Source organism: Clytia hemisphaerica, unplaced genomic scaffold (genome assembly GCF_902728285.1).
Source record: "Clytia hemisphaerica strain Z4C2 unplaced genomic scaffold, Clytia hemisphaerica genome assembly, whole genome shotgun sequence".
Taxonomy (NCBI): Eukaryota; Metazoa; Cnidaria; class Hydrozoa; order Leptothecata; family Clytiidae; genus Clytia; species Clytia hemisphaerica.
The window spans coordinates 528848-650040 of record NW_027104377.1 but is presented as its reverse complement, the minus strand read 5'-3'; the positions used below and the strand labels follow the sequence as shown (position 1 = coordinate 650040).

Sequence of the window (121193 nt, the reverse complement as noted above, 5' to 3'; positions counted from 1 at the left end):
CTCAGTCAAATATCAATATTCAAGGTATTACAAAAATCACTATTTTTGAGTATTTTTGAGTATTTTTTGCTGTAATCACTTTTTTTTTCAAATAAGCACCCCATGCAGGGGGGTCGGTAGTAAAATCTCAGACATAATGACGTTTACTACGGTGGTGGTGTGACGAAAAATCGAAAAAAAATTTTACTACCCAGGTTAGTTAAATACTAAAATGGGTGGTATGTATGTGTTAATGTTGAAATAATTTTACTACTTGGGTAGTGAAAACTGGTAAAATTAACAAATTTGTGCTATTTTTGTAATTCTTTTAAATTTTTTGGATGACTTTTCTGAAAAAATCTGAAAATTTTTATAATTTGAAGACATTTTTTTCTGGTGGAAAGTTGTTTCCTGCAAACAAAAAATTCTCGAAATTTTTTGTCAATATAAAAAAAGACTTTAATTCTAAGGGCACTAAGTGAAAAATGTGTCATAGAAATAATATTTTTTAGCATTTTTTGTAAAATCAGTCCGAAAAGCAACCAAAAAATAGGTGGTCTACATGACAAATTGTCCCAAAACCTTTTACTACCCTTAAAATACTTCTTCCAAGAGTCTGGGTGGTGGTATGTAAAAATTCGTAAAAATCCTTTTATTACTCATATATGTCTGAGATTTTACTACCGACCCCCCCCCTGCCCCATGCATAGTCACAAAAAATCCAAGCAAAGACATTATAAAAGATGCGCACATAGAAGGTGCCATTGGCCCTTTTTGAGCTCTTTGTTTGAGCTAATAAGACAGTGAAAAGTCGTAATGAAAAAATTTCACATTCCTTCATAATATAATTTTCTCAATTAGAATATCAAAGACCTAAATGAATTAATTATTAACATAAAGTTCAAATTAGATTTTTTTCTAAACATTTGGTCCATAATTCACCTTTCCTTTGGTTTTCACTGAAAGGAGGTTGGCACACTCATTTGAAGAGGCTTGGTGACTTGTTACTCACCCATCCAGTCCACTCTTTTTGACATTCAAAACATTTCTGAGTGCTTAGTGCCTGGCAATAAATATATTTGTTTAAAACTACGTTATTTTTTGGTAAAAATGTCCCCTAAATTTATCGAAGAAATACATACTTTTAAAATTAATTTTAGGATAGAAATCCAAGTTCAAAATTAAAAAAATTTTTAACAAAACATATATACATAAAAAATAAATCCAAAGATTACACCAAAGTCCAAAAAAAAGTTTGCATGTATCACCATAGTATAAGAAAGCCGCGGCTGGAATATGTACCGCATTGTCTTTTCAGTTAATTGCTGTTCCATCTGTCTCTGAGCTTTATAAGAACATCAAGATGCTCAGTTTATTTTTATTATTGGTAGATAGTTTTTGAAATTTTTCTCTTACTTTCCTTCACAAAAAGTTTTTTATTGCTACAAACAGTGCCATAATATATTGGCACTTTTGGCTAATTTACCATTTTTCGAAAATTGAAGTTTGAGCGAGAATGTCAATTTCAGGCCTCCAACTTGATTTCATCAATTATTTCGATCTGGGAGGGATTTATTGGTTTCTAGCCTATATTTCAACCCCTACTGGACCATTTTTGAACTTTTGGATTCTCAGATCCTAAGGTCGTAAGTCTTAAGTCTAGCGTTAAAACTCAGAGTTAAAACTCTACCCTGCGAACCTACTTTAGAGCACTTACAAATCGATTGTGGTTTCAAAACACCCCGGTGAATTTCCCTTTTGTGCCAAGTATTTTGTGAGTGATTGTAGGTATCTTTGAATCTGTACCCAATAGAACACTTGAACTAATTTTGTGAACTAGTTTAGGGACAAGCTGGAGTTTTTACAAGCTCTTATTTGATTTGGTTGGTCGTTAACCAGTAATAAAACAATTTTGTTACTTTTTCTAAAGAACGCGTCATCTCTATCACTTCAAATGACCAATTAGTGCAGTATCTTATAAAAAGTCCAGCTCATCCCATAGTTTAGGGGTATTTTGTGGAAACAATAGTTTTTCGCCAAAATTGAAATTATAAGAACTATATTCCTATTGTCGAATGAAGTTAATGAGTTTTATTTCAAAACTAATAGTTTCACGCCGTGGAGACGATCATCAGTTGAAAATAAAATTTAAAAAAACTAAAGTTCGTTTTGAATGTTTGCGAAGAACAATGCACTGGCTTCTTTTGACAACAATTGACGTCAGTCTTTCGAATCGTGTTGTTTTAGCGTGAACAAATAGCGTGAACTTGTTCACGTGGCGGCATTTCCGGGAAACCGGGGAAATTCAAAAAACGGATTCTTCCTCATCAAGATCAAGACGAAACCCCAAATAGAGAATGCAACCAAGAAAGTTGTGTTCAAAAATCTCACTCAAACACAAAAAACAAAAGAACAATAAATCAAAAAAGTCTGAATCAAGTCCCTCGCCATGATCTAACAATAAATGGTATCAAGTTTTATTACTGCAACGCTGATATTCTAACATCAGGCAAAAAGAAAGAACTTATACAAAACGTAGAGAAACAACAACCACACATTGTTGCCATATGTGAAGTAAAACCAAAACATGGAACACTAAGAGAACTACACGAGTACGAATTCAAAGATTATAAAGTTGTTTGTCATACAAATATGGATACCAACATTGGCCGTGGAGTTATCATTCTTGCCCACGCATCAGTTCAGCATTTGATTGTTAATGTGACCAAATCAATAAATCAAGTCAACTTTATTGAAGCTTGTATCATAGAAGTTCGCCTAAGTGGTAATGACTTACTGGTTTTTGCATGCATGTACCGCAGCCCTACCAGCAGTAACATGTCGAATGAAAACAACATCAGACTTAATAAGCTCATTTACGATATTTCATCCATCAAAAAATATTCCCATAAATGCTTTGTAGGGGATTTCAACTTTCCTACAATTAACTGGGAAAATTGGACGACAAAACATCAGGAAGAAAGCAAAGAAGAGAAGTTCTTAGATACTCTCCGCGACTCTTTCCTCCATCAGAACGTAGACGAACCAACACGATGCCGTGGAACCGATGAACCATCTTTGGTTGATCTCATTCTAACAGGAGAAGCCAACCAAACACAAAATGGAATATCTCAGTCCATTGGGTAAAAGCGATCACAGTTCCCTGACCTTTAGCATAAAGTGCAATGCATATGTAAAGCCCACATCGGAAAGGTACAATTATGATAATGCTGATTTTGAAGCAATGAAGCAAGATCTTGAAACAGGTAACTGGCAAACGATTTTTCTAGATGCGGCTAATGACAAATCAGTCGAGGAACTTTGGCAAGTTTTCAAGAATAAAGTAAGCGAATTGCAAAACCGTTTCATCCCGCTCAAAACGATTGGAGGCGAGGGTTGGAGAAAGAGAGGAAGAATTCCTATTCCAAAAGATCTCAGAACTGAAATAGCAAAGAAAAAGCGTCTACATAGAAAATGGATGAAATCATCGCCGCGAGAGAAAGACGAGAATCGCGTGAAATACACCCGTGTACGCAACCGAGTGACGAAAATGATGACACAAGCCCATAGAAATTACGAACGGAAAATCTGCAACAATTCAAAAACAAAACCAAAAGTTTTCTGGTCACATGTCAGGAGCAAAATGAAATCTTCCAGTACGGTATCATCATTACTTGAGGCACCAAATGACAAAAATTCTTTGAAACATGAAGACCATGAAAAGGCGAATATACTTCAACGTCAATTCTGCAGTGTTTTCACAAGAGAGCCCTGGGGAGCTACCGGACTTCGAGAAAAGAACTGAGTCCGTAATCGATGAAATCCATATAACAAAAGAAATGATCCAGATCGAAATAAAACATCTAAATCAAATAAATCATTTGGTCCTGATGGAATACATCCTAAGATGCTACTGTCGTTATCTGACTACGTCTCTGAACCTCTTGCAGTAATAATGAACACATCATTAAAGGAAGGGTCTCTACCAAAGGATTGGAAAGAAGCTCACGTAATACCCATATATAAGAACAAAGGTGCTCAAAATCTTGCAGTAAATTATCGACCTGTAAGCTTGACATCAATAGTATGCAAACTGATGGAGTCAATAGTGAGAAAGCATATTATGGAGCATCTTCTTGATCAACATCTTTTATCGAACAAGCAATATGGTTTTATCAAAAATCGATCCACCGTTACGCAACTGTTGTATTACTTGGATACGTGCTGTGAAAGTACATCGGAGGGAAAAGTGATTGATAGTATCTATTTTGATTTCGCAAAGGCCTTTGACACTGTACCTCATCGTCGCTTATGCCAGAAACTACTAGCATACGGCATAGATGGTCCGATAATGTCTTGGGTAAAATCATTTTTAAATGGACGAACCCAATCAGTGAAAGTAAATAAATCATTTTCGACAACGGATCACGTGGTTAGTGGTATCCCACAGGGTAGTGTCCTTGGACCGTTATTGTTCGTTCTTTACATCAACGATCTTCCTGAAAGAGTGATATCATCATTTATACTCCTTTTTGCTGATGACACCAAAATCTTCCAAGAGGTCAACACTATCGAAGACTCTATTTCCATCCAACAGGATATAGACGCGCTAGTTAAGTGGTCGAAAGAATGGTTATTAAATTTCCATCCCGACAAATGTCACGTACTAACTATTGGCAAATTCTCTGACATCAAACATGCCTATCCATATTGTTTGGATGGAAATCAGCTTGAACATGTTTTTGAAGAGAAAGATCTTGGGATTGTGATCGACTCAGAACTTACATTCGAGGAGCATATTGCAAAGCAGGTAAAGAAGGCAAATTCAATACTAGGAGTGATTAACAGGAGCTTTGAACATCTGAATCCATCCATCTTCCTAGTACTATATACTTCGTTTGTCCGTCCGCACTTGGAGTATGCTCAGTCGGTATGGTCACCTAAACTTCGAAAATATGTTAATTTGATCGAGGGTGTACAAAGACGCGCCACAAAACTCGTGCCTATCTGCAAAGATATGTCCTATGAAGAACGCTTGCGCATACTTGACCTCCCCACGCTTGAATTCAGGAGACTCTTTTGTGATATGGTCCAAGTATACAAACATCTCCACTACTACGATAAAAATACTCTCCCAAGTAAATTATCGACTCGAACACGTCCGAACAGGAGACACAAAGATGAGCTGATACCAAATTTTGGTAAAGATGGATTCCGAGGCGCACAAACCAACTCGTTCTTTTACAGGAGTATAACAAACTGGAATAGATTACCAAGATACGTTGTAGAGGCAAAGACTGTCAAAATCTTTAAAGAAAGACTCAACGAAGCTTGGAAAAAACATCCGAAAAGATTCGAGACAAGACAATTGTAATCAAGATCCGGTTCTCAGAGGCCCTCGTGTGCCTTGAACTTGTATACATTATTATTATTATTATTATTATTATTTCGAAATCAGTTCGTTTCTGGAGTTCAACAGCTTGTCGGGCTGGTTGAATGTTGCAATTTCAAACTTTTCACTGAGACAAAGTGAACATTTTACCGAGGCATGGTTGAAGGGCGGACAACAACGGATTGTTTTCTAAGTAATCTTTGGGTGTCGGTTTTTACGTTTCAACATCCAAATTTCCTTAGAAAGTTCTGTCTCCTTTTCGTACTTCTCATTTGCGAATGAAGACTTGTCTTACGGCTTGAGCAAAGTGAGTGTAAGCCAGCAGACTGCATTCTGATTTGAGAATGAAAATAGCTTTTAGGAAGACCAGGCGGTAAACAAGAAACATAAAATATCAAAAATTAGACTGTGAAATAGTTTAATGCCTGGATATCCAGGCTACATTAAAAATATTTTTTATTGCTAAGTATCCCCAGCTCAATGTGAAGGGGAAAAATGAGTGGGCCCTTACTTCGTTCAATCTCGGACAGAAAAAAACCTGTTCCATACATATTATAATGTTCTGTAATGTTGTATAACTGTTGTTTTGTAAAGGTTCCCATTTCCGCACTAAGATTCCTTTTAGCAGAAAAAGACCTGGACTTCCGGTAGTTGAAAAATAAGCTTCAGAAAGTTATGCAGTTTCATGAGTAAACACAAGATTCCCGTACCTTTAGAAATAAACCTGCTGCCAATCTCATGCCAGTTATCCTGGTTGAATTAGCAGAAAGATTCTGGAAAAGTGATAAGAATTTTAGAGCTGAAATGGGAATCTTATACAAAACAATGGTAGCTGAAGAATTTTAAAACATGGCATTTTAAAAGTGAAACAAGATGGCATAGAAATTATGATTGGAAGTTTTTATAATCAGGCAGTTAGAATAATCAGGAGGTTAGATAAATTGAGTTTTGAATTTGACCATTTTTCTGAACTATATATATCCAGCCAAGCCATTTTTTATCATTCTACAGAAACCCTTCTTGGAAAAATCAAAACATTGATAGGTGGTTGAATTTACTAAACTTTTCCAAAATAAAACACTGGAAAATATCATAAGACGTATGACCATGTCTCCTGTTGTGATCCAGCATAATGTTTTGACATTTTTTAACCAATGAAATCATTTGTTTATACTGCACTAAAGGCCTTTGTAGATTTACCGTACAATAAATACCAAGGATCAACATGAATTTTAAAGCCTGTTGCCGGAAAGGGAAATGGTTTTGAAGAACCAAATAAATACAAAAACGTTTTAACATCATTCAAATAGCGAGTGGGTTAAAACAGGAAAATCTAGATATCCAAACTCAATCAAAAATGAACCTTTTGCTCTCAAATTTTTACCACATTTTTTAAGTTTATTTTGGCTATTTGCTGAAAGTTTCATAGAAAGATAATGTTTCTTTGGAAATTTATAGTATTTTAAGATTATATGAGTTTTGCATTATTCAAAAAGCGTGAAAAACTGACGTTAAAACTTGTTTTACTGCATTTCATTCCTCCTTATACACATAAAACTGATGAAATCTCTTTTTTTTAATTCTTAGATGACGTCACCATTGATCTTGACTGACAGTAAAAACAATGTATAACCAAATTTGACAATGCTTAATTATTGCGAATGACTGAGAAAGTTTGTCTGATGCAAAAATTGCATGATCAACGAAGCGCTGGAAAAACGCCCACCGAAAATCGAAACTAGGAACTTATCAGTGCGTCACAAAGTGCGATATTTTGATTGCCACACAGAATCGCACCAAAACACCAACTTTTCTTAAGTTTTGTCTCAAATGCTGCAATCTTGCACAGGCTTAGGGATCAAGACTAGAACCCCAAATATGAGACATTTGAATGACAACATCAATTTTGTCAATTGTCAGAGTCGTTTACTCCCTGGAAATAAGACAGTAAGAACAATGGAGAACCAAATTTGGCAATGCATAATTATTACGAAGGGCCGAGAAGATAATTGTGTGACACAAAAATAGTTTTTAATACTATTTTTGAAAGTCAAAGGACAATTAAAGTGAATTTAAGAATTAAGATGATTAGGTGGACGGGCGTTTTACACATTCCAAGATTGGAAATTAGACGGGACTAAAAGACGGGGACGTTTTAGTATGTAATAATACAGCCTTACCTTTAACTCCCATATCAGGATTAGAAGCTAGGCTAGTCTTACCTCTTTTATCCTTCCTTTTACAACAATAAAATGCTGACAAGTTGACACAACACATTGACAAGTAATCCCTGGGAGAAGTTTATATCGAAATCTGCGACAAAAATGAAAGTGGTCTCTCTTCTACTGATTGCTTCACGGCGCTCCCTTGCAGCTAATTATCAAATTTCCAACGATGAGGTTTCCGCATTTCAAACGGCCTTTTTGGCACCCGTGGCCTATCAGTGCCTTACAGAACGGGTGGCTGTAAAATCCCAACCTTCATATAATTGTTTCAATCCGTGATCCTAAGGCTTAGGTTTGTTCTCATCTTCAATTTACTGAAGAAAGCGGGAATTTGATGCGAGAGTTAGATTGTCAACAAAGTGCCGTAAAAAATCATTGAATAAAAGAAGAACTTAAAATCTTGAATATTTTCAATTTGAAGAATTGGTGCAAAAAAGTGAAATATAGAAAAGTTTCATTTTTTATTGCATTAATCGAAATGGGGGATTTGGAAAATTTTCTATGTTTTTTTTTTTCGCAAACCCCTGTAACTATGGGCGAGCACCCTGTTGCTAAGATGTTGGCTTGAAAAAGAAAATGAAACCATTGAAAACGAAAGTAAAATCGACCCGTACTCGAAATCCCGTAATCTTGATATACAAGTAAGTCCAAACTGTATTAACGGTTCCTCCACCGCGGAAAATTGTGAGATCTGTTATTGACACTCAGTAACTTTGACAGTCTGTCACAAAGAGCGATATTTCAAACGCACGGAATCAAACCAAAACACCAGATTTTTTAGAGTACAATACAAGACATTGGGCAGACCGAAAAAAATTTATCATCATCAATTTTGTAAATTAACAGAATCGTTTACACACTCTAAATACGCAACTTTCTGAAGCATCTTTTTTTTCGGTTGTGCTTCATTTAAAAAATAACGAAGATGAAAAGTTACCATCAATCCCGCGAATAAAAGAAGGTATTCCGACTAGTCTACGAAAAGTGCGCTCGCGCAGCTATAGAATATCTCACAAATTAATTATGCATAAAACGGACAAAATCTTTTTTTATGCCTAGGTGACGTCACCATCGATCCTGACTTGAGAACCAAATTTGGCAAGGCACGATTATTATGAGTGGTTGAAAAGTTGGTGTGACGCAAAAATTGCGCGATCATCGAAGTGCTAGAAAAACGCCCGACTGAAAATTGAAACTAGTTTGATTGAAATTTGAAATTGAAATTTATTACATACTTCACTGATGAGGTATCAAACTTTTTGTTTCTTGTAATTATTATAAATTCATAGTTTTTAAAATAATATTTTTCAAAAGTCAAAGCACAATTGATTTGCTAAAAAAAGGAAAAATAGAAAAGTTGTATTTTTTACTGCTCTATTCACATACTCAGCCCTGTGAATCCAGGTCGGCATTCGGCAATGCCGACCTGAAAGCCGACGTAACTTGAGCTGAAGTTGGCATTTATTTGCCGACATAATTTATACTCTAGGTTGGCGTGCCGACAAAAGAAATGTTTTGGGTCGGCAAAGCCGACCTAAAGAGGAAAAATATTATTTGTTAGGTTAATCTAATTGTGTTATCATTTGATAACACAAGATAATCGAGCCTCACTCTCTTTATAAAACATAAAACTTATTAACACAATTATTAAGGATAGTTAAACTAACTGTAGGAAATTTATTGTCTTTGCCAGCCTAAACAAGCTACTTACGACGGCTTTGCCGACCTAAAATGACCTCTAGGTTTACACTGCTTTAGTACTGTTGTGGAAGGAGGAATGTAAACATTGTCAATTTTTTCTTTCCTTTAAAAAGAATGATTTAGATATCAATGATATCAATGGTAATTTTATGGATCTCTCCTGAAAATTTCACAAAAATTCATCTAGAGGAAAAGAAGCTTTATGAATAAATGGAGTTCTTTACCTACCATTTTCTCTACCAGACGATCTCAATCGAACGGAATCAACGATCGAACCAAATCAAACGCAATCGACCGATTGAAATTCGATTGTCGAACGCAATCGAATCTCAATCGAATATTCCCGCAATTTTCAGATTCGATTGATATTCGATTGCGTTCGATTGATGTTCGATTGCGTTCTATCGCCGATTCATTGACCCCCGGATTGTTCATCGCATAATTTCTACGGGAAATCGAAAGTAATTTCATTTCGCTTGTGATGTTTGAGAGCTTGGATGTTGGGAAGCTGCATGCAAGAATAAAGCCAGACGATCTCAATCGAACGTAATCGACGATCAAACCAGCCAATCGAACAATTTGTGGACAAACAGATGAGATAGACCTTGATTAAAGTCTGTATATGTCTATAACTTTGATGGCCTCCTACAGTCAGGACCTTATTTCACTTTATCGATATTACGCAAACGGCAGTTTGCGCTAAATTATTTTGGTTTCACTTTCGATTTCAAGCAAAGGTCTTAGCAACAAGGCGCGCGTACATAGCAACGGGGCTGGGTAGAAAAATCTAAACATAGAATTCAAAAAAAATACCGATCATCGTATAGAGCACTAACAAATACCCCCTTTCTATGTCTAGTTTGTTCTACCTTGGATTATAACTGAAAAAATCTTCAAATAGCCTTTGCCCGCCATCAGCTCGTGCAGTAATCTTTGCCTGGTCCAATTCTTAGATAATGAATAAGAGGGGTGCGCTTAGCTAAGCCGTGCTCGCGGGCGATAAATTTATGTTTACTTTTCTTGTATATTTTAGTGGTATTTATCCAATGAAAAGGATGTTGACATAATATGCACGGCGCTGACAAAATATGCACGGCATTGATTATGACATCATTAAATATGTCAATATCGATTCAACGCCCGTCAAAGAAAATAATTTGTAAATAGTTTTTTTTATCGTAAAATTTAGAAATACGAGCAAAAAATAGTCAAATTTAATATTTGTTTCCTATCTAGATTATATAGCGTTAGAATACGGTAAATTTTCACGAAAAATATTTTGCGATGGCGGTACGCCCAATCGCGCCCACGGGAAAGTTCCAATTTTTAATTATCGGGAAATCGGGGAAACCGGTTCACCACGTGGATAAAAAACGTACGGAATGAAACCTGACAGAAGGTTTTTAAACAGATTTATTCAAATAAAGCTATACAAGGTTCATTACTTGTGGATCTTAAAACCTACATAAGCAAAAACGAAAGTTGTTGGGGAGGAAAGAGTAAACGCAAGACAGAAGGTTTGGTTGTGTTGATCAGGTATGTTTTTATTCTATCCGAACTAATGTTATAAAAGACCAAAGAGGCTCTGACTGTCCTAAGATCAATGAATCTCTCCAGTGAAAATGAAAGTTACAGTATAGCACTTTTCTACAAGATCTTAATTTTTTTCTTCTTCATTTGGCCGATGAAATTTACATATGAGTTTACCGTTGTGAACTTACCCAAAAATAGATGCGGCATGATTTCATTATTCATTATTCATTATTTTCCCAACAGCACCTTATCCACCATTTCTGCCAATCATGCTCTCTCAAAATAAAAAAATATGCTTCGCTTCAACCCTTCGCATCTTTTGCGAACGAAAAAAAAAGATCGATTGCTACAGTGGCGCTAGATTTTGCAAAAAACTAAAATGGCGGTCAGGGCGGTTTGGCAGATATATGGGCGGGACGCCCACTGCAGTTGTAGGATTGAGGGCGGCAGCATTTTCTGTAATAAATCTTCTTTGTTTACCCGTGTAAACATGCGTAGAGACGATTTTAACAAAGATACTGTAGAGGTTGTAGTTGTAAAGAAATATGGAAATAATGAAAAATTTATGAATTTTGAAAATAATGAAATTTTCATGCGGGTGCTTTTTAGAGATGCGGGCGGCCGACAGTAAACTCATATGTAAATTTCATCGGCCTTTTCATCTTCACTTTTAGAATTTTTATAAAGACTTTTTGATTTTAAATTGTTTCACTCACAAATATCTCTCCAACAATACCAAATTTATGAAGATTGAAGAATTCCTTCAAAAAAAAGTTATAGGTAAAAGAAAAAAAGTTATAGGTAAAAGAAAAAAAAGTTATAGGTAAGGGGAGCAGTCCATATTCATTTGACAACGCAAAACGTCAAATTGACGTTATAAGGGGGTGGGGGGTTTTCAAAAGTTACCGTGAGAGGTCCTAAAGCCGACAGCCCAGCCTAAAGCCGATGGGGTCTTTCAAAGATATAAACTAAAATAAAAACAAACCTTTCGCTGTGACGCAACGAAGATACCAAAGTGTCAACTAAACTGAGAGATTTGATACACTGAACCAATTGAACCAAATAACAATAATTGCTTCTTATAACAAAACATGTTTTTTTATTGCAATATGCACAACGTCATAAATGACAACAGTAGTAACAGCATCATAAAAGTCATAAAAAGTAACGAGATGTTTTGATTTTCCAAAGCACACGAAAATATAAAAGAGGTCTGTCTGAGCGTGCTCATTTTGAAACGTTACGTAATCAAGCCTGGTTTCTATTACTTTACACTGGCACTTGGGCTGATTGCGGGGCTAGAACTTTGTGTAAGGATACATATAGACGACGTATATTACATTATATTATATATTACATGATAAGAATACCTATTCTAGTAAAGATAATATATGTCAAAGAGTACACTTAAATGAAGAGCTGTCCGATTGTGGGCCTTCCGTAAATAAACATCCGGACTTATAGGTGGTAAAAAGGGCGTTGATAGTTGCCGCCTCATTGATTCGATGTTTGTTATTCAAATTAGTGCTATCACATCCGCCCTTTTTTCAACTTCGCGCCATTTTTACAATTTAGTCTGTTTGTTTCTTGATGGAAACCAGTCCAAGTTGTTTCGTATTTTTCCCGCACAAGTCACTTTTATTACAAAACTGTTATCGTTTTAAACATGAGCAACTGATCCAGAATAAAAGGTAATTATTTTTACAACTCGCACTTTTTAATTACATTAATTGACATCTTGACATTACAGCTATCTTGTTAGATGTTTTGTTTCAAGAGTTCTAGCAATAGTTTATCGTTCAACTTGGAGAGGGAATGTTTGTAAACATAGAATTTTTTTTCATAACAGTTATTTGGGGGGTCGGAATCAGGCTGGGCTGTCGGCTTTAGGACCTCTCACGGTAGGTTTGACGTTATAAAAAATCAAAGGTATACCTTTTTGTGAAAATCGTGGATACTTGTAACCACCAACCACACTATTATACCGTGAGAGGTCCTAAAGCCGACAGCCCAGCCTAATTCCGACCCCCCAAATAACTGTTACGAAAGAAAATTCTATGTTTACAAACATTCCCTCGCCAAGTTGAACGATAAACTATTGCTAGAACTCTCGAAACAAAACATCTAACAAGATAGCTGTAATGTCAAGATGTCAATTAATGTAATTAAAAAGTGCAAGTTGTAAAAATAATTACCTTTTATTCTGGATCAGTTACTCATGTTTAAAACGATAACAGTTTTGTAATAAAAGTGACTTGTGCGGGAAAAATACGAAACAACTTGGACTGGTTTCCATCAAGAAACAAACAGACTAAATTGTAAAAATGGCGCAAAGTTGAAAAAAGGGCGGATGCGGTAGCACTAATTTGAATAACAAACATCGAATCAATGAGGCAGCAACTATCAACGCCCTCTTTACCACCTATAAGTTTGGATGTTTATTTACGAAAGGCCCGCAATCGGACAGCTCTTCATTTAAGTGTACTCTTTGACGACATATATTATCTTTACTAGAATAGGAGCAAGGTGTCATATAATACATAATATAATAATTGTAATATACGTTGCCTATTTGTATTCTTATCATGTAATATATAATATAATGTAATATACGTTGTCTATATGTATCCTTACACAAAGTCCTAACCCCGCAATCAAGCCAAGTGCCAGTGTAAAGTAATAGAAACCAGGCTTGATTACGTAACGTTTCAAAATGAGCACGCTCGTACACAGACCTCTTTTATATTTTCGTGTGCTTTGGAAAATCAAAACATCTCATTACTTTTTATGATGCTGTTACTACTGTTGTCATTTATGACGTTGTGCATATTGATTGCAATGAAAAAATATGTTTTGTTATAAGAAGCAATTATTGTTATTTGGTTCAATTGCTTCAATGTATCAAATCTCTCAGTTTAGTTGACACTTTGGTATCTTCGTTGCGTCACAGCGAAAGGTTTGTTTTTATTTCAGTTTGTATCTTTGAAAGACCCCATCGGCTTTAGGCTGGGCTGTCGGCTTTAGGACCTCTCACGGTACTTTATAAGCTTTCCAAAACATATTTGTGTATGAAATACATGAAAATTTGCTGCTCGCATAATCCCATTGGTTCGCACTATGTTATCATTACATCATATTTTCATTGTTTGCGCGATCGAGCGAACCACATCGCACAAGTTGGCAAAGAAGGTGGTACGCCTAAAACACGGCACGGACCTAGCGCCAAGTGGAGCTTTTAATTTCTTTTTAAATAAAGGTCATTAGTTAAAAGAACACATACACGCATGGGTACAACCAAGTACGGACTTTGCGACGGAACGGGAAAACTTTGATGAAAAATGGCTACAATCTTTGGTAAACATCAGTACATTGCTTGACGTTATCTGTGGGGGGTGGGGGGTTCAGAGGATAACGTCAATTTGACGTTTTGCGTTGTCAAATGAATATGGAGACGGGTCCCCTAAAAGAAAAAAGAGTGCACACTTATCGTGGACAGACTTTAATCAAGGTCGGTCTATCTCATCTGTTTGTCCACAAGTTCAATGAATTAAAATTGAATAAATACTCCATCAAACCTGTATCTAGTGTGTCGTGATTAAGAAGTCACCAAACAAAAGACATTGAATTTTGTTTTGAGAAGAAAAAATTGAAAATAGGAATTTTTTTCAGGTTTTTGAGAACAATTATCCCAAATCACCAATAAGTTTGAGAGAATAATCCTGATCAAAAAACTTTTAAAAGGTTCGAACTCTCACCTGGATAGCTTTTTCAAATCGAAAAAGCTATACTACATCTCCTGAAAAGTGACGTGAAATTCAAACTGAAAATAGAATTTTGACCAACTTGACTACGCCATCTTGATTCTTGAAAGTAAACAAATTCACGGATTGCTAAGTGCAATCGGAATTTACCAATATTGGAGTTTTATGTATTTATTTTAACCCAAAAGCGGTACATTTCAAATTTCGCCTATAAAAAAGAACCGGTTATCTATTAGACTAGGTCACAGTTTGCTTCAGAGCAAACTGGTGCGACCGCTGTTTTACAGAGCAATTAACACTTTTTTGGCAGTCAACAGAACAACATCCATCACAAATCATGTATGATATAAAAAATGAAAAACCTCGTGAAAACCAGCACATGTAAAATGCAATATAACTAACAATGCCAAAAAGAATTGCAGAGGACCGAGAAAAGTTATAATTCAAAATAATAACTCCAAGAAGTACATCTAAAAACAAAGACTAGACGCTTTTTTTTTATAAGAATAGTGTACTTTGGTTGAGGGTGAGCATTATTCTTATTTTTCTATTGTTCTAAACAATAGGCCTATTGTTTTAAACCCGAAATTTCACCCTGATATTCTTATAGAAGTTATTGCGGAACGACCGTTTTGAGGGCGCGAAGCGCCCGAATAGGGAGTGTAGCATCCTTTCTCTAGATCTGCGCGTGGCGTAAAAAAATCTGTATATGTACGAAAATTTCTGAAAATGAGCCGGTGGGATGGCGAAATATCGACTTTGCTTCGTGTTGGATGGGGTTAAAATTAGTTTAGCACTATTTGAAGTGTTTGTTTCATAAATTACTTATTTTAATAGAATATAATCTATGTTTTGAGTATTATAATGTAAGATCTTTTATGAAAATTGCAACTTTTGTACAAATAATAGTAATAGTACCAAAACTTTATCTCCTTTGCTTTTTTCCCGCTTCTTCCAGATGTCTGGGCCCAGTCTTTTTTTCTGCGTTTCATTTTCAAAACAACAAAGATAGCCCTGAAAACCAACGAATCTCTTCGGTTTTTGAGGTGCATGCATTAACTTTTGGACTGATTATGGCCCATTGAAAGGTAAATCTTCATTTTTTTTCACCTTTATAGTTTCAACTACCTTTGGAATGTTACATTAGTACTTTTTTCTTTGTGTTGACTTTTTTGTATTAAATTGGATTTCATCTCACAAAACAAAATGTTTTTTTCTCGGCCATGTGTTTCATGGATATCATATGGCCATGTTTTCTTTCCACAGGCTTATTTTAATTCATATGGATCGTGTGTTTATTCCATTTTACTCTAACTATAATTATTTTCATCTCTTCTGTCTTCAGGTGAAGGAGCTTGATTGATGTGATGGGTGACTTTTAAACTACCGCCGAGCGGCCGACTGGCTGAATCAGCAGTGTTTCAGAGTTTTGGTGGGTGAACGTGCACAACAAAGAAGCAGCATAAAACCAAAATATACATAGCATTATTACGACTGTATAAACAGATTGTGATTGATGGAGAATAATGAAATGGTCCTGCTTAATATAAATTGTGCCAGTTCCATGTTATTCTGTGCAATGTTTACGTGTTTACGAGACAAAAGAGACAAAAGACTGTACTGGAAAGCAGAATCAAAATGATAATTACTGGGTCCATTTGTTTCTTACCTCAAAACTTCCACTTTTGCCATCTTTCCCCCAATGCCACCATCGTGTGAAACAAATGGAAACCGTGTTAAAAATGTGAAAATCTACCATCTTGCGAACTCTTAGTTACGTCAATAATGGTCGCATAAATTATGTTGGAAATATAAACAAACTAACAAAGTATTTTTTAACACTTTTGAACACATTTTGATGAAACAAATGGGAATAAGGTGGCATAAGTGGCATGAAAGGTGATGAAACAAATGGACCCACTAGTTGCTATTTTCGTCATTGAAGAATTCTTCAATATTTATTCGATAATGGAATCATTTTGATTTGGCTTGATTGATTGTTGATTCCATTATCGCTTGCTGACTCTCGAGAGAATTTTGTTTAACATTGGAGCTTGATCATCATCAATTAGAATAATGCCGATTTATATTTGTACGATAAAGTGATAACAAAAGCATGATTGATGACTTTAGCCCAAAAGACAACTTAAATGATAAAAGTACCTATATGTTACTTTTGATGCTAGCTCGAATATATTTTCAAACAAGATATCTTTCACAAAAAAGTGTTTTTTACTGGCGAATCAACTTATATTTTCATAAACTCTTTGACGTGAGATTGTAGATAACGCTTGTTATTATTACCGCCTAATAAATAGTAATGGCATTACTTCAATATACTTATATGAATTATAGAAGTTTTTGAATTTTATTTTGCAAGGCAAGGTTCTTGAAAAAATTAGTTTGGACTGGTTTGGATTGATTTTATAAATGAAACATTGGGAACATCTTTTTGCCGAACACACAATATCGCAAAAATAGACTCACAAAAAGACAAAATTTCATCACACAAAAAATCTCACTAGTCTTGATAAGTTACTGGAAATTATTGCTAGGCTGCTGATTCTATTTCGGAAAATTGATACTACATTTGAAGTGAATGATATCATAAAGAGGTAGCACATTTTGAGAGATTGTATACTAGGTTCTAATGGCTGAAAAGCTCAAGATCATCTTTCAAAACACGCACTATTTTCTTTTAAATTTTGAAGGGAAATGTATAATATAATTTTTGAATTGTTGATAAATTTGTCTTTGTAAAAGTTTTATAGAGAGCTAAGTAATTGTTTCAAAAAGTCACAAAAAGTCTTTCAATTTATTCAGATAAACTACCAGCCTAAAGCCTAATGTAATATCTTTGTTGTTGGTCATTCAGCCATTGCACAAGAAACATGTGTGTTCTTTTTTGTCACTTGCACTATTTTTTATAAGAACCATTAAATTTTTTTAAAGGTTTGGCTGTCCTTTTTTGCACTTTGGGCCTGAAATTGTTTTTGAATTGCTCAAAACCCGGCGTATTTAATTTTTGAGCCTCGTATTGTTCTTATGAAATTCTTATAAAAAATAAAGAGTTGAGTTGGAAAACATTATCAATAAAAGTTTGACTTATAAAAATAATTTGTTAGTGTCGAAATTTCTTCGATTTGCGAAAACGGAACGGTCGTTCCGCAACCCCTTTTATGTTGATTCTTATAAAAGAAAAAGCGTGTACCTCTGAAATCAAAACGCTTGCATCCTAGCTAACACGCTGAACTTTCTAAGCCACCGTACCATCCACCCATACCTCTCTGGGCCACCGTACACGCGGGATATCTCTTAGATATTTGCGTGGTTATCTCCCTAATATTCAGCCACCAAAAATGAAAATTAAAGATGGTAACTTAAGCTGCACGATTTCACTTTCGATTTCAACTTTCAACCTCCCGACTCGGTAAAACAAAAACACGACGGTAAAAAACCGCCTTCAGGCGGTCGACTAGTAAACTAATCGGTTATTACTTATAACCTTATAATAAAACTGTCAATCAAATAATGTAAACACTAATTAAATATTCAGCGCGCGTGAGAGAAAAGGAAAATAACCGACTAGAAGCTACTTCCAACGCCTTTTTTTCTTCACCTAAAATCATAAGGAGAGACGTACAGATTTCTGTATGTCTGACCCGTGCGGGATTGCATTTATTTTTCTTTCTGTTTATTGCGTTTTTAGAAATGCTCATTTATTTATATGTTCCCATGTTCAATGTTACTATGAAATATTATTTAGTCAAAAAAGTTGGATGGATTCTCAAAAACCTAAAAAAAGTTGTAAAATTAAACAACGTTTTTTGAGGGAAGTAGCTTCTAGTCGTTGAAATTCAGAAAAGAGACGTAACTTCTATTTGGAGCTTGATTTTTTGCATAATAGGTCTGTTTTCAACGACTAGTTTACTAGTCTAGTTATCTATCCATCTATCCGGTATAGTTTTACAGCGGCGGTACAGTATCTACCGTGCCAACGAACAATGAAGTATATGAAGCGAATATCCTTGGTAGGATTGGTCTATACACAGACCCGATATCTACGGCTAATTTCAAAATTCATTGCCGTAGAGGGTCTGTTATCATTGTCTTTTTTGATTTGAGATTTTTCAAACAACCGCTGTGGTGATGGAGTGCGGGTGAGGAGAGAGGGAAGACGCAGTCTGAATCGCAGACCTCTACAAAACCTATGATAGTCTATAAGGAGCACGAATCCGTTAGTGGATGTCAGCAGCCTAGGGGAGACGCAGATTTTTTTCCGTCAGCGGACGCAGGCCTGAATTAGCGGCCGCAGACCTGATTTAGCGGTCGAAGACCTGAATTAAAAACCAAAAACTTGATGCAGGGGATGCAGTGGTCGAATATTTTTTTAACGGCCGAAGACCTGGAGAAAATAAATTGTGGAAATTTATTTATAAATTCAATCAAGAATTTTATATGATGTTTCAATGGGAAAAAGTATTGAAAAAAAATCAAGTTAAAAAAATTTTAAATTAAAAATAATGAAAATTAATGCCAATAACTCGTCTCGAATTAGACTGATCTTTCGTCTCCGTTACCACTGCACTAACCACTGGAAAATCGCACCTGATGAATTGCCAAGTGGTTCAAGCTAATTCAACTGACCCTAATAACTTATCTATCAGGTGTTCAGTCGGTCACTCGCTAAAATCAGGTCTTCGGCCGTTAAATCAAGTCTTCGGCTGTTGATTCGAACCACCTGAAAAACTTTTTCCGCGATAAAATTAACGAACCAAGACCTGATTTAGCGAACCAAGACCTGAATTTATTTCTCGTTCGGATGATTTACCGGCCCAAGACCTCTGAAATAACGGACCAAGACCTGAATAACTTTACTCCATTTTCGGAAGTGATTCATTTTAGCGGATCGCAACCAAGACCTGAAAATAGCACGTACAACAAAAATTATAAACCAAGTTGTTTGAAAGACTAAAAAATTCTATACGTTTTTAAAAAATGATATTAGAGTTGTTTGATAAGGTTCTTGAGAAGAGAAACAAACAAGTATATTTGAAAGATATTATTAGCGAATATTTAGATGGTAATTTTGAAATTTCAAATACAAATGTTAGTGAAAACGATGGTTATTCAGCTGATATTTTGTGCAACTTGCAAACTTTGGATGATATCGATTATTTTGTTAAAAGATACGTCAGTGAAACAAATGAAACTTTAAAAGTCAAATACTCTACAAACAAGAAAACTGACAAAGGATCCTTAAAAATGCGGAGACGAGCAGAGAAGTGTTGCTATTTTATTAATCATACTTCATCGTTGAGGTTTCCATACGGGAAATCTTTATCAAATGCACACAGAGTGTATTACGAACGATAAACGTGAGATACACTCAAACCAATATCAATGCAAAATTTCCATGCCTTAATTAACATTTAAATGCATTTTACAATGACCCTTACAGTGCAGAAAGTTACAACAGATTTTTACTGTCAGATTTGCAATTCAGCAGTCCCCGAACACACCCTTACGTTACGGTGTATACTAGCTAAAAGTATACCCTTGTAGTGAAATCTGTCCAAAGTACACACTTACAGTGCATTTGGAGGGTCTTGAAAAACCTACCCTTACTTAAGGACGGCACATGCCGTTGACCGGACCATATGAGTGCCCCTGCTCTCTCAGCGTGAAAGCTCGCGTGAAAGTAGAGCGGGATATGTGGCGCTTCTCTACTTCAAGACATCGGACCTCCCTTGTACAGAACCGCAAAAAAAATTGAGAGTTCTCATGATGATGTCAGTTGTACTTAATGGGTCAAATTTACAGTAAATCTAAAGAATCCTGAAAACCTTTAAACAGTGCGGCATGTGTATGGCGTGGGGGCCGGGCCTGTGAAATTCGACTTGTGAAGTCAGACTTGGATCTTGAGTCCAAAATTCAAAAACCCTCTGGATTTTCAACCTTATTCTACTGACCACCTTGGATTTTTTTTACCTTATTTCACTGGACCACCCTGGACTTTTGACCTCATTTTACTGACATCCTGGACTTTTGACCTCTATTTACTGACCACCCTGGACCAATTTGGTGTATCATATCAGTGGTGCAGTCAGTTTTAAAAGATCAACAAAAATACTTGAAATATTTGCTGGTCCGTGTTAGGAAAAAGAGGTGGTTTATTCGGATGACTTCACTAAATATTACATTAATCTACGAAGAACGCATGCTGAAATTCACTTCATTGAAATTATTTAAAAGAACGAAAATAAGTTTAAAAGAAATATATATACAAAAATAGGTCCAATTTACGTACAAAAATTATAGAAAAAATTATCAACACGTCAAAAAGTAGATAAAATACAAAATCTGAGGTAGCAAAAATAGTTCAGTTTTGTTTCAAATCCTTAGAAATCCAGAATAAAAAAAATCACTTCAAACGAAAAAACAACTGGAACACAACGGTAACAAATTGGAAGAGGTTTATTCATTCGGTAGATTCTTCTATATTTACGACCACAGATGTCGTATTCCTTTACACACTAGATAGGTTCCCGTAGAAGTGTATCCGGTTTTGAAATCGACTCGTCCGCAATGTTGTTTTCTATTTTACCTCAGAATTTCAAACGTTCAAATTTCAAAACATTATGATATCGTAGGTCGTCAAGCAGAGTTGAAAGCCAAAAGGCGGCCTAGTCAACTTAAAAAATGGACACGCTTCCTATTATATGGGAAGCCCAATATAGTCAAACAGTGAGAGATCGGTATTTACGACTTTCTTTTTCAAGTTCTAGGAGGCATTTCTTCGCAAAGATTTGAAAATTTTTTAAAATGAAAATGCAAAGTAGAAAAGTAATAAATAAAAGAAAACTCGAAAATCATTAAAAAACAGCATAAAATAGATGTCAAAATAAATAAAATCTGTTGGTAGGTAAGGTAGAGAGAGAGGAAGATAATTATTATAAATCAAAAACGTAGTTGGTCTTTCCATAGCGTTGTATCATAGAGGCTACAGTCCCTTTTAGAATTTGATCTTTAGCCTCGGGTTGTTGGTCAATGGGTTGTTGATCAATGGGTTGTTGATCAATGGGTTGTTGATCAATGGGTTGTTGATCAACTGTATTGTTGTTAGGTTCATCATCCGGTGAAACCCGATCATCTGTCGATGACGTCTCACAATCCGAATCGGAACAACTATTCCCAATAACGACAAGATTTGGGCGACTTCTCGATACTTCTGTTGACTTTTGTAAGTTAACAAAGTAGTCTTTAATTCGGTTATTGACATGGTTTGATTGTATACACCGAATAGAGGGCGACCGACAAATTGTAATAGACGACGATTTTTCTTCCCGAGTTTCTTTATCGGTTTCGTTTTCTTTGTTTTCGCCAGTCGGTGGATCGACTTTTGGTGGTAGTAAGTTTTTACGCGACATATTAGGTGCGCGTCGAGGGAGCGATACACTTCGATGAGTGTTCGGTGATTTATCGGTTTTCTCGGTTTTAATCGTTTCTCGTTTTCGACCTCGCGGAAGGGTCGCCGTTTTATTGTCGCTGTTAATATTCTCGTTGCGATGTCGGGTAGTCATAATTTTCGGCTCTTTATCGTCAGAGTTCGAGCGCGACGAAAGCCTTGGATTTATATATTTCGATCGATCCACTTCCTCGTGAATAGTTTTACCGATTTGTCGTTTTTTCGTTTGTCGGGGTAACGATGTGCTTCGATGATGAGTTTTCCGACTAACGACTCTTTTCGTTGTTATTTTCTCGTCACTTGAAGTCGTTTCCGTCGAAGAAGAATCGTTACCTTTTGGCGGTTGGGCAACCTTTGGTTTGTTTTCTTGACTCTGTTCGTCGTCATTACTTTCGCTGTCCGCGCGAGGAATCCTTTTGATCGCTCCTGAGCGCTTTGGATGTGATAAAGTTTGAGCTTTACGCGTCCAATCGCCGCTGTTACGACAAACAACATTGGCAGAAGCGGTCGTTTTTAATCGCCTGCGTACTATAACAGTTTGTTCCATTTTCATTTCACCGGCCGAAGCTAAACGCGTTCGCGCATCATAATTCTCCGATCGAGTCCTTCCTTCAAGAGCATTGTTATTCACTTTGAGTCTCGCTTTCTTTTCCTCGTCTAATGTTTTTGCTCGGGCATCAAAATTCTCTAGAGCTTTTTTATATCGTTCAGTGCGTGACGTAATGTCTTCAGCGTTATCAAGAGCTTTGTCTTTTTTATGATTCAATGTTTGTATGGAATCTGTGATCGTTTTAACAGAATCGACAACGTCTGTAGATTGTTCAAAAGTTGACGTGTACGAAACTTCGGTTGTTGGCGTCACCGAATAAGACACAGGTTCACTTTGACTGTTCTCTAAAACCGATGTAAAATTCTCTGATAATGATCTCTTAATAGAAGAACAAGAGCTACGAGGACTTGGATCTGTTGAAGACGTGATACTGGTCCCTTCAAAGTCTCTAGATGATCGATAACGACGTCGCATATTTTGATACGTCGGCGTCAGTCCATTGTCTGTCGATTTAATTGTCTCAAGGCTTTCAATCATCTCGTTCATTGATTTCGGTTCACGACGGCGCCACGATGTCCGACGTTTCTCGGCGTCAACGAGCCGTTTGTACTCTTTAATACGATCAGCGACACGTTTTACTTCCACATTAACTCGCTTAGTAGACATTGGTGAAAAAACAGTATCGACATTATTGGCTTCTTTAAGTCTTTGATCAACGATAGCCGCTCTATGCGCTATATCCATCCCGACGGAAGTGACTTCGTATGTGGGTTCAGTTGCAGCACCCTCTGTATCACTTTTTACTGTATCACTCGCAATACTATCCGCTATGCTGTCTAAATCAGCGTTCACTTCGTCAAATACTTGATCAACATCAGTCGACCAACGTTTCGATAAATCTTCATTCGAATCGTCTTTTTTCGATTGGTTATCGATAATTTCGATTGGTTTTTCTTCGATATCGCTATTACTATCGATAACAATATTTTCGACTTGTTGTTCGATTGGATCGTTTTGTGTTGGTTCCAGCAAATTCGTTTCTGTTTTATACGTTACGCAATCAGATTGTGACCGAGTATTTCGTTCGATATTTTCGTCCATAGCATCAGTAATATTGTCTAAAATACCACCAGTGCTTCTCCGGAAACTTAACTTCGAATGATGTTCTTGTTGTTCTGTTTTGACCGGAGTACCGAGCAACTTTCCTAGATCACGCGATACGTCAGAATCAGCGGTCGAATGTGAACGCGGGCTATCCTCATACGCTTGAAACGAACTATTGAAAGCATTGCTGACTTTTCGAACCATGTTTTTGATTGACGTGTTCGATGATTCATCATGGTCGTCGCTTAGCAACGATAGTCTGTGTTCTAGTCTCTCCAATCGAGACGGGTCGCTAGGTATAGAGCTCCATCGTTGATGTTTTTTCTCAAAGGAGGAAGCGAGTATATCATCTACGCTACCACCTTTCTTGCGCAGTGAAAGACTATTCGATTTTGTGATTCGAATACCACTTGTGAATTCGTAACTTCTGGTCACAGGTTGGTCAGGGTCTGGAATCTCCAATTGTTCGATATTAGTCGGTGTAAGGACAGAACCATCTTGTACTGTTTCAGTATTGGTCAGAACACTGGATGTTGGTCTACTCATAATATGCATTGTGGTTTCTATTGGTAACACGTCAAGTGTTTGCATTGGTTGAACGTCTTGTATTACGTCATCAATCTGTTGGTCGAAATTGTAATTGATAATGTCTTTCAAGATGTTGGAGCCAGCCTTAAAAACGAGGTGAACACGCTTAAAATTTTCATTTTCTTCCATTAAGATTTTCTCCATTCAATAGATGAGAAAACCATTCATATTTATTTATCACATATGTAATGAGCATGGAAAAGGCTAGACTGTCTTTAAATTTTGAAAAAAAGAAGCGTGGTGTGGCAAGTCCAGTGTTCAATGCAAAGTTTACAGTTTAAAACTGTAATTAAGCTTTCACAAAGAATAAATCCATAAAGTGCTCTTCTCGGAGACGGGATTCCGTCCAAGAGCGAGAGGGAAGATTTCTGAACATAAGAAGTCAGAGGTTTCAATCGTAGAAAGTCCAGATTAAGGAATGGATGAAAAGTTGCTACAAATACCTTAGACTCGTGTTCTTGATCTTTGAGAGCATCTTTGAGAGATTCTAAACTTCTCGATTTTACAACCCCTGTCTGAGGTATGTACAAATCTTCAGTACTCATTTCAGTGGATGTGTCTAAGTTGACGGTTCCATCAAGACTGTTCTTTTGTTTGATATGGCGCTTCATCCATTTGGGTAGTTTCTCTTTCTTCTCCTGCGCAAAATCAAAAGGACTGAGTTTGAGTATAGGTAATAATTGGCACACAACGTTGTTTGAACGTTTATCTAGCGCTAATTGAATGTTATCAACGTTTTTATGTGACAGTTTGGACTCTTAATTTTTCCAAGAATAACTCAACTGTAATACAAAGAAATGATGGAGAGAATTTGTTCCATGATTGAAAACATATTTCAGTCAGATATAGTTAAGTTTAACTTTTTTTAAATTTAAATATATTTAGAACGCTTTAAAGAGTTTATCGGTTTGAAGGGAATGGATAATGTTTGATACTTACATTAATCACACTGGTTCTTCCAATCGATATATGTTAAGTTTTTAAAGTTGTTTAACAAATTAAAATGATTTGAGTGACTAAAATTATAAGTTTATCACTATTGTTTATCGTTATAATTATTATTTCTTGTTTATTAAATACAGTCATATATTACATAGATTACAATTAGCTTTAAACTATTATAAAAGTGTTAAAAGTTGTTTCATTTCTAGATGTCAGGCAGATGCCACCAAGACACTCTCGGAGAAACTTTTTCATTCCACGAATAAGATACCATCTAAACAAACAGATACACCAGATTCAATTAGCGTATATTATTTAATGTACGTGTTAACCGATGTGTATATGCGTGTGGATGGTTTTAAGTGTTATGACGATTATGTTTAGAAACTTTTATTGATCATGATTTATACTTCTCTGAAGATCACTCATTCAAGGAAATACTGCAATGACTGCAACTGTAGTATCCAATTTTTCATAACATAACATTCGCCAATTCGAACTCGAAACCCCGTTTAATTGGTTCGAAATACAGAAAGATTTTGCGTTTTACGAGGGTTTTCTTGTGGAGGGCGCTGAGAATTAGTTCGAATTACAGAAAGATTCGAATATTGGAAGTTCGAATTAGCGCGAGCCCACTGTACTACAATTGCAGGATAACTTTGACTATCAGAGTGTCAAAAATACATATATGTGATCACCAACCCTCTTTGAAAAATTAAACATTATTTGAAGATGATCTAGGTCTGTCTTCTGAACAAAATCTTGGTTTGAACACATTCCAGAAATTTGAGATTTCAGCATGACCAACCTTTTCAGGAGATTGAGGTTGAGTGGTAAGGGCGGATCCTGATTGGGTGAGGCGGTTTGTTGTCTTCTTGTCGGTTAAATATTCTTTAGCTTTGGCGTTAAGTGGGCGTTTGGGCGAGAATGTCTCTTTTTCGTTGCTCTCCTGAAAATAAAAGTGAACAAGAGGTTATAGTGAGTGGGCTAGTTATTTATGGCAAAAAAACAATGCAGATATCACTGTTAGCAGAATAATTGTTTCTAGGTGTACTTTTGGTTTGTTTTTGAAAAAAAAAAGCGAGCAAAGTAGTCATATATCAATGTTTAAGCTCAAATCAATACCCTCTTTGAGCCGACCATGGGTAGATGATTTTCTTTACTGCTCATCGGACTCTTCAAGACGGGCTTCTTGTTCAAATTACGAACGTTCGTCATTACAGTGTCATCCAATGCATGGAATTGTACTAAAAAGAATGAATGAATGAATGAATGAAGATCTGTTGACCGGGGAACAGAATGCAGTTACTTTTATATATAATTGAATGAATGAATGAATGGTTCATTGTTGATTATTCAATTTTTTCCGACATATTTCGGACTTTGTTCGTTCCGAATGAACGAAGAACAAAATGAAGAAACAAGAGATTATTGTGCGAACCAATTCTTTAAGATTTTAACAATTTGCTAGATTGCTAAATTTTAACCATTTAAACTTACGAGAGTTGTATTTGCTTTTCGCTTTTTCTTCTCCCAAAATAGCTTGTCTTGCCTAAAATGTGATAACAAAGAGATGTGAATAATTTGGATAAACGAGTCCAAAAAATTACATCGAAAAATTTTTTAAATGAATTTGAGTTTGAATATAGTGTGCTTGAATTACCGTTTGAGGGATGACAGCAGCGTGATTTTCCAAGATCAATCGTTTTAGCTCTTTAACCCATTCTTTCTTTATGTCTGTTGTTTTGGCCTGAAATGAAACACTTGATTGGTTTAAAAACTGCATTGATGTATAAACTTGATTAAGTGGAGTCTCTGTAACTCGTACACGAACTGGGGAACGTGAGTTTGTTCGAGTTATGAGGAAGTCGAGTTGTTGAGATTGATTCACGGAAGTTTGACAATTGAAAGACTAGACTACTTGCTCTGGTATGCTTAACGTACTCGTTAATATGGATATGGAGACTCAATTGTATCTTCAAGTTTCTATCCTATAACTATAAACCTGACGGGGAATGGAATGAAGGACAAAACAGAATTTTTTCGGCTATTAATTTCATGGAAGCTGATTTACTCTCTCCATCTGTTCAGAATCTTAGAAATAAACATTTTTCTTAGGAATATCACATAGCGAAAAGTCATTCTTCATTTCTTATGTCAGCATGAAATCGAAAAAATCATGTTGGGAATATTACGAAAGAAAAAGTTCTAGATTCTTACAATGATAGTATAGTTGACTTTGCGGTTATCGAATCGCATAATTTGAAAACCTAAGGGATCTTTGGCAATAGATTCTACAAGCATCATGTTGCAGCACTATGAAAAAGAAAAAAAAAATGTTGAAAATATCATACTAAAGAACATTAAAACTCGGGTTCTTTTGAATGATTTCGTGCATTCGTGCAAATTTAGTAGAGTACAGTCCCCACTATAATTCGCGACTATGGCAGCGATTTCATTATTTTATCTACTTTTCAATGGATGCTTCCATCTGGTAGAAGCTTATTCTACCAACCCGAAGAAAGTTTCGTTACTTAAAGTCATTTACGGTTTTAAAGTTTTGCAAGGAGTTCTCCTTTTTCTCCAATAAGATAATTTTATTGCTGGAAGTCACGAAGCAACCACGTCAAAAAACGACAACAAAACATACCTCGATTTTTTCTTTAAAGAGAAGTAGTTGATCTTCTCGTTTCTTACAGATCAGCAAAAGTTTTTCAAATAAGTACATGATTCGATCACTGCGTGCCCCTTGAACTTTAAATGAATTCTAAAAGTGAATAAAGTACAATCTTATAGAGTCAGGGTCACTCATTACAACCATTAGAGTGCAATCCTAATTTATCGTATAGTGTAGTCATGAGGAGTTTTCAGCAACGCCATTTTGCTGTACTTACAGCATTCTCACAAAAACAATCTCGTTGGTAAAAATTGATTTTTGAAAAAGACTTGCCTCTATAAAGTAAATATTTGCATAAAAAACCCTTACAAATTTCCACTCAAGGAGATGGTAAAGGAGACATACTTACTTCTAGTACTAAGCGACCAGTAGCGTATACATCTATTGGTACCTGAAACAATAAAAATCCAAATATGGTATTTTAGAAATGATTCTATGTAGCCTTAATAGGTTAATTAATGCATGATATGCACCATTGCCGACAGCTGATTGGTTGAAAGTGACGTATTGACTGATTTTACCAATCAGCTATTGGGTCCGTGATGTAATGTCAGAAGACATTGCAATGGTGCATATCATGAATAAGAATAAAGGCCCAGTCTTCACCTGATACATGTGAAAGTACTGGTATTAGTTCGCACGAAAAAGATGATTTCCCTTGGCCAAAGACTTGATCCAAACGAGAAATACAAATTTGAATTTAATATTCTAGAAGTTGCTTTTATGATGTCTTTTTTTCGGTGAATTGTTCGGTTGGATTGTTCAGTTTCACATTCAAACAAGAACAATTTGAAAAGTGGTATCTTACATCAATGTAGACGACATTGTTGAGAATTTCTTGTACTTTGACTGCGTTTTCATGCAATCGTTTCATTTCGTTGATATATTCAGCTACATCAGTCATTGCCAGAACAGCAGTCTGTCAAAGGTGAAAATATGAAAGTCATTGATGTTTGGTCACCAAAGGAAACATTTAGAAACATTCGGGAAAGAAAATAATTCCATAGCCTATATTAGTTTCAAGAAAACCTTTTGTCGCGGTCTGTTCCGAAAGAAGGTAAAAACTTTACCATTTTGCTTATTTTTGGGAAGTGTGTTTCGAGTATTTTGAACATTTCAGAGGCACATATTTGGGGATAACACTTACATTGATTATGTCATAACCGTCTTCACTTCCTTCGTATCTCTTCAGAATATCCTAGAAGAAAATTTGCAAAAATTAACACAAAAAGTCTATAAAGACCATATGAAGGGAAGAGTCAAAATGGCAAAGATATTATTTAAGTGGAATACACCCTTTTTCTTATAGTAAGTCTGCGACCGCAGTCGGAGGCGACCCGAAGGCTCCTCTTTCGATAGCTATCTACCCGAAGGTAGGGGAGGGCGCCACTCTTTCTCCCTGGATTTCTCCACTTACCCTTGATCCTTCTCTTAATTGCTGAGCATCAAGCAGAGAGGCATCAAGTACCATTTTTGGAATCTTTGGTATGGTTTTCTTATAAGAACCAGCAAATTTGGGCTAATCTAATGCTTTGTTTTTTGAAATTTTCAGGTTTTAATGTTTTTACGATGATTTTAACACGCTTAGTTTCTTTACTTAAAAACCTAAAAGGGGTTTAAAGTCTGTTAAAATCAGTACTTTCTAAAGTTATTTCTGAAAGTATTGTACCCGATCCGGGGAAAGGATAGGGTTTTAACTTTTACCAGTGATAATAACAAGACAGTAAGGAGGGAACTTTGCAAAAGTAAACGTACCCTAAACAGTAGATGATATTTCAGGATTCGTTGGACCGGTTTCAAAAGATAACTTTCCAATGACAACGCGTGACCAACGAACTTTTGTCGCTCCTATAAAGAATAATGAATAATGAATAAATGAAGGTTTGTTCAGCTCAATTCAGTCTCGTTTACTCGAACTTATTACTTGAATTTTTCTATAATTCGAATTTGTTTCCAGTCCCCGTCAAGAAGAAACCCTCTTTATAATACTTTCTATAATTCGAATCTCTCTGTAATTCGAACAAAATAATAAGATTCCCCTTTCGAGTTCGAATTAGCGAGAGTCAACTGTAGGTACTGTATTAAAAACCTAAAAGAACTTAAAAAAGTTAAAACAAAGAAACATTCGACATTGAAATCCGGGAATTTCAGATTTTCTTTTGTTGGAAAATCGAAAAGAGCTTTTGATTGGTTCAGAGCGCTGTATCAATGTTTATGTAAAGCATTATATGAACGTTAAAAAGACGCTGAAACAACGTAAGTAAGGGTATACATACCAAGAAGAAAGCAGCAATGTTAGGATCTTGCATGATGATAGAAAAAAAATGTGAAGCCCTGAAAATTAAAACAAAAGAACCTAACTTGAAACAAATAATTTTGATATCGTTTGGATTAACAAAAAAATAGAAGACATATTAGAAAATTTGTTTATGTGTTTTTCTTACAAAAACAAACTATATAATAAGAGGCTTCGTTGTACAAACTATTGAGAACAAGTTAAGAACAAGTTAAGAACATTTTAAGGATATGCGAATTTTAAAACACCAAATTTTTTTAAGGAATTAAACAAGCAAAAATACTCACAAAATACTGAAAATAGGAACATTTTAAAATACATTTTAAGGCTTTAAACTCAAAAAGTTAAGAACATCCTTATGACATCAATTTTGAATGTTCTTGTAAAAAAACAGGAATTTAAAAGCAATATAGACTAGAATTGTGCTTACTCAGGATAATTTGTACAATAATGTGTGTAGTGATTGTTGAAGCCCCGTGCCTACAAAAAAGCAAAACAGAAAATTATTTCGTTACTGTTCTTCGTTTTCCCTGAACATTTACCTTTTTTAGAGAGGCTCATAAAATTAGGTTCGGTATGCATTACTTTTGTACGCTGTAGCGGAGTGACATTCTGAAGAGGTAGTGGGATTACAGGACATCAGAACCAGACCGAAGAGATTGACTTTGGTGTCAAATTCTCTTCCCATAAATCACCTCCTTCAATAATCGGAGAAGAGAAGTGAACACTACTTACTTTTTCGATAAAAACTTTCGCTAGTTGGATAGGATCGATTTCAAACCGATCTGTTTCACATTGCTCAATCTGATATAACACCTCTCTACAAAAAAAAAACGAAAGAAATTGAAAAAAATCTCTCTTAAATTGGTAGGACTTAACAACTCCCCAAAAAATAACCACTCCCTAAATCTAAGTGAGCCCATTGCCTCGGAGTTGCCACCCTACAATCAGCACTTTTCCTCCCATGCTAAGATCAATACAAACTCATTTGAAATATTTTGGAAAATAATTTAACCCTTTCCAAAAGCTATGGGCAGGCTACAAGCTTCTTCTATATATAGATACTAAAGTAACGCTTTAATATCGTGAAGCGACAATTCGTTGTTTCAAGCAAATAACCCAGCTTCATTAAGACTAAATAAGACAACAGACGGACTTACTTATTGAATTCAAAAATATCTTCTAGATTGCCAAATATACTTTCTACATCTAAATCACCTTTTTGTTTCAAGTGATAAATATAACCCTAAAAAGAAAATGAATGATCATAAGTAATGGAAAGCCAGAGCATTTGGGCCGGACCAACCCCTGTAAAACTGGTCCATCAGCCCAGGACACCCGATTAAATTCTGATACAGAATTGTATCTAAAGGTAAGAGACAGGGAAGGCAGATTGATGTAAAACTAAGACACCTTAAATTTCTAAAAAGAAGGAAGAAATTGATCAATATTTTTTATTATGTAAGCCTCGTGTTCTTGAAAGTGTGGGCAGGATGAGAGGATTTTCAATCAACTTTTTGTACGCGTTTTTTCAATCGCAAAAGCAAGCTTTGTTGCGGTGAAAATTTTTGGCAATGGTTATCATAAGTGTATCTTAAGTAACGAGGCATTTCCTTAATAAATAAGTTTTTATCATTAATGATTTAATTAGGAATGAAACTCCATTAAATTTAATGTCAATCCTTTAAGTACAAGATTACAAACGGTGCAATCTTATACCCGCTAATATTTTCCTCTATTAAAAGCCAGGATTGAAATTTTGTGGGTCAGATTATTATTCTCAAAAAATGTTCTTTGGGCAAATTTTAGACTCGTGTTCTTATAAAACGTATAATTCGGGCGAAACAAAGAGCTTTTATCGCCTAAATATGTTGCCCAGGTGAACTGGTCCTGACGAAACGAGAATCAATTATCTAGACGCCATTTGCCGTTATATTTTCTCAAATCTTGACCTAGCCTAACAAAGCGAGGATTATTTTATGATTTACTGAAAGAGCAATATTTCGATAATTAGCAAACCAACTGAACCGCAAATTTGACTATTTTGGCGACATTAACGCCTAGTTTCGGATCTGGATTCATAATTGATTTTAAAAATATTTCTTGTAGTTACTTTACGCTTTAGACATTTTTAGGTTTAAGGTTCACCCTCGGTCTAGCGATAAAAAAAAAGTTTTTCAACCTTAGGAAATCACCTGACATCTCGTGTTTTAGAGAAAATGCATTTCTACACGCTTTTTTTATAAGAATACACTTTATAAGAATGTCCATGATGAAAATGGCCAAAAAATTAAGAATATGCTAAAAAATATCACCATCATGGAATTTTGAGACGTATGTACTAAATGTCAAATCTAGTCTGAATTAGTATCCTAACCTAAGAATGCTGTAAGAATATTTTAGGATGATTTTCCCAAAAAGTTAAGAATATCCATGATGAAATGGATTTTACACCATTCTTATAAAAAAAAGCGTCTATGTTCTGACTGGAAATAAATTGTGAATAGGTACTTAAGGTTTTGATATCTCATCATTTTTCTAATTTTTTCTTTCTCAAACCATTATGTAACCTCTTCTCCAATCAAAAATCACTTAGTAATTGATTATTCTGGAAAATTTTCTCAAGCAGTATATAAACCACGAAATCAATTTTTAAGAACTTCCTAATTTGTCTACTCTAGTCTCCAAGGCGAATGTTGCAAGGAAAAATAGACGTTTTTGGAAAGTTATAATTTTTTCCGTATACTTTCTTGAACAGATGAAATACAAGTTATTCTGGTAGCTTGGATATAGTTACAAACGATATCTATTGAGAAGCTTAGAAACTGTACTGCTAAAAGTTTGGCAGAGCTACAATCAAACTTTGAATTCTAAAACCGATTCAATTTTCCCTGGTCATTTTCATGACTCCTTTTCATGACACCATTATGAATTTCGAAACTTAACCAAAGCTTAAGTGATAGTTTAATAAAAACCAATTGATTACGTCATTTAATTTGATGATATCATGATGAAATATTCAATTCAGTTAAACGTATGGTATATACTGTCATCTCAAGTATTGGAAAAGGAAAATTTTGACAAGCGGAAATGCTCCTTTTGACGTCCTCAATGAACCCTTGAAAACCGTTATATTGTATTGAATTGACTTTGCTTATACATGCAAAATATCACTCAGCTTGACTGAAGTAACGATTTCATTAGTTTTTGAATGACGTTCTGACTTTGAAATTATACTCGCGACAATGGACCAAGATTCTTCCAGGATAGATTCCTAGTTTAGGGGTCCTGGTCAAATTTCGAGACCTACATCACATTCAAACGTTACGATTCCATATCATCCCGAAAGAAATGAAGGCATACTATTGGTCAATATTCTTCCATTTGTGTTTTTTTTAACCAATAGAAAGGCTTCATATCGGTTGTTCATAGCCGGAATAATAAGGAAAAGTCTTAGAAATGCCCTTACCTCTATAATATCTTGTAAATCGCTAACATACTGTTTCTCCGTCATGAAGATCTCCCGGCAAACCATTTGTAGTTTAGACATTGATCCCGACCGACTTGGTCCGCCACCACCTTGTGGGGTGGTACAGGGCGTATCAACAGGCGTATTTTGTGGATTTGACAGATCTAATAATGTTGTTTGTTTAATGTTTTCATTGTCTTTTGTATTATTATTGTTATCGTTTGTTTGGGGTATTGGGTTTCCTATCGAGTTGGAAGGTGGTGGTGCGCATGATTGTAAAGTTTCTTCAGTTATTGTGTTATCGAGAAGGAAATTTGATTCGTCGATAGCTATGTTGTGTTGGTCTGGTGATTGGGGAATGTCTTGGAAAGATTCGTTTAAGGTGTTGTTGAGCCGAGTTTCTGCTGGATTATTATGAATGTTTGGTGATTTCTCTATCTCCATTGTATCTCGAGTAATGTTGAATATTTCGTTTAGATCTTCACGTGAAAAAGAGGTAGCGGTTGGCGTAACCACTGTGCTTAGGCGTTGCTCGGCCGACGCCAGTTGGTGGAGTCGATCATTTTCAGCGGTGTGTGTTGCGTAGTATGGTGGTGATGTGGAGTGACACTCAGCTGAACGGCGCCGCGTCGGTGGAGCGGTTGTGGAGCCGGGTGAGGTACTGTTGGTTGGGCTTGTTGGTGACTTCAGTTGAATCAAATCTACAAAAGAAATGAATCCCATTAAAAATCTTATCCACACATAAGGTTACACTATACTAATTGACTGGTCTTCTAGGACACACATAAAAAAACGATTCAATTTCACTAGAGAGTGTACACTATGAACCATGAATTGAAAGCAGAGAAGTTCTTCATGGAGCCCCTGTAGGTGGGGGGCGTACGATCTTACGGTACTCGGGATAAGGCCTAATTTAGGGCCGGGAAGCGGTAAAAACGATAAAAAGTATTCGGGAAACGGTATTTTGCAAGAGTCACGGTGACGGTAAAACACCTGATTTTTCGTCCGGGATGAGGTGATTTTTATAAAAAACAACGGTAATTTGGTAAAAGTCATACGTAGACTAGACGGTACATAAAATTTTCGGACTATTAAAAAAGGTTGTCACAGGAGTCAGCATATAGGTAAAAAAGTCTTACACCATTTCATTAAAAAATCCTTTTTTGAAACGTTAATGCAAATGTCCACGGCGCTTTATAAAGCCCGGTTTCTATGAAGTATAGAAACTCTTTGTTTTGTTTATTTCAATTATCAAGGGGCGCGGAGAAACCAGACAAAGATTCGAATTTCGAATGTTTAACAAAATGCAAAAATAGTGATCTACCTCATATACATCCTATTCCATTTTGCCGAATTTTTGACTTCTAGTCCTTAAAATTTTATGGGAAAAACAGCGGGACCGGTATTTTCGAAAATTTTGGACGGGATAACGGTAATTTTCAAAAATATGGCCGAGATGGCGGTAATTCAAAACCTCGTACGCCCCCCACCTGTAGGTTTTGCTGCTTTGACAAGCTTTTGAAAGATATTACATGAAGACCTTTGAAAATTCCATTTCTTTCATTTTACCTATAACTAAGTTTTCTTTTGAAGTTCTCTGATTGTACAGACTACCATTGTAGCCTCCAGACCTCAAGTTCGAAACAACCGAGGCTACATTTTTCCACATGGATTTCCCGACGGAAACATCGGAAATGGAACGATGGACAAATTTCCGCTTCTGTTGTTGCCGATTCAGCATTTTCTCGTTTGTGGTGTTGTTTTTCATTTCATATTTTTTGACGTCAGTAATGCTTTTGTTTTTGTGAATGTATGCTAATACCTTTATTTATGTTTTATTCTTGATATTAATATAGAGAATTATAACCAACACTATCTAACAAGAGCATATACACAGACAGGCAGACATTTAGACAAACGTATGTAAAAATGATGAGTCGTTGTAAGCCCGTTGGAAATAAAGTCAAAAGTGGAGCATTAAAAACAACATAAGCGTAAAAATACAATCTCTTTTCTAAAAAATCTAAAACCGATCGACTTTATTTTGAAAAATTGCCTTGCAAACTATTTACCTATAAAAAATATGTTGTATTTTTCAAAAATCACTTGAAAACACACAAGTTGTCGAAACGTCGCTACAAACTGTATTATCTTTTCGTTGCTCAAAAGGTAAAGTATTGTATTAATTAAACCCTTCATTTCGGAGATCTCGAGCCTGACTGATCAAGCAGTGAAAATATAATCTAATACAATATAACCAGTAGCAAACTGAAGAATTCTTAGCATATCAAACTCTAAACATTCCAAACACTTGAAAATTTAGTATGAAAATTTTTACCTTGGATCCACTTAAAATAAGATACCAAGACAAAATGTAAAAGTTATCTTTCTTGAGAAAAACCTCATGATAGATTAATACAATTTTTCATAGCAACAACAAATAAAATCCAATGAAAGGAACAAGAAACCGTATCATCTTTAATCGATCGATTTGATGAACAGCATTCTTCTTTAATTACTTTAAACAATCAATCTCATAATGAAAAATCATCATTAAAAATGGCGCATCTTAGAATCTCTTTGGCATCAAAACTTATTTTTCATATTACTGTGATCAAGTTTTCGAAGAGAGTGTTGATTGATTTGATAAATCCAAAATCTAAAACCTATATGTAAATTGTAGTGGGAAAATAGAGCTCAGACTCGAGTACCTAATAAGCGTCCCCCCGCTATGTATTTTTTCGAAAATTTTCTAAACAGGGTATTCTAATACCATTATTATTAATTTTTGGGAAAATGTTTTTTAAAAGTACCCTCTTTTGCCCTAATTTTGCTATATTAGCCTCTTTTTCAAAAATATATTTTTTATTCCACGCCCGCTTATTAGGTTTTGAGATTTTTTCCAAACCCCCTGGCTCTATTAGGTACCCGAGAGTATTCAACTTTTCTAGTCAATATTACAGTATTGTTAAGCGACAGTTTGATGTAGAGTATCTTTCAGACGAATTATGTCATAAGATGTCAGATAACAATATATAACTAGTGGGAAAATGTTGACGTAAAGACAGAAAGGTTTCGACCTATGCCAAGAAACAAACAGGGCAGGGAAAGAAAAGAAATTGTATCGATTTGTTAATCTCATAAAGAGTTTCAAGGAGTAATCTCAGATTTCAGCCAAACTTTGCAACAAGTAAAAACTACTTTTTTGGTCCTTTACAGCCTAAGATTACCACTGAAATATAACATTTTTTGTCAGAAGTTTCAGTGAATCTCTTCCGAAGGCTCCAAAACAATCAATCTCTCCATTTCAAATGCTCTTAAAACATAAGGCCAAGACTGGCTAGGCCAAGACATCAAAAATAAAAAAGGCGTATGCATCTACTTTGATATAGCAGTATTCAGTATTATCGAAAATCTCAAAATATATACGTGTACATATATTTTGAAATGGAAAGATCTAAACTTAAAAAATGATGGCATTCTCTCTTCTTATCATCAACGGTATCAAAACAAATCGATCTTAAGCCATAATTTCTTTCCATGTCCGTGTGTAGTGTAGTATGATGATAATACGAGCGAAAAAACCACAATATCACATGTAAGAGAGAAAAATAAGAAAGGACACGAAAAAAGCTTTACGTCGAGGAAGGAAAACGCGAACGGACAGTTAGAAAGAAATTTCTGCCACTTTTTGTTGTTTTTCTAATAGCATTCTTTTGACATCAAGCTCCCTTGATTTATAGAAAAAGTCATTTTAAACCGCTGATGGATCTGTCTATCTCTTCTATAATATACCGGCCAGGAAAGTGAAGCACACCATCGCAGTGTTCAAAATGATCAACTCCTGATCAACGGAATAGATTTTTATAAGAACTTACAGTACTTATAAAAAGTACTGAATTGACAGTAATTAATCAAAAAAAATGTTATTTTTCCTTTGCATTTGTCTTTTGGTTAATTCATGAAGCATTTTCGAGGAGGGTTCTCTTTTTCAGCTCTTTGGTTTAAAACTGCTATCATCAAAAAGTTGAATCGAGATAAACAATTACTGTACATTAAAAAACCATCAATAATTTTCTTTCCTCATTTTTACCGATTGTTTGAACATTTTTGAGTACGACTTTAACGTCCAGGCTATACTTGGCCAAAAGAGCCATTTTACTCAATGAAGTATAAGCCCGAAGGGCTAGAATCGAATCTCTAACCTTTCTCAGGCAAGAAAAAGTGAAGCCTTAAAATATGCGTCGTATTTTTGACGACGGATCGGATCTAGCAATTCTTTTGTTTTCATGTGATATTTTTATTTCGAAATTTAGCATTAAATTTTAGTTCCAATCTGCCATTTTTGTAAAAACTAGGCGGACCGTGTTAGGCCGCGCAACTTTGGTAGGATTTGCTGGCTTCAAATCCTACCAAGGAGATTCGATTCTAGCCCTTCGGGCTTATACTTCATTGATTTTACTCCATAAAATACAGATGCAGTAATTTTCATCCGACACGCTAAACCTCTGAAGGTCGGAAAATTTTTCAACATCTGGAAGGTTTAGATTACAGAATTTCGCAAGACCGCGTCAAGGATTTTGCAGCGGGAGGCCAGCTCTCTTTTTCGGGGATTGGCGGGTCCAACCGAAATATTTTCAGGTTTACGCACAAGGATAGTTGAACCCGACTGGGGATACGGTACATCAAAGGCCGACTATCATTCCTCTCCGATGGGAAATTGGCCACTCCTTTAGAGCTTTAGCGTGGGCGTCCGTCAATCCGCCATCGGAGTATCAGATAAGGAGTTTCGGTGTATTTAATTTAGAGAGTAGGGACTGACCGTATATGGTTACTTCAGTAAAAGTTTCTTTTAACAAGTTTTATCAACGATTCTATCTTTCACCATCTTATACAACATCTCAGATACTAGTGGAGACTTTATTCTTGCAAAGCTTACTCAAAACTCGCGGTATGACAAAGTCGAACTTGACAAACTAACCTGTGTTGTAACTTTATATTCTTATCGAAGGAGGTTGTGCAACAAGAATTATACAAAGCAACAAGTTATAATTAGACATATTGGCCATCCATTCCCACCCATATAGAAAAAAACAATGTTAAAAGGTTTTGACAAACCGTATAGTTTTTAGGGACTATTAAAGATTACAAGACGTAAATAAAATCAACACAAAATAAGAACTGATCCAGTCTGCCCAGGAATTGCCCCATCCCAAATCCTTTCTGATAGCAATATCACAATTCTTGCGAGTTCTACAAAAAAGAGAATATTGATCTACTTATTGGACTAACTTATGAGTGAGTATCAAATTTTCATAATCTTTCTCTAAAGTTTTTATGACAAAGAAGCAGAAAGTCTTGTTGATGAGTCCTTACCCATGGTAAGAAAACCAAAAGAGAGACATTATAAAAATTATACACGTTTTTTTTTTTTTAAGAAACACACTTTTAAGAAACATGAGGCTCCGAATGCCTAAAAACTAAGAAACATCAAAGAAACATGCTGAGGCTGAGAAATAGAAAATAAACATTTTTTAATTCGTTTTTTTTAAGAACCTTCCAATCCAGCCTTTCATAAGGCTGATTATGTCAAAAAGTTTAGAAACATGTAAGAAACATTTAAGGCTCAAAAGGCCGATTTCTTAAGAAACATTGAGGCTGCTTGGTAAAACTAGTTTCTTAAAAAAAAAAAAACGTGTACACAACACCAGCAACTAAACAACTATCACTATATCAGAAAAAGTTCAAAATCAAATTCAACAAAACTTTTTTCTTGATCAAGTTGACATCATTATGTAAATGAATACCGTTCCTCTTACAAAGTTTGAGAACACACAACAAAAACCGTTTATCGCTTAACCAAATCTCTGTTTGTTAGCGTATTATCACAAACGAACTTAAAAACACGAGATAAAACGCATATTTGACCGATTAAATTCCATAAGAAACTTGTGCCTATTAGGAGAATCAAAATAAAGATTCGCTATCACATACACCATTTTTCCTATCAATCTTTTTCAATAAGGCTCAGAGCCAGGCAATGATAGATTTTGTAGCATTAAACCTCAATTACAAAAAACTCTCCTTAAAAATTAGAGCAGGATAATAAAATTACCAGTCTCAAAAAGTGCCAAAAATTAAGAGTAACTATAATTAGAGGTTCTTATAAAAACAGTCATCGCCAAAGTTCAATTTATAAAATTAATAAGATAAGGTTATTATTTCTAGTCCAAAAACAAGAGAAGTAAAATAATAATTCCATCCCAGAATGGATGCCGCCAGGGCATCAAAATAAGTTAAATTGGGAATACACACTTTTTTATAGGAACAATTTTATAAGAACACAAGATTAGATTTTTTTGTAAAACGTGTAAACAAATTAAGAACAATCCCTGCCTAAGATTTCAAAAATGGCTACGAAAATGCTGATTGTAAGCCTTTTTAAGTCAACAAGTGAATAAAGAAAAATTAAGAATATTTTAAGAACATTCAAGTCTGAAAATGACGAAAAATAAGAACACTGGTCCATACTAAGTGAAATCTAAACAAACCAAATATAATATAATATAAAGCCAAAAAAGAAAACACAGAAACAGAACAATGTATATAAGCTCAACAATTCGAAAATGAATAGCGGCGGCATCAGCCTCTAAGTTCTACACTCAAGGAATCCCTCTGTTAATTAAAAATTGTCTTTTGTCTCTTTGAAATGGTCGTTTATGAGATCAGCTTTAAAATTTGGTCACCCTTGGTGACATAATCTCAAAAAGTGGTATATCATACAGCTGACTCTCGCTAATTCGAACTCGAATGAGAAATTCCTTCGAGTTACAGAGAGATTCGATTTATAGAAAGTTTATTAAGAGGGTTCCTCTTTGAAGAAGACTTGGAATAAGTTCGAATAATAGAAAGAGTCGAACAATAGAAGTTCGAAAAAACGAGAGTCTATTATACAGAGAAGAGTAAAGAAATTATCGAAATTAATAAAAACCGATAAAGTTTATAAGATATGCTTGCTAATAGTTGTAAACCTTTCAAAAAAAAAACTACTGTTTTTTTTCATCAATGATCACAAAAATCCAACACTCAGTAAACCCAAATTAACATAGAAGTAAAAGTAAATCTAGCCCAAAAGTTTCTCGAAAATCATTTTACAATCACCTTTACATTATATTCCCATAGAATGATCCAATAACAAAAATGCATGATCAACAAATCCGAATTTCTCTCGAAAAGAGATGAGAAAAATCTACCCTCAAGTGTCCTTACATCATTTAGTGTTTGGCACAACAAAGTCTCACGTCTCAAATTTCTTCCTTTTTTTGTATACATACAGCAGACTATAAAGTCAAATGACACATACAAAATGACGAGTTCTATCTATCAAACAAACAAATAAAAACAACCAAATTTATATCTAGTGCATCATATTAAAAGTTCTTATGAAGGGTTTAAAAAACATCCGGATGCATGAACCGGTTGCGCGGATACGGGAGTAGTGCTCGAAATTTTACGGAAGAGAGCGTTCTGTATAAGGATTAAACAAACAAAAGACTTCTCAATAACTGTACAGCTCTTCTCCCACGAGAGCATCCACTCTAAATGCTTTTTTACGAAAAATGGAAAAGCCAGTATAAAGGTTTCGTGTTTGAGATGTATGGAGTGTTTAGAACCTTAGAAATGTGGCTTTTTAAGCGAGAGTTATGAATATGTCTTTATCGGACTCTTAATGTGGAAATTTTCTTCTGACACACCAAACAACTGAGGATCGGGAAATTTTTGTAACATCTAGAAATTCATTCCTCTCCGATAAAATATGGCTTATGTTATTATCCTTGTTGGCAATTGACAGGCTTGAAAAATTTAACAAAAGTACAATGTATTTTCCTCAAAATGACTCCTTACAATACAAGGATGTAGATGTACAAACTACCACTCAACCAAAATGATAAAATACGAACGTAAACGTCCAGCGTTATGATTATGAAAGAAATGGCGGGAAAAGGCCTTTTGAGAAATTAAACTGCTATGCTGATACTATTCACTAGATAAGAAGGAGGTACATTTTCTCAATTAGATATTGACTTGGTACTTGTAAAGACAAATATGATTTAAGTATGCAATGTAATATAGAAGGTCAGGTCTATGGATAAGTGTCAGACTATCAAGAAAATTGAAGTGGAGTCTCTATAACTCGAACACGCACTGGGAATGTAAATTTTTTCGAATTATGGAAATTTTGAGATATTGAGTATGGTTTATAAGGCATTGTTAACTGAAGGAATGAGAGACTTGTTCGAGTTAAGGAGGTATTCGAATGATACAGGTTCGAGTTAAAGAGTTTCCACTGTATATCTGTATTTAAAATACCACGATAAGCAGTATTGATCTTGTTTGTTGACTTTTTCTAATTTCTAGGTCACACTATATTATATATATTGGAGCTAAAATCACTAAGGAAATATTATTCTAAAATTATTAATTAGGGGAAAGTCGGATTAAAAAGTAACAGACAACAAAAGGAAATTGACTATAACCTTCCAACTTTCAAGAGGTTCTGGCTACCTTCCAGAATTTCAAAAATACATTTATCTCTCGCTAAGTCGAACTCGAACGGGAAATAATTTTTTTTTCGGATTACAGAGAAATTCGAATTATAGAGAGAATTTTAGGAAGGTTTCTTCTTGACGGCGACTGAGAATTAGTTCGAATTAGGGAGAATCCACTGCACTATACATATTATAATCCTAGAAGAGAATACACAACCTCTAGCATTGGTGTTGTGTTAATGGTAAATGTAACAAGCAATGTAATCCAAGCTCAAAATAAAAAAAATAATTCATAGATATCAGACATAAAAGTTCTAAAATTAAAAAGAGGTGTGAACAAAGCATTTGAAATAAAGGTCAGGATACCAAGGCATTAAATTATATTAAACACCAGCTGAATTGAATCAAACTTGAAACAAAAAACAGACCAGCAAACACCCATCCACAAACAGACAACCCAGTCAAAAGACAAGAAAAATTTCTGATGATGAACGAGCGCAATACCACATCCCGGGGGGGGCAATGGGTTTGTGGACTGACGGTATGTGCGGGCCAAAAATTGGCTTTTAAAATTGCACCCTTACAGTGCAGCAAAAATCAGTGAAAATCATACCCTTAGAGTGCATTTTCCCCCAAATTTTCGATCCCTTTCGTGCAAAAAATGGTCAAAATTCTAGCATTTTTGGTCAAAATATCTAGATTTTTCAAGAATTTTCTTAAATTTCTACCCTTACAGTGCATCTCTAGTTTTTCCGACCCTTACAGTGCATTTGAGGTGCCTTGAAAAAGACACCCTTAGTGCCCGCACATACCCGTCGGTCCTTTTGCCCAGCTGCCCCCCCCGGGTACCACATCTCTCATTGTCAAAAAGATGAAAAATGATATAAATTTAGCCACAATTTTAATGAGACATCGTTAAGATACCAAACGAGCAATTAAGCATCAAGGTTAATGGGTAGTATTATTATTTATAGGTAGAAATTAACAGTCTGGTTGGAATTCTTTTGTAGGATACTTTTTGATTGGTCCATACTCATTGCCCATGGAAACAGTTTAACTTCAGAACCTATCAAAAATGTCCTTTATTAAACTAATCCGAAAGCGTTTTCAAATGAAAGTATAGCCAGTAAGAAAATGTGTAATTAATTTGATTGAGTTTTGGAATGTAAAAGCAATACCGCATCAAAAAGACGTGGGTGCAGTTTCAGACTCTGGTAGAAAAGTCATTGGGAAAAGATTTGATTGGTCCTATCACTTAATTCAAGTGGTCGATAAATCAACGCGGAGCCATTGAGTTTCAAGCCGAAGGCTAAATAGTAATCTACAACCTTTCCCAAACAAGCAAAAGTGATGCCTTAAGATTAGTGCCGCATTTCGGCTAGAACGGATTGAATAAAGTGTTCCTTTCATTTTCCTTTAACATTTTTTTCAACTCATTTCATTCAACTCATGCGGCTATATCGTTGCTTTTGGATGGTTTAGACTGAATGGGCGCTGTAAATCTGGGATAGACAATTGACTTGACCAGTATCATTTAGCAATGTTATACATATAATCGTGTTCAATCCTGCTTCTAATCGTATAAAGTTAAGTGGACAAGGCAGGGCCGGGACAGAATGCAGTAGAAGTTTAGCAGTCTTGAAAAGAGGCAGAAAACCATTTCATTATCTATCAACTACGAAATTTCTATCAAATACTTAATATTTGATGACCCAGATTCCAATACGATCATCCAAACTGATATAGAAATTTTCTGTACTTTTTCAAGTACTGACACATTCAGCAAATAGCCTAAAATTATAGTTCACTTTCTTTTCTTCTAAGTACCCTTCAAAATCCCTTGAATTGCAGATCACAATTTCCTTGATGAAAAGTCATAAGTCTCTTTCAACGTTTAATATCCGCCGGTTGTGAAGTAATGCTTGGCGTTTCCCGCATTCCTCTTAATTGAAAATGATCAAAAACAAAACACATTCATACATTTATTAATATGAAAAATCTTTGGAAAACTAGATTTAAACAAGAGATCTTTAAGAAATCCTACAGAAGAGCCTTGATAACGGGTGCTTTGCATTTTCCGGGACTCTATGGTACGAAGACCCTCAAGGCCTGAATCATCCGAAATCTTTTCGATTTTTTCGATTTTTTACATTCTTTTAGATCTTTTAGACTCCGTAAATTCATTCACCATACTGGGATAAAAACATAGACCTTTTTTTGGTCGTTTGAAATTACCGTATATTTTCTAAGCTTTTAATGAAAAATTCTTCATTAAAATCACCATTTAGCTAAATAAATCCTTAACAATTAACAGTAGCGCCACCTGCCAATTTTTATGGTATTAGAAAATGTACAATAATAATTTAACTTCCGTACAATTTTCTCAATGTAACGAAAAATCTAAATCACTCAGAATTCTTTTAAATTAATCCGAGTTCAGCCGGACGACAAAATTAATCTCGTTAAATTACGATCAGGATTCTAAAGGGTTTTATGAAGTTGTCCAAATTAATAGATTGGCTTTTTAACAAATCGTTTAGGGGTTTAAAGAACACCTTGATGATCTTGACATGCTAAATTGCTAAGATAACTATCTATGTCTATGTCTATGTTACAAATGCTTCCTTCTGAAAAAATCAGGCTACTGCTTTGACATTGATTCGTAATAGAAAAAATTTGTTCTACTATTCGGTACACTCCCTTATTCGATGAAAATCCAATTCCCCTTGAAAATCAAATTCGAGAGACTCAATTGTATATTGCATCTAAAAGAAGCCTATGTGATGGCTAGCATAGCTAGTATAGCTTTGGATTGGTTTAGAAAGCTTGTAGCTACATCAAGGATAGAGATATTAGACCTTTAGTCCAATGCTATAGTTCGTGATACATAGATGATCGGAAGAGAGCCTAGCACTAGGGCTAACTTTTATGAAATAAAAGATTTTTCTCCATCATTTGAAATGTAATTATGCATGTAGAGACTCAATAGGTTGGCCCCACAGGAGTGCCATTGCTCAATTACTGTTGAATATATATTCTGATAATATCCGACCCCTGAGGTCACCGCATCACGTCATGGCAGATATCCAAAAGCGACGCAATTGAAACGTTTCCGTATTAATGACTTTTTTTACTTCGGTACACCCATGGAATGCACCCTAGGGAAAGTCTCCTATCTGTATATATAGCGGGATACTTGTTGAAATTTAAAATCTAATTCGTAGAACAAAGATTAATTACCTTAAGCTATCCATTTTTGACAAAATTCAGAGATGTGAAAATAAGAAAAAATTCTAAAAAAGTAAACCGGTAGAATTTGTATTGATAAGTTTATCCTCGGTTTTGATATCTATGAAACTTCCAAAAGAAAAGTATAAGTAACAATACAAATTAAAAATTACCTTTTGAGGTATTACCATGCTGAAATCCTCCACCGCATAACAATTGAGAAAAAAAGGAATGTAATTTTTGGTCCAATAGAAACATTAAGCCCTTCATTTTGTCGAACGACCTTCTGTAGCAAAAATTAACATAGTCTACTAAAGCTGAAAGTCAATATTACCCTCAAAAGCCTTAACCATCGAAAAAACTTTCTCATTTAAAACACATATTACAATTCAACATTTCTAAAACGTCCAAATAACATTATATCCATGACTAAAGTTTGCAAAACAATAGAATGACACTAAAATGTTCATTAAGTAATTAATTTGGGTGACCTTTGCTTAAAATGTGATGTCATTTATTGTTTTTCTTGAGTCTTATAGAACACTCACGCATAAGTAAATAAACAAACATTTTCACGTCAAAAAGTCATCGTTTACGTTTGGGTATAACCGGGGTATTTATTGCTTTGGTTTGGAACTTCATAGCTTTAGAAATTTTGATTGCGTGCTGTATTGTAAATGAAGGGACTTTTTACCATATAATAAAGTATCGAGAAGTCTACCAAAACCTTTAAATATGAATCACTGTTTAATGGAAATCACGAGTGGGCGAGCGTATGAACTTCATGTCACCTACACATTGCGTTGATTTTACGTGTGGCTTTAAGTGAAATCTAAGATTATGAATGAATGAATCTTTTATTGTCATAGACACGTTCAAAGTTTAAATACAGTTCAAAGTTTGTCTTCTTAACAATCACTTCTTTTTCCTTGATCGCAGATTGAGTATAAAGCTTCACAAGAATCCACTTCCAACAAGGGGTTTCACAGACCCGGTAAGATTTTCTCAGTCAGCCGAAAGTAAGGAACTGTAACTCAATGTTGATGTTGATATGTTGATATGTTTTCAAGCCAGAAAATTCAATGGAAATGGACAAATATATCAATATTTCGCATTATGGATTCGGTTTGATTGATTATTTTCAGCGGGGACAAAAAGTTGGAGTATACGGTATATAAGTCCACTAAAAGTTGGAGTATACGGTATATAAGTCCACTAAAAGTTGGAGTATACGGTATATAAGTCCACTAAAAGTTGGAGTATATGGTATATAAGTCCACTAAAAGTTGGAGTATACGGTATATAAGTCCACTAAAAGTTGGAATATACGGTATATAAGTCCACTAAAAGTTGGAGTATACGGTATATAAGTCCACTAAAAGTTGGAGTATACGGTATATAAGTCCACTAAAAGTTGGAGTATACGGTATATAAGTCCACTAAAAGTTGGAGTATATGGTATATAAGTCCACTAAAAGTTGGAGTATACGGTATATAAGTCCACTAAAAGTTGGAGTATACGGTATATAAGTCCACTAAAATTTGGAGTATACGGTATATAAGTCCACTAAAAGTTGGAGTATACGGTATATAAGTCCACTAAAAGTTGGAGTATACGGTATATAAGTCCACTAAAAGTTGGAGTATACGTATATAAGTCCACTAAAAGTTGGAGTATACGGTATATAAGTCCACTAAAAGTTGGAATATACGGTATATAAGTCCACTAAAAGTTGGAGTATACGGTATATAAGTCCACTTGAGGACGATATACTGAGCAATCTTTCAAGTGGGAGGGGGCTCACCGGGTCTGTGAGAAGGAGTGTGTAATATAACCAGCAGTTAGTAAACTAATCATCTAAAAGGACAAGTTGACTTCTTATTTTTTACAATCTGGTTCAAATTTTCGACTGTCTTTTCCCATAATTCAACATAATGCACAAAAACGCATAGCACCAAACTAATACCACGTTAAAGTTAACAGTGACAAAAAGGTTGAAATGAAAACAAAACTCACCCAAATTATCAAGGGATAACATTTTACCAAGCTTTCTTCGTATACGTAACCCATCGCTTTTCATCGTCTCCAACATTTCAAATAATTCGAAAAAAACAACTCTACCAAAATAACAATCTGTTATTCAATTCGACATTGTTGGTCCTAGTAAATCATGTTACCTCAACATTCTTGAGTTGTTTCACTCAGATATAGAGATAAAGCTATGCATCATCGCGTATGAATTTTGGAGTTCAAAAAACCTCAACAAAATATAAAAAAACCTTGACCACAATAATTGACTATAAATCAAAATGGATAATTAAAGCATATGTTGTTTGTCTATTCTTGTGATGTTATTTACCAATCCACAAAGGGGTAAAAGTATGCAAAAAATCTTCTCTCGTTATTTTTCCTCCAACGAAATCGTATTCTATAATATACTGATGGCAATAACAAAAAGTAGTGTAAAATCAACAGAAAAGCGTTTTTTTCAACAAGAAGTTAGTAATGAAACGACAACACAACTTAGCAACCTCGTCCTTTGCACACAAAGAGACAACAAGTCACAGAAAAATACGACAACTGTCTACCAGCTTCCTTCAAAATAATGTGAAAAGAAGAAAAGAGAAAAGAATAAAGTCTAGGTATGTAAAATCTTTTTTATAAGAACAAATTAATAACAGCAGCGAGGCTGAAAAGTGCCAACAAATAAGAACAATTTAAGAACGAAGATGACCCTGGAATGACTTAGTTTTTAAGCAAATTTAGAATCAGAGTAGTAAGAATTTAGTCTAAACACTTACAAACTTTCAGAATAAGAACAGTAGGATAAGAACATAAGCATAAAGATACCAAAAAAAATAGAACAGCCAAGTCTTAGTCGATAATTTACTGGTTCTTATAAAAAAAGATGGACGGAAAAGAATGAGTCGACCAATTAGGCATCATGATTGAAAAGGAATGTCTAACTTATTTTTTGATGCGAACAGGAACCCTTTGGACAGGGGGTGATGATACTGATTTGATCCCTTTCAACAACCATTCATAAGCACATCTTGTTACACATATATGGTTTGATGGAAGACATATTCGATCAAAGATTTTTAAGGTTTTGATTATTAAGCCAGGGTTATTGAGCTTTGTATAAGGCCCTTCTCCCATTTTCGGCCATTTATGGAGGAATGTAACTTTCGATAAGAAGGATAGGAAGATATGAAAATTTTTTTTGAAATCAGTGAAGTCCAAATTGAATGTTTTTAGAATTTACAATTTTTATAAAAAGTTTTAAATTATCTTTCCAACGAGGTATCCTTACATTTTTTTTTCTTTTTTTCCTTATATTGCAGGACAAGGTCGTCGTTATCACTTCATAACTAGCCCTCTTGCCTTTAAACACTTTGCTCAAAAAGCGAACTTATCTAAAGAGTGATCAAAATTCATACATAAGGTCTGCTGAGTGAACGTCACAAACTTTTTTAGATTTTCCTATAAGAAAATTAATCTGTTAATCTAAAGAGAAAATGAATCGAAAATCTATCAGACAAATGTCCATGCATGTAGTTATACAATCATCATAAAATCAATAAGCAGGTCTTAAGCTGAACAAAAGATGACCGCTACATTAGGTATCAAAATAATGTTCCTTAAGTTCTCTTACAATCCCGTTACCGCTATATGACATGTCAGTTACAAATTTTGACTGAAGATAGAAATTCACTGAATTCCATTGCTAGTAGATTTATGCATATAAACAGGTGGCTCAGATCGATTTTCCAAAAAAAGATACGATTGAAATTTAAAAGGATTCTCGCTATCTTAGTTCCCATGGCAGATACATTCGGGTGGAGTAAGCAGTGGCCACTTCTTTCCCGTAAACCGCCCAGACGCCCTAACTCTTTCCTGCATTTGCTGACCTTTAAACAGACGATAGCATCGTCTACAGTATATTGATGATGACTGTATTTCATGAAGAAATGACGGATGGAGGATTTATGGCAGATTTTCAACCGTCCTTTATGACGTCAGGCTTCATATATTTTGATATATTCTTTTTGGCTGGAAGCAGCAATTTCAATAAAAAAACAATGCTTTCAAAATGTTGAAAATGCACTGCGATCAAAACTCGGAAAATGGGAAAATTATCATATTGAATAGAAGTGAATTTGAATTCATGCATTATGCAACTAAGTAATTAATAAATTTCCAATACTTTAAATGAAGAAGGAAATAAAAAATAATCTGCATTTTCAAAAATAATCAGCAATTATTTCAAAGCAGATTAATTCAAAATTACTGAACAATTTACGACTAACTCTATAATAATACATTAAACTTTAACAACAGCGTAATCTCGAATTCGAACTCGTAAGGGAGCAAAAAACTGTATATCGAGATAACGAGAGAAAAAGTAGCTTGGAATCAAATTTTGGTCGAGATGTTTTGAATTGATGGTAGTAAACAATTTTTTTACCTTTTATGGCATATCCTATTCGCATTAAATCAACATGGTAGCCTCTGGTACTGCTCATTGTTCAAATAGTCAATAACTAATCAATAGTCAATCAATCAATAATCAATCAATAGCCAGTGTAATAATTATTACAAATTTTATGCTTGAATTATATGTTTTTCCATCAAAATACATTTATAGCAATATTATTTTCGTCAGGATATCGAAAATTTATCCCAGACAAAAGCCTTTGACGTGAGATACAACATTAGCTTCAATATGGTAAAAAAAAAACAGCAAATCAAAAATTGAGAATTTGGTTTTTCTTTCTATAAAAAACACAAGTAAGAAAAGATTGGTGTTAATTTTTAAGCATAATATTTGTTTGTAAGTGAACAAAAAAGTAAAATCAACACAGTTTGTTTTTTACGATATTTCGTTCCATTTTCAGAACTTCATCAGGTATAATATTGCACAAGCGTTAACACATTTTTAAATGCTACAAAAATCAGTGATGCGTAAAAAAGGCGAGAAATAAAAAATTCTAATGAACAAAGGAAAAAATTCTATAGGGAATAAAACAAAGAAAATGTTAAAAAGATTTAATAAAAATAGGTGCGTAGCGATAATATTTACAACGTTAAAACAGTACAAAAAATGATGAAAACAACCCCGTGGGGAATAATCGTCGAAAACAATAAAACTAAAAATTTAACAAAAAAGGTTTCGAATTAGCACAGTAAACGCAGTGGAAATTAAAACGGAAAATTAAATGCTCGTGTCCCCTTCTGGTTTATTCAGGACAAAAAGCAAAACAAAAAGAAATTACGGAACAAAACATGGGAACACCTGATACTAGTAGAGCACACAACTGTGCTATTTGTTTGTATGTATGCATAAAAAATCAAAATCTAATCAAAAAGTTGTCAACAAAAATATTTAATACTCTCTCTTTCTATCATCGAGTTTGACAAAAATACGATATATCATATAACGAAATGCGAGAATCTCTAACACTATACACCTTTTAGCCCTTCATTTTTAACTTTCGTTACATTTATTTGGCAGTCAACACTTTCAAGTCTAATAAATCTTTCTCCTAAGCTGAAGGGCTTCGGTTTGTTGACAAATTCTCTCAAGTTTTTGTTGTTGAAATTTTGTATTTTCATATTACTAGCATTTAAAGAGAAAAAACTAAATTAGTAAAAAGAGCCTTAAGGGAATTAAGCTTAATGAGCATTTTTCTGCTTTATCCTGTATTGATCTCTAAAGTTTATCCTATTTATAAGAATCTCAATTCACTGTATGCTAAAATGTTCATGCCTCAATGTAGGTGCGAATGGGCTCAATTAATTCTACCGAATTTCGAGAGCCTTGGAAACTTGTTAAATTTGAGGACCAAGAAGAAGAAGAATCCATTCCATACTTAATTATCTTAAAAACATTTTCCCTTACACACTACCCTAAGGTTCCTAAGTTTCTTATGGAGGAATTATGCTTAGAGGAAAGAAATGTGAATTAAAACTACCTCAATAAAAGGGTATTCTTAATTTTCTTAATTTCGGTATACACGTTTTTTTTATAAGAACAAACTATATAAGAACATAAGGCTTCGAGGCCCAAAAATTTAAGAACATTCTAAGAACATACTAAGGCTTTGGAGACTTAAAACATGCATTTTCTTAAGAAATTACATCAAAATGCTCAAAAAATGCTGAAAATAAGAACATTTTAAGAACATTTTTAGGCTTCAAATCCAAAAAACTAAGAACATCCGAAGGCTTCGAAAATTTTTGACGTTCTTATAAAAAAAAAACGTGTAGTGAATTTTCTATAGAGGGGCTATTCAAAATATAACGGGAGTCAAGGACAACTGGAAATGCTTGAAAAGAAGTTCTCCAGACATAATTGTGTTTAAAAAAAGAACAGTTTGGATACATATTTTGTGTTCAGAAGCCTATTTCACAAAGTCATAGATTTAAAAAATGTTGACATGTTGGTATTGGGGGAACACACTCGGTAAAAGTCTTTGTCGAGGCTCGGCTGCTCTTATTTGTTTGGAAGTTACAAGCTTTTTTTATAAGAATACACTTTATAAGAATGTCCATGATGAAAATAGCCAAAAAAACTAAGAATATGCTAAGAATATCACCATCATGGAATTTTGCTACTGAAGCTAAGAATGCCATTTTTAGAGCATTTTCAATTATAAATGTCAATTATTCCTAACTTAAGGCTCATTCCTTTTACAAAAGTGCCATTTTATGCTTGAGACGCATGTACTAAATGTTAAATCTAGTATGAATGAGGATCCGAACCTAAGAATGTGCTGTAAGAATATTTTAGGATGATTTTCCCAAAAAAGTAAAAAGAATATCCATGATGAAATGGATTTACACCATTCTAATAAAAAAAGCGTGTAGAGCCTTTTAGAGCGAAATTAAGATATTTTAAAAGCTTTAAACCTAATTTTTACTTCAGTAACCGTTTTCAGGTTTTTTTTATATTGTCTTACTTGTTAGCGTTTCTGAGCCTCGTTGTTCTCCTCAAATTGTTCTTATAATAAAAAGAGTGTAGTTTGTAAATTATTTATCCGTCTTCTCCTATACCCTAAATCTACTCAAGATTACGTTTGTAACTGTTTAAGCCAAAGCGTTTGTCATTGCCAAAAAATTTCGATAAATTATCGAATAATTCTGAATGTCATAATTCCTGTCATAATGTGATTAACTTTTACTTTTCAAAAGAACCAAAATTAGAAGACAGCCAAGACCACAAGTGATTAGACTTTTCAAATAGCCACAAAAAAAACACAAAACGTGAGAAAAACGTCAGACGGAAAAAGGAAATCTAATCATTAAAATGCGCTGTATTTAACTCACCCACTCTTTCGTCTGATTAAAAAAACATTATCGTAAATTAAACCAACAGCCTTATTACCCCATAATAATTACACCAATCATCGTTTTTTATTTGTAATTTTGAATGAAATTTATTTTAAGTCCCTTCTAATTAATTCAAAACAAACAAAATTAATTATCCAAAATAATGAGAAGGATCCGAGAACAATTTTTCGATAAATCGGAAAAATAACAGGCACTTTATAATTATATATCGTTATAACCAACATTATTAGTTTTGAGTTCCCCCGGCACGAAACAAGAACAACATTGCATTGCTAATTGTATCAAAAAAGTTGAGGAAATGGAAATGCATCTTGGGTATCCTAACAAATGCCACTCACTCCCTCGAAAAGATCCCTAAAGTCTGTCTCAAAATAATTTGCAGCTGGAGACAAAAATGGCTTTTGATAGAATTCGAATCAAGTTGCGATTTTGTGCTCGTTAAAAAGATATTCGTGAGTGGAATATTAGGAAGTAAAAAATTTGAGAAAAAAAAGGAAAATGAAAATGAAACCTTAAAGATAAAGAGCGATAATCAAAAGGTTCGATTAGTTTGACACACAGATATCATATAAAACACTAGATTGAGCTTCTGTGTCCCTCTAGCTGAAGGGGATGCAAAAATTTATCGATTCTCATTCCCTTGCCTCGTCAATTGATTTTTTTTTGGTTGAAATTCAAGAAGAATAAAACTTAATTCTTTATTTTTCAGCTATACATTTTTAGCTAAGATGCTATAACCACGTCCGATAACTTTCTAGAAGTTTTCTAAGAATTTTACATTTGTTTTATACCATCTTAGCTCTGGCTAACAAATTCTCACCGGTTATTAATTGATACAGAGGTGTAAAAAATACATGCTGTTTAGAGATTACAGATTATATTATCAAAAGTCTTACCCGAGTCTGCTTGTGTAGAGTCTTTGAACGAATGTCGATGTTTTTTGTTGAAATTGGTCGGGGTTGTCAGCGATTTATCGTTGTCAATCAAAATACTGTTCTGATCTTTGTTCTGATCTTTGTTCTGTTCAACTTGTGTGATGTTATTGTTATTTGGTTTTAAATCACTTGTGGTGGAATCGTTACCATCACTACTTCCGAAACTGCTTCGTGAAGACCTATGGGAAATTATGGGAACCGTATAAGATACCTAAAGATAAAAAACCTACTTGAGATAAGAAGATGAAAAATAATAAAACCACTCTAACTACTTGACTGGATTGGATTTCTATTAGAGAAATTATTGTTATAATCGCTAACTAAATGGCTGGATGATTGGCCATTCCAAATTGGTGTTTTCATTCATTTCTGATAAATCGAATGACTGGCAATTTAAAAGTACGAATATGTATCAGAAAAAAAATGACCTGAATGATTTCTATTCCGTCGTCACAAATTGGAACTATATGATTTAATAAGACAAAAAGTATTGGTGATATCGAACAACCCACAACAGTTTTGGCAGAAATGGGAATGGGTGTGGTGCATGTGCGAGCAATAGAGGTGGTTTTTTATTTTCCAACTTCGAAAGTCTCTCGAAGGGGTACTGGTCAAGAGTCAAGGAGAAGGGACTAATGAAGTAAATGAGAAGAACAATAGCCAAAATTAGTCAACTTAAACTGCACCTTCGAATTTTAATGGACTAAAAGTCTAAGCACCATACCAATTAGAATTATAAAAGTCCAAAAAGCGTGTGTTAAACCAAAAAATATCTCACAAAATACACGACAGTAAAACAACATGACAAAATAATCTCTCCAACACAAAATCTCTAGAAAAAAGGAATTTTTTTGATGATCATTTTCTGATAAAAAAGATGACATTGATTAACAGTTTAAACAAGGGTCGAATGTATAAACAACACACAGCCAGTTTATTCTATTTCACTTAGCTTTAACATGTTTAATTTGGTGAGGCTGTTGAAAAATCAATTCGATATTTTCGTTATAAGATTAAGCCTTCCCATCTTTTCGCACATCAACACTAAACATAATATCAAACTCATGCATCAATTTTGAGCCTTAGTTCCTATTCAAAACAAATTTATACATCGTTGATGACAAAGTTATCTGATTAAAATCAACATTCCTTCCAAAACTATCCAAGTACACGTTTTTTTATAAGAACAAACTATATAAGAAAGAAGGCTTCGCTAGCCAAAGTGTTAAGAACAAAAACACCCTTTTTCGGTCAAAATTATTCACAAAATGGTCAAAATAAGAACATTTTTAGGCTTAAAACTCAAAAAGTTAAGAACATCCAAAGGCTTCAAAAATTTTGGATGTTCTTATAAAAAACTTGTAGGCACAAAACGTCTGTCTAACGTCAATAGCAAGCATTGCGTCTCCCACGGTGGAGGCGGCAGATTTTCGATGCTTCTAGATCCTAACTGACTGAGAACGATGGTAAATCAGAGCTTTTACAGTTCTCAATCTTACAGTCCAACCTGCAGGTTGCTCCAAATCGTTTCAGTCACTCCGTCGTGATGAACACACTGAGAAAATTCAATGAAAGTTGTCTCCCAGTACCTCATTTATACAACTGAATCTATCAAGCATCGACAAAACATGAGTAATATTAAGAAGTATTGGCAAAAGGACTAACATACAGCGATGAACTTTGTATAGGGCGAGTTTTTTATCGGCGATCCAAAAATATCTGAGTTATCTGCAATCTGATTGGTTAAAAAGAGTACAATATATCTTGTCTCAGATAAGATAAGATAGGAATGGATGAACTAATAAATTAGAGCATTGTGCTTGGGGAAAATACTTTTGTCAAGGTTGTAAAGTTTTAGAACAGAATTTAAACATAAAATCAAAAGCGTTTTGAGGAAATAATAAGATGTTGATTATTGATATTTGTCTGGACCAGCGCTTGAGAAAACAAAATTTAAACCAAGCTTAGCTCTTTATAGGACTATATATGGCCCAATTAAACTTTCAAGTGAATAAAACAAGTGGAAATTGTTAATGTCCTTTTAAAATAATATGACATAGTCCTGGAACACTATCGATGGAAAGATGTAACGATTTTACGGAAGTGTCGGTATCTTCAACTTCCGTTCTAGAATATTGTCCGTTATATTGATATAACTCATTTCAAGCTTGGTACTCATGCATTAAAAAAGCCCTTTTACATTAATAAAAAGTATTAGACAAAGACAGATGTCAGCTAACCTTTCTGTGAAGTCTTCAGAAATTTGAAACTCCATTTCGCAACTTTCAGCGATCAGTCATCCCCAAATTCAACAAAAACGCATTACTTTTGAAAGTTGTGCTTGCTCTATAGGTACACACCACCAAAAACCAAGATTCTCTTCAATCGCAACACGAATAGTAACTATTTCAAAAGTAAAGACCAAAAATCGCTCATAACATCAGTAAAATATCACAGATTTTTGACACTTTATCTTTTCTGTTCAGAATCAACGAGCGAATAAAAAATCTTAAAAGACAGATGATCAACTCGTCTGGGCTCAAAGTCTTAACAAAAATAATTGATTAAGAAATGTCAACTCTGGAATCTCATGACAAGGTACATAGTAACGGGAAATGATAATGACATTCTAATCGTCATTTTTACATACCAAAAATGGATCTCGAAACAGTCTGATTGTAGACAGGACAAATATTTGGGAAAATTACGGCTTTCAGAGTTTGGTAGAGCTCACTTTCTTCTATGACAGAAAACCATCAACATTATGCTGATAGTCCAATATTGAAGGAGATTTTCTGGACAGTATTTCGATTTTTTACCATTAAACCCTTTAACTGCCCATGTCGGCATATGCCGACATGAGCATTTTCCATTTCTTTGCCCATGTCGGGATTTGCCGACATCGGCACTTTGCATTCCTTTGCCCAAAAATTTAACACTTCTACAAAGATTTTGTATTAGATGGTTTGAAATGAAAAAAGATAATAGTTAAAAATAACTATTCAACAATGTTCAACTCAAAATTATAGTCCTTGGCTGATACTTCATATATTATTCAGAAAATGAAGTCAAAATCGCTAGCTTTTTCCCATGTCGGCATATGCCGACATCTGGCAATAAGGTCGAACCTTCTTTTTTTCCCGTGGCAAATAGGTCGAACCTTTTTTTTTCCCGTGGCAAATAGGTCGAACCTTCTTTTTTTCCCGTGGCAAATAGGTCGAACCTTTTTTTTTCCCGTGGCAAATAGGTCGAACCTTAAAAATACGAACGGCAGTTAAAGGGTTAAGCGAACGGCATCTTCTGGTAAGAGCGGGGTTTTCCAACGTCTTAAGGGAAGCTTTCTAAGGTTAATAAAATGTTGTGTGAAAAGATGGTTAAGAAAATCATGGATCGATTGCAATTATTGTAGAGTTTCCATAATCCAAACCTCTGTAACTCAAATTATCTTTATTATCTTTAGTTAACCGATGATTTCTGAATGCTTTTTTTCCAAGTCCAACAAATTCAAGTCACAATAGTACATTTAGCCTTGTTCAACCCCTGGCCCTTCTAAAGCTCATCCATCAGCCCAGGACACCCTACAAGAGTATGTTACAGGGCTAATCTTACCATTGCAAACGAGGTCGAAAATTCGTTTTTATCGGTTGCAAACAGCTCATTGAAATTGAAGGCATCGTACATATTCGAAGTCTTCTTTTAGAAAAATATTTAGTGAATATCTAACATGAAAATTTACTAAAACATCTTCCAGGTTGTGTGCGAGCAAACAACTTTCATAAAGCTGTTTGTATAAGAACTACCATAGACTGCGAATCTAAGAGAAAGGGATCTACGGCAGAGAACAGAATACTGAATTTTAGAGATTCATTTTTTGAATGAAAAGTACTTCACCTGCGCTGCTTTCTAAAAAATTTTGTCTGATAAAATTGAGTTGATGTAGACAAAGAAGGTTGCAAAATGTTGATCAAATTTTTATATAAATAAAAAAAAAAAAAATGAAAATCTGTTTTTATCAAACCGCACAGATCAGTTATGTTAGTTTTTGTGGTTAAAATCAATTCATTGTGTAAGGTTTTCGGCCCTCTTTTTTGTTTGTGATATAAAGTTGGTACAAGTGAAAAAAATATGGTTATAGAGATATATTTCTATGACTTATGACAATGCATTGAAACAACTTGAACATAAGAACGTGATCCAACTGACACACAACGCTATATCAACGTTCAAGTAGACACCCATGTCTCAACACAGCGTCTCATCACAGCCCCGGTGGATTTTTTTCATCAGTGGGGATAAAGATTCCTATTGAAATCCCGATAGGGATAGAAATTCTATTGTTCCAAGGTTAAAAAATCCAGTGAGGATGGTTTGGAGTGCAATTTTTAAACATTGAATTTCGAATGGGGATGAAATCAAGGTCAACTTCCCAGTGGGCTGACATTTCAGGGTACGAAATTTTCACTAATCTTTCCACCGAGGACGAAATCTTTGCCAAATTTTCCAGTGGTGATTGGGTTATTTGAACGTCAAAGAGGTTGAGGTTATTTACTACCATCCAGTCCTATAATCCCAGTTGTCTTCTCGTATACTTTATATATAGACCTATCTTTTTGCTAGAGAAACTTAAACTTCAGGAAGTGGTGTCTTCGCCCCTAAAGGTAGCCCCCCAGGGGCCACTTCTTGCTTTTTGATGGACTATATGGCACTGACAAGTGACTCGGAGTATTATGGCAGACTTATTTTTTGGTTTTGCATGAACACGTGGTAAATTCATAACATACTAGATCCAGTCTCTTCTTGGAGCAAACAGCATGACCAATCGACAATCAGTCTTTTTATGTTTTAATTACAGTTTACTAAAATTTGATGGGGTTTTGGATTATATTTTATTAGTTTGGTGTTTTTATATGATTTCTGATAACGAAAGTGAAAAATTTCAAGGTGGCGGAATCCCATAGTCTACTTCACTGGACTCGGCGCAATGAAAATCCATCAGAAAAACAAAGTTCAGTCAGAAGTAGACTCTAGTCTACCGTTAAAGTCGATGCTTATTTTGCCTTGGTCCCGAAATGATCATGTATAATGATCATGGTTTCTGTTACAATGAAAGAGATCTCAAAGATATTTCAACAAAAAGTGATATAAGTTACAACAATATCAGAATAATACCTTTAAATGGCAACAAAAAAAAGAATATTAAGCGAATTCAAGTCAGTACACCATGTTATCACGTAATGTAATAAATTAAGTCAATAAAGATTGCTATATCGAACATAAGTTTTGTCATATATGGCAAAAGTGTTTATAAGGCGAGGATTTGAAAAATGTTTGTTTTTGAAATTCGATACGGAGATAGATTACTGTACGAGAGGACTTAGCCAATAATAAGGAAAAGATTACAAAGTTTTTCTTATTGTCTCCAAGAGCCATATTACCATTTCTTATCAATCCCCAGAAATACCACGCCTTATTTAAGGTTAGGCGGAACGCTAAACGCCCTGATCAAGATTAGATTTTCAGTGTTTAGTAGGGGGATGTATCATAGTGGTAAAACAGCATTAAAATGCATTACCCATGCAACATCTTTCAAACGCAAATAATGTCCAAATATATCCTGTCGGTAGACACTTTAGTGACTAAATCTTTTACAAGCAAATTTTTATAGATGATGATTTTTTTACCGACGATCATTTTTAATTGCCAATAAATTTTTATCGACGAATGCTCCAAAAATATGAACATTTATTATACTTACAGGACCAAGGCGAAATACATGATTTACACAAAGCCAGTTTCCATTAATGAGACCAAAAAAAGGACTTGTATAAAACGACCTTCCCACTTTATGAAGCTCTTCGTGATAAATGAATTTAGGCCCTTTTGACCATTTTCTCTGTACAAACTTTATGTTACAGACAAACGCGAAAAGTACAAGCTATCGATTCGTTACAATAAAATTCTCTTTACAATTTACTTTGTTTTAGAAGAAAAATAGTTCGCAATAATCCAAAAGAGGAATCCAAATTTATATTCACCAATGATGAAAACCAGGTTTAAAGGGGAAATATAGAAGGTCAAGGTCTTGAAAGATGAGCGTGGTTTCTATTAGATAATAAGCAACAGATGAAATAATAAGAATCGATTCTTAATCTTTTTTGTATTAATAGAATTTAGTAGATAGTATCTGGTGATAAGGGCCTTCAAGTAGGAAATGAGATACCTCTGTCTTTTTTGAACAATTTTTTGTAAGAAAATGTCGATGGCAGTTAATACGTAAATAACAGTACTATTTGCAAATCTGACTTGCGATTCACTAAAGTGCTCTATACCATCGGTAGAGCGATATATCAGTCAATAATAGATCAGAAAATCTGACTGAAAACTGCCTGAAACGGCACGAAACTCCGAGTATCGGAAAATAAACTAGTCTCTATTATTGACTAAATAACAGTACTATAGAGTTAGTGTAAATGTTGTTGGGACTAAGAACAACCATCAGGAACAACTCGCTTTATTTCAAAATATTAGGCAGTGTTGATTGTTCAGATTTGAAACTATTGAAATTGAAGAACTGTATATTGTTTTTAAAGAAAATTTTTACAGATGCATCAGTTACTGAATAGATCTTCCTAAAGTTCAGTTGGGTGGATTTTGATTTTTGAAAAACAGAAAAATTGATGAAGCAAGCCAAAAAGTTATAATGTTCGGGACCCTTAGCGGGATTTTGAATGTCTCAAAAAGGCACCTTAAACTGCAGTACATAATCCCTAACCTGAATTTGCCCATGTTTATAAGGATAAAGCCTGGCTAAAAAGTGTACTTTATTCGTGCCTTAGTTCTTACACGAAAAACATATAATGCAACAAATCAGATTTGTCATGCAATAATACAATACATAGAGAGCAACAGTTCACAAAATACATTAATTGGATTAAAAGACAGTTGACGCACAGTACACCGTTCATAACGGTTCAACAAAAATATATGTTACTTCGTCACTACAAGTAATAAACGTGATTTCGTTCAGGATTATATGGAAAATGTCTTTCTTTGAGTACTGGTGACTTTTTACTTAGAGTAGAGTATATTATAATGAAACAAGACTATGGCCATGGCCATGATGAAGCTACACACGTTACATTAACTAGCACAGATCTCAACTTTCAAAAACAAATATAACTTTTTCCTTCAAAATTACAAGAATTTTTTCCTTTAGAAATACAGGGACTTTCCAGCTTCAAAAAACAAGGAACTTTTTCCCTCAAAAATACAATGAATTGAAAAAAGATAATCCTTCAAAAATAAAAGAAAATTTGAAATTAAAAAGAAGGAATTCTTCTGTTTAAAAATTAAAGTGAAACTTTTTCCTTTAAAGTCACACGATCTTGTTTACTCAAAAATACAAAAAAGCCTTTCCTTCAAAGATACAAAAGCACTGTTTCTTCAGAAGTACAAGATACTTTTCCCTTCAAAAATACAAAAAAGCCTTTCCTTCAAAGATACAAGAGCATTGTTTTATCAAAAATACAAGAAATCCTTTCCTTCAAAGATACAAGAGCATTGTTTTATCAAAAATACAAGAAATCCTTTCCTTCAAAGATACAAGAGCACTGTTTCTTCAGAAGTACAAGATACTTTTCCCTTCAAAAATACAAAAAAGCCTTTCCTTCAAAGATACAAGAGCATTGTTTTATCAAAAATACAACAAATTTCTTCAAAATCCAATACAATTTTACTTCGAAAGTTTCTCTTTCAGAAAAATTCTCCCAATTCCTAATTCCCTTATTAAGCTCTCGCATTTTTGAGGAGCAATTGAATCCCTCAACCAAATAAAAGTTTTTCCTTCTCAAAAACCTTTTTATAAAGATTCTTATAACTTCACCAGTACCTATCTTGAAAGAGATGGACACAAAGCGTTAATTTGCTAAACAATCATTCATCTTGCAAGTCTCGAAAATCGAACAGAAACGTTATTTACCCCCATTTTATTTTAGTCCTACAACTACATTTGCATAATTTTTTTTGTCTGACGAAAAGAAAAACGTTATCTTACAAATGATTAAATAACAGTAACAAAAATATAAAACGTCTATCAGAGAGTGTCTTTTGCAAACTTGTAAGGTGTAGAAATAATGCGGTAACACTCAGCTTACGTTTTTTTTTTGCTTTTGTTTCAAGAATATCTTTAAAGTCGTACAAGTTTTTTATAAGCATAACGCTTATAAGCATACGAAGGCTCAGATTTGCAGAATTACTAAGGATAACATAAGCATATATGTCATCCTGAAATTTTTTTCAAGTTGTCATTTTTTATCTGTTTAAAAAGTTTTGGTAGAGGTCAAGTAAAAAAAAAAGACATACCACGGCTAGCTACATTCCACTACTCCCAAAATCTGAACAAATGTTTACAAAATTTCCGAAATTTCACTAAAAATTAGGCTGAATGATAAGCATGATTCATATGATAAGCGAGCCTGACCAAGGGGCAGACACTTGCTTATAAAAAAATATGTATACATAATGCAAATTCATTACTTTATAAGCGGACAAAATATTATTGGGCATGAGTGAACTAGTTTTGATTATTTGAATGAAACAACACATCTAGTAGGAAGCACCCATTTCACTTGGAGGAGTCTCCGTAAATCTGATTTTCAACTGAAACAGCTTTTGAAAGAATTTCGCAAATATTTGGCAATTTCTAAGCGACGATTCTTGCTTGTCGAAAAATGAAAAAAAAAACTGTTTGTCAGCATTGTATATAAAAAGCCAACCGAGGGGCGAAATTTCGAACAGTAGTATATTGATTAGTAGGTCACATTCATTCGAAGCATCAATTGAACAAAATGGGGTCTACAGTCTAGAGACTATATTATCGTTAATTCGGATCTTTATAGAAAGACTCTCACTGACGCTTCAAACTTCTTTTTCATGTAACAAAAGCTAAAAAATAAGTCTAGCTGGCTGACTGACGGTATTTCTGTACTTAAAGAGATAAATCTTTGGGATTAAAATAATGACATATACATTGGATGTATATGTTGAAAATTAAGTCTTAAAAGTAGTGCCAGAAATATACAGAGTTGGTGTACACTTGAACATGAGCGATAGTTCGGAAACATGATCAATTCATTTCAAATCTCTTCAAAGGGAAATCCAAACTCGCAACTCAACATAATAAACGTTTTCAAAACCTTTCTTTCCATCGCTTGAAAGAAAAATATTCTTTGCTTTATTATAGCCAGCATCGCAATTTATCCAAAACTACTCTCGGTAATCAAGCCTGGCGAGAAATATTTCAAAATCTATCAGGAGGTTACAGGGTGTACACCGATTCCAAAGTCCCAACGGTTTCTATGTGAAATTCTAAATTTTTGTTAAAAATTTTAGAATATTTTTTCCCTATTCCGAAATTCCGATCGCTAAATTCCGTCTTACTGGACTAAATCAGCCCAATTTTTCCATCTCCAACATAGGAACTAATTTCCAAATTTCTGTCCAAATCTTGGTCGATTTTCGCCACTTTATCAAGAAGAAGGTACTGAAAACCTCAATTAATCGAAAACTCGTATATATTTCTTAGGCTAATGACATAGTCTTTAACAAAAAAACACATCTTTGGAAACAAGTCATTTGCGGCCCCTAAAGACCAAGGTTGTTGATTTATTTTTTAATCCGAAACCGAGCTAAGTTTAACATTGTTTCCTGTGATAATTGACCAAATTTTCATTAAGCTCGGCTTAAATATCCTTCTTAAACCTGAGTACAGTCACGATTAAAAGAATATATACCCAAAAAAAAAAAAATTCAAAAAAAACGACACTTACAAAAAAGTTTTTACAACGATTTACTTAAGTGTTCAAAAAGCAACCAGTGCTTTGCCGTGATTCAAAAATTATCTGTTCACTAAGTAAAAGATGTTTTGAGAGAGAAAGACTACGCGAGAGGAAAGTTTTGATAACGTATCAAAAAAAATTTAAAGATATTAAATAAAGTATATAAACATTCATACATGTACATCTATGACATCACTCACTTAAAACTATGATCGAAATCAAAAGAAAACAGTTTGACTTTTAGCCTCTTTTTGAAGTGACCCATCATAAATTAAGTTTAGTAAGAAGCACGATAGACAAAAATACTGTAACGTCAAAATTCAGAATACTGCATTGAACACTCTATGTGATGATTCTACTAAAAAAATCGGCAAAATATTCAGAAATTTTCGGATGATTTTTGCAGTCAATAAGATATAAACTTCGGACTATATCTTTTGAAAAGACTTTCTGAAAAATTATTTCACAGTAATGATCTTCTTTCTAAGATTCTAAGATCAAACGATCTTTTCTGTGAAAATGTTGATTGTAAGTCTGCTTTACCAGAAGTTAATTTTTTTTATCTTTTTTTATCTTTAATCGCCGAATTTTTCAATTTTGATAATATTCCACTCTTGAAAATCCCTTTAAAGAGCTAAAACACTTCGTCTTCTTCAAATTCTATAATAAGTTACAACTTTTATTTGCCTACACTGCAGATTATATTGAGACAGACTTTAGTGAGTAAAATTTTGAATTGGCATTTCATCCTCTGTGAACTTTTATAAGAACAGAATAACGAGGTTCAAAATCGCAAAAAATAAAAACAACATAAGAACAATACTGAGCCTAGAATTACTCAATTTCAGGCAATTTAGGGGTCAAAGTAGTAAAACTTGGGTATAAATTCTCAATTTCACCCTTTTAAATAAGAACATGATAAGAAGGATTTGAGGCTCAAAGTGCCAAAAAAATAAGAACAGCCGAGTCTCATCATATATCTACTGGTTCCTTATAAAAAAAGAGTGTGTGTCAAAAAGGATTTAAAACAAAAAATATAGTTCACTCTAAGGAAGAAGTTTCATTAAATTTAAAATATGAATAATTTTTTTTAGATTCAAAATTTCGCTAAGCTCTCGTTTTCGATGAAAATTTGAAGTCGACGTGGTTGGCGTTGCCAGTCAAAAAATGGCGGTTGCAGTTGCTTTTCAGTGCTCTCATTACTTTGAAAACTTTATAAGCTAATTGGTGTCCAAAATTTTTACTGTAAGGGTAACTGGACATTTTTAAACATAAAGATTATCATTTAAGAAGATATCAGGTCAAAAACTTGGAGCCAGGCCTGATTACTTTTGTCGCAAAAACAACATTTTATTTGAGGGGGCGTTTGAAAATCAGTGCGTGGGCCGATATGACAACACTTCTCTGAGACTTCGATGATGTTATACTAAATAATTTAAATAACATTTTAATGGTCATTCTGTATATATTTTTCTTGTAAACAATATTTCGACCTGCTTGGTGCAGGTCTTCGTCAGGTCTAAACAATACAAACGGTTGAAGGCGCTACCTTGACTTTTTTGACGTCAAAACGCACTTCAAGCAGCCAACGCACACGATCCTCCTGTTGCACCTAAATCCTTCGTTCGTTACGTCGACGATAGCCATGCCCGTTTCCAAACCGTCCATCAAGCTGAAAAGTTCCAAGAAATTCTCAACCAACAAAATGAACACACCCAATACACTATGGAAACCGAGGATACAACAAAAAGTTTGAACTTTCTAGACGTGAACGTTCGAAATAACAATGGCCGTTATGAATTGAAAATCCACCGTAAAAATGCGATCACTAACGTGCAAGTTAAACCTAATTCAGCTCATGACCCAAAGGTGTTGAAGAGTATATTCTCTGGATTTCTTAACCGTGCGTACAGAATTTGTGATGACCGATTCCGTCAGGAAGAAATTGATTTCTTAATAAATAACTTTGTCGAGAACGGTTATGATCGTAACACTTTAACCCGTATCGCAAACGATTACGACAGAACCAGGAACCAGACAACCGACAATCGAAATGATCCAGAGCAACTACCAATCGTTAAATTACCTTGGATACCTGGTCTGAGCCCAAAACTGAGAAAATCTTTCCGAAATGCTGGGTACAGAACAGTGTTCAAGAGTGGTTCAAATCTAAAAAATTTGCTAACTTCTAAGAACAAAAGCCGACTACCACCTAACAGTCACCCTGGTGTGTATATGATAGAATGCGAATGTGGTAAAAGATATGTTGGCGAGACCGGGTTAAAGATATCTACACGTGTCGGCCAACACAAAAAGAACGTCGAAGATGAAAAATGGGACATTTCGGGTATAACTAACCATGCTAAAGACTGTACCCAAGGACTTAATTGGAACGAAGCTAGGCTTTTAAAGACTGAAGAGAACAAATTTGATAGAAAAGTGCGAGAAGCATTGGAAATCCAATTCCGTCAGACGGCGCCACATAGTGACCATGGTCTTAATTTAGACGATGGTCAGTATGTGACATCTAGGTTTTGGAAGCCAATGCTCTCGCACATTAGGGAGAAGACACTACATTGACTTTTTTGACGTCAAAAAAGTCAAGGTAGCGCCTTCAACCGTTTGTATTGTTTAGACCTGACGAAGACCTGCACCAAGCAGGTCGAAATATTGTTTACAAGAAAAATATATACAGAATGACCATTAAAATGTTATTTAAATTATAATCTACATTCGTATCAAAAGTATGACACTAAAGGCAGTTATACTAAATAGTAATATTAAAGAAATTTAAGCTTTTTAAAAGACTTGATTTGATAAAAGTTTCTGGTGAAAAACAAATCTAGAAGGCTGAGGCTAGGTTGTTAAATTAGCTTAATATGTTTTAAGTAAAGTAATTTTCTAGTAACCCTAATCTGTGAACATACCAACTTTGGCATAAAGATCACATCAAACTGTAGGAAACCTTTTCTCTGCCTTTTTAAGGGTGATACACAACTCTCTTTTCCGACTTTACAGGACTAAGAGGTTCCTCGACTGAAAGAGTTCAAGACAAAAACAAACAACCTGAGCCTAAAATACTTTTTAATATAAGCTTACTAAGAACATTAAAGCCTTAAAATCTCGGAAAAATTAATCAAAAATTCGCCAAAATTTACTGGTTATTAAGTAGACAAATGAAAGAGCACTTACCAAACGAAAATATGCAGGAGGAAATCTGTAGGGCTGTACATAGAATCTCCATAACTAGGAAACATTTTTCAAAAAACCCCTTTTCATAGAATCATGATAGCATTACCATGATTTGAGAACAACTAAGAACAAAAATGTGCCATCCTGTATTCTTTGAAAGTTTTGTCTTCCTTTGAAACTCCAAACTATGCAAAAATTCATGAAATCGATCAAGACAGTTTGTAAACTAAATCTGAAAAGTTGCATGTTCAGACAAGGTTCCCACAAGCGGAAAATGTTAACAAATTTATTTATAAGAAGCTCAGATAGTAAAAAGTAATTTGAACCTGGGTTAGGTAGGGCTTCCTGAAAGTTGTAAACTGCCTAAGTAAGCCCTTGAAAATAGGGCTAAATGTAGGGTAGTGGTGACCACCCCGCAAAAATATTTTCCTGGATTAGAACCAATGGAGAGTAAGAGAATAGTTCGAAATTTCCAATAACGAAATTCTTAGAGATTTATGTTCTTAATAAAAAAATACTATGATTTTACAAACTGGAACAGCTATACTAATTCAGAAGTGTGAATAATTGAAATTTTATGAATGATTCTTTCTGAATAATTAATTGTCATTGAATCCCAGAATTTCAATAATTAAACTTGAATGACAAAAGAACAGCACCGTAGTTAGCAATAACCAATCAGTTGCTAAAATAAACTTCGATTGGACATAATTTGGAACAGCAGCAAACACCAGTATTTTTTCCCAAATTTATAAAGTTTACGAAAAGTGCAGAGAAAATACAAGCAGCGCCACGCAATTTCCCCATTGGTCCTGGTGATGGAATTCTAAAAAATCAGATAAAATCGTAAAAATTGTTGTATTAAAATAAAAGGATAATATTTACGCATGCGTCTTAAACAGCGTTAAAATGAGTGTACCGCTTAAACTAAATCAATTTAACTACTCCAAATATAATACACAAGGCTAAATGAGACGAACATAACCTATGATTAGAAGAATGAAGTCATAGACAACAGAAAAGTGATGAATATATTATTCTTCAGACTTTTATGTATTTCTTTGGCAGACTTGTTTTATCGACTTTTGGTCTACAAAGTTTTGCTACGGTTGGTCAATGCTAACAGATAATCAAAGCAAACGGATAGCGTAGACCCCCAAGAATAGTTACACTTTGAGGAAGGGGATGAGACGTAGCCTACAAGAATTTAAAAAACTTTCCTATTCAGATAGTCGATGATATCACGTTTAAAAGATTACTTTTGGAAATTAATAGCTTACCTTTTGTGCTTATCAAAGGTTACGGCGAAACTTAATCTCCACAAACTTTAATTCTAACCTTTTAGCATTGCTAGTAATCCAAACCAAATCACTGCTACCATATCTGCCGGTTAAAAGGGGCCAATGGCAACCATGGTACCACCACCCTGCATGAAAAGCTGCTGCACAGTTATCAATTTTATGGAGGTCATTATCAGAGTCGTAGGTTGAAAACTTCATATTGTTGTTGAATGACAAGAACGTGCTTATGCCTGATACATTACCAATATTGTCCACTGATTTTCATAGTGTATTTACTTGTCTCATTCCCTATTCTGAATTGATCGAATTTAGCAAAGATAGTTTGGTTCTTCTCCTTTGTTACCATATTGATCAATAACTCAGACTTCTTAGGGGCAAAAGATGGCTTTGTTAGTTGATGGACTATTTCATTACCAAGCCAGAATTCATTTGCCAATTTGCCGAAACCAAATTGTATTCGATCCAGTTTTATTCGAAATTCGTAGACCCGTCGCACTTACGTAAAAAGGTGGTCTAGCCACCATTTCGGGTTGTTTGGTCACAAAAGACATGAGGTCTGTTGAATCCAGGGCCACTAAGACGATAAATTCCATTCATTTGATAGCCAGCTTGTCGAAATTTGAGGCAATCTTCCATAGGTTCAGCAATGAATGGTGCAATCGCAGTAATCACTGTGAGGGATAGACTTGCAAGGGACGCATGATCCATAAAACTTCCTGATTAGCGCAAGAGCTTTGTATTTCAGCTTAATTTCCTGGAGATTAGAGATTGATCGATCAACCAAGATATCTACTGTTTCATTGCTAGTGGCTGCTGTATACGCAAACCATTGTATGCAGATGAGTATAAAAAGTTGAATTTTAGACAGCACCATTTTAGTATCAATTAAACTTTTGAAATTCACTTTGCAATCGGTATAAATACTGTTTTCTCTTAATATTTGTTTTCAGTGGGGGTACTTTGATATAATTTCACAATTCTAGTTTCATTGGTTAGTTGAACAAATTATTGGCGTAGTTGTTCAAAGCTGAAATTATGAATTTTCCCGTGTTTTTAAGCAGAAATCATCGTATGATCGAAAAGTATTTGAAAATATTTTGAAAGTAAATAGAATAAAATATTCTCATCTCTGATGGTGAAAACAAGTGCAGTAGACTCTTTTCTCTGATTTGACGTCGAATTACAGGGAGCATTTTCAGGGAGTACCACTTTCCAACTGGAGTTTCAGTTCGAATTACAGTAATATACGAAAGTTCGAATGAGAGAAATCTGACTGTGTTTACATCATGTATAGAAGTCTTTCTCTATCCTGAATCTCGACAAAGTCTATTTTGATTTACAGTAGCGTTGACAGGAGGGGCGCAAAATTTGTGTAGAAGAGCAGACTTTTATGACACAGTAATTATCTATTCATAATATAAAAAGATAACTACTGTGTCATAAAAATCTGCTCTCCAACACAGATTTTGCGCCCCTCTTGCCTACGCTACTGATTTAACGTTGGATCCCTGATATATCTGTATCCCCCCTGCTTTTAAATGACTTAAGATTTATTTCTCCCTTAAAAATTCTAACCGTTAGCAGAAACAGACTCCCACGCTTGGGAGTCATCATCACACGGCTGCTAAAAATAAAACAAAACAACCTTTTTGGGAAGCCCAAAAATAACTATTTGTGGTAGGTTACTAATGTAACACAGCCTCTTCAACACTACTTTCATGAAAAGTGTTTGACGAATATGGAATTTTTCATACATACTGTTAAAGCGGTGGTTAAATAGCAAGGCTTGTGGGTCGGACAAAATGTCCGATCAGGGTTGCTTTAGCTTGAGGATTATGATTTTTAGGTCGGACAGGAAGCTATTTGGGTCGGGCAATTTCCGATGTTCGACCGTTATTTCGAGCCATGAAATAACTTTTCCAAAGCTAGACTGGCCTTATTACAATTCTAATTTCAACCATTTTAACTATTTTACTGGATAGCTTAACAGGCTAGTCTGCACTCGTAGAGATTGCCTTAATTTTGCGTGTAATTTCCTAGGCACTTGGTTTGGAATGAAACTGTTAATGAAAATATATATACATTTCTTCAACATTTGATTAAAATTAGATACCATAGTCCTTATAAGTGTTCTTTATATAAAAATTCAAGGATTATGTTTTGAATACCTTTTCATAAAAAGCCCAGTCAGCATATCTTGATAATTCAATAATTGTTGAGTGATCGAAGACCTTCTACGTTTAAAGGTGCCAGTAATGTTTGAAGGACCGCTGCTGCTACTATCCATCATCATTGTATCAATCAATCAATAATCAATAACCAATCAATAACCAATCAATAATTGATTAATTTCATCCCATCAAGATTGAAAAATTGCTCAAGTAAACATATTGTCGTTAAAGACATCCCTCCACCAATGAAAATCTCGAGTAACCAATCAATATTCGAAATTAATTATTCGATAATAAAAAAACAATCATTTAATAATCAATCAATTGATAGCAATCGAAATAAAAAACGAAACCAGTCCACAACATTACGTTAAAAATTCCATCTGAACAAGAATAGGTGTTAATTATATTTTTTTAAATCTTGAAAGAGAAAATAAAGCCTTTGTAGTAGAATCAACAAAATACCCTATACCCTAAGATACAGTATATTAGATTTTATGAAGTGCATCCATATAAAACAATCTAAACACTCAGCTCACAGTATGCACTATTTCAAAAACAAAACACCGAGACATACATCTTAAAAAATCTTCCTAATTCGTCATTAAAGTGGTTAACCAAAAAATTAATTTCCATATAAAATTCAACTCTTTTCAATAAACATTCAATCCAATCGTTTTTGATGATATTTCAAAGTGATTGCAGGCATAATTAGAATTTTTCAGTGCATTTTCTCAATTCCCCATATATATTATGTATCCATGAAAATAAAGAACACTCTAACCTAGCAGTACACTAATATCAGTAGGTACCTAGAAAGATATAAGAAAGACAGATAACACCAAAAATGAGACTGTCCGCTAGTCAATAAGTAAGCTTGATGTTTTTATTTGATAGTTATCGGACATGATAGCAAAATGTTAAACTTGTTTTGCCAATTATAGGTTAGTTTACAACAGAACATTTTCCCTTGGTAAAACAAAACTTAAAAAACACAGGGCAAACCATCAAATAAAGGTTTAGACACCATAACAGAATATGGCAAAAAGATTGACCGTTAATCCTGCAAAGCGTGTTTGAGGAATTAGTAAGACAACGATAGTGAATCAAAATTCAAAACATGAAAATACATGACACTGCTTCCTTAAACCCTTATCTCTAAGATGTTTTTAAAAAAAGATTAAAGAAAAACGTATACTAAAGTTTGTTAAAACTGAGACCGTCTTGCGATTTCTTTTCAGAGTTTTTATCATACAAAGAATCCATTTATTATGTCACCAAAACAAATTCATTATCAATCTAGGTCACCAATAATAATTCAAATAACAAACAAAATCATCATATAAATGTGAAAACCAAGTTTTAATACAGTAGAACAAGAGCCCTTATTCTACAGGACAGCTTTTTAAGAAATCACATCATTGTCAGTAAAATTGAACACAAGTCTAACATCGATTTTGAGAGAGAATATACTCCTTCCAATGAACGGAACAGATCCTATCCAGGATAGCTAGCATTTACTATATAAGATAGGGAAATCACTGCCCTTACTCACGTCGCACAGAGAGTTGCCGGTGTATAGTAACTATACTCGAACGACTTGGGAGAACAATACATCCTCGCATTGTCGAACGTGGCAAGCATTCGCTACCACACCACAGTGCCAGGCATATCTCCCCGTAATCGAGCATGGTACCTAAATTCCCTAACATGGCATTGGTTGACCCAGGCGAAGGTACGTTCATTTGAATAAGTCAAGTGAATATCAGCACTGGGTTGGAATCTAACACCTACCTCCTGCACGAAAGTCAAAGCGGATAGCTACTACTGCATCTTCGCAATTGTCCATCCAATAAATAAAGGTTAACATAATAGTCGAGAGGTAAAAATGAGTTTTGAGCTATTTTGTTTCAAAAAATCAAAGCTTCACTGAACTATCAAGAGACACAAGAAAACCTGCGAATCGTGTAATTATAAAAGCCGTTCAAAAACCTTGGCTGGTCCCTAGAAGTGGGTAAAGTTATATAAGCACATCTTTATTCGAACATCGATGATTCAATTGTTTTAATTCGAACTAGAAAAGTGGTTTTTAAAAGTTGAAGTTAAAATCTTTCTCTAGTTCGAAAAAAGTTCGTTCTTAGTTCCTTGAATATCACCCTAGAGATGGTCAACTGTATTCTGTGAGCCGGAGAAACGCAACAACTTCCAAAAAAGACCAAAATTTACCAAGGACACAAACACTTGACACCGAAATGTGCCAATTTTTCGAAAACTTTTAAAATGTTTTTTACATATCATAACAGTCAAGAGATCAATATCATCACGCCTGTTATCTTCTATCTATGAATATATACGTGAAAGCTTTTTATTTTCAGATTTTTTGATTGAGTTAAAATCAACCACAATTTGCAAATAACAGAAAAAAAGATTTTTTTCCGTCCATTGCATTATAAAGATTTTTGTAAATAATTCCCATGTTATCCAGTTCTTAACAATGTTACACGAACGTGTTTTAAATCGGTAGTCAAATTTCAGGTTCTTAATACGTGAGTTAACACTTATCTTTTTAATAAGAACTTTTAAGCTTTTTTTCAGGCTAAGTTGTTCTTATCATTATTTGACATCTCAAATCGCTCTTATCCTTGAATACTTTCTTAGGTAATATCAATTCATTTTTTGCTCGATACCACTCGTTTTTATATACCATATTGGTATTATATTTCGCGTGTATTAAATTTCGCGATTCATTAAATTATGCATCTTCAAAAAGTGGGAATAAAGCAAGAAAATGACTGATTTTGTATGAAACACAACGTATTGGGTGTAATCATACCAAATATAGTGACAAAAATAGTAATTAAGGGTAACAAATAAGTATTTTCGATTTTCGACCTATTTTGAAAAATTTTCGCGTGTCTTTAATTTCCTGATTTTGCATTTTTTTTTAAATTTAAACGGAATTTGGCCTAAAAAATCGCGAAATTTAGTATCCGCGAAATTTAATACACGCGAAATATAATACCAATAAGGTAATGATTTTATAAAAACAATGTGAGGCTCAAACTGCCAAAAAAAATTGGAAAAACACCATTATCATAAAACAGCGTGTTGTTCTCATTTTCTAAGGTCTTTTGAGCCTCATTGTTCTTATAAAAAGTTTCTTATAAAGAAAGTAACGATAAACAGTTCTTAAAGGAAATATCAGATCCAGTAAAGAAAATATATATTATTGATGAAATTTAACAGTAATGTTACCTTTATTGCCGTGTGTCTTTTTTAGATTTGAAGGTCGTCATCTTGCTGGATGATGAAGCATTATTCTTCTTTTACCTGAAGCTGAAGATGAAAAACAAAGTTCTTCTTAGTTTACTTATCAAATACAAACAAATCACCATGGTGATGGCACAACAATTGTGCTCTGCTGCACGACGAAAAAGAAATGTAATTGAAAAAATCTTAATTCTTTTCATGGTTAACCCTCTGGTTCAGACAAAGTAAAGACTTCTCACAATGGACTACACTGTATTAAAGGCTAGCCAAGTTTAAAAACAAACAGCGTTTAAGGAAAGCAGCCAGGCGAATGAATTTGTAGAGGCAATTTCTTTTACGCATATCAAACGTCTTCTTCCACAAAATTAAGTAAGTTAGATAAACTGAAAACCCTTTATAAGATGTTTAGGTAATCCATGAACTGCTGCAATATCATGATGCCGATATTGGTCAAAAAGATTTAGAAAGCTGGCAATGGGCTACATTAATTTGCGAACCTGAAAATATAAAACCAATAAATATACCTATCCAGTTGCAGAGCATTTCATCGTTTCTTTTTAGCAAAATCAGCATTATTTGAGCAAAAAAGACTTGTTTTCGTTTGATTAGTTTGTTTTTAGCGAATTAGTTTATTGTCATATCTGTAAAGAAATTCAAAACAGTGTGTTAAGTTATAAGTGCTCCCCAATATATTTTCAAATGTGTATTTTTATTGGAAAGGTTGATATAAGACTTGATCGACGGATCTGTATTGCTTTTTCATATTACCTATCAAAATTGAGGGAATCTTTGGTGAAGCAACTTAAGAGTTCATTTCATCGCCAAAGAGTTTAAAGGATACTAGAAAAAATTTTATCTGATGATGTAACGGATTATGGAATCAATCAAAACAAAGAGTTCTTTTTTGTCCAGATAAATGAGCCCAAAAATATAGAGAAAGAGTTTTGTGTAGTCAAATTATGATTTTGCTATAAAAATATATTAAAAATAATCAACAACAGAAAGGGGTGCAATATCAGGCAATATAAATTTAAATTTTGTGTATAATTTTCAAAATGTAGAGTGATGTATAGTCTGGTATAGTAGGTAATAAAAATAACAACATTTTTTTGACTTTAAAAAAAAAACCCCATTGATTACTTATATACTATGTGAGAATTCAACCCCAGCCTGATTAAAATATTATGACACTTAAGATTTGTTTCAGCAGAGAAAGCCCACAAATGAAAATCTAGGGTGAAGTGAATTATTGAATTCTTGTGATGGACATAAAAACACATTCTAGCTATAATCTATTGGCTAAAACATTTAAATGAATTTTAAAAAAGGCAATTAGGAAGTTAATGATTTTTACTAGCTTACCAAGTTTGATGTTCAATCTTATAAAATCTATTTACAACTATACTGATCAATAATATAATATACTAAAAAATCGTTATTAGAATTATAATGAATCAATATTGAATCAATCAGAATATATTAAGGTGAAGTTCATTGAAAATCATTCAACCTTGAGAAAGATGCTTCTCTTTCCAGCCATCAATTTTAGGGATAATTTCACTTTCCCAAATTTCCATAGCATCTTTGATAATTGATTCAGAAACATTTCTAAAACCAGCTATATAACCGGTTTTGGCTATTTCAGACAACTGTTTTGAAGTTACCCCACAATCAAGAAAAGCTCTGACAAACTCTCCAGTGGGTTCAGCACGCCCAATATCTTTATTTCCAGCCAATAACCAATTATCAACATTCAATCCAGCCACTTTGATATTTCTCTCCAGAAATGACGGTAAAGGATGCTCTTCAAAACTAGGAACATTTCTAGGATCAGAGACATTTGATGTTAAATTAACTTCAACAAACACATTCTTGGCTTGTAAATGAGTCATCAATTCATCAGTATGGTCAACAGATCGCAAAGCCACACCATGGCCGATTCTCTTAGAACCATGGTGAACAGCCACTTTGATATTATCAATAATTGAATCATGGAGTTTCTCACTCCATTCCCCAGCATGAAGAGTCATATCAATACCACATTCATTGGCAAGTTGCAATGCTTCTTTGAATTCTCGTAAAGGATAATTTCCCTCATCTCCGGCAATATCAAAAGCAAGAACCCGTTCATGTTTGATGGTAGACATTTTTTTGACCAAATTGATGGCATCAGACACTGGAAATGATCTTAAAGCACAGATGATAATCCCACCATCGACATGCTTACCAAGATCTTTCCAATGCTGAACTCCTTTCTCAAAACCTTCACCTACCGCATGAATCACTTCTTCTTCTGTTAACCCTTCAAGAGTATGTAAAACAGGTGCAAATCTAATTTCCAGGTAATTTATATTATGCTCATCATGACCCCGATGCATAATATCAAACGTGGCTTCGATAAGATCTTCCTTTGTTTGTAAAAACTTATTACAAAAATTAAAAGCTCTCCAGTTATCACATTCCTCAGCTTTGAAATGACTGTTTACATCCTCATTAGTGATTTTTGCAAGCCAAAGAAAAAGCTCTTCTTCATTTTTAGGAATCCAATTTTTTTCGAAGACCTCTTCTTCAGGTTTTCTTGATTGTAATCTTTTGGCAGCTTTCATGATGAAATTGAATGACAAAGATCCATCCAAATGCAGGTGAAGTTGAGGCTTTGGTGCCTTTTGGAAAATGTCCCATAACTCTTGACGTTGGCTAGCTGTAACTTGTTGATTCATTTTATCTTTAATGTTCTGAAACAGGTAAATAGGTTTTAATTAAATTTTTAAATTAAACTAAATGAAATAGGTGACCCTTAAAAACCATTAAAGATAAAGATAAATTGGAAAAGATTTTCGAACTAACTAAAAACCAGGCGCAGAATCTTCGTTGATGTAAGTAAGTATCTATTTACCATTTAACACTACAAAGAAGATACAAGTAATCTGATGATACGCAAAAAAAATATATGGAATGAGACTGCCTTATAAATAGTCTAGCTAATCAAAAAGATGCAGCCACCTAAGTACAGATTGTATTTATAACACTACTTTGTAAATTATTTAAAGATATTTTTATTTTTAAGAATTTTGTTATTTAATGAAAAAGAAATTAAAGAAAGTTTGCTAACCTTTCTTAGTGGGGAAGAAGTGTGCTCAGTATCTCCAAAGACAGTGAGTAAGTGCAAGAGATTTTACGAAACTGAAATCAGATGAGCGCAGAGTAATATTTGGGTAAGATTGCTGGATGCTGTTACAATGTGTTATGCAAATCTTAGAGAAAGATTTGTTACCAAAGGTAACGATGTTGTGGGAGGGAACAAAAAGTAATTTCAAACGTGCTCCTCTGGTACTTCGAGTGTTTTTGTCTTCAGCTGAACAAAGTTAAAGAACCCCAGAGTAGAAGGTCAACAGGTAATTTGTTATTTAGAAATCTGTGGACAAAAGATATATTAAGGCATTTGACAAGGTCGAAAATTTTTAGAATTTTGAGGTCAGAAAAGAGTGGAGAGTGAAAGACATTGAGAGTTGTTAAAAGTAAAGACATAAGGCTCAATAATTTCAGAGAAAAACCAAGTTGGCCGGGTAAAAAAGACTCTGTGAGATGAGGCACCAGCTTGGTTTTTTCTTTTACCAAATGGCTGTACTGCAGCACTATTCCAATTTTTGTCATTTTCGCGCATTTGATTGTTGAAGGAACTTAAATGGGGGCATACAAGTTTAGCATTGTCAAAGTTCCACTGGGTTGTTAAATTTGAAACTTTTTTTGTTGCTAAACTGGACCTTCCTTTTCAACCAAACAAACAGCTGAAAGGGAAACTTTTCAGCCTACGATTTTCATTTCCTGCCTAGGGACATTTCATAGTAAGTTTGCGATGGCAGGTAAGGGCAACCAGAAGGCTCCCTTTCTAGCTGTCTACCCTCGATAGGTAGGGGAGGGCACTCACTCCTTTCCCTGGATTTCTCCAATTACCCTTGATCTGTCTCTTTAGTTGCTGAGCATCAAACAGATAGACATCAAGTACCATTTTGGGAATCTTGCGCACCATAGCTGGATGCTCTACCTTCATGCTATGGTTGCTCTTGACACTCTTTTTTCAAAATTTTTTTCTCTGAGTCACCTGACTTTCCTATTTTGGTTTAGTTTTTGATTTTAAGCTAAAATCTGACCAATATCGTGTGCATACATAGAACATATATTTATAAAGGGTTTGAATAAAAAATTGACTGATTGAGCAAAATTTCTGTAGCACTTTTAAAGATTGACTAGATTTCTGAATGCTTTTTCTATCTGAAAATTTCTGTCATCCACCCCCTATATTGAATTTTTTCTAGAAAACAGAAACTACCACTTTGAAAGTGGTAGGTCCATGGTTTAGTGTCTATGGGAGAAATTTTCGAAAATTAGCCCTTCTAGACTAATACAGGTTTTTTTCAAGGTTTTTACGCAGAATTTAACTGAATCAGTAAATTTTCTTTTTGCTTTGAAAAAATGTGGTTGGGCCAAGGCTCAGGTGGCCCCCTTGCTGCCACGGGCCCCTGAAGAGCTCAATTTGTTACCGTGAAGTCGGGTAACTTGCATCAGTGGAGGGAAACTTGCATAGCCATCAAATGACTGACCACCAATCAAAGCAGCTAAATTTGAAAACAAAAGCTCTACTCTACCATTTTTGTTTTGATTTAACTTTGTATTAACCAGGCGGTGTCAAGTGAATTTTTGAAAGCGATTTTCGTTATCAAATCATCTAACTCTATCGAACAAAATCGAACGATAGCAGTTCGATTACCGAACCCGAACGAACAGCTATAGAACTTTACGAAAATTTCTTGATAAGTTTGATTTAGTTCGATGAGTGTTCTTTGTTCGATGAAGTTCGATTGATGTTCGATGAGTTCGATTTAAGTTCGACGTGGTTCGATTTAAGTTCGACGTGGTTCGATGAAAGTTTGATGTGGTTCGATGATTGTGTCGGATTGATTCTACTTTTCTTTACCTTTCAGAAAATTACGAGGTTGTCTAATCTAAACACAGGCACCGTATGCTTCACTCATTTTTGCTCATTTAAAGTAATAGAGATGACACTTTCTTTAAAGAAAGTAATAAAAACTAAAATCTTTTTTTCTTAATACAAATTAACGACCAAAGAGCTTGTCCCATCCGATGGGATAGATATAGGATGGCCCGCGAGAATGGCCCGTGGGCGGCCGCCAATACGCTCTCGGAATATAAATAAAAAATTGGGCGGTAAAGGTATAAATCAATTTAATCGAACCAATCAAACTTCATCGATCTTAAAAGAATTGATCGAGCCTCAATCGTATTCATCGAACTGCGATCGAACTATAATCGTATAATCGAACAGTCATCAAACTTTACGAAAGTTTTCCCGGTTCGATAGTCTTCGATTGGGTTCGGTAATCAAACAGCTATCGTTCCATAGGGTTCGATTAAGTTCGATTAGTTCGATAATCGAACAGTTCGATTGACACCGCCTGGTATTAATGACCAGCAAGGTCATTCATTTGAGGCCTACCGTAAGTTGGTCTAATAGACCTTTTTTCAAAGAGGATGTCCTGTTGAATAATTATGTAGTCCAGCCATAAAAACAATGATAGAGCCATGCATAATTACTGTATCATGCATATTGTAATAATTATGCATGGTTTTATCATTATTTTTCTGCTGGACTACATAATTATTCAACAGGGTGGCCTCTTTGAAAAAAGGTCTATATCGACACCCCTCCTCTAATTCTGACACCCTTCTTTAGAGAAAGGAATAATATGAAAGCTTGAATCACTGATTGAAAAAGGATTTTTCCTCTCTGACCACTAAGCAAAGAAAAACAGTTTCAACCTTTCTAGGTCGTGACCAGTGGATTGTTATTGTTTCAAAAATAAAAAAAAAATTCAAAATGTCTGTGAACAACTTTTTGACATGTTTCTTACTCAATTTGAGGGTGCTGATTCCAAATCTGAATGTTACCAAGCTTGAAAACCTGCAGTTTTTGCGTAATTTGCGTTTTTTTGCGTTTTTAGGCAAAATTGTAAGCCCTGAAAATTTGTAATTTTTGGGGGGTCTTCAAAATCAAAAAGACCTATACCACGTGATAGAGCTCTTCAAACTGAGCAAAAAAATGTATTATATCAAAGTCTCAACTTTTTTAGATCAAAAGTTATAGACGATTTTATGGTCAAAAATTGATTGAAAACAGGGAATTTCCCCACAATCTGCATAATTTATGCAAAATTATAGCACTTTTTTAGACCCGCCTAAAAATGCAAAAAATCGCAAATTACGTAAAAACTGCAGTTTTTCAAGCTTGGTAACATTCAAATTCCAAATCAGCACCCTCAAATTGACCAAGAAAGATATCAAAAGTTTATTCACCGACATTTTGAAAAAAAGTGAAACGTTTTGTGAGGTACCTGGCCATGGTCTATTCTATAAATTTTGGCTGATAAAAAGGTGTCGGAATTAGAGGAGGGGTGTCGACATTAGACCAATTTACGGTACGCTTATTAGCATCAACTGATGCAAGTTACCTGGTAAAATTGCAGCGCAACAGCAACAAGTTTTGTAGATATACAAAAAGATAACTATTTCTTTTCCATAGCGCGGAAAGGGGTCTGATCCCCCCTTCTTAAATGACCCCCCCTTCTTGGCATCCCCCCAACCTTTAAAAATACCTATCCCCCAAGGATTTCGGGCTAAATTTTTTATGGTAAAAAGGAAAGGGAAATATATACCACTTTTTAGTGAAAATAAAGAACTTCCTTTCATGCAGACCAAATTTCATAACAGTGCTGGAAAATAATCTACAATATATATGTCAGCCCCCCCCCCTTCTTAAACGATCCCCCCTCCTTGCTATCCCCCCCTTTTTTAGTGAAAATTTCTGATCCCAAATTCCAGATTTAAACTCCAAAGCTAGAAAAATTGCTTACTTTACTTTAACATGTAAGGTTCCAAACTCCAAAGGATGAAGGAGGCAGAAGTTTTGCACGTGCAAGCTGAATGAAAGTAAAATGGCGAGAAAACGAAAGTGTGTGAGAAAGTTTTTTCCGAGAAAAATATCCGTGACCGATTATCCCCAGACTCTTCTACTCACGTGATGAACTCGAGTGTTAGTTTAGGTATAAACTTATTTCTTTTTTTATGATTTTTGTTCCTAAACTACTCGAGTGTCGGATGTAAATGAATTTTCACCCCCTCAAAAAAAATAAAAAAAATACGATAGGTACTATTTTTTGCTTGGGACGAAGATCCAAAAACGGCACGTTCCCTCACCCCCCCCAATCCCCCCCCCCCCCTTTTTAAGTGAAAATTTCTGATCCCAAATTCCAAATTTAAACTCCAAAGCTAGAAAAATTGCTTACTCTTACTTTACTTTAACATGTAAGGTTCCAAACTCCAAAGGATGAAGGAGGCAGAAGTTTTGCACGTGCAAGCTGAATGAAAGTAAAATGGCGAGAAAACGAAAGTGTGTGAGAAAGTTTTTTCCGAGAAAAATATCCGTGACCGATTATCCCCAGGCTCTTCTACTCACGTGATGAACTCGAGTGTTAGTTTAGGTATAAACTTATTTCTTTTTTTATGATTTTTGTTCCTAAACTAGTCGAGTGTCGGATGTAAATGAATTTTCACCCCCTCAAAAAAAATAAAAAAAATACGATAGGTACTATTTTTTGCTTGGGACGAAGATCCAAAAAAGGCACGTTCCCTCACCCCCCCTCCCCCCAATATTCCCCAATAGCGAGTCAAAAACTCAAGAACACAAATCAGCAATCTGTTTTTAAATATTGTCTCTAGATAAATAGTAAATTTTTATCATACACTCCAATTGCAAGTAACGGTAATTTTTACAACAGACACAAGAAAAACAGAACATCGCGTTGCTACAGTCATAAGGGGGGGGGGGGTTTCACTTTTACGGTATGACGGTATTGGGCCTTTTTACCCCCGGTAAATCGGTATTACGAGAAAAAAACGACGGGATTACGGTATTTCATTTTCTCCCGGTATCGGTAAATTCACTGTTTTTTTGTCGGTATTTCGATATTTTTATCAATAAAAAACGGTATTTCGGTATAAAACTATTTACCTTTTAGTTTCTTCATGAGTTTCATGCAGAAAAACTTTCAAAAAAGATAAGTCTATTCCGCTATTTTAACCAGTAAAATTTTCTTGCTCGCTTCGCTCGCACAATCTTGGATGTCATATTGACTTATTGTCATAGTGAGGTTATTCCAAATAAGCAAAACTTTACGATATTTAAACAAATATTTTTGTTATTTTTCTGCGGGCGCATTTTTTTAATGACAACTTTTGTGATGCAAATACTGCATCCAACAAATGAGTCTAGATAAAATTTTCTCCGTCAGCACTAAATGATATGGTCGTCTCTCCGTATTCACTTATATTGCTACTACAATACAATACACTGATACTGCAGTAACTTAGAAACAGTAAAGGCGGTATTTACTCCTTCAATAATAAGTAAAAGAAGGTAGTTCTAAAAACATCTTGTGCAGCATCAAACGATTAAAAAATAATTCACATCATGATGCACATGATGCGTTTTCAGGCAATCTAGGCATTCTAAAATTTAAATTTTTTCTTGGGCGAAACTCTTGGAACGCCGCACCGGGTACGGCAGGTACGTCGCTCGCCGTACCATATTTTTGCCAACAAACGGTTAGTGTTAAATAAAATCAAAAATTCTGTGACCAGACAAGGCATACTTGGCTAACAATAGCGTATTAAAGCCGTTTTTCAATAACAAAGGAGAGCGAAAATTGTCGAAAAATTTTCGCGCTCGCTTCGCTCGCGTTATTAGTTTCCATTTATTTTTTCCTCCGATAAGGGGGGGGGGTTTAACTTTAGAATTCGCGTCCTCTAGTTGCACCACAGCACCACCTCTATGAAGCCTGTGTTGAAGTCTACGGCTTCGCAGACCATGATTGGCCCAAACCTCGATTTTAAATTTATTCTCAATATAAAAGAAATATTACGGTTGGAAGAAATTATTGGGGGAAAGGCTTAATTTTGCATTTACCTCCCGTAACAAGCAAGTAACTTTGGCGCGGCAGACCTAAAATCTTGCTTTATGAAAGCTCAAATAGCTGTAAAAGAGGCCTTAAAAAGTCGACGATATCGAGAATAAGGTCACAAAACTAGCAAAAAACTTTATATTGGCGAAAGTGTTTGGTATAAGAATAGGTCAATCTGTTTAAAAGAAGCCATAAAAAGGTTAAATGTAGCCCAATAAGGTCACAATCGTTTAACCAAAGATGTAAAAGCAAAATTGGTGCGTGGACGTGAAAATGGTTTTTTTCGCGCGTGAATACGTGAATTGGCAAAAATTTGTGCGTGAATACCTGAATTGAGGGTTGACTGGGGGGCCTCATAAAGTACAAGACTTGTTTGTACAGTTTCTATTTTGTTCCTACACAATAGATTTGATAACTGAAAATTCATTATTTTCCAAAAAAAACATAAATATAATATCGGTATCGGTATTAGGCTTCCTTCACCAACGGTATTACGGTATTTGACCCAAAATTTTGTCGGTATGACGGTATTTAAGACCCCTGAAAACCCCCCCCTCATAAGCGCAAATTTGTCGAATGCTTCTTAATGACGTCAATAGTTATATTGTCTCAAGCATTCAAAACAAAAAATGCTCTCAGGAATCTTACGATATCCAGCTGTGCTCTTATATCGAATTCCCCTTCTGCTTTTAACACATGATAAGAAATATTTGTTCAACCACAAAACATCTCATGATATGATGGTATGCCTCTGGTCTACCTCTTTATCTTTCATTTCCTTTGATAAATAGAGTGAATGATAGTTAAGGGCTCTGACCATAGTGAATTTTTCATAATTGCCGTGTTTAAAACGTGTTTTCTGACTGATGTAACCAACAAAACTATGGCATGTTATACATTTTCTGTTAGACAAACTATTCCTGAATCTGAAAATTCAAAAATTGCATTGAAAAAATTTGATGAAGAAGAAAATGAAGACTTTTGCGAGAAAGAGTATTTCAACTTTGAAGAGCTTAGTTTCGGCGAAGAAAAAACATTTTGAAAATTTTTTCGCAGTAGATGGTGTATCTTTTACCGAACAATAAAAATTTTTGCGGAAAATTTTTGTAAATGCTTCTTTGTCTCGAAATCTTCAAAATAGTGGTTTTTCATCAATTTTTCATCTGGATTTTGCTTAAAAAAACAGTCATAACTTTTGACACACCTTTTTAGAAAAATTTTCCGCAAAATTTAAAATAGTTCAATTGTTTGCGGACAGTTTGAAAAAAGTTCGAAACAAAAAGGTTAATTACCCATTAAAACTTAGCACTTTTTATAAAAGAAGGTGATGCAACATATTATTAACGTCTTTTTAAAGTTCATAACGTCATTTTTGCAATTAAATTCTTAATTACTCTTAAGGGGTTTGATCAAAAAGCAATTTATAAAGGTAATTCTTTGTTAAAAGTGTTAAAGAATCTAAAACATAACTTTTATGTTCAAATACTAAAATCAATTTTCTGACTATGGTCAGAGCCCTTAAGGAAACGGTAGTCTACACAGTAGACCTTTTCGTAAAGTATATGAGAGAAGCAGCTGCCTCGTTTTGAAACCATTACTAAGGGTACTAAGGTGATAACTTATAATTAACATTCCTCTGGGAATTACCAAAGCAATATTTTGAAAACGAGGTAAGCGTTGCACGTGAGGTAATTTATGACAGGGCTATAGACAGCTCAAGGCCATACTCTTAATCTACAGGTACTGCTTTGAGTTTAAGTGGCCAGTAATGACCCACCAAGAATTCGCATATTAGTAGAATTAAACAACATCGAAATTTTTTAACGGAAGAAGTTTTTCAATAAAGACGATATAAAACACAGCTGACGGGTTGACTTAGATAATGTAATTAATGGCCGGGGTATGACCAATTTACAAATTCTGCCCGGAATGGAAAATTTTCGATTAATTTTGACCCCACTGGGGCTTAAGATTAGGCCATTTTCAGCAATTTTTTTTACCGCAGTACTCACCGGGCCCTTATCTGGCCAGTCACTGATACAGGGCTGTGGAAAAGAATTGCTTGTGATAAGTTTTATGACAAATAATTTCGATTCTTATAGTCGTCCATTATAAGGGCTCAAAGTCAATATTTAGATCTTGGCTAAATGTCAGCCCAATGAAGTATAAGCCCGAAGGGCTAAAAGTCAATCTCTTTGGTAGGATTTGAAGCCAACAAATCCTACCAAAGTTGCGCGGCCTTGAGCGGCTCGCCTGGTTTTTACACTTTTTCTTGCCTGAGAAAGGTTAGAGATTGAACTCTAGCCCTTCGGGCTTTATACTCAATGTGTCAGCCCTTAACCCTGAAAAAACATTTTCCAATAAAATGAAATCAATCCATGTTTTTGTTATAGAATAATATTTCCAATGAAAAAATAAAAGAAATATATATCTTCTTAAAACTATTAAAATCATTGTAAAAAATCAACGTTGAAAACTCATCGTTTGGTTGGCGGATTTGTTTTTGACTTTCGTTTTCATTGCTTTCCCCTAAAATATGAAGGTGAAAAAACTTTGTTGATTATTTATTTAAACCATTGCATGGAGATTGATTCGTCAATCGAATATCTTCATAACTCAAACTCCCTATGGTCCCATCTTTATCATAAAATATTTTCCCTCATTAACAAAAGACACCTAGACAAGTTTTGTGCGATCCAAATCAAGTAATTGGCAGGCTAGAACAAAAATAAAGGTGGGTTTCGACACTTTCGGGGGGAGGGGTCGGTCAGAGGCAATGACGCTAAGAAAATCAAAAAATCGATTTTCGGGGCTGATTGAGTTCTAATTTTTGGACTTAGACGTGGGAAAATCGATTTTTGAGTGGCCCTTCACCTTGTTTGGTTCTTGTATAATTGTCGGTTTCTCCGTCTGACTGTTCTTCTTTTTATTGGCTACAAATATGATATTCGAATGATTAATAGAAAATGCTACGCAGTCAATAATCAAATTACTTTAGACCAGTTTAGAAAATTAAATTACAAATTCGTAATATTTACAAATACAAAGACAAAAGATTTACATAAGTATGAATAATTGAAACAATTGAATTTCAGATATGCGACTTAATTAGCCGTGCTGTGTTTTGAGCACTTTATAAGCGGGTTTTCGAGAAAGATATTTGATACTTGAAGTTTATTTATTTTTTGGTTAACTCGGGATATTCAATTTGTCGGATTTAGCTAAAATCCCCACCAAAATTAATTAAAATGAAAAGAAATTAAGATTGAAAAAAAGCCTCACCAGCGAATTTTCTCATATTAGCTTTGGAATAATCAAAGGGAACATATTCAGAGCTGTCTTTAACGGTATCCTCATACGTCATTTCGTCGTCGGATGTCTTTTGACGTTTTCCGCTGATCTGTTGAATATAAAAGATAAAGGCGTTAATACACTCTCCCCGAAATGCAAAAAATAATCGTAAACCTCGTTCTCGAAGACTTGTTGCTACGATACTTCAACGTCGTCAGACATATCAATGTTTGTAAGCGTTTGCGGTTTGGAATCAAAATTAAAAACGGTCTTTTGGGAAAACATATTAAATGTGTAGAATGTCCTTTGAAGGAATTATTGCATTTAAAAATGAGACCCGCAATGCTGTTGATTTATCTCAAGAAGTGTGTATTGAAATAAAAAGAATGAAACAAGACAAAGCTGGTAAAGCCGTAGCTGACCCAAGGATCTCATGCCGATATGTCCAAACGAGAAGAGGACCTATTTAACCTTCCAATACAGGGAGTAAGGGTTGAATTTCGAACAAATGCCAATTCCCTCAAACAAATATGTACCACATGAAAATTAAAGATCTAAGTCAAAAGGTAAAAAATACTTGCCTTGTTAGCATATAATATCAATGCTCCAATAGAATATTGTAAACTTGGAAATATATGTCACCTTGAAAACCTTCAGTCCAGATGCGTACAAAATATTTGATAAAATAATTTAGTGGTACACACTTACCATTTCTCTTATAGTGACTTCTTGAACTTCTTGTTCCGATTCGTCCGATTTCCGTTTTTTATTGCCCGATTGAAGTTTCACATTGTCTACAAGACAAAAGAAACCGTTTCGAACTAACTTATCATAAAATCATTTGAAAGTTGTAGGCTCTAAGAGCAGGCGGTTATGAAAAAGAGGGCCTTAGAGAAATCTATTTGGTTGATAAAGGTATAGCCTGTACCGAACAATTTCTTCGCTGGAAAGATAAGACTCCAACATAAACGAATAGTTTTATACCATCACTACTACTTTCGATTTCTATTGTTGGGATTTTCGGGCTTTCTGTCGTTTTTGTTGTTATTGCCTCTTTCCACTTTTTATTGATCTGAAGAAAACGAAATAAAATTCTAATAGAAATCGAGTTGTAACCTTTAGTCTATCGGTTTACACAAGGCTCTAAGCTTGAACTTGTTCAGTTTGTTAGCTGAAGGTAAAGAGGAACAGCTTTTAAAATTCTACCAAATTTTATTTCAACCAAAATTTCTTACTTTAAGGGCAGAAACTTTCGCGGGCAGAAACTTTCGCGTTTTTCGCGATTTTGATCCTTTTTCGCGAAAGTTTCTGCCAGGTAAGAAATTAAACCTGAAAAACGCGAAAAATAAACTTTTCTACTCAGTTTTGCACTATTTGCTAAATTTTTGCGTGTTTTCTGAGTTTTTGTTACCAAAAAGATAAATTTTATATGAATTCGCGAAAGTTCTATATGAGAAATTTCGGCCAAAACCATAATTCGCGAAACTTAAATTCGCTAAATTTCGCGGCTTTTTAACTTCGCGAAACTGTCTGCCCGCGAAACTTTCTGCCCTTAAAGTATTTTAAGCGTGGTAAAAACGTGTGGTGACTGGCTGACTGCATTACTGTATTATAACCTTTTCAGTTCTTCGTCATGATTATTATAATATTCAGAAATAGAAGCAACTGAGTAACAAGAAAACAACGCGAAAACGAACGGTAATTTTACCTGGTCTGGATGTTTCACTGGGACGCCCGTGTTTGGTAAATACTGAAGAATAGAAAAAAACAAAAAACTTTATTAGTAGAATTTAAATATTAAAGTAAATATTAATTTCCGCAAAAATCTCAAACCAACACAAAGCGAAATTTAACTAACTGGAGACATACCCATACTCAAAACCCTTAGAACGAAATTAACAGAGAAAAAAATACATGAGTGGGACTACTTTGAAAAGGGTGGAATTTCTGCACGTTTTTAGAGGGTGATTTATTGTATTGATACCAGAGGGAGGTAGGAGTGTTGACAGAAATACCTGTTGAAACGGACTGGTCAGAATACTCAACAGTTCTTTGGCTTTTCGTTTGCCTTCAGTCAGCTCTATGTGCTCCTGCCAGAAAAAAAAAGTTTCAGGTTTAATAACGGATGTTTTATTCCAAGAACTTAAATCTTCATGAGTTGCAAATGTGATTAGCATTTAGAAAATTCAAGATCTTTAGGAGGACGACTAAGCCTATTATTATTTACAAACTTTCGAAAAAAGCGTTTGAAAAAGGGTTATTCCAGGGATATAGTTTTGCAAGATCCTGATGAAAATTAAAAAATGAAAAATGTTAAAAAATACCTTTACCATAGCTTCGAAAGCACTCAATGCAGGAATCCTTTGTTCGATTTTCGGTCCGATGATACTGTAAATCTCGAATCCTGTTTTCCCGGTATCCAATCTCGAATCTTTTAAACAAAGAGTTACAAGTTAACTCAGCAAGTGTAATTGTTTTAGAGCGATCCCTTTTGTTAAAAGACCAATACAAATTTCAATTGAGCAAATACAGTCAAACGTGTGCTACACACTGGGTTCTACTTCAGTAGCTTCAAATTATTCATAGGCCCGAGCGTAGCCATTATCCCATTATCGAAACCATATGTTTGGCTATTTAAAATCTTCCACAGGCCCCAAAAATCAAACTTTTGAAAAAAAAATCGATTAAGTGTCAAAACTTCAGCCAAAGCAACCATTTTTGTAGTCTCCAGACTGCCCCATTCTCAGATTCTAGCTAAACAAACTCAATCTTGTCTTTAGACATGACATGACATGATTCAAGACCCACCCCCCTAGACTAAATAAAGACTGGTCTCAAGACATGAAAATAAGCCCTGGAAATTGCGGACAAACAACCTGTTACACGCTTTTTTTTATAAGAATACACTTTATAAGAATGTCCTTGATGAGATGGATTTACACCATTTTTTAAAAAAAGAAGCGCGTACTCTTAAATGACCGGCCGCATCAGTTCGAGAGAGGGTGTGAGTTTGCATACTTATCCTAGCAGTATTTCGCGTTCATATATAGGCCAAAATTAAAGTAATTGGGAAGAACCAAAATTAGAAAGTCTTACCAATGTCGTAACTGTCTTCGTGTCTCTGTAAGAAAAAATCAGGGAAAAATTTAACCAAGACATGAAATGAATGAATGAAATCCTATATAAGCTCCAGTAACGATACTTTTTTTGATTTATTCTAGCCGATATTAGATTTTTACAGCAATTTTAGCACTCTTCGTTTTTTTGACCTCACTAGAAAAGCTGAAGAATTACTCGGTTCAATAAATTAAAAAAAAACTTACGATATTTCTACTAGTGTCTGAAGTTACTTGTAAGTTCTAAAAAGAAATTGTAACACCGTTAAATTCAAAAAGCATTTCAATAGAAATTAACAAAAATGACAGAGTTGACGTTGTCTGCACCAGACACACATGTCTTTTTTGTCGACGCCGTTCCGTCTGTAAGTAACACTGTACAAATAGTAATGTATGGGGGATTGACCACAGATATCTGTAAAGCCCGAAGGGCTAGATAGGCAACTTTAAGCTTTCTTCAGCAAAAAAAAGTGAATATCGGAAAAAATATTCTTGCTATTGTTTTCCAAAACCCACGAAGCTTCTGATTGGTCAATCGCTGAAATTCTATTGTAATATCACGTGACTCTGGTAGGAAATCCTTCCAAAGATGAGCTTCACTTTTTGACCAAGGCCGCTTATCTAGCCCTTCGGGCTATAATATATCATTGGGATTGACATAGTTCGAAGTTGTTTCAGTACTGTTTCAAGGAACTGTTATGGTACCCTCCACACGTGGTAACTTTGTTATCATCCAGATGAGATTTCGGAACAAGGTGGAAGAAAAAGAAGAAAAACAAGCTAGATGCTGAATGGACCTACCTGATGATGAAAGTTAGATAGCAATGCGAGGAGAAAAATGAATAAAATCAGTCAAAAAATATAGCGTTTAGCAAAAATGCATAACGCAATAAATTCATCATTGATTGTTGATGGGGAGAGAGGGAAGGGTTGTAGGGAAAAAATAATTAGAAAGTTCTGGTCGCAAAAATCAGTTTTATTGACAATTGAATCATGCTTGATGGCGAGCATTGTTATCAATAATATTTTTGTGTGAAAAACATAGAAATATAAGGAAAAAATCCAATAAAAATCTGCAAAAACGGCGATTTCCGGCATTTTCAACCGGAAAAAAAAATTTCTCAAAAATCGAACTCGGCCATGTTTTGAGCATTGTGAATATGCATCTTTCTGCAAATAATCAGAAAAAACTAAGGATGAAAATTCGAGAAAATGTCAACAAGCTAGATGCTGAATGGACCTACCTGATGATGAAAGTTAGATAGCAATAAGGAGAAAAACGGAAATAATCCGTTAGAAAATATAACGTTTAGCGAAAAGGCATAACGCGTTAATAAATTTCATCATTGATTGTTGATGGGGAGAGGGAAGGGGAGAAGGAAAAAAGATATAGAAAGTTCCGGTTGCAGAAATCAGTTTTATTGACAATCAAATCATACTTGATGGTGGGAATTGCTATCAATGATGCTAGGAAAAAGTTCAATGAAAACGGGGATTTCCGGCATTTTCGGCCGGAAATTTTTTTTTCTAAAAAAATCGAACTCGGTCATGTTTTGAGCATTGCGAATACGCATCTTTGTGCAAAAAATCAGAAAAAACTAATGATGAAATCTTGAGAAAATGCCAAAAAACCGGTTTTTCCGGCATATTTCCGGCATTTTCGGCCGGAAATGATTTTTTTTCGAAAATCGGGTCTCGTCACATTTCCTGTTTTCAAATCGCCCTGTTTAGCCAATCAGAGATATTTTTAGACCACGCGGATAGAAAAAAAATACATCATTACAGAATGGAAGTAAACGTATTGATGTAATTTACTTTCTAGATTTGGTGCAATAGCTAGACTTTTTATACTGAAATAAAAACCTCGTTCGCCCGTAGGTTCCACATGTAAATCCAAAAAAATTCTTAGGCTAGAGTAGCCTTTACCAAACTCTTCTTTTGCTGAAGAGCAAGAGTTATCCGTGAGCATTTTCGGGAGGTACAGGCTAAGTTTTTTTCGTAAAATCCAAACTAGAGGAAATTAATTATTTTGGCGTTTTGTCAGAGATATCAATCGTGGAATCTGATACAACTCATGCGCTACTCTGGTATGATAAATCAAGTCATTTCTCTTGAGTCACTGATGCTCATGGTCGCATGTTCGGGGTCAATACAGACCACACGGGGATGGATTTGCAGATTCTTTCTCAAAGAATAGTTGCAAGTGTGGTTGCATACCTCAGCAGGATCATATTCTCTGGCTTTCAAGACCAGTCTGTGGACATCGATCAAGTGTTGTTTGACCAAAGGAGGTACTGGATTACAACAGGCGATCACACCAGGTGGTTCTCTAACGGGAATATGAGAGAAGAAATTATATGAACGACTTTTCTAGAAACAAAGTTGCTAGTCTTGGTCTATTTTTTAATCACATTGTTATTAGCAATTTAAAGCTGACGAAGCATGTCCCTCTAAGACATCGAGATATGAAAAAATGCACAAATTCATCACGTTAGAGCTTAGTAAAGCCTGAATATCCAAGCTTTGATTTCTTGGTGAAATGAATAGCATGCTTTTGGTTACGATTTTGAATTTCCCACCACCAAGTTGATAACGCAGCCAATCAAATGTTGTCATTTTTTCACTAGGTCACACTTTCTCAGAAAAAATTTAAAGATTTACAATGTAGAAAGCGAAGACAGCGCTAAATTCGAAATTTTCAACTGATATTTTCTGAGTCCAAAATTTGCCTAACACGTCCTACATCAGATTATAGAAATAGGACGGGTCTCCTGTCTAAGCTTAGAACTGATAATGGACATACTTGGGTAGATTTTCAGCTATCTGGAACATCATGTGATTGGGAAGCGAATATCTGTAGAAAAATGATGTATTATAAAGCCCCTGGATGGAAATTGAATATAAAATTACTAGAGTTTTAACAGAACTCCAATAATGACAGTAAGAGAGATAATAAGTATAAAACCAGTAACAATTTATGATGAAAAGAGTGGCCTTCACTCGGAGCCTTCTCTTGTTGTCTGCAGTTTTGTCACCCACACCGAATCATAGTCCCGGATATTCCGCACTACAATCTCGGAAACCTACTGTACGCCCTGTACTAGGCAGACAGAGGCTTTCAAATTTTACAAGTTACTTGTTAGGTTACCAGGGTGACGCAGATAACAACCATATCAACTTGCACAAACGCCGGCCGCACACTTGTGAAGAAGGCTCCTTGCTCAGGCCGCGATTAAACTCATCAAACCGAAAAGATATGGATAAAACAGATTTGATCAAATATCTACTTGTGGTTCAATTTCTGCACTTTACTTTACCCCTGTATTATTATCATTTATCTTTGTGCGTTCTAAAGTTATATTAGACAGATTTCAGCTTAATAAAGTTCACTACTAAATGTGTGCTTAAAGGCCTTAAAGCAGAGTTTTTTCGTTTTGGACGGAAATTGAAATTCTACGAATCAGCTCAGATTCTTCAAATTTCTTGGAACTTTGCTGAGAGTTTTGAGACAAAAAAGCCTCTTTCTTTACTCCGTTGAAATCAGAAATACGCCTGAACATTGTATAAAGTATGGGCTTGTATCTTACCCGTAACTTTCATCTTCTTCGCGAGAAATTTTGTCTCTCCATTCGTATAGTAAACGGAAACATTCCAGCTGAAATGAAATCAAACATGGGAACATTATTGACAAAAGGACCATTATTTCTATTCTTGTAAATGTTATAATATTTTTGTTTAAAATGGAAAGTTTTTCAAATCGAAATGAGGTATATTATCCCAGGGGAGGTGGATCTCAGCACAACCTTCCTTGAAATTTTCTGAAAATCTCTGCACCCCTCCCTCCTCCAGTTAAAAAAGGGAGCACACTGTGTGCATTGTTACATCAACATATGATTATGGATAAATTTAAAAAACATTTCTCGTTCTGATGTTTACTATCAAGGACAGAAGTCCTAGTTAGAAGCCTCAACCGGGCGGAATTACGTCCATAAATGGAAAGTAAATAAATAAAGAGCTTCTGAGATTAAAAAAAATAGTTCTTGGGATTATTGCTAGTGACTTTTCTGTGGTAGTGGACCTTACCTGTTGTTGATTAAGTCGGCCACGATATTTCTGATAGGCCATCCAGTGTGAGTCAGTGAAGAACCTCGGCTTCTCATACAACTATAATGGAAGAGAATGGAATTGATGAAAAAATGATCCAAAAGTGACAAATTTATTTTTGTTTCATTTCAAATAATACTTACTGTTTAAGTACAGACATGGAAAAAAGAGTTTGGAGCCGACTCAAATGACTAATTAATTTTCTGAATTTCATAAAATTTTGATCTTGCCAAACCAGAAATTTCATACTTGCTACGGTAATAATAATCTTCCCATGATTATTAGCGCTCTGTAAGACCAGTAAGAAAGGCTTTGCTAGAAGATCAACGTTTCCAAGATATTGATATGACTTACACTCAAACAAATACTGGCACTTTTAGAATACACGCTCCTAATAAGATTCTTCATTTCATTTCCACGGTCCATGAGTTGGTTTCGCATACAGTCGTAGATGTAAAGCAAGTAATGTGTGTCTTCTCTCGCATATCTAACCATCTCTTCTGGTAAAGGCCTGTTAAAATCAAACGGAAATCCTTGTTAGACAATTTTACAAGAATTTCTTAAAACTGTGCTCGGAAGTGCTGGGGATTCGAACACAGGTCATTGTGGTATGAGGTCGTTCTTGTATGCGAAACTGTGATCGAAACCTTCACCTCACCGAACGACAGAAAATTTGTCTAGAATAGTATGTCAATAGTATTATCCAGACGGTCTTGATTTGAAGCATATCTGGGTGAAAAAAAGAAAAAGTAGTGTTTCCGGAAACCGGCGGGGCGAAAATTTTTTTTTCTGACCCGGCCGCAGACTATTGGTTCATCTATATGGTTCATCATAAAGAAAATCACGTTGAACTTTCAAGCTATCAAACGTCGTTTAGTTGGATATTCCCGCTTTTAAATCAAGTTTTGGTCGTTAGTAGTTGATACATTTTAGTATTCAGGGATTACTTCATACTGTTTGTACATAAAAGTTATCTTTATTAAAGTTCTATTTCAATGATCTTAAGTTATCAAATAAAAAATCCTTTCCGGCCGGCCACATGAGAGCTTTTTTCCTTCACCCGCATTCCGGAAAAACTACCGGGTGCGTTAACGTTTTTGAGCACTTTCAGAAAGTTACTTTTTTATTCAATTGAGCATAACTTTCGATCTAATGGACCGAATTTAATAAGTGACCCATCAAAATTTAAGTTTATATTTCTTCTTTCCAATGGAATAGGAATGGTTCTTTTAAAATTTTTAGATTTCGGGAAAAATAGTTTTAAAGAGAGAAACTTTTTTGTGGCGCACCCGGTACATTTTTTAATTTTCGCCTTGAATTAAATTTTTATCTTATGATAGCATTTTAAAAATAGTAGAATATGAAATTGATATAAAATTTAGAATGAAGTTCCTCGCAGTAAAGTTGCGTAAGAATTGAAATGGCGGGGAAAAAATATTGTGGCAGAAAATGTTAAGATCAATAAAAAAGGTTTCGTGAATATTTAAGTTCTATAACAAAACAATAACCTTATCCTCCAATCAGCAAGCTGGTATTGTTTCTGTGCATTGACGTCACAATGTTTCTTGAGGAGATGAGCCAATGAGAATCGATCTTCTTGTAAAGTTCTGGCAGCTTGTCCAGTGTCAAACATGTTGACAATGTATAGTCCAAAATCTCGCATCAGCCAACCTATATCCATGTCAGCACCATGTAAAACCTGCAAAATAAAATCAGATTAAGTTTAAAAAGTTTCCATACGTTTTTACTGGTAAATATTTCGTCTGAAATAAAAGGGTACTAAACAGGATAAATTGATAATTTACAAATGATTGGTAGGTTCAAATTTCGGAAAATCAGGTCACACCATGTCTAATCCTAAACTAGTACTTGATTACTAAAACTAGGGTATTAACTTAAACGATAAAACAAACCTTTAAAATTTTTGGATCAGTGAAAACTTCATTTAAAATGTAGAGCTCATCTCGGAGAGCCAAGGTGTCCACAACAAAATCTTTTTCTCTGGTCGAGATTTGCATGAGACACACAAATCCTTGGAATGAACGGTACGAGTGGTGCTAAAATGAGAATATGAAAACATTCTAACACAGTACAATTGTGTAAAATGATACGATGGAAGATAGCCATGTCATGAACTAATACGTTTGGCCCAATGACAACCCTTTGACCTAAAAAAACCCAAGAACTTAAAAATCAAAAATAAAGAAAAAAAAACAACTGAAAAAGAAGTAACTTTGCGTTCATTGGCATTTTGACGCAAATCTTCTAGTTTCTATACCTCCAAATCGATTGCTACTTCGTGAGCTTGTAATAAATGTTTGTGCATTTCAGTCAACTGTTCATTAGTTTCCACAAAATGGAATTCTGTCTCATCTAAAGATTTGTACATCTGAAAGAAAAATTAGGAAGAAATGAGCAAAGATTATTCAAATTAAAGACACTTCTATTATACCTTTGAGCTCATTGAATCAATTATTGTTACTATTTCAGAGAGTAAACTTCTCACGTGAGGAATATAGAAAACTAGTCGTCCCAGCGTCGTCCGAGATGACTCTTTACCATGATAATTAAGCTCTTTTCGCTCACTGTCATATTTGAGAACTTAAATGTATTATTTTACTGAGAAATATGTAAACGATTTCTTGTATTTCCCAAGGAAAATGAACAATAAATAAATAAATGAATGGAACATTAATCAAAACATTCTACTGATTGTATTTTCCAAGGAAAATTACCGGAAACAATTTGTTGTATTTTGCAAGGAAAATTACCGTAAACAATTTGTTGTATTTTGCAAGGAAAATTACCGTAAACAATTTGTTGTATTTTGCAAGGAAAATTACCGTGAACAATTTGTTGTATTTTGCAAGGAAAATTACCGTAAACAATTTGTTGTACTTTGCAAGGAAAATTAGATTAAACAGATTTCTTGTCTTTGGCAAGGCAAACTTCAGTAGTTTTCTTTTTAAATTTAATAAGCGAAAAAGGTGAAAATATAATGGTGATCGAATTAACAACGAGAAACGGAACTGAAATGGACATGTACTAATATTGATTGTACTGGCACATTCCTTGTCTTTTTTACGAAGAAAATATTCACAGGGGCTATAAACCAAAACTTATTCGTTGGACATTATTAAGTATTATTAACTCTGGCATATTAACTGAGTGACCAAAACTTTTGAAGGAATTGTCAAAATTAAGTTAGACCCTCCCTAATTCTAATAAAGCAAGGTCAACCTTACAGATCACTCTGATTACTCTGAAAATGTGATCAAACATCCAAAGTTTTTTTGGACCACCCGGTAGGTTCCAAGAAAATTATCTAAAGCAATGTTTTCCTGGCTTCACTAATTTGATTTTTCAAGCAAGGTAAAAAATGGTAGAGTTATTTTGAAAGCAAATCGAATCGAAACTGCGATTTTTTTTAAATCTACTGGCAAGGAAAGAAAGTCTTGCATTGCTAAAATCTACCACAATCAGTATCTTGTAAGACTATTCTTATGCTAGGAGTAGTTCAGCCATTGTGGGTATACATTCAAGGGTGACTTTGAAAAGACTTTGAATAGCTTTGAAAAGACTTTTAAAACTGAAAAAGAAAAACAGAACGAGTGTTCAATTTCAAAGCACTCTTGAAAATCTTAAAAAAAGAAGATTAGAAAAAAGATGTCGTTCTAAGGCTGAAAATTGACCAATTGAAAGGTCAATACAGAAAAGACACAAAAAAGAATTACATTTAATAATCGCTAACGAAAAAGCTTCATGCCAGAATTGGAGAGTTCCGATTTAAGTATATTATAACATAGATAAACCTTCTGTTGTGACTTATGAGTCTTTTATGACTGTTTGCAGAAAGCCACAAAACGAAACAGGGGTCAAGTTCAAGCTTTTTTGGGCATTTCCAAAAAGACGAAATGAAAATATTTTGTTAACGTAAAATATGAAATGAAAAAACTTCAAAGAAACGGGGCAAAATGACAGGAGCAATGAAATGCAATAATATCAGAAAATGTTGAAAGAAAAATTGAAGGGTGCATTACCTGAGCATCTTTACGTTCCATTTCATCTTCGCTTGGTTCAAATTCTGAAATTTCATGTTCATAAGGATGCCTGAGAAGAAAAGAGAATCATAGCGTTCATAGAATCATAGAATCATAGAATCTTTATTATAATACATTATTTCTGAAATGAATTTCCTAGCAAAAGAATTGAAATACCGAACATCTTTTGGCATCTCCTCTGAATCGCCACTTGTCACAACTACTTATTATCCTATTTAAGGACTTTCTTCATATTGTATATCTTATTGGATTTTTTTCTTCTTCGCTTTCACTGATTTTAATTCTATTTTCTGTTTTGGTTTTGTCTCTTTTCTTTGAATGACTTGTTGAATTAATTAATTCATTGCGGTGAATTTCAACAATGTAAGGAATTGATTCCTTTTCGCTAGGTGCCAACAGAATGTTGACATGTTGACCATACAATCTTGTAATTTAACATTAAATTTAACATTAAAAACGAAGTCAGACTAAATGAGATATCATCAATGATACTAATACTAAAGAAATTTTCCTCGGGAAATACAAGAATTGAATTTTAGTTTAAACAGGTTTAAATGGTATAAAGAAAGTATGGGTAGGGAAATTAAATACAAGAAGTACTTTTAAGTAATTTTCCTTTGGAAATAGAAAACATTGTTTTCATAATATTTCCCTTGCAAAATACAAGATTAATTACACAAAACTATAATTTCACAAAGTGCTCGAACATATTTTCCTTTAAAAGTACAAACATATATAAACTCAAGGTAAAAGGGAGTGAAAAGTAACAATTAAAGTGCCGTCTTGGAAAACACAGGGACGGCTAGTTGTAAGCTTGAAAGTGTAAGACAAAACTAGAGCAATTTAAAATAAAATGTAAACAAAATCATTTAGTGAAAGAGGAAAGAAATTCACCTGACAGCACTGATGGAAGCATTTCGTTTTCTGGCTTGTTTGATGAAGTTATCAACAGCATCAGACACAGGTTCTGTCGACATCTCATCTTAAGTAAACAAAATATGATAAAGCAAAATGATTCTTCAATTTTATAACTATTTGACATATCCCTGGAAATATAAGTTCTCGTAATACTTTTAACATCACACCAGTCCTCGCCATACACCAGTAATACTTTTAGCGACAGAAACAATAAACAAAAGAAATTTGGACTAATTAAAAAACTGCCAAAATTAAACTAATAGAATGTATAACTATTCTACTTTTGCCCAGCTTATTTCCTACCACAGCAGGATATACACAAGATTACGCGGTTGTTGAGTCCGAAATTTCTTCAGATTATGGCATTGCTTTTCAGAAACTTTATGTCAATACTTTTCCCTACCTTCTTCCAGTGGTTTGATAGCATTAGGTTTTGTTTTGATGTAAGGTGTGAATGGTGTGTTACTATTATCAATCTTATCCAGCCATTTCAATTGCGGGCGTTGTATGTTCTTTGCAAGAAGTAGTTTGAAAGATGATTGACCAGAATTCTTGTTCTAAAGACAAAAAAAATGTTTATGATCGCCATATATATATACACAACCCTATTTCCATCATATAGGAGGATATTTTCACAAATGGCCGAAATCCTGTGTAGGTCGAAAACTGAGGAACAGATAATGTGTTTTTTTGAAATATTTTTTGACTCATATTGAGTTACTTCTTTCCATCTTAACTCATATTGAGTTACTTTCTTCCTTAAAGTCATTTTAGATCACTAGTTTTACATTGACGGATTTCTATGTCATCATATTTTCCTTTTCTACTCCAACCTGATTGATTTTCTGTGAATGTTCATTCTAGATTTTTGTTGTATTTGTATTGTCTTTTTGTTTTGTGGGTTTTTGTCTTTATTGTTTCCATTTTGAGTAGTTGAAGGTTTTATACTTCTAGACTATATATATTTATCACGAATGTTGTCTGATGTCGTAGAAAGTGAAGGGTAAGGGTCATTTTCTTCAGAACAAGTGATACTTTTATGGACCTACCTGGTTATGCATTTAACACATTTATAATTGATATCTACGTGACGTGACCATTTAACAATCATTCAGAACACAAATAGTGACGATCTATTAAAATTAGTCGTTTGTTTCTTATAAAAAAACGTTTAGAAACCAAAATTTCATGCTCTTGAAATATTCTTTCATATTCAAGACTTTGTGAGCAAAAACAAACATCTATCTCATCAAAAAATTGGGTAATTTGGCTAAGAACATTGATGTATGCTTATTAATAGTGATTCTTATAGATAAAGATGCGTTTTTTGAGCTGAAAAATTCTTCTTTTACAAAAATCTGCTTCAGCCATCTTTTACCTACTTTCATGCAAAAAATCAGAAAAAATTAATGATCCAATTTTTCACAAAGTCCAAAAAACCCTTTTTTTAGCCGTTTTTTGGCCCAAATTTGCCCAAAACATTTTCTTTCGAAAATCGGGCTCCTACATTCGAGGGTTTATAGTTATGCATGTTTGTGCAATAAATCATAAAGAATGAAAGAGCCAATCTCGAGAAAAGCTAATACCTAAGTAATTGATAATGTGCTTATAAAAAATATCGAATTTGGCCAGTTTTTTTAAAAAAACACGCGAAGCAACCAAAATTTCATGTCTAAACACACATATTCTTCAACAGTAAGGCCTCATGAGCAAAAAAAAACATCTTTCTCATATAAAAAGTGAGTAATTTGACTAAGAACATTGATGTATGCTTATTACAAGTGATTCTTATAGATAAACATGCGTTTTTTGAGTCAACAAAATTTTTTTGCAAAAATCTGCTTCAGCCATCTTTTACCTATGATGGTACCCTACTTTCATGCAAAAAATCAGAAAAAATTAATGATCTAATTTTTCACAAAGTCCAAAAAAACCCGTTTTTTAGCCGTTTTTTGGCCCAAATTTGCCCCAAAATTTTTTTTTAGAAAATCGGGCTCCGTCACATTTTGCCCACCACCATTTTGCACCTTTGTACCAAAAATCAAAAGATTCCTATGATTCAATCCCGAGAAAAGTTGGTAACAGACGGACGGACGGACAGACGGACGAACACAGGTTAATTTATAGGACCTCCAAGTAGGTCCAACAAATTGAAACAAATTGAAAGGTAACAGATTTAGCACAAACAGTTAGAATTCATCACAAACTTGACAACCAATTTTTTCTTTTTTTATAAAACAAATTATTTAAAGAAGCACGATTTTATTGAGAATTATCCATGTTCTTTCCCTTGCACCATAGAATCGAAATAATTTCAAAGAAAATTCAAGATAATAACAAGGAAACAAATGAAAATATTTCTCAAACCTTTTGCTTATTCCAACTGGAAACAATGGGTGTACTCTGAGCATTCAATGGGACCAGTGGTTTCTCATTCTTTTTCACACCGTTTGCTTCATCTATGAATGTACCCTGCAAAAGACAGAAAATCAATTCTTATGATGTATTCATTTATCAATAAATCTTTCGCTTACATTAGATTCTAAAGAATTTGGATTCTTTTAAAAATTGAGCAAAAATACCAGACTTGAAAGCAAATGCTTCAAAAATGGTAATGGTTTTTGAGAATGAAATTGATTTGAATTCCACAGTCTTAATAGTTGTTTAGGAGAACGCGACGGCCTTTCAGTTCTACTTGGTAAATTATTGCAGCCATTCAGGCCGGAAATTATCTGCTCCATATCACAGAAATATAAGCCTAAAAAACTTTATAGCACATTGCAGGGGAAGATTTGCATGTAAGCGTGCCAATTTGAACAAAGCTTATTATATAGGCAATATCTTTAAATAAGTTTTGTTCTAATTGGCACGCTAGTATAGGTAATATCTAATTTCACGCTGGTTCTACTTGCATCCACTGGAGTAATTAGACCATCGCGTTCACCTAAAGGAGTATATAAATTGCTCAAACATCAAATTTCATAGGGGGTAGCGTAAGGGACAAATACCCACATGGAACCTTTTAGTGAAAATGGGAAGTTAAAAATTGTTTTCACTTTCTTAAAACTTTTAGGGTTGTCAGGGGTTGTTCATTAAAGTAGACCTAATCTTACAAGGCTTTCTAGCATGATATCATTTCCATCTACCAATCGCTCGAATCTTTCTTCTGTATCAACAAACCTAGAGGTTGTTGTCCAACCACACTGTACAGCATTGTGTCGGAACAATTCACTTATTCTGTCGAAGAAAAAGTATAAAAAAAATCATATTAGCAAATAAACTATTTGATAGAGATATGATTTCTGAAGAAAGGGAAATTGTAGATTTTACGCTTAACAAGTGATACTTTCATGGACCTACCTGATTATCGAAACTAATCAATGAACATTGAAACATTGAAACAATGAAACAAATGAGACATAACTCGTCAAAATACAAAAAAATAAAGAAAAATGAAAGCATATCTATTGATAGAAATTATCAACATTATTGAAAAAGACTTTTGAAAAAGAAAAAAAAGAAGCCATTAAACGCTTTTCTTTGTAACAATTCACTATCCAAAAAATGCACAGCTTAATAAAAAATTTCTAGAAAGGGAGTTTCTAAACATCGACCAGAAATGACCACTACCAGCGACCATGACCAGATAAATTTGGATTAGTGAGTTTATCAGCTCTCTCCACCGTAGAGAATATTTAAAACAAGTCCTCAGAATACTAAAAAGTGACCTTTGAAAAGTAACCAGTCATTTTCTTGACAAAGTGACACTATTTGACAAAAATATTGACAGGGTCATTAAGAATGATGTTTGTAAACTTTGTTGAGCCAAATACTTTAATTATGCTGAACGAGATGGCTTTAGTATGAATAGATAGAACTTGTCAGTAGGAAAAAATTGGGAAGGCCAGTTTTAGAGATATGAATCTAATCAATTATTCTATTGTCTTTATGCTGACAAAATGACTAATTTCGACAGAAATAACAATCTGATGATGACATACAAAGCTTCTCAAACCATATTCAAAAGATTCTGTGCCACTAATTATTGTGATGACGATAATACAAAAGGATATAAATTGACACCATAATCAAGCTCCAAGAGCGTCAAAGCGGTTGTTTTGCGTATTTGGCACGTGGCTTTAATTAGATGAGACAGGGGTGAGCTTACTCTTCAATAATATCTTCAAATGATTAGGAGAGACAAAAAGAAAGAAAGAGAAAAACTTGATAATCCAATTTTTCACAAAGTCTTAAAAACCCTTTTTTAACCGTTTTTTGGCTGAAATTTGCCCAAAAATCTTTTTTTTCAAAAATCGGACTCCATCACATTTTGGCCACCACCATTTTGCACCTTTTTACCAAATTAATCAAACGATTCCTATGATTCAATCTTGAGAAAAGTTGGTAACAGATGAACGAACGAACGGACGAACAAACACAGGTTAATTTATAGGACCTCCACCCCACCGATACTAGTTCCAAAAAGGTACTATGATGTATTGGCAGCTTCATTTCTCCCTGATCAAAACCCATTTATTTAGTTTTTGGCATCCTTCCTTATAAAAATATGGCTATCTGTCTAAGTTTTCATGTCCAAGGCTGAACTTAGCACAGTAATTAGATAAGCCTGACAAATTTGAGTAGTTTTTAAATAAGGAAAATCTCTCAGTGAAAAACCATCACTTTTCAAGCTAAGCAAAGCCCTAAACTTTTTCAAAATAATATTATTAAAAATTGATGCTTTTTAACTTACTCGTTCAAAATTTTGTCCCCAATCTCCTTACACTGTTCGTTGAATTCAGGAAAACTACTCCAGTATGGAAATTCTTCTAGCAAGGATGCAAATGCATTCCCTTTTTGTGTTGCTTTGACCACTTCCTTGAATACATCCTGAGAAAAAAAATAGTATTGGTAGGTGAAAACACTAGAGTTAGAGCGGCATAAAAAAAATTTTGTTTGCATTTTTGTTTGGTAAGTTCCATTTTCTGAACTAAAAAAAAGTTCCCTTTTTCCCTTTTTCATAATTCAGCTAAACATTTTCATGTTTTATTTAGAGCTTTAGAATTACATTTACCCATCATGCAATGAATTACTTCTCTCTCACACAAACTGGTGGGGAACTGGGGTCTCTATTTTTAAACTGTAGTGTAAAAAAATTAATTGTTGCTTGAAAACCACGAGACTGTTGTTTTGTGTGTAATGCCTTTTATAATTGATCTTTGGCGTTTAGAAATTAAGAGCCTGCTGGAAGCAGCAGTTTTTCGAATGGCAGGCTGGCAAAAAAAATATCAATAGTATCAATATACGCTTTTTTATAAGAATAAAGTGCTTTGACTGAGGGTCAAGTATTCTTAAAAAGAAATTGCCAAAGTATTCTTATTTTTTCAGAGAAAAATTTCCTTTTTAAACAGCTTATGTGAGTAATTCTAATATATGTGAAGAAACGTAAGAATTTCTGTCCAAAATCACCCGGTAGCGGGTGACCCACGAAAAAGTTCAGACGTTTCCCGACATCTTGAGGCCGAAAAAATGTCCCAAGGTGCTTGGAGTTTTGATATTTAGAAAGTAGATATCCTAACTTAAAATTTGAGCTATCACTTTTTAAATTTGACCGACTTGTTCTCTACTTATGAGCTTTTAAAGTCAAAATTCACTTTTCGGAAAGTGTAAAAAACACGTAAAAAATAGCTATTAAATTTATGCCATCAATTAGAAAATCACTTACAAATTGACTTATCTAACGAGTTTTATGACATTAATAATTAATAAAAACACCTTTAAAAGTAACTTTTGCTTAAAACAAGACTAGTTTTTATAAAAATTGGCGCTTTTGTAGATTTTTCAGATTTTTTTCAAAAACTGTATATCAAAAGCGTCTAAAAATACCAAATTTGATACCCCTTTTTTACGTGTTTTTTACACTTTCTGAAAAGTGAATTTTGACTTTAAAAGCTCGTAAGTAGAGAACAAATTGGTCAAATTTAAAAAATGATAGCTCAAATTTTAAGTTAGGATATCTACTTTCTAAATATCTAAATTCCAAGCACTTTGGGACATTTGTTCGTGGGTCACCCGGTATATTCACTCAGGAGATGTGGGTGGCAGAGCAGCATGTATACATGTGTATGTATGCATACACAAGAGAAAGTACACTATATCTCTTTTGTTAATTAATTTGGGTCACTTTTGTTTTCCCACTTTTTGAAAAATGACAGTTTTATTCCTATTGACAAATTAAAACTCACCCTTGATGGTATTATTACGATTTAGCCAATTTTCACCAGATATTCTTATAGAAGATATTCTTATGAAAAAAGTGTGTACTATGCGTTTTGAAAATTTCAAATCTATAACATTTTTGCAACTTTTCAAACAATTGGAACATTCTACCATGGCTCGCACCCCCCCCGCCTGAGCGGGGGGGGGCTACACCTCAAATTTGCCATATAAGAGGTGGGAGCTGTTTGTTTTTCCTGACAGGCGGGGGGAGCTCTATCTTGGGGGGGACCTGCATAATTTTATGTAACTCTGGGGGCTAAATAACACTTCCTAAATATTTTTCTTTACTGTTTTTAATTTCTCTAAAAAACCTTTATGTCTTCATGCGAAGTGTGATCTGATCCTTAGAAGTGCACACACATGTAAATAGAGCTTTGGAAATCCTTGCAGGGTTCCCAGCGGTCAGGGAAAACCTGGAAAAAGGACTGCTTTTAGAAAAAGTCAGGCAAAACCTGGAAAAGTCAGGGAATTTTTTTCCAGAATGCCTTGAATTTGATGATTTTTAGCCAATATAGGAATCTCCTCTTTTCAAAATTTTTCTTGTCGGACCCAACCATGGTGGGTCCTCCAAATAATCATGATAATTGTCAGGGGAAAAGGGTGGATTTTTAACCAAAAGTCAGGGAAAATTAATCTTAGGAACTGCCTCTTGGCACTATTTCAGAGGGCAATTTTAAGAACTCAAGGGTGCATAAGTTGTATAATATTAAGTTACTACTAGTTTACTTTACTGTTTATTTACTTGTGTTTTCATTGACTAAATGGTAAAAATTCATATTGAAAAAAAATTATTCATCAAAAATTTTTCCCCTATTATACTGGGACCTAAAATTTTATCATGCTGGGGGGGCCTTGTTCTTAGGGGGGACCTAAATTTAGCGGGGGGGCCTAGAACCCCAGTCGGAGCCATGTCTACCGTCAAACTACAAGCAAGTTAACTCTACATTTACGGATTGGGATCCTCTCTGCTTTTTTCGAATCATTACGTAAGGTTTTCATGGCTAATTATTTGTGACTCCCCAAGCAATTTTAAAGTACCTGGAAAGACCGATCAGCTTTAAAGGTACTTAAAATTGCTTGGGGAGTCACATATTGTTCATTATATTTATAAAGGAGGCCACAGAAATAGTAAATAGCAGAAAAATTAAGAATGCGATGAATTTGATACTTTTCTAGAAAAAGAATTTCAAAGAAGGTAGTGCGAGCAAAATGAGCAAAAAAATTGAGTTTAAATGTTTGTGTTCATCAAATTGTCAAAGAACTTTACTGCTAGCGAAGCATGCGAAAAAAATTGCAAGATCTTTAAAGTTATTTCACAAAATTGGCCTTGCAGTGCAATGGCTTGTGATCTTTGATACCAATAAAATACCAAAATCAAAAAAGGGTCTTTTACCTTTTTGAGTGAAAACAAAAAAGTTAAAAAGGGCGCGCTACCAATGAAAGTTATCGTGACATGTTATGACAGAAAGTATGGTTGATAAACTTGGTGGAGTTATCAAAACAAATTTGTTGTCAAAGAGATTTAACAGTAAGTGAAAATACAGGCCATATATCAACATGTTTCGACCAATCGTCCCAAGTTAGGGCAGCTGACGGAAGTGAAAATACAGCCCACAAATCAAACGTCCCAAGATTTGACCAATCGTCCAAAGTTAGAGCAGTTGATGGTAGAGATTTTTTCAATGTTTGGGGAAGGTAGGTAAGTCTATAAAAGTTATTTGTTGTTCGAGTGGAAAAAAGTGTTTAAACAAGCATTTTTTGTGCTCAAGGTTTGTTTTTCTTCGCAAATTTTTGTCTTAAATTTTAAATAGATGACCGAGTATTTCACTGACAGTTATGATTTTTTCACAGAATAAAGTTAAACTATTTAGGAGCTTGGAATTTTTAACAGAATTTCAAAAAAAGCTGTTAGTTCTGGTAGGACGCTGTTGACGCACAGGACTGCAGGCCTGGCCTTGAATGGCGTGCTATAGCACGCGCACACGCTAGCACACACGTAAAATTATTAGTGAGTGCTAAAATAGCATGCCTAAATCAAGCAAAAACAGGTATTGAAAGTCCAAATTTAAGGCTTGCAAGTGCTATAATGGCACACGCAGGCTTTTCTTCATGGCCAGGCCTGGGACTGTTCGGTGTATTTGTCCGGTGGCAAAAAGTATCCTTTTGCTACACCGGAAGTAATAAGTCCGGTGTCAGTGCGGTGTTGCATACAGGGAATTTTGGACGCCGGAAATTTATGAAACAAAAAATTAGGAAACACCAGACTGGTCATGTCCGGTGTTTTGATTGTCCAGTGGAAAAAAATCTCCTTCTCTGACACCGGACATCCGTATTTTTTAAGTCCAGTGTAGAGATTGTCCGGTGGTAAAAAAAATTCTCATTTTACACCAGACTTTTGCGTGTCCGGTGTTCGTTAAGTCCGGTGGCGGTGTGTCAGCAGGGTCCTGTTCTGGTATCTGGAGATATATTAAAAAATTTAGGCGTCGGTAATTTGCGTTCCCAAACCAAACAGAAGTGGGGATTAGCGTCATTTACATAAATATACCAAAAATTGATGAAAGTAATTTTTCTTCTCTATTACAGATATTGATAGTCCAGCCACATTGATTTTTGTGCTTCGTTTCGCACGGTTTTTTAAAGCAAGTGGTTTTGACTTATGACTTTCAAATTTTTGTTTTTCCCCAGACAAATGGCTCGTTGTTTTGTCATATTTATGTAGACGGTCCATCAGCGCGGCTCTTGTATATCAAAATACGGCCCATCTATTTTTTATTGCGGTATATCTGTTCTTATGATTAGGGAGATAATAACATATTCCTACAAACATAACGGGAGGGTACTGGATATCATCTATGTTAGGGGTCACTCACAAATCAATTTTAGGTTAGAAGAACGTCAATTGACGTTTTAAAAGCTGCCCCACCCACAGTGTAGACCTAACTCTTCACACAAAGATTACGGGAAACGCATGTTTGGACTTTGTACCCTATGCTGCACTCAAGCACTTAAAAGCCAAAGTCCCGCAAAGGCGGGACAAAAATCAGTTTTTTGAAGTTTGCAAAAAAACGCCACATAGAAGATCTTTCAAATTCAGTATATGAATAGAGCAGTAAAAGATACAACTTTTCTATTTTTCCTTTTTTTTGCAAACGTTCTAGGAATGAAAATAAAGGGATAATGATAATTGAATACTATCCATTGATGACCCGCGGCACTATCGTAAAGCTAGAATCGCTTCGCGTACTCTTCGCTTGAGAAAATGACTGACAGATTGAAGTTTTTCACCCGCACAGGGAGTTTGCGGAGCGTTCTCAGCTCAATCCTCGGACCGCGCTAAAAATGGTAGACTGAGCTGTGATAGATCATTTTGATGGAAGTTGTTGGAATGTTTACAAGGCTCTTGACAGAAAATTGTTTGTTTTATTGTCAATGATGACAGTGCGGTTATTAATTTTGTTAGATCTGACAAATTGATGTTTGTAAGTGCACTTTATAGTTTTAATTCCCATTGAAGAATCATATTCTGGTTTTCATGTTATTAGATGCTGGTTTAGAGCTTTAGGTCTACACTGACCCACCCACACCCAAAAATGTCCTTGATATCCCCGAAAATCGATAAAAACTGCCTTCGTCGCTGTTTCGTCAGCCATCTTAATTTTCACTACGGCTCGCATAGTTTATATTTGAAAAAAAAAGAAACAGAGATAATTTCTGAGCTTGTTCACAAAATTCCCGTGATTAATTATCTACGTAGTATGTAGCGACAGAAAGAACGGCCATCTACAAAAATTCAAGGGCCGTTCGGGCCGTCAAACAAAGAAAAGACATAAACATCGGGCTTTTTGTTTTCAAAACAAACAAAGCGATCAAACAGAAACATGGCGAGAAGTAATATTTGGCATGGAATGAAAAATCGATGTTTCTGAAAAACGTCAACAAACTTTAACCCACCCACCCATATACCGTAGGATTGTCTAATATCGACATGCATCTTCTAATTTCGACATAGCTGTAGGCTGGTCTTCAAAATAAAAAATCAAACATAAACAAATACATAACCAAAGTTATCAATCAATCACTAAATTGTACTCTCCCTAACACATCACAGATTGTTAATATAATATGAGAAATGTGAAGTATTATTACTTATATTTGAAAAGAAAACTTTAACGATGTAGTAATCACTAAAAAACTAATTAGCATGCTTTCAACGAAGATGCCCAAATCACAACAACATTTTGCACGCGAGGAATTTTTTAGAAGACCTTTTTACCGTGAACCGAAAATAATTAAAAGAACCCGGTTTCCTTATGAATTTGAAAAGGGACCGGGTGTGCTAGGTGCAGCGCCTAGAAGTTTAACGCGGCCTCTTAGCGCCTAGAGCTCGTGCTTGCAATAAACAATAAGGACGGGAAACCAGGTCGACTAAGCGCGCGAATTATTTTTATCCCGTGACTTGAAGCGTAATAAAGTTGTAAAATTTTAATGATGGACACAAGAAAGTTACGAGGAAGTTTGCATGCGTTTCGTGTGTTGTGTAAAATTGCTTATATAATTTGGCTGTTTTTTTATTGAAAGGATTGCAATGTTTACTGAACTTCTAGTTTGATGGATGAACTTGTTTGATAAGAATGATACTAAGAATTTCATTCAAGGTTTGTTTTGATTATTTTACAAATCCGGTGTCGAAATTAGAAGACGCATGTTGATATCAGACAATTCTACGGTACGTCAATTGACGTTCTTCTAACCTAAAATCGATTTGTGAGTGACCCCTTATATTTTATGCGTATGAATTAAGATGGCAGGTATAGCGAAGGATGGAATAGAAAATGTTACAGGTTTGAAAATCGATATTCTGTTGAAATTTCTTAGCGCCATAGGCTCTGACCCCCCACCCCCTCGCGTCACAATGACGTTAGTTGCAGGAAACATCGATATGTGAGTGACCCCTAACTTGCACAAACTACACAGACCATACATACTACGACCCTGCCTATGCCCCGGACAGTCCGGGTTTTTTTTTATGCGTGCCCGGGGTCCGTATTATTTGTTTTTGAGAGACTACCCCGGACGCCCCAGACAGCCCGCGCGGTCGCTTTTTATAGAATCGCTGACCGCGCGGGCTTTTTTCTAATTCATTGAAATATTCTTCCGTGGACAAACGCTGTCTTCCAAAAGATCTTGTAATGTCCTGATTTTGGCGTTTCGTGTGTGAGGCCTGTATTTGAACCTTAAATCTCAAGCGTGGTTTGTTCAGCAATCAAATTCTAAAATCTAACCGAAAGCTGAAAAATGGATCCTGGTCAGACAGAGAAAGGTAAGTAAAGTTAGTTTTTTTATTTTTAATTAATTTATTAACCTTGCCTAGTTTATAAAAAAAATCTCTCACTTTTTTTGAATTTCATTGTATTTGTGTCTCTATGTTGACTCAATTTTGTGAATATACGTCCGGGGTAAATTTATGGCGCAAAAATTGGAGCCCCGGACGTAGGTCCGGGGAAAAAGTTATTTTTTTCAGACCCCAGACATTTGCCCCGGACTGTCCGGGGCATACATAGGCAGGGTCGTTACATACTATATCAAGAAAAATCGCAAAAGAGTGCTTTTTTGTTGTTTCCAGCTCCAACCATAACCCTAACTGATAATAACCCAAATCCTACATAACCACACCCATACCCAACCCTACTAGGTCACCTGTAGCTAGCTACTGACAACACTACTATTTTATGATCCTGCATGCTGGATTCGAAAAATATATTTTGTGTCTTTCGCTTTTAATCTCCCAAAAACCTGCAAAAACGACTATTATGATATGTGTTGTGTGAATGAGAAAACTTTTTAGCTATCTTACGGTAGTTATACCTGAGAATAATCTTTCACATTCTGTTTTCCAAAAATATTATTTTCGATCTGTGGTTGATTTTTTTGTTCATCACGTTTTTCCTCGCTGGAAGCCATGTTGATTTTTTTGTTGTGACTTGATTCCGATTATCCTATCGGGCCCATTGAGTTTCAAGCCCGAAGGGCTAGAGGTCAATCTCTAACCTTTCTCAGGCAAGAAAAATTGAAGCCTTAAAATATGCGCCGTATTTTTGATGACGGATTGAATCTAGCACTTCCTTTGTTTTCGAGTGATATATTTTTCAAAATGAAGCGGTAAATTTTAGTTTCAATCTGTCATTTGTGTAAAAACCAGGCGGGTCGCTCAAGGCCGCGCAACTTTGGTAGGATTTGTTGGCTTCAAATCCTACCAAGGAGATTGACCTCTAGCCCTTCGGGCTTGAAACTCAATGATCGGGCCTTTATTTCCCGATTTTAGCTCGTTTATTTTGGCGGGAAGCGGGCGGAAATTTGGGCGGGTTTTCAATCGAAAATGAAAGCCCTAAATAGTCGGGGTCGACTTGCAAGGTCTCTCTACCTTCTTACGCTAAAATTTGCTGACTAGACCCGACTGATTGTTGAACAGAGTGGAGAGCAGATTGGCTGGATGGTTTTATTTTCCCACTTTCAATTTTCAACTTTTAATAGGTATATCTATTTAGTGACTCTTTTTATACAGAAGCTAGTAGCCAACACACTCTTTTTACTAAAGAATAGGGCGGCAATCAATTTGCGTTGCGTCCTCGTAAAAATTTTCGGGTTTTCTTAAAATTGGACCCAATGAATTTCACCAAAATGAACTTAGCATCGGATTCAACATTGGATTCAACATTGGATTCGCGATTCTAGCATTGGATTCACTTTACCGGACAGTATCTTTTTCGGACAGCATTTTTAGGTCATCAAAACTATAATGGACGTTACCTGTGTCTATTAGCTATCACCTAGTGAAAAAATTAAGTTCATACCTCCTTTCCCCTAGGAGGAGTTAAGCGGAAACCACTGCTGATTGTCAGCATTGGATTCAAATTTCCAGCATTGGATTCAACTTATCGGACAGTATCTTTTTCGGACAGCATTCTATGGTATTCAAAACTATAATGGACGGTACCTGTATCTATTAGCTATCATTTAGTGAAAAAATTAAGTTCATACCTCATTTTCCCTAGGAGGAGTTAAGCGGAAACCACTGGTGATTGACAAGAAAAATTCAAATTTCGACCTTATGCTCGCTAATTATCGGACAACCTTATTCTCGGACAGCATTCTTAGGTGTTCAAAACTATAATGGACGGTACCTGTACCTATTAGCTATCACCTAGTGAAAAAATTAAGTTCATACCTCCTTTTCCCTAGGAGGAGTTAAGCGGAAACCACAGGTGATTGACAACAAGAAATTTAAATTTTGGCGTTATGCTCGCTAATTATCGGACAACCTTATTCTCGGACAGCATTCTTAGGTGTTCAAAACTATAATGGACGGTACCTGTACCTATTAGCTATCACCTAGTGAAAAAATTAAGTTCATACCTCCTTTTCCTTAGGAGGAGTTTAGCGGAAACCACTGGTGATTGACAACAAGAAATTTAAATTTTGACGTTATGCTCGCTAATTATCGGACAACCTTATTCTCGGACAGCATTCTTAGGTGTTCAAAACTATAATGGACGGTACCTGTACCTATTAGCTATCACCTAGTGAAAAAATTAAGTTCATACCTCCTTTCCTTAGGAGGAGTTTAGCGGAAACCACTGGTGATTGACAACAAGAAATTTAAATTTTGACGTTATGCTCGCTAATTATTGGACAACCTTATTCTCGGACAGCATTCTTAGGTGTTCAAAACTATAATGGACGGTACCTGTACCTATTAGCTATCACCTAGTGAAAAAATTAAGTTCATACCTCCTTTTCCTTAAGAGGAGTTAAGCGGAAACCACTGCTGATTGACAGCATTGGATTCAAATTTCCAGCATTGGATTCACTTTGACGGACAGTATCTTTTTCGGACAGCATTCTATCGTATTCAAAACTATAAAATGAATATTACAGGTTGTAGGCACTCAGTGGGCCTCTAAACCGATCTCAATTTACAAATCTCTTGTAACGAATTTCTTTGGATGGCTTTTCCATACTTCTTTCAACTTTTCACTGAAGCCTTTTATGGAAACAGCAGCTACCACCTCAGACGGCAATTTATTCCACGTAGGGATGGTTCTGTAGTAGAACGACTTTGTTTGCGGGCCGCGGAATCCATCACTTGCAAGGTTCGGCTGGAGTTCATCTTTGTGTTGTCGATTCGGACGTGGTCGATGGGTAGTTTTCTTTGGAATCGTAGCTTTATCGTAGAAGTGAAGATGCTTATAGACCTGCACCATATCACAAAAAGTTCTACAAAACTCTAGTGTTGGTAATTGTAAGCTTCGTAGTCTATCCTCATAAGAGAGATTTTTGTAAAGTTTGACAAGCCTTGTCGCACGTCTCTGCACTCCTTCCAATAGGTTGACGTGTTTCCTTAGTTTCGGTGACCAGACTGATTGTGCATATTCAAGATGCGGTCGAACGAAAGTACAGTACAAAGTAAGAAAAATCTGTGGGCTAAGGTTTTGGAAGTCACGGTTAATAACTCCAAGCATCGAATTGGCCTTGTTGACTTGCTTAGAGATATGTTCCTCGAAACTCAACTCTAATTTTTCATCAAATTATTTTTTTCACGTATGAATTCCGAAAAAGGGGGATAAAAACTTTATGATATCGAAATTTCGAAGCAAAAATTCATGGATTTCCGATACCGAAACAACTTCAGAATTCCAAAATACCGAAGAAATTATGCCCGATTTCCGAAATTCTGAAGAAAATAGGTCGATTTCTGCAATTCCGAAATACCGTACGCCCTCCACAATGTAGAAGATTTATGGCTGTTTAAGCCTTGATTAGACTATGTTATAGTCTAAGACGAATCACTATCTAAGAAAAAAGCCCAAAGCCGAAGAAAATTCGCAAACGGGTTCTTTTGCCGAAAAGAGTTAACAGTCGGTAGAGTTGCCAGTCTTCTTTCTTCGAAACTCTCCCGCCGATTTTTTCCCGTATACCGCCATAACGCCATACCGCCATATTTTCCCGCCTTTACTATCACTGTGTAACGGACGATAACATCGTCTAAGCCTTGATTTGCGAAAAACATTTCTTCGTCAAATTCGAGAAAGTAAATGTCGTAAATTTTGAGATTTTTTGACCTCACCAAAATTTGTACACCTAAAGTACTCTGGCCACGATAGTTTATTCTTTTTTATCTGAAATAGTCAATCAGAGGAAAGAAAAACATTCAATTCTTGTGTCTCTTTTTTAAATATAATCGATATTGAATTGGGCGCATGGCGTTCTAAAATACAGGCCTAGTAAACATGTATCCGCGGCGATTTTACGAAGGCCACGGAATTTTCATAATTTTCAAAAAAAGTGCGTTATCAAAAGGCTGTCGAACCATGAACAGTCTTAGTAATGAAGAGAAGAAATTTGGAACCATCAGAGGAACATTATGAAAACCTACAGCTTTCCGAACAAAGCGAAGCATGCAAGTGGATCAAATCAATTCCGTTTTGGGAGGAAGATGAAATTGAAGCGATGGTAGTTCATGTCGTCTGCGAAAAACACTGGCCCGTTGGCTTCTTCGAAAAGAAAGGGGACCGTGAAAAAATGCGACCCGTCCACCCTGCGTCAGTAAAGAAATGCTCGATCCCAACTCCTCCTACAAAAGAAAGACCGACAAAGAAATCATCGTTTGAGACTAAGACGCACAAAGAAGATCAACTTGACAAGTTCAAATTGATGGACGCAGTCAATTGCAAATCCTTTCTTTAAGAGTCCAATCTATGTAATAAAATGGAGTTCCAAAAAGCCATTTGATGGAATGCGGCCTTCAAACGTTCCTTCTGTATGATCAATGCCTTCACGGGACATTTGTAGTAAACTGACAGTTTTAAGCCAGTGAGTACCAGGGCTATATATCATAAAATAACATCCAGATAAAAACATCGATGAATTGAATGTGGGTGTGAAAGTATTTGGATTAAAAAATCCGACGAAATAAGCAACATTCATATCTAGAGCATTTTTTATTGCTTTCAATTTTAAATCTCGCGGCATTAAAGTTCAGGGTATTGTTACATTAAAAAGCAACGGCTTTCTGCCATATTTTCCATTATTTTTTTCTAAATACTGTAATAGCAAATAGACATTAGTACCGACCGTTGTCCGATAAATAGCGAGCCTATGGTCGAAATTTGGATTTCTTGTTGTCAATTACCTGTGGTTTTCACTAAACTCCTCATAGTGAAAATAAGGAAAACACTTTATTTTTTAACTAAATGATAGCTAATAGGTACAGGTACCGTCCATTATAATTTTGAACACCTAAAAATGCTGTCCGAGAATAAGGTTGTCCGATGATTAGCGAGCATAAGGTAAAAATTTGAATTTCTTGTTGTCAATCCCCAGTGGTTTCCGCTTAACTCCTCCTAGGAAAAATTAGGTACGAACTTAATTTTTTCACCAGGTGATAGCTAATAGATACAGGTACCGTCCATTATAGTTTTGATGACCTAAAAATGCTGTCCCAAAAAGACACTGTCCGGTAAAGTGAATCCAATGCTGGAAATTTGAATCCAATGCTGACAATCAGCAGTAGTTTCCGCTTAACTCCTCCTAGGAAAAAGAGGTACGAGCTTAATTTGTTCACTAAATGATAGCTAATAGGCACAGGTACCGCCCATTGTAGTTTTGAACATCTGAAAATGCTGTCCGAGAATAAGGTTGTCCGATAATTAGCGAGCATAACGTCAAAATTTAAATTTCTTGTTGTCAATCACCTGTGGTTTCCGCTTAACTCCTCCTAGGGAAAATGAGTATGAGCTTAATTTTGTCCTTAAATGACAGCTAACAGGTACAGGTACCGTCCATTATAGTTTTGAACACTTAAAAAGGCTGTCCGAGAATAAGGTTGTCCCATAATTAGCGAGCATAAGGTCCAAATTTGAATTTCTTGTTGTCAATCACCAGTGGTTTCCGCTTAACTTCTCCTAGGAAAAAGGAGGTATTAACTTATTTTTTTCACTAGGTGATAGCTAATAGGTAAAGGTACCGTCCATTATAGTTTTGAACACCTAAGAATGCTGTCCGAAAAAGATACTGTCCGGTAAAGTGAGTCCAATGCTGGAAATTTGAATCCAATGCTGTCAATCACCTGTGGTTTCCGCTTAACTCCTCCTAGGGAAAAGGAGGTATGAACTTAATTTTTTCACTAGGTGATAGCTAATAGGTACAGGTACCGTCCATTATAGTTTTGAACACCTAAGAATGCTGTCCGAGAATAAGGTTGTCCGATAATTAGCGAGCATAACGCCAAAATTTAAATTTCTTGTTGTCAATCACCTGTGGTTTCCGCTTAACTCCTCCTAGGGAAAAGGAGGTATGAACTTAATTTTTTCACTAGGTGATAGCTAATAGGTACAGGTACCGTCCATTATAGTTTTGAACACCTAAGAATGCTGTCCGAGAATAAGGTTGTCCGATAATTAGCGAGCATAAGGTCGAAATTTGAATTTTTCTTGTCAATCACCAGTGGTTTCCGCTTAACTCCTCCTAGGGAAAATGAGGTATGAACTTAATTTTTTCACTAAATGATAGCTAATAGATACAGGTACCGTCCATTATAGTTTTGAATACCATAGAATGCTGTCCGAAAAAGATACTGTCCGATAAAGTGAATCCAATGCTGGAAATTTGAATCCAATGCTGACAATCAGCAGTGGTTTCCGCTTAACTCCTCCTAGGGGAAAGGAGGTATGAACTTAATTTTTTCACTAGGTGATAGCTAATAGACACAGGTAGCGTCCATTATAGTTTTGATGACCTAAAAATGCTGTCCGAAAAAGATACTGTCCGGTAAAGTGAATCCAATGCTAGAATCGCGAATCCAATGTTGAATCCAATGTTGAATCCGATGCTAAGTTCATTTTGGTATGAATTTCTTCTTCTCGTCGTCCAACCTTAATCATCCATTTTTGGAGTGTATTCTTGAAGGAAACTGCCAGCCAGCAGCCAAAACGACCGCGCGTCGTTACGGGTGGTTTCAAATTATGACCTTTGAACACTGTAATGATAAACAAAGTCAAAAAAAAATGCCGCTAGAAATCGCTCGCAAAAAATCAGCAATAATAAAATTTTTGAACGAAGGAAACATCATTGACAGAAAAAGTCTGACAAATAGACCCGTTTCATGTGACGTCACATGTTTACATCGGCTCGTTACGACCCGCAAAACGGCCCGACTTTCAGAGGCAAAAAAGACAACAACATATTAGCTGGAGCCACGCAGTTTATGTCAATTTTCTCAGGATCTAGAAGGAATTTTGAATAGAAATTTTAGTATGTTATCTAATAACTATATAGGATTCTTATACTAAAATTTCATGAAATTCTGATGAAGAGATTTTGAATAATAAAATCAAAACTGCCTTTTTCCAGCAAGCGCTTCGTGTTTTCTGCCTCTGAAAAACCATAACTATTTTGGCGCATGCGCATACAAACGCGAAAAATCAAAACATTGAAACGGGTCTATTTACCGACACACCGACTCAATTCTACTCAATTTTTGAGAGTCGGTCGGGCGACGCGAAACGAAGATATAATTGTGATCGCTGCCTAGAAGCTATCAGAAGTAATATCTTTTGATTTTACTGTATATTTGATTTTCATTTTAGAGTAGGCGCTGAGAGAGCGAGGAGGCCCCCCCAGCGGCACCCGTAATCACGCCATCACGCAAAAAGATTTTCTCCATCACGTATCACGAAAATCGCTAAAATTTGTCATCGTTACGCAAAAAATAGCGAAAAATAGCCCTAATCACCACGCATCACGCCTCAAATTTTTGCCCTATCACGCATCATGCCAAAAACTTGATCACGCCAAAAACTTGATCAAGCCATCACGCCAAAAAAAATCACGCCATCACGCAAGAAAATCACGCAATCACGCAAGAAAAAAGTCTCAATCACGCCATCACGCAAACCGCTCTGGGGGGCCTCAGCGAGAGATCCAGCACGACCCACGGCATGGCCCGAACATGTTCGGGCCTCTTGATTAATACTTTTTAAAAATGGCCCGCGCGTGGCCCGCGCAGGCCTGCACAGTTTCGGATCATGTTCGGGCCAGATTTTCGAAAACTTCCTACGATCGCATGTGTAATTTCAGGACCCAATATTTATATTTTAAATTCCTTATTTTTAGCAAACAAATTTTAAAATCTTCATCTTTATTCAAATTGTTCAAATATAAAAGTTAATCATCTATTTTCCAATTAAGTTAGGAAAATTATTAAAAAGAATGATTTGAATCTTACATAATATGGTCTTCTTTTCTCGTGGTCTTCTCCTATTCGAAGCAGAATTTTTCTGGATCGTTTTTTGTACTGTTATACAACTTTATGAATCAAACTTGTATTTGGAACTTTGAATTTGTCTAATGAAAATATTTAACAATGGATGATGATAAACCAGGAAAGCTAAATACATGGCCCGAACATGGTCCAAACAAAATGTTCGGGCCGATTCAATAATACTTTTTTGTGGCCCGAGCATGGTCCGAACAGGCTCAAACATGTTCAGGCCATGCCGTGGGTCGTGATCCAGCATGCTGTAAACTATTTCACAGTCTAGTTTAGGCATTTGTAGGGCTGGTTGTACCAATACCTGATGAGCATTCAACTTTCGTTCGACAATCGAATCACAATTATTTGATCGCGATGATTACGTTTGATTGGTTTGATTGCAATTTTTGTTCGAAGTTGTTCGATTGACACCGTCTGGCGATTTGGCAGCAATCACAAATATCTTTGTTTCGTGTCTCCCGATTGACTCCTGAAAATTGAGTAAAATTGAGTCAAAGAGGCGGTAAATTCTTTTAATATATATAGACTTTTTGTTTTGATAACTTTGCTCAAAAATTTTATTATTGTCGATTTCTGTGAGCGATTTCTAGCGCATTCGCAGTATTTTAACTTTGTTTATCATTACACGTGCCATTAAGTGTCAAAGGTCACAGTGTTTAAACTTTCATAATCTGAAACCATGCAAAATATAAACGCGATTGGGCCTCCCGCCGCCTTAGTTAACGTCGTTTTACCTTTTACCGCCTCACAGACCAATTTTAAGAAAACCTGAAAATTTTATATTTGTGATTGCTGCCTTTTAAGCAAAGGTCTTAGCAACAGGGCGCGCATACATAGCAACAGGGCTGGGTAGAAAAATCTAAACATAGAATTAAAAAAAAATACCAATTATCGTATAGACAGTCACATCAATATGTCAAAAACATTTTCTTCAACCACCTTCACTTCAAGATAGGCCACCATAGAATGAACTTCCTTTTATAGGATGAACCATATTCATGTGGCTTTCAGCCTTGCACTCCATCACAGAGCCTATTTGAGATGTTTTACTAACCAGAGAAAAATTTTGAACCTTTATTATTTGAATGCATGCCTTTTTAATACTCAAATATAAAAAAATTAAAATTTTTTAACTTGGTCAAAAAAGTCATTAAAATTGATTAGCCTCTGCGATGGAGTGCAAGGCTGAAAGCCACATGAATATGGTTCATCCTATAAAAGGAAGTTCATCCTATGGTGGCCTATCTTGAAGTGAAGGTGGTTGAACAAAATGTTTTTGGCATATTGATGTAACTGATAGAGCACTAAAAAATACCCCCTTTCTATGTTTAGTTTGTTCTACCTTGGATTATAACTGAAAATATCTTCAAATAACCTTTGTCTGCTTTCAGCCCGCGCGGTAATCTTTGCCTGCTTCAATTCTTAGATAATGTAATGAATAATAAGAGAGGTGCGCTTAGCTAAGTCGTGCTTGCGAGCGATAAATTTATGTTTACTTATCTAGTATATTTTAGTGGTATTTATCCAATGAAAAGTATGTTGACAAAATATGTAAGGTGCTGACAAAATATGCACGACATTGATTATGACATCATTAAATATGTCAATGTTGATTGCATACGATACAACGAGACAATGTTCCTCTCACAGCACCACACTGTGAACAATTGCTAGGCACCACAGATACCCTGGTGTTCCAGTTTCATTAAGAGTTTCTTGTGGCAGACTTTGTCAAACGCCTTGCTGAAGTCTAATAAGATGGAATCAGTTTGTTGGCGGTTATTTAATGATTTGGGGAGTGCATTGATTGATTGTATATGTTGAGTTTCACATGAGGGAAATATCCTGAATCCATGTTGTGTGTTGAACAGGGTTAGGTCTTTGTCAAAGTGGTTCATGATATGACTGTGAATAATGTGTTCCATCAACTTACATGTGACAAAGGTAAGACTAATGGGTCTGTAGTTTTCAGCTTTAGATCAGTCCTTGTTACCAACTTTATACAACGGTGTAACAAGTGTATGGCGCCAGTCATCTGGTATAGTTTCCTGTTTAATTTATGCTGTAAAGAGGAGAACGAAGAAGTCAGGTATTATCTTGGAGCATTCATGCATCATGGAGAATTGTTGGTCAGGGCCATGCTTTTTTGGGGTTTTTTGGTCAGCAAATAGCTTACAGATACTGTTTTTTGTGAATAAAAGGTTGCTTATGTCTGAACCTTTCTCCCCCCATCCTCAGGTGATAAACCGTCATCTTTGGAAAAGGCACTGGCTGATTTGATCTGTAAAATACAATACAGTACAATATAGAGTTCAATATATACATATTAGGTACACAGCCCTCGGAAAAAAATCTTTTAGCAATAAATTTTTTAAATCACTACAGATGAATGGGGTAGAAATAATCTACAGTTTGATTATATTTTGGTAAGTACAAAGTCCAATAAATTGAAAAAAGCTTATTGATATGGATAAGAACTAACAGCCTTTTCTACAAATTACAGTTATACCCTAAAGTAAAAGAACTTTTTTATTGATTCATAGTACACCAGTCCCTCACAGCAGTGTTAGTACCCCCTAACTGCAAATTCCAAAAATCAAATATTACCACGGTACTAAACGTAATGATGTTTTGTGCCTACTGCTTGACTACTATTATTTTGTAAGTTTAAAAATGATTTATTCATTTCAACATGTGGTTTATTTACCTATATACTGACCACTTGAGAGAATCTAGTTTAAGGTGAGTTAGATCTGCATTGGTTTAGAGTACTTTTTCTAAAAATTGTTTTCTGGATTTTTTTCAATTAACAGCAAAAATGAATAGAAATCGCGTAGCTTTAATAACTGGTGGAGGCAGTGGAATAGGTCGTTCAGCTGCAATTAAGTTTGCTGATAATGGCTTTCATGTTGTTGTTGCTGATGTAAATCTTAATGCTGCCAAAGAAACAGTATTGCTTTTAAAGACTGAAGGATTGGCTCTGGAAGTTGATGTCAGTAATGAAGTAAGTGTGAAAAAGATGATGGATGCTATCATTCAAAAATTTGAGTTTCTTGATGTTGCATTTAACAATGCTGGTGTTGAAGGACTAAGATTGAATATAGATGAATACCCTACAGAGATGTTTAATAAAGTGATTGATGTAAATTTAAAAGGTATCTGGCTTTGTATGAAATATGAACTAAAACAAATGTTGAAACAAGATTTGATCATTGCTGACCCAAGCAAATGGAGAAATAAAGCAGATTTCTCTAAATATAAAGGCAGTAGGGGCTCTATAATTAATACAAGCAGTACTGCAGGTTTTACAGGCATGCCTGAATTTTCACCCTACTGTGCTTCAAAATGGGGTATCATTGGACTCACACAAACAGCTGCTAAGGAGTATGCTGCTAATGGAATACGTGTCAATGCTGTCTGCCCTGCAACTACCAATACTACTATGAGGGATCGGTTTAAAAACCAATGGCCTGATTGGCAAACAGCAACTGATGCTCGTTACCCGGTTGGTAGGATTTGTACGCCAGAAGAAGTAGCA

At 34.9% G+C, this 121193-nt stretch overlaps 4 protein-coding genes across 14 annotated transcripts in view; 1 reads left to right on the top strand and 3 right to left on the bottom strand.

The window, feature by feature from the left end:
* Positions 1-20820: 20820 nt before the first annotated feature.
* On the bottom strand, positions 20821-70674 carry LOC136818891 (uncharacterized). Of its 10 annotated transcripts, none has more exons than XM_067075122.1 (19): positions 70249-70674; positions 53713-53930; positions 33686-34386; positions 31377-31462; positions 30952-31036; positions 30647-30696; positions 30197-30254; positions 29676-29768; positions 29068-29118; positions 28729-28839; positions 28270-28311; positions 27894-28010; positions 27464-27559; positions 26907-26993; positions 26744-26795; positions 26369-26490; positions 26052-26192; positions 24745-24939; positions 20821-24385 (listed from the first exon to the last, which is right to left on the bottom strand). In XM_067075122.1, the coding sequence occupies exons 1-19, from the start codon at positions 70371-70373 to the stop codon at positions 21545-21547; spliced, it is 5271 nt and encodes a 1756-aa protein (XP_066931223.1). In that variant the 5' UTR covers positions 70374-70674; the 3' UTR covers positions 20821-21544. The 10 variants fall into 10 exon arrangements, with proteins under 10 accessions (XP_066931223.1, XP_066931224.1, XP_066931227.1 ...); XM_067075123.1 differs by lacking the exon at positions 70249-70674 and adding an exon at positions 66780-66957; XM_067075126.1 differs by lacking the exon at positions 70249-70674 and adding an exon at positions 59507-59685.
* A 3789-nt stretch (positions 70675-74463) lies between these two features.
* LOC136818893 (adenosine deaminase-like) lies at positions 74464-76257 on the bottom strand. The gene has a single exon (XM_067075132.1). It carries the CDS (start codon positions 76239-76241, stop codon positions 75027-75029), a length of 1215 nt encoding a protein of 404 aa, XP_066931233.1. The 5' UTR covers positions 76242-76257; the 3' UTR covers positions 74464-75026.
* Positions 76258-84917: 8660 nt separating this feature from the next.
* Positions 84918-110336, bottom strand: LOC136818881 (exosome complex component 10-like). Of its 2 annotated transcripts, none has more exons than XM_067075108.1 (25): positions 110191-110336; positions 102800-102936; positions 101160-101283; positions 100414-100518; positions 98450-98603; positions 98023-98110; positions 97108-97177; positions 95346-95456; positions 94981-95124; positions 94576-94766; positions 93422-93578; positions 93047-93127; positions 92551-92618; positions 91767-91817; positions 91181-91292; positions 89171-89206; positions 88944-88968; positions 88172-88278; positions 87863-87937; positions 87556-87597; positions 86832-86919; positions 86556-86641; positions 85839-85956; positions 85431-85489; positions 84918-85085 (listed from the first exon to the last, which is right to left on the bottom strand). In XM_067075108.1, exons 1-25 carry the CDS (start codon positions 110284-110286, stop codon positions 85020-85022), a joined length of 2391 nt encoding a protein of 796 aa, XP_066931209.1. In that variant the 5' UTR covers positions 110287-110336; the 3' UTR covers positions 84918-85019. The 2 variants fall into 2 exon arrangements, with proteins under 2 accessions (XP_066931209.1, XP_066931210.1); XM_067075109.1 differs by having other exon boundaries at positions 88178-88278.
* A 10070-nt stretch (positions 110337-120406) lies between these two features.
* The window catches only part of LOC136818883 (2,5-dichloro-2,5-cyclohexadiene-1,4-diol dehydrogenase-like), a 1244-nt gene continuing 457 nt past the window's right edge, over positions 120407-121193 (top strand). Inside the window, exon 1 of the mRNA XM_067075114.1 lies at positions 120407-121193. This exon is cut by the window's right edge and continues 457 nt beyond it. Within this exon, the coding sequence (XP_066931215.1) occupies positions 120474-121193 (720 nt within the window). The 5' untranslated portion in view covers positions 120407-120473.

What these genes read in the sequence shown, in the direction of transcription:
- LOC136818893 (XM_067075132.1), bottom strand. Translation starts at nt 76,241, where the DNA reads ATGAATCAACAAGTTACAGCTAGCCAACGTCAAGAGTTATGGGACATT.
- LOC136818891 (XM_067075122.1), bottom strand. Translation starts at nt 70,373, where the DNA reads ATGATGATGGATAGTAGCAGCAGCGGTCCTTCAAACATTACTGGCACC. An exon ending in CGAAAGTTTTTATCGAAAAA is followed by an intron (nt 30,697 to 30,951) that starts GTAAGTAGTGTT and finishes GCTTTTTTGTAG; the next exon opens with GCACGGGGCTTCAACAATCA. An exon ending in AATATCATCTACTGTTTAGG is followed by an intron (nt 29,119 to 29,675) that starts GTACGTTTACTT and finishes ATTTTCTTCTAG; the next exon opens with GATATTCTGAAGAGATACGA.
- LOC136818881 (XM_067075108.1), bottom strand. Translation starts at nt 110,286, where the DNA reads ATGGCTTCCAGCGAGGAAAAACGTGATGAACAAAAAAATCAACCACAG. An exon ending in TATCAAACCACTGGAAGAAG is followed by an intron (nt 98,111 to 98,449) that starts GTAGGGAAAAGT and finishes TGTTTACTTAAG; the next exon opens with ATGAGATGTCGACAGAACCT. An exon ending in CTGATCCAAAAATTTTAAAG is followed by an intron (nt 94,767 to 94,980) that starts GTTTGTTTTATC and finishes TTTATTTTGCAG; the next exon opens with GTTTTACATGGTGCTGACAT.